Source organism: Microtus oregoni, unplaced genomic scaffold (genome assembly GCF_018167655.1).
Source record: "Microtus oregoni isolate MIOR12 unplaced genomic scaffold, Mior012 000021F_ref0000039, whole genome shotgun sequence".
NCBI lineage: Eukaryota > Metazoa > Chordata > Mammalia > Rodentia > Cricetidae > Microtus > Microtus oregoni.
The window spans coordinates 30193207-30337385 of record NW_024543080.1 but is presented as its reverse complement, the minus strand read 5'-3'; the positions used below and the strand labels follow the sequence as shown (position 1 = coordinate 30337385).

Here is a 144179-nt window from a genome sequence, read left to right as displayed (position 1 = left end):
TCCCTTTATTAACCAAAAAAGTGCTGTCAGTTTTGATTTCATACTGATCACAGTCATGGCTACTGGATAAATGGGCCCCACAAGACTGGGAGTACTGGATCCATTCAGAACCTCCTATGTGAACCCACTCTAAGAAGAGTAGAGTTTGACTGGCCTCTGCCCATCCTAGCAGGGTTGACTTACACAGACAGCATCTCTATTAAGGTCATTAAGACTCACAGAAAAAGACACACCTAAGAATTCAAGAACACCTGGAACCCCGTCAATCTGATACAGAAAGCTGGAGATGGCTAAAGTCATTTAACAGTGCCATAGACTGTCTCATTATTGTATCCTCTCTATTGCCACAGGAGCCCCAGTGCCCAATGAAAGTGATCATTTACACATTCCACAGATCTCTGTCTCTCGTGGGTAAATATTGATTAATCTTTGCTGCCTATCATATGTTGGGCTCCTTTTTGAATAATGTCAAATACAAGAGATTAATGCAAGCTATTTATTTGGGTGGTGATACTAAGAAACAGCCTAATAACACACATTCAAAGGCCAGAGAAAAAATGTACACAAAGCAGTAAGTACAAAACCTTGGAAACAATGGGCACACAATAACAATTATCATCTTGATCTAATTCCCAACTTGTCTGTGTAGAATCTGAGCTCTGTGTGTGCTAGAATTGATGGGATACTTATATCTAATCAGCAACAGGGGACCTAGTCTCAACATAAGCTAGACGTATTTAGCCCCCGGCACCAATTGGCACAATCAGCCCATGGCAACAACGCTTACTTCATGGCAAGCAGGAGTCAGTGTTTGAGTGAGACATTAGCTACTAGCAAAATTAGATTTGCCCTGTCAGCTATGAGACAATAACTCTTTTGAGGAGTAGGGAAGGACATTAAGATGTTGGTCTGTGAGATTTCTTCCAGCAACTGATAGGAGCAGATGCAGGGTCCCACAACCAAACATGAGGTGGAACTCGGGAGTCTTGTGGAGTAGAGGGAGGAAGGATGGGAAGAACCAGGAAAGTAGATGAGGTAGAGGAAAGTAAGTGGGCAGAATCATGTGACATGGTGAAGATCGGTTGTGTTCTGTGTCCTCTGACCCCCAGCAATGTGTTAGGAACCTCAGCTAGTAAGGTCCAGAGGAGGAGATTGGAATCCCTTTGAAACTGTGTCAGTCTGTGAAACCCAGTCTGAATTCTTAGAAAAATATCTAGGAGAGAAATGCTTCATACCCAGGGACATGGGCAAGCTAACATCTCATACAAAGTGTGTTGTCCTTTGTCGTTTAACTCTTTATTAGAGACATTCGATGACAAATTTCAGATAAACGTTTTTAGGAATTTTAAAGCTGCTTCTTAAGTTTGACAAGTTTATGGTTTGTCAAAGAAGAGTGAAGATGTTGTCCGAGGACATTGGTCACATGAGGTTCTCTTTGGTGGGGAGTACAGCATTCTTCAAAGACTTCCATAAACCACCACATCACTAACACGTCAACTCCAAAAGGGAGAGAAGACCATGTCCCTGAGAGAGCGTGAGTATTAGAATCACCCTGCCAGTGAAAGGTTTGACTTGTTTGGAAAGAGCGAAGGAACACTCTTAAGCCTCTGATCTTTAAAAAAAAAACCATCTGTTTTGTAGCCACTTAACCTCCACCCCAACAAACACACCAAGAAGTGTTGGGCGCTCAGTGGTAGATATTCCCTCATTTCTCCGACACAATGGAAACGTTGTATTGTTCTATTTGCTCCTGGGACAATGGGTCTCCAAAGATACCTCCAACCTGAACAGAGTGACAATGAGCCACATTGTGTGGAGACAGGAGTGCCAGTGGCAGAGAGGGACGGCCGACCTCTGCACCACGCAGCTGTTGGTGGGACGCTGTGGCCTCCAAGCACCCTGGAGAATGAATGCAACATGGCTGCCAACTTCCTCCAGCGCAAATCCTCATGTGTCAGAGATTTTTAAATTAAAAAAAAAAATCAAGAATAGATGGCAAAATAAAGACTCATTATATGTGTGCAGCCTGTGCTTTGCCTCACGTGCACATCACTGTGTGTGCGCAACATTCATGGCATTTCTTGGGGATAATGAGTTCATTCTGCCAGGACCCATTTATGGCTAATAACAATCAACAATTATTGATGATTCATTATTACCTTCTACCTCATGAATATTTATTGTCCCCTCAAATCGGCACCGAAGACTGCTGCAGACAGATGTCTAATTAGACTGCAGGGTAGAAACAGCCCCCTCTTCACTCAAGGTTTATTTAGTCACACACACACAAAAAAAAAAAATACTTCACAGGGGCCGATTTCTTGAACATATTTATTTACTTATTTTGTTAGGGTTTAAAAGGGAAAGCAGCAGAAAGGAGATGCTGGAAGCATGAAGGACTTGAATGCATGACTTCGTTACTGGGTGATGGTTTTAAAAGGTGCAGTGTACCTTTAAGAAGTCAGGCCTCCTGGGAGCTCATTGGAGGCCCCTTTGAAGGGGATTGTGGGAGACTCCTCTGCCTCCTTCTGTGCAGTCTCCCTGAGTGTTTCCTTCCCTGCCAGCTCCCACCAGGATGGTTTCCTCTGTGAGGCCTGAGCTTCCAGCCTTTGAAGCTCCAGAACTGGAGCCCAGCTCGCCTTTTCTCCTTAGAATTGAGTTGTCGCAGAAAGGCCGTGATGCCGATGAGACTCGGACTACTTACTGCAGCAGCCTTCGTACTGATGAGAGCTCAGACTATGTTGAAAATGTTTTCTCTGGGGCTGGTGCCATACTTCAGTGGGTAAACAAGTCTCTGACCTCCACAGGCATGTCGTGATATGTACACCCCAACTCCCACGCCCCCACACAAAATAAAGAAATAGACAAACAAATGTAGTAACACGAATGAATAAAAATGTTATCTAATGTTCGGAGATCAGGTAAGTGAGCCCCGTTTCCCAGGCATGACGAAATGTCTGGCACATGACACTTTTTCTTTCCTGCAGTCAGGCACATTTTTAATAAAATATTCATTTCTATTTTATTTACACTGGCATTTTGACTGTGTGCATGTCCGTTTGAGGGTGTTGGAAACCTTGGAACTGGAGTTACAGATAGTCTTGAGCTGCCGCGTGGGTGCTAGGAATTGAGCCCAGATTCTCTGGAAGAGCAGCCAGTGCTTTTAACCACAGAGCCATCTCTTCTGACCTCACAGGTTATCCTTTTAACTGGGGAGAACCTAAATACCTTTTTGTAGAAATAGTCTAAAGGCTGAGATTCTCCTCCGGCAGCCCCCTACGTGTTCACAATAATCCTAACTATACACTTCCATCCGTTTCAGACCACAGCACAGCCCGGAAGACTCATCACACCGCCGTGAAGTCTGTGTGCCCGCCAGCTGAGTACTAGCTGAACTTGCGATTCCCGAGAGGGAGGTCAGTGGGGGTACAAGGCTAGATCAAGAGATGCAGAGGCCGTAGGATAATCTAGGATCTCTCTTAGTCCTCAGTTTGGAAGACAGAGAAATGGGGACTCAGTTTCCGGGTAACTATAGCTGCAGCTCCCATAAGCTCTCACTGCTAGTTCACACTGGTGTCGGGTTTAATATGATTGGGTCCCGTGATGTACATGTGCTAGATCTCTGCATCCATCTTCACAGGAACCTTTGAGATAGGGGCAGTCATTGGCTAAGGTCACACAGCCATGGGTGTGGCCGTAGATGTATGGTTCAAATCTACCCAAGGCTCTCAGCCATTGTACAAAACCATCAGAAGCAGGCAGGGGTCAAAGGGCACCTCGTGGCCTTCACAGCAAGCTTTGTGCCCTAGCATGTGACTTACCCAGAGGCACCTTTCTCTCATTGCCTCAAAGAGCCTTTGTGCTGGCTAAGCCCTATATTCTCAGAGGCACATCTGGTCAAAACCAGACATAGGTCTTCTCCCTGAGGTCTTCTACCTCTAGGCTGTCGGGTACCACTGCTCCTTAACACAGGTCTGCGCTGAGGGTGGTCACAATGAGTTACTCTGCTGCTATGAGAGCTGCTATTTCACTCCCTCCCCTATGAATCATGGCTTTCGTGTCCTTCCGTCAGCCATGCCTCCACATGACCAGCCCAGCGGAAACTACAGAGGGTAGGAGCGCAGAGCTGTGGGCTGGCCACCTGCCAAGGACCCCAGGGTGAGAACAGCAGGACTTCTGCTTGGTTTTGTGCCACACCACACGCAGCAGGGACTGGGTGGCTCTTGATGCTCGCGGACATCCAGAACAAAAAGCAAGGGCCACACTCAAAGTAAAAAAAACTGAAGGTTTGTACTGTGGTTGTTTTCCAAGAAAAACAAACAAATGTTCCGACCGCTCTAGTTTTGAAAATAAGTAGCCATAAATTCGAATGTTAATCTGTTGGCAGTAAAATGTACACTGCGGTTCTGTGTCCTAGCCGGTCACAGACACCCAAGTCTAGCCACAGTCCTGCCATTCCCAACTGTGTGAACTTAGCCAATTCTGTGAATTCGCTGGTCTCATTGTGCCTGGAAACAGAAGGAATGTATTTATCTCCTATGCTCTAGTCTATCCTTAGTTCCTAGCTGAACCTGTGTTATCCTGAGGGAGGTAGTGAGGGTGCAGTACGAGAAAAGATATTTCTAGAATGACCAATGCCGTGTAGGGTGTGTGTAGGGTCTCTTTCCCTCCTGAGACTGGAAAAGGTGGAAAGCTGGAGACTCAGTTTCCTCCTGGTAACTAGATACGCAGCTCCGGGAAGAATAATACCAGTTCACACTGGTGTTGGCAGAAGTCTCATAAACTCCGGAAAGAATGAAGCTAGTTCACACTGGTGTTGGCAGAAGTCTCAGGAACTCTTGGAAGAATGAAGCTAGTTCACACTGGTGTTGGCAGAAGTCTCAGGAACTCTGGAAAGAATGAAGCTAGTTCACACTGGTGTTGGCAGAAGTTTCAGGAACTCAGGGAAGAATGATGCTAGTTCATTACGTTTTGCCTCAAGGGTTTTTACCTTTCTTTCATTCTGTATGTCCTGCTCCATGTTTGCCTGGCAGCTGCCTGGCTGGCCCTGGGCATCTCCCTCTCTTTCTCCCTTGCTCTATCTCCTTCTTTCATCCTCCCTTGAGCCTAGATTCCTCCTCCTACTTACTCTCTCTGCCTATCTCTCTACTGGCTAGCCATTGGCCATTCATCTTTTAATTAGACCAATCAGGTGACTTAGGCAGGCAAAGCAACACATCTTTACATCATTAAGGAAATGCAGCATGAACAAATATAACATATGTTTCATAGTTAAAGTAATAGTCCACAACATAAACAAATGCAATACATCTTTACATAGTTAAAGTAATAGTTCATAACATAAACAAATGCAATACATCTTTACATAGTTAAAGTAATACTTCACAACACTTTGGCCCCTGGTGAAGACTTTCTACTTGTATTGCATCATGGCAAAGGCATTATGGAAAGACAAGAAACAAGATGGGTTCTGGAGCAGGATGTGTGTGTGTGTGTGTGTGTGTGTGTGTGTGTGTGTGTGTCTAGAAGATGCACCAGAGACAAGAAAGCAGGTTCCTCTGAAACCTCTAGAATGGTGGTTCTCAGCCCATGGGTCCTGACCCTCTGGGATAGAACTATCTTTTCACAGGGATCATGTGACCCTTTCACAGGGGTGGCATATCAGAGATCCTGCATATCAGAAATTTATATTATGGTTCATAACAGTAGCAAAATTACAGTTATGAAGAAGCAACAAAATAATTTATGCTTGGGGGTCACCACAGCATGAGGAGCTGTATTAAAAGGCTGCAGCGTTGGGAAGGTTGAGAGCCCCTGCTCTAGATGGAACCAGCTCTACCAACAATCTGTCTTCAGCCTGATAGAGTCTCGTTCTGCTGAGCTCCCAAATGTAAGCCCAGGCACTTGTCTTAGTCCCAGCAGTCCATCCACCCAGTAAAGGAAATGAACACCGCCCTGACCCTCCCTTCCTATTTTTTGCTCTCCTGATTAGCAGTTACTTTTACACCCTACTCAGAATTACAAAGACATTTGCCACTTGTATAATCATCAAGATCTGCAAAGATAAACTACTAACACCTTCTCATTCACCCTGGGCTAGGCACTGTGCAAACCCTCAATATGCCCCGGCTATTTGGTGCTAGAAATATCTCATTTGTCCATTGTCACTTTGAGCCAAGATACACCACATATGGTTCTACTTTCACAATCAATACCTGCAACTGTGCTATGTTTTCTCATACAGATCATTCATCCATCCGTTCATCTGTCGACATACCCAGAGCCATTCATTCAATGCCAGGCCTCAGACAGATCAGATGCTCCATTCTCTTGGACCTATTCATGGGAAATAATTGGCCCTCCCTTGAATGCCTTAGATCTTTGTAAATACTTGTCACCTCAAGGTGCTCAGTTTGTGCACCTTTGACATTGAAGCCTTTAGGACGCCAAATTCTTGCAGGTCAGCCTTCCTATGATGTCATGATTATAAAAATACAACCGGCCAAAACACCAAAAAAGAAAATCTTGAGTCTTTGTTTCTTTTAAAAGAAAGAAAGGAGAGAACGGAAGGAAAGGGAAAGAGCCCAGTGTATACTTCTCACCTTTGCCCCCTCCCCTCTCAACCCCAGGAAGCCTCAGGGGCCCCGCTGGTCCTCTTAACCCCTCTGGTCCTCTTAACCCCTCCCCTCCCTTGGCCCTAAGAATCCTCGCCCCAGCTCTGAACCGGTCATTACAGCCATCCTGATTCCTGTCTGATCCTGTCATCGGTTAGTTGTAACCCCACATCACAGTTCTGTTTTTGTTTGCTTTACGTTTCCTCAGTATTTCTTGCAAGCCCGTGGCCGTAGAACAAGAGAGCAAGCTGTTGATCTACACAGCCAGGTGGGCAAGGGGCAGCCTGGAGAAAACCCGCTCAGTTATCTTTCAATACATCTCATAAGTGACAGTAACACAGCTCAGTGTAAATCCACCCGCATCCGCATGCTGTTCCCGGGATCCCTGAGGGGAGTGTTTCATTTGAAGACACTGACTCAGAGATCATTGGTTCCGCTGGACTCCTCCCCCCCCCTCCAGTCCTCTTCCTTGTCCCACCCCAACAACTCCCCAACCCGGTCTCCTAATTAGAACGTCTTATCAATCCCTCCAAAGCTTAAAGCAGAGCTATGCCAATAGGAAGGACTTAACAGAAAGGCAAAGCTTTCACCCACCTTATTGCTAACCGGAAGTATTCCCGACACTGTCCCATCCACCCCATCCCACTCACCCACCCACAGGGACCAGAAGTCAGGAGCCTCAAGGTCCACACCTACAGAAGTTCTTAGAGTCCTCCGGAAGAGCTGGGAAGGCTTTTGCCTACGCCTATTCTCAACTCACTGTAACCCAGGGGTCAAAGTGGTCAATGGCTTTCCCCACGCATCTGCTGGAAGGGCGGTTGCAAATACAGAACTAAGAATTTGGCACAGGCATTCTTCAGGTGGTTTCTCCGAATTCCAATCTGCATCTATTCCTGGAAAGCCATATGGTTAACTGGTTGTATTTTTGCATAATTTCCCAGTAAGTCCTATTTATGCTCTATCGCTGAGTTTATAATAGATCGAATTAAACTCACCTTCACTTCTGGGAAAGTCATTTGCTCAGAGTGCTTTAATTAACACATCAAACAAAGGGAAGGCCACTAACTTCTGGAATGAAGGAGTAGATTGGGGTGGCAATCCTGAAGCTGAAATTTAGTCTTGGGCAATTTCCCAAACACAAGATCACTGAATTTGACTCAAAGGATTCCTGGGAGCCTCTCTCAGAAAGCAAGGACACCAAGGTTGCTCCACCCAACCTTCTCTGCCAGTCTTTGTCACCTCTACTCAGGGTCCAAGGACTCCTAGTCTCACCTGGTCTCACTTCTGCTTTGTCTCAAGTGTCTGCTTGTCACTTCAGGCTGGACAGAAGGTCACAATTTCCCTTCAAAACGCATTTCTTTGTTATTCAAATCAGTCTCTTTAAAATCCTTTAATCCTGCATCCCCCCCACTTTAAGACCCAGAACACCCCCTCTCCTCCTTCCCTCCACCTCTCCCTCCTTGGGTGTGTGTGTGTCTGTCTGTCTGTCTGTCTGTCTGCCTGCCTGTCTGTCTGTCTACTTTCTACAAGATCTTCCTTCCTATCCAGTCCATGCTGACCCTTAACTCACTATCCACCCACCTCAGACTAAACCCACACGTTTGGGTTCCAAAATTCATCTTCATTCAACCAAGACTTTCTTCTATCATGTGCTGAGATCTCTGCCAGGAACTAGTGGGAGCAGAGATGAAGGCCTCTTGGAGCTGAATTCTGGTACAATGTCCCTCTGCTTTTCTCTCCTCCTCGACATGTACAGTGAGCTTTTCCCCAGCCCTTCCAAGATGATCTCAGCCAGGAGTTAGCTGGTACCTGTGGTGCTACTGGTGCGCATTATTTATGTTGCTGTTTGATGCCGACATTGATTTGTGTTACAGTGTGTGTGTGTTATCTGTGTATTGATTGTTAAATGTATTCAGCTAGGACTAGTCTTCCACGGTTTTGTCTGATAAGGAACAATTGACACTCAATTTAAAAATGGCATTCACCTGCAGGATGTGTGAAGTAATCCCAGGACTTTGGAGGCCAGAGGATTGTTTCAACTTTGGGACCACCATGGACTATATAGCAAGTCCCAGGCTAGTCCAGACTATATAGGGAGACCCAGTCTCAAAAGTTGAAGGGGGAAAAGCCAACAAAAGAAATTGACCATTTATCGAGTGCTTATTTTTGACGCAAAGAGATTTTTTTCAATGCCATCAAAGAAGCCAAGGGTATTATCTGCTTCTTCTGTTTTTCTGTATTCTGATACATTGATATTTGAGGCTTTACTGGCCTTGAAAAGACATCCCACACACCACAAAAAGTCAACATTTGCCTGGAACTTAGCTGTTAGACACCTGCCCTTGTTACTCCTAGGCCAGAAACCAAAAGACCTGAACCTTGTAACTTAGAGCCCACTGAAATCTGTCAAGTTAGCCATACTAAGGCTGATTTCTGGCCTCCATTTATTCCTAAGTCATCCTCCTGCCTCCTCGCTTGGTGCTTCCCTGCTGTCCCCTCTACCCTGTGCCATGATGCTCCCCTGTGGTGGGAAATTAGTTTAAGCTTTTGTTTATGCTGTAGAACATTTGTTTTAATGATGTAAAGATGTGTTACATTCTTTAATGTTGCATTTACTTAACTCCAGGAAGCTGTGTTACTGTGTCGGTCTAAAACACCTGGTTGGTCTAATGAAGAGCTGAATGACCAATAGCGAGGCAGGAGAAAGGATAGGCAGGGCTGGCAGGCAGAGAGAATAAAGAGAAGGAGAAATCTGGGAAGCAAGAGAACAAAGAGAGGAGAGGACATCAGGGGCCAGCTACCTAGCCACCCAGTAACCTATGGAGTAAGAATAGAAGTAAGGTATACAGAAGTAAGAAAAGGAAAAGCCCAGAGGCAAAAGATACTTGGGATAATTTAAGCTAAGAAAAGCTAAAAGAAGCCAAACTACGGCTGGGCATTTATAAGAAAGACTAAAACACTGTGTCATAATTTTGAAGCTGGGTGGTGAACTCCCTCTCAAAAGAGTAACGAGTGAAAACCCAACCAGAACACTCCCCCTCCTCCAGGGAACTGTCAGCAACTATCTCGTCAGGGACAGTCATCTCCCTGTTGACCTTGGATAGCTCAAATTTCATATTAATACACTAACTACACTTTAAAGCAATTAGGAAATGATCAGCTTTTCTCCCAAGAGAGATTATATGGAAAAGTGAATAATGACATTTTCTGTTTGGAAAAACAGTTGTAATTATCTTATGACTTCAAATAAAGTAAAACAGTTATGGTAGTGGAAATGTACAGAATCTGCAGTGATTTTCCTCAGGGGTTGGTAGGAAAACGAATACATCAATGGAAGTGGGGATTGCTAGGGAAACTGGCTTCCTTTTGGGTCAAAAAAATGGGGGAAGGCAGAGTTTTAAGGAAAAAGGTCTCCTTAGAATGAGAAAAAAATCTGGTAAATGGTCTTTTATGGCACAACACACACACACACACACACACACACTTCATTCTATTTTGTATTTTGTAGGCTATCTTTCAAGAATGTTCTATTCAATGGGTGAAATCAGGATAAGAAATAGTTTTCAGTCTTCCTCTGCAAATTGGCTTCTTTCACACCGTAGTCTTTTTATAATCTCAAGTTTTATGGGTGTGGGTGTGTGTGTGTGTGCGCGTGTGTGTGCGCGTGCGCACGTGTGTGTGTGTGTGCGTGCATGCGTGCGTGTGTGTGCATGTGTGTGTGCGCGCGCGTGTGTGTGCGCGTGTGTGTGCGCACGCGTGTGTGTGTGCACGCGTGTGTGTGCGCGCGCGTGTGTGTGCGTGTGTGCGTGCGTGTGTGTGCGTGTGTGTGTGTGTGTGTGTGTGTGTGTGTGTGCAGATTGCTATGGAGGCCAGAGGCTATCGAACCTCCTAGAGCTGGAGTGAGTGCTGGGAACCAAACTCAAGTTCTCTGGAAGAAAAGGAAATGCTCTTAATGTTGATACTTTTATTTCCAGTCAGCTAATCTTGATGCATGTCTTCAGCCCCTCCCCTCCCATCTCAGAAGGTGCATTTATGACTGTCCAAAGGGAGCTATAGCAGTTAGGACATGACAAATGTCTTAACAAGAGCTTGCAGCAATTAACCGGGAGTGTAGAGAGGATGGGAATTTTTTTGTTTTCCCATGTTGAGGTGGAGGTGAATCATCAAGGCTGTCCTGAATTTTGCTCCAGTCGGTCATGCAGGGACTTGGCCTGATCCACATGACAGAGCCTGGACTTCCACCTGTTCTAACTAGGAAGGGGGAAGAGAGCATGGCGGAGGCATAGCAATGTCATAGGAGAGACTGCAGTGGGCCTGCAGATGTTATAATTCTTAATGAGAACTAGCCGGGCAGTGGTGGCACTCGCCTTTAATCCTAGCACTTGGGAGGCAGAGGCAGGCGGATCTCTGCGAGTTCAAGGCCTGCCTAGTCTTACAAGAGAACTTGGTCACATGACTTGCACACACACACACACACACACACGCACACACGCACGCGCACGCACACGCACACGCACACACAACGCAGCTTATCCTTGAACTGCCACAAGGGAGATCTGATTGAGAGAAGGTGGTTTATTCTGCTAGAGACTGGGGCAGTTTGAGAAGTCCAGCCTTTTGTGTATCTCGAGAGCTGCTGTCATTTTCACTTGGTAGCTGGTTACACTGGAGCTCTAGGTGGTAATTAATTAGCCAACTCAAGTCACATCCATGGCTGAAATCAGAAGTAGAATTTAAAGTGAGGACAGGGGACTTCTACAGCTCCTTTCCCTCGCTTGTCTTAAACACAGCCTAAGCATCCTTTTTCTTCTTGCCAATATCCTTCTACTTAAAAAGGCTCCCAGTCTCTGCTAACTCTGTCTCTCCTCCTCACTCCCTCTCCAACCAAGGCTACCCCAGTTCTTAAGGAGGTGGGTTGTTTGGTGCTGACAGGGTGTCACCGTTTATATAGCAGGGCTTAGGAAAGAGCTGAACACACAAAATGGGGACCTCACTTTCCCCTGCCTGAGCCCTCCATCTGCAGGGATGGAGTAAGAGTCCAAGTGAGTGCTGTGCTTGCTTTCTCCCTTCCTCTATTCTTCATGCCAGCGCCACCTAAAGAGCACGTGACCACTCTGGCTCATGTTTTGGGGCTGCCTGCCTTGGGAAGTGTCCATGGTCCCCTTAGGAGGCCTTTCCTCACTGTTCTAATAATGCTTCATTTCGACAGAAACATGGATGCTTTTGATCTGAGTTAGTCTATCTGGAGTTCCACCGATATGTAAAGTCTATAAAATAATAACATTAATTTGAGTTTTCAAAATAGTTTTGCCCAGAAACTATCAAGCCATCTTATTGAATGAGTGTGGTTGATGAACAGTATTGACTCTTCCTCCCCAGAGTAAAAAACAAACATGCTACAGCAAAGTGACGAAAAATAAAAATATGGAAACAGTTCAATGCTAAGCCATGATGTCATTGCCCACAGGTAATAAAGGCAAGAAACATAGAAGCCTAAGAATCAATTGGATGGGATGCAATTTCATCTGTTTTTAACCAAGAAATGTTTTATATAAATTAATGAAATCAGTTCGGTAAAGGAAAAGCAATTGAATATCTTAGTAATCTTAAGACACCACTTCAACCAATAAACAAAATTATAAATTAACTCTCCTGTGGCAAGACAGTGTCTCAAAATTTCAGAAGTCCCTGTAGTCAAACAAAAAAAGAAATATAATACCATTATCCCCTCCCCAAGTACAGTAGATGTTTCCTTGTGTCATTCTCATCACTGTGGAATACAGACTGGACTCTGTCTTTTCCAAAGGAAAAGTGATGTAAGACAATGGACTCTCATCTAACCATGCTCCCTGTGGGAAGTCATCACGGATGTGCTACAGCCACAGGCAGTCTGAAATTACTCACAGGAGACCAGCTGCGAGAGCAAGCCACCCAGCCGTCCCTGTCATTTCACTTCTGTGATGGTGGGATGTGGGTGCTCCTGCCATTGAGACCTCCGGGAGGCTTTGCTCTCAGCCATGGCTCAGACCAGCCTCATATTCTTGGGGTCTCTGCTCTTGCCTACACGAGGCATGAGAGTCTATGATTTCTGGCTTTACATACGGAGAGGGAATGATGGTCGCTGGTGCACACTCAAATCATCCTGCTTGATTTGTTTTCCTCCAAGAAGAATAATGACTCCAGACCATCCCGTTCTCATCTGGATGGCTCTTAAGGTGAGCAGCCTTTGATCTTCTCAGGGCTGATGGGAATCCCAAGTGAGGAGGGGAATTGAAGACAAGGCAAAGAGGCATACAAAAAGAAAGGGCCCGCTTTTGACTAGGTGCCCTTTGTGGGTGGAATAAGAGCTTCCTGTGTGGGTCCTTTTGTACGTGGCTGTCTCTAGACTTTCAAAGTTGGGCTAAGCTGAGACACAGGCAAAGAGCAGAAAGAGGCTGGACTGGAGCTCCAGAAGTTTCCTGTGGGAGAGGACATCACCTTCATTGTTTACTTCTAGGCATGTTGATCTCAAGCTTCAACCAGAGCTGGGTTCTGTGAAGGTTTGTTTGGTGAGTGCTTTGTGTCTGTTCCTTTGTCATTTCTGATGTCACCTACGGACTTCTCACAGTCTGTGTGCCAAGATGAAAGGCTTTTACAAGCACAGCGAAAGTCTTCAAGAGATATAGCTTGAAGGGCTGGAGAGGGAGCTCTGAAAATTGCTCGTACTCCAGCTAAAGAGCTCAGAGCGGCTAGACAGGGTGTACTTTGAAACGTTTTCAAAGAGGGAGAGCCACCAATTTGTTTTATCAGAGCTCAGGATCTTAAATCTCACACAGAGAAACAATCAAGCACTTGGGATGTTTCTGGGTAGAAGAAAGTGTGTGCTTAACACTCTAAGAAGCCAAAAAGGGTTCTATTTTTTTTTAAAAAAATGTAAATCTAGCTTTCTGTATACTGGCGTAACAAGGACTGTTTTGAATTCCAAAAGAATCCAGCATGTCCAACATGGATTATTCCTTTAAAGCACCAGCTGTGAAGGTCGGGCTTTCTTTTAAATTCCACTGATCATCATTGCAACAGACGTGACTAGTCACCGAACATATCGCATTGACCCACTTAGAAAAGGTGGTATTTTTGCTTGTGTACAATGCCTGCACTTGGTGATCTTAGAGGACAGAATGGAATGTCAGAGCCTCAGTTGTGAGCTGCCATGTGGGTGCTGCGAATTGAATCTGGGTCCTTTGGAAGAGCAGCTAGCACTCTTAACTGCTGTAACCTGAATTTTTTCTAATTTTCTTCTATTAAAAGATATTTATACACATGTATACAAACAGACACACACATACACACACATACTCACATATGTATTTATGTGTATGTATATATAGAATGCATGTCTTATATAGACTGTATTAATATATGTATATGTATGTGTATATGTATATATGTATTATGCTTGCATGTGTATGTATGTATGTGTATATATATGACTGCATACAAAGAACTCATGAAGCTACCAAAGAGTAGCTATAATGGTTTAGAAATAAAATGCTGCAGGTCCCCAGGTGGTGGCAGTGGGCAGCAGGTGCAGACCACGAAGGCAGCCAATCCCAGGCAGGGAGCCGCATGGTGGGTGAGAGCCTGAGACGGATAGGCACGCCATGAGACCACAGCACGAGTCTTCGAAGGTAGCTGGTCCTAGGCAGGGAGCCACATGATGAGTGAGAGACAGAGACATGGATAGGCACGCCATGCAGAGTGAGGCTAATTCTTCCCCTTCACAATCCCATTAAGAAAAAGAAATGCTGTCTAGTTCGTCATGTCCATTTGATTCTTTAAAGAAGATGAGTAAAGATGGTCAAGTAGCACCTGACTTGAAATTTGGTTGTCAAGTGAGAAGGGGAAGCCATGCTGACTCTCCCTGGATGGCTTTTAGGGTACTTCTAAGGGACAGTGAGCATGGCTCAGTTCCATAGCCTCAAAAAGAGCTGCAATACACACAAAGGTATGAAAGCTGCCCAACCAAGCTGGACAAAGAACAAACACAAGAACCTGGGGTCGAGGGGAGCAAAATCAGAAGTGGTCCTGCTTCCTGGCAGGGCTTACCATGCTGTGTTTAAATATTAAGCAGCTATGACCTTGATACATATCAACAGATGTTTATTGTGTGGGTTAAGCAAGATAGCCGAGACACACCTTACTGGAGATTAAACTCTAAATTTGCTAAGATTCAATATAGGGCCGTGTCCTCTTTCCCTCCCTCCCCCTCCTTCCCTTTCTCTTTCTGTGTGTATTTGTGTGAGAGCTTGTGTATATATGTGCGTGTGTAAAACTCAGATCATATATGCTGTTTTGCAGTCCTTCTGTATGTTTTACAGGTAGCATGATCTTTTAACCATTTTCCCATGGTGAGTGTTCTAGAACACATCTTCTGCCTGTGTTAACATTCAGTTTTCTTCACACTGTCTTTGGTAAGGGCGCATGTGATTTATGTAGTACATTGTGCAATTCGTGCCGTAAATCCTTACACTGGGCCTTCTTCCCTACCTGGGAACCCAAAGGTACTGTCCTAGTTACTCTTCTACTGCTGCGGGGAGACACCATGAACAAGGTAATGTATATAAGCCAGAGTTTACAGCTTGTGGCTGACAGCATCAGAGAGAGAGAGTCCAGGACCATCATGGCAAGGAGCTTGACAGTGAGCAGACAGATGTGGTGTTGGAGAAGTGGCTGAGAGATGACTTATCTGCAAGTAGAAGGCAGAGAGAGCAAGAGACAGAGAGACAGAGACAAGAGAGACAGAGAGAGACCAAGATTGACTCAGGCTTTTGAAACCTCAAAGCCAGCCCCAGATGGCATGCCTCCTCCACCACATCTCCTAGAGCTTTCCAAGCAGTTCTACCAACTGATAGGAACCTATGGGGGCCTTTCTCATTCATACCACCACAGATATTATAGATGCTCTGGCAGGGCCAGAGGCTGAAGGACAACTGTCTTAAAGGAGAGATTCACTAGAAGCAAAAGAAGGCCATCACAATGAGGGCATTACAAACACCAAGTCTGTTCACGCCTTCCCGACCACCCACGATGGACTCTCTAGCACCAAGGATTGAAAGCATAGCCTCACACAGACTTGGCAAGTGTCCTACCACTGAGCTCTATCCCCAACCCTCTCACTCCTTTTAGTTTTGAGACAGTGTCTCTCCTTTGCCCGGGCTGGCAAGGTGCTCATCTGTGACTCAGGAAGGCTCTGTCCTCCTGCCTCATCTTTGTGAGTGTCCAGGTTTCCAGGTCTGCACCACTATGGCCATTTCTCTGCGAACATCATTTGTCTGGTGTGTGTGTGTGTGTGTGTGTGTGTGTGTGTGTGTGTGTGTGTGTGTGTAAAGTATAGAGCAATAACTAGACATCAGAACCCTAATGAGGCTGCCCAGAAAGGAGAGAAGCTGAAGGCAGAGAAACAAGGCAGTCATAGCAATGTCAGGAAGGACTCGGAAGATATTATCAGTGAAATTTAAAAAGGGGTGATGAGAAGGAGGGAGGTTGAAGCCTATAGAGATGCTGAATTGGAAAGAGTTGTTGAATACCCATAGGTCAGCGTACCCACAAATACCATGTTCTGTATAGAGGTCTGTCCGGCTCTGGGACCTTACCCAAGAGGAAGCCCCAAACTCTTGGCAAGATTTCTACACACACTGAATGGCCATGCTCAGACTCCATGGCCTCTGCCTTTTCCACAGGCTGCTTCTGCTTGCATCATGTGATACTCCACTCCCACTTTGGTTTCCCAGATGGTTACCACACAGTCAGCTGATCTTATCCAACGTCACACCTTCCTGCTGTCTGCCCTCATTTAGATGAATAAATGACCTTTTCTCAACCCTGTGCTGAAGGAGGCTTTGTGATTGCTAGGGGTGTTTCTGGGATTTTACTTTCTTACCAGGAAAGCAAGGCCTTTTCTTCTTTTTCTGCATTGGATGTGGATTTGATGCATGAGTAAACAGCACCCAGCCAGGGAATGGAATTTGGCACCATGAAGCCTCAAACTCAATAGCAAGGGTAATCAGGTGGGAATATGTATAGCCCTGACTCCCAGGGGCATGACTGAGCAGTTACACACACACACACACACACACACACACACCAACAAAGAGACCTCCACTGACACAAGCCCCAGGGGTGTATAATAGTGTTCAGTCCTCATTGCCTAGTGTGGCACTGTGAGAAAAAGAGGATGCCGTTGTGGCATTTCATAGAACCCTGGGAGAGTGGAGAAATCTATGCATTTTTCCACTGGGCTTGTCCCTAGCCCTTTCTCTCTCTCTTTCCTATCCTTCACCCTTTTCATTTCCTCCAAACCAAAGCACAATTCATAATTATCCCTTTGTTTTCCATAGGGAAGTTAAAATCATGATGACTTTTTTTTTTTTTTTTTTTTTGCTGTTGTAGCTTTGATATCCTTCCCTCCATTTCAAGTGTTGGTGTTAGTGTGTGTGAGAGAGAGTTCTTTTTTCCTCCATGAAGTCAGTTGTCTCCCTAAAAGGAATTCTGGTGCCAGGTGTGCAGATAAAAATATCCTCAACTTTCCTACATAAAATATAAGGCATTTCTAAAACAGATTCTAACACCGAATGCCTCAGAGATGGATGCCAGCACTGCTGAGGTAATGCCGCACAGGGGTGAGAGTTGATCACAGACTCAGGGATGATAATCTATCACAGAGTTAAGGATGGGATCCCACCACAGTGCCGACTCCTCTGACTAGAAAGCACTTCAAAGCCTGAGCAATTGAACTTGTCCCTTCCTGATAAAAAGGGCCATTTCCTTGGGCTCAGACAACATCCACTTTGAGATGGCATGATAAATCCTAGACAAAGCCCCGAGCCTCTGCTGGCCATTCTAAAAACCCTGACTTCATCCACCAAGGAAGGTTCAACAGATGACAACATGGAGGTCTGCACTTGCCCAGCCTCAGCCAGTTCCTGAGATCAGCCAGCAGATGTCAGCTATTGGGAACACCCACTGTCAAGGCCAAGGGGAGATTTCTTAGAGATACTATTTACTATTTCGTGTGTTCTATTCTGGGAATAATTGGAGTTTCCTTGCATAAATGTTTTGAGTGCGTTATTTAATAGTTTTCTCCTTTTGTGTAAAACCAAATCTACACATTTGTTGAACCTCTTTAGGACAATTTTTCTCTCTTTTTAATTTTTGAGGTTATATATGTAATCTCAAAATAATAATATATACTTTTATATGTATAGAAAGGGTTTCTCTGTGTAGCTCTGGATGTCCTGGAACTTGCCCTGTAGACCAGGCTGGCCTCGAACTCAGAGATCCATCTGCCCCTGCCTCCCAAGTGCTAGGATTAAAGGCATGCATCACCACCACCCAGCCTGAGATTATAATGTAATAACAACATTTCTTCAGAAACCCTCAAATATACACTACCCTGCTCTCCTTCAAATTTGTGTGGCCTTATTTTTGAAAAAATATACTCATTTGTGTAAACCAATTGTCCTCAATAGCTGTGATTTTCCTCCCTCGGCTTCAAGGACATACAGTAATGTCTGACATTGTGGTTGTCTGAACTATCCCCACAAACTAACATGTTTGAACCAGTCCTTCGCTTGCAGTGCTGTGTTTGAGGTTGTGGAAACGTTGGGAGGTACATTATTAGGGGTGGACCTTGAGGATTGCAGAACAGCCCTGCTTCCTGTCCTGTCTCTCTTTCCTGATTTACCTTGGGAGAGACAAGGGTAGTGGTCCACACCTTTAACCCCAGAACTATGGATACAGAGACAGGCAGAGCTCTGCAGGTTCAAATCTAGCCTGGTCTGCCTAATTAGTTCTAGTCCAACAAAGACTCTAAAGTGAGACCAGCTGCCACGGCCTAGCACACTCCAGCCGCACACCTTCCTCACCATGACAGAACATACTCTCTGAGATGGAAATGTGAAATTTAACATTAACATCAGTTTGGCAGAATCTGGAATCAACTAAAAATCATGCCTCTGGGTGAGTCTGTGAGGGTATTTTCTGGAGGATTAGCTGACATAGAAAGATCCACTTAACTGTAGGCAGCACTGCTCTTTGGGCTGAGGTCCTAGATTGAGGATGAAGGAGAAAGTGAGCTGAGCCCAGGATCCACCACTCTCTGCCTCCTGACTATAGGACTGGTGAGACCAGCTGCCTCAAGCTCCCACCATGCCGGCTTTCCCACCACGATCAACTCTTGGACTATAAGCTAAAACAAACCCTTCCATCAGTAAGCTGCTTCTCTCCGGTATTTTTGTCACAGCAACATGTAGTATGAGGCTGTTTGTTTGTCCCGTCTGCCCAGAACCAAAATAATCACACAGAAACTGTATTAATTAAATCACTTCTTGGCCCAGTATCTCTAACTTCTTATCAGCTCTTGCATCTTAATTTAATCCATTTTTATTAATCTACATATCGCCATGAGGCTGTGGTAAAGTTCAGACATCTGTCTCTGGTGGGGCTATATGGCTTCTCTCTGACTCCGCCTCCTTCCTCTCAGCATTCAGTTTAGTTTTCTCCACCTACCTCTGCTATAGGTCCAAAACAGTTTCTTTATTCACAGCATACAGAGAGGAATCCCACATCAGCAACATAACAAGAAACTAATACATCAAACTCAATCAATCAATCCTTCCTCACTCAAGCTACTTCAACCAGGTCTTCTGTCAGAGTCATAAAATGAATGCATCTGGAAGCATTTCAGACTGTCAGCATGAGTTGATGCTAGGGTGCTGTTGGTAAAAAGGAATACAACTGTCATCTAACAGGGGCTGGCAATACTGTTAAACATTATCCATGCACAGAAAAGTCCCAAATATCAAACAACTATCTTTTCAGAAATATCTATCCACTGGGCTGAGCTTGAGAAACTCAGGGACCAATAAAATCACAACAGAAAAAGACAGCCCTTTCAGCTGACTGATGGATGAGTCTTCAGTTTATTGGTTTTCCTTCTAGTTATGTTTTCATGGTTACTTTGATTGTCTTTATGGTTTCATAGCACTTTTATAACCTAGTGATGACAACTGAATGTTTAAAAGCATTTGCTGATATTGACACTTTTGTTTATTGTTTTTTATGTCATAGTTCGTGTGTGGAGCGACTCCAACATAAAATTACGTGTGCTGCCTGCCAAAAATTAGGGCAGTGTAAAAGGGGTCTAAATCTAAAATTTTTAACATATGCATTAAACCCAAACATTTTACAGCGTGTGTCAAACCTTTCCCAACATTTATAAGCAGTTACAAATATCATTAGGCCAATTGCAGTAAGAGCACAATGACATACATAGTTGTTATTTAATACCAGCAGTTTCAGTCTCTGAGCAACAGTGACAGGAACCCCAGTCTTCCCCCTTCTTAAGTGAAGAGGGGTTAGTATTTTAATTAAAATGAGTTTTGTGTCCCAAAGATTAAAACAGTCTGATGTTTAGTCTGCACCTTAGCTCCAAAGCAAACCAGAATTTAAACTGCAGAGGCAGTTCAGCATTTGTGCTTCAGGGCAGGTGGGATTCCTGGGTGAGGTGAGCTGGATTCAGCTACCTGAAGCATATTTTAGCAATTATCTCAGGCGGATCTCCCTGGACTCTGGAGGCAGAATGACGCCCTGCAGAGTGGCTTAGCAGGTCCTGTTATCAGGCACTCCTCTCCTTGGGGGCAGGAAAGGCCGGACCAAGGACCTCTCCCCAGTCGCTTCTGGAACTCCTCTGTGGGATGTCCACAACCAGGACATCATCAGGTTCAGCTTTTATTTTCTTTCTGTGAAAAAAGCATAAACATATCCTCGACCCCAAATATATATAGGTCGGGTTTTTTTTTTTTTATAATGCATTGCAAGGGCTTTTTCACCTTGCCCTAGCAAAGGTCAGCTTGGTGTTATCACGCCAGATCCATTTGCATCAGGATCTGCTTGCAACTTTTATGAGTTGCTTTCAAGGAGCCTTGTTACGCTCCACAATTTTATTTATTTATTTTTTTATTAGCCATATATGTAGTTCTTCTATTGGAAGAGCCATTTGTAAAATTTAGCATAAAATCCTTTAAGGGATTTTTAGCTATAACATTAGTAAAATACAGTTGTGTGAATTGTAGCAATGATCATCTGGGAAAAGATTATTGTTTTTGCCTTTGAATCGAGCAAACACAACTGTCCAGGAATCAATCTTAAAACTATCAATGAATCTATTGTTTAGTATAAGAAGTATTGATCATAGTCAACATTTTGTCAAACCATTTCCCAGCTTTTCTCCTGCCCTTTTGTATCAGACAGGCTACTGTTTTAAATTAAGAGTTTAATATCTTAACTAGCAAAACTGGGAAGAGTTAGCCATAAACAGCATTTTTTTTTTTTATAAAACTGTTGTAGAATAAGTTTGTATTTAATACAGGCACTTGCCATAGCTGTAAATTATTGTATACTTTACCTGTTGATTTATATTTTACCTGCTTGAGTACCTGTTAGACAGCCTGTTTAAGCTTTCTATTGGAAACTGTTTTTTGTAAGAATTTTACCTAGCTGCACAAGGTCTCCCATAAGAATATTATAACTAGAGCTTTATAAGAAAGGAATAAAAACTCAGGATAGCCTAAACAATTTTAAAATCCTCTGAATGTATCACAATCTTTGATTTTAAAACTTTCTTACAGAAACACAGTACTGAAATTAATTTACCTTGCATATAAATTTTTACACCTACAAACTAAAGACTTTTGACCAAGAAGCAAGATTTTTAAAATGGAAAAGAAGCATATTTTAACCTCCTTTTACTGTCCTGAAGCTGTAACTTTTTGAGTCTAGATTCCTTTATAGCAAACCTGCCTGTCAGCTTTTGCTCCATATGGCTGGGAGTTAAAGACATAGGCTCTCTAGCCCTAGCAGCCAACCTGCTTGGCAGGCATAGCTGTGTGGATTGTACCCTTACTTCTCATGTCTTGAGGGACTCCCTTTTGAGTCCACAAGCAAACACATAAAGCAAACACATAAATCTCTCTTTTTGACTCTTACTCCTCTCACCCTGATTGATTGATTAAATTCCTGTATGAATTTCTCTTCCTTTGAAAGTCCCATATCTTTTTGGATGACAGTGAACCTGCACCTACCTTGTTCTGCAGATCTGTCCGAGTTCTACAGCCGCAGAATGTTCTTTTTTCTTCTTGTTGACATCCCGGGACCGCTCGTGCTCTGAGTCACTGGTTTGGGCACCACTGTAGTCCTCCTGGGCGGGTTACTCACTCTGTGAGAGCTGTACATGCTCTCTTCATCCCTGTGTGTGTGGTTTTGAAAAATATTTTACTTAAAATTCATATTTACATACGATATGTTTGGATCCCTATTCCTACCCTCAATCAGTTTATATATTGGCATGTGTTATTCTTTTTTAAAAAATGCTGCAAGATCCCCACGGCAGTAGGCAGCAGAAATGCTGTAGGTCCCAAATGGTGGCGGCGGGCCATGTGGTGGCAGGCAGTGGGCTCTGGGAGCAGCCAGTCCCAGGCAGAAATGGCTGCTGGTCCCAGAGCAGAGGTCCCAGCGGTGGTGGTGGGCCATGTGGCGGCAGACAGCGGGCCCTGGGAGCAGCCAGTCCCAGGCAGAGACAGCTGCTGGTCTCAGAGCAGTGGTGGTGGGCCATGTGGCAGCAGGCAGTGGGCCCCAGGCAGAGACGGCTGCTGGTCCCTGAGCAGTGGCTGGTCCCAGGCAGGGAGACACATGGCGGGCGGGCAGAAGACAGAAACATGGATAGGCATGACATGCAGGGTGAGATTGAATGTTTATTCAGGGGGTTATGGAGGAGGAAGGGTGAAGAGGGGGACAGGGAGGGAGAGAGAGAGAGAGAGAGAGAGAGAGAGTAGAGGAGAAAGAGACAGAGAAGGGGGGAAGCAGAGAAGTGGGGAGAGAGGCAGAAGAGAAGCTGCCTCTCCGAGAGGAAGATGGAAAAGAGAACCAGCTCAGGCCGGAAGCTGAAGATCAGCCTGCCTCAGCGGATGAGGAGGGGAATGGGTGTGCCTTGTCTCTTAAAGGGACCAAAACCATAACATTCCCAGGTCTTCCTTATAATAAAAAGCACGAACGTCAAGGAAGCAGAAAAGGAAGGGCCCAAGATGGCGGTGGGCAGGTCAGAGGTAATGGAGTGGGCGTGGCTTGTCCCTTAAAGCAACAGGAAAGCACAACAACATGTCCATAGTTGACAAAGAAAATATGTTCAAGGTGACAAGTTAATCACCAGGGACCTTTGTCCATGGATCATGTTATTTCAAATTTTACCAATTGTATCAACTTTTACCTTTTGAAAACACCACTGCTTCTCACTAACTCAAGAAGCTTTTCCCATCAAGGACCACGTCTCATCTTTCATTTATTCTGGAACACCAGATTCGGGGTTCATACAAAAGCCATTGGGACAGTGACCGTGTAAACCAGATGCACATCCCAGCTCTCCATACCTAAGACAGGACGAGCTTGCTGCTTTATCCCAGTTCCCAGTTTGATCATATCGACCATCAGGAAACATATCTGGCCTCCCTCAGAAACTTCCTCCTACAGTAAAAAGTCTTAGGTAAGCTTGGCCACATTTCTTATAACTCAGTCATGACCAGAGAGAAACTTGGTCCATGACCGTCAGTGATAAACCTCATGTAGAAATGTCAGTGAGCTTAATAAGAAAATGTCAATGAGTTTAATAAACAAAGACAGTTGTCAAAACTTAAAGCATCCGAGGTTCTGCTTGTGTGAATCCTGAGCCCGCACATTCTGAGGTGTTAGAGTTAACTTTCTGATCCTGTTTCTCTTTCTAGTGTTTGCTTTTGACTAGCCAGAGCAGCTAAGGCAATCAGGAAAAACAACCCAGGAGAGATGTCTTCCACTTCCCCACTGCCAGCTTAGACAGATGCGTGCTTGATCCTAAGCCAAAAGACTTTCCTCAAAATAAGCTGGAATATGAACCATGAAACTGTTTCTTTAAAATAGAACATATAAATTTTCATAATCAAATTGTCTATCCTACCATATGATATGAATTTTTATAATATTCCATAAATGCTTCTCCTGTAGGGAAATGCATATCCTCCTCACTACAGAGCTGTGCTGATCTATCCTATTCATCCCTAAAGTGTTTTCCTGAACTGAAAGGGACAAACAGCAGCTCTCAGAGTTTTGAGTCCACCAGACTCTGGCAGCCCCGTGGCCCTGACCTGACTCACGGCCCTGCCCAGGATTAAAGTTCTCTAGAATGCCTGTTAACTCCGTGTGCAGTCTCTTTTTCCGTTAGCTAAGGAGTCCTAAGCAGTTGATAGAACAGGACCTAAAACACAAAATCAAAGGGAGAACATGAGCCTGGATGTCAAAACTCAGGTTGAGTGCCCTTCAGATTTATCCCCAAAAGTTCAAGGGGAAGGCAGTTGAATGGCAGCTTCAGTGTACCAAGAGAGAGCAAGTAAAAGGTCAAGGGAACGTGGGACGAGGAGCAGGAAGACCTTAGGAACAGCCCTGCAGCCTGGGCAGACACTGCGACCACAGCAGACCCAGCATGGGAGCATAAGAGTCTTTCTTCCATTTGTTCCTTCTGTGCTGATGCTGTCCCACCCCTCTGACTCCTTTTGACCTATAAACAATTTGTCCATTAAACTTCCTGCCCTGTTTTTCCTGTCCACTACTGCACGGGAACAAGCTGAACAGCGATCTGTGTCCTGTAGTGTTGGCTGTATAGCAAGAAAAAAGAAAGATGTCACTGGTCCTAACAGGGGAGGCCAGTCAAGGCGGAACTCTACACAGCTGTGTCCCTCTTGGTCTGGCATGGAATTTTCCCTGGGAAGGTGGAATCAGCCACAGTAGGTTCCAGAAATGATGGAAAGAATCGGATCACAAGCCCAGGAAGAAAGTTCGGTGGCCGTGTGACTGACCCTATAATGCAATTCCACTCATTTAAAAATAGCACTTGTATGATTCACACTAGAGTTAAGTAAGACACCGCCTACTAAAAATAGCACACGGGGCAAGGAAAGTTGCTTTTAAGAACGAATCCGCCTCCTGTTTGACCAGTAACACATTGGCTAACAGTTAAGTTCTCAGTAATTGCACGCAGTATAAAAGAGTAACGTGTAGAATTACGCCTACCGATACTTCATGTAGAAGTATGTGTAGTAATTCTCCATCATTTCGCCATCAAATGCTACTGTAATACACTATGCAGCACAGGGAACTGAGGTTTAGAGGCTGTGGTGACTCTCCTGTCGCCCTGGTATGTTGCTGAGGTGGGGTCCTATGCCTTAGACTGTTGTTCTTAGATGATTGACTTCCCGGGATCTGTCAGCTTAAGGCGTCATTGTGTGCTATGACAGATGAAACCCAGATTTTCCATTACCTGTCACAGCAGGCTTCTTCCACACCTGCCAGGTCCCTGTGGAAAGAGTGGCTCATGGAAGCAGAACCCGTCCCACTGAAGTGGTCCAAGGCCCAGAGAGAAGGGCCTCTTCGCCACGTTGTCCCTGGAGCTTCAGCTCAGCGTTTCACTGTTGATGAGGCCTGCTTGACCGTCTGGACCTAATCTGCCATTTCCTGCTTCTGACATAATTTCTGCACCAAACCCCGACCAGCTTTCACTTCAAAGCTGAACCCGGCAGCTTCACTCTCAAGGCTGACCGCAGATCCAGCAGCGCCTTCCTCTCCACACTTATCACCAGACTCTCAGCCCGCTTGTGAACTTGGACTCTGATGGAGCCTTTTGAACTTGTATACTGTATGTGTATATGCTCTCACATGTGTATTTTCTGTACGCTATGTGATATGAAAGTTAATACTAGCAATTAAAATTTAAATCAAAGAACCTGAATTCTCTTTGGCCCAGATACCAAAGGAGGCGGATGACACATTGTCGCTAAAACCACTAACCCTTGTGAATTTATCATTATTCAGTAAATTCTACAACTGTGGAAAGACACAAGCATGTTCGTCTATGATTCCACCGCAGCAGGCTCATGAGAGTCGCTGTAGAAGAAATCAGAAGTTGAGAAAACCCCACCCTTCGAAGAGCCTGAAGTGGTAGGCATGACTTCTTTACAGAAGGCCCCCTGCTGCAAGCTAGGGCTAAACTCCAGACTGAGTACTGTCCAAACACCCACCCTGGCACTGAAGAACAACAGAGCCTTGCTGTTGTTCCTGCCTAGTGCTCTTCCTTTGTTTCCCTCTTTGGTGCCTAGACCCCCTTTCTATCTGTGGGGAATCTTTGTGATGAGCTCTGCTGGGAGGCAGAGGTTCACTGCCCACAAGGAGTCTAGCTAAAGAGTCGATCTTTTGCCTCTCTGTTGTCTGACAGTAGAAACAGGACAGCCAAACCAGGGTTAGCCCCTGGAGCCCTTGCTTGAGGACTCAGTTCTTGACCATCAGAGACAAATGGGCAAATAAGTATATGTTCTTATGATGCTGTGGCATCAGACAAAGCTGGTCCAGAGATGGACCCTTGGCCACACTGGCAAGTCACGCCAGAAGGCTGATCCTTCTTGTCATGAATTTTCTCGGCCCTTGGCTTCCATCTGTTTCCTAAGGCTGATTCTTCTACCTTCCTTCTGAGCTATGAGCAACTAATTTCCTACTTAAGAGAAAGTTCATTGTTTAAACAAACGATCCACGGGTTCACGAATGGTTTCCCTCCCTTGCTCTTTGGCATCCTTTCTACCTGTGACAATGTCAGTCTGTTTTCCCACTCCATTCCCTGTCTTTGTCTCCACATTCTGACTTTGGGTTGGTGACAGAGCAGGGAAAAAAGAAGTCACACACCAGACTGGAACAAGTTCAGAAATGCACGGTCCTTCTAGGAGCAATTGGCTTCTTAGCCCGTTTCCTCTGAACAGTTCCTGCAGCTCCGAGACACTTCTTGAACCCGCCCCACCATCTCTCGCATGTCACATTCCAAGGGGCTTGCAGGAAACCACTTAACTATCTGCCCACGGCTGGAACAGAGACCATGAGGTAGAAAATCATCTGGATAAACAACCCTGATTGCACCCACACTGCACACCTCCTCTTCAGCTTAAGAGAGCCACCAGGGCAGGAAATGTAGCTCAGTTGGAGGGATAGACCCCATCACTCCTTCCACTTTAGGTTGAAGCACCAGCATACGCACACACGCATGCACGCACGCACACGCACACACACACACACATACACACACACATTTCTGTCACTTAAACGATTCTAGTATTTTCCTAGACTACATAAACTTATTGTGCCTAAAGATGATACTGATATATACGCATGTGTCTATCACACGTTTTGGGTTTTGGGTGGAGCAAATTTTTCCTTTATGCCTTCTTACACTATAAATAGGGCAGATATGTTTGTATAATTAATTTTGTTTCCTTTTAGTTTATTTCTTTAGAGTCTATTTCCAAGGTAAAATAACTAGATTAAAGTGTATGAAGAGATGGTTGGAGAGATGGCTCAGTGGTTAAGAATGTGTGTTGCTCTGAGTTCAGTTTCTACTGCCCATGTCAGGTGGCTCACAACTGCCTTGCTCCAGGGGATCTGACGCCTCTGTCCTCCGATGGTACCTGAACTCATGTGCATGCGTGCACACACACACACAAACACACACAGACACACAGAGAGACACCTACACACACAATTAAAAACAAATATTTTTAAGGCATATAAAGATTTTTTTAAACTTATTGTTTATATGAGTGTTGAACATGCTTAGAGAGGCCAGTAGAGGGCATCAGACTCCTGGACCTACAGCGACAGATGGTTTGTGATCCACCGTGTGAGTTATGGGAACTGAACCCCAAGTTCTCCGCAAGAGCTGCAGGTGCTATTGACAACTGAGTCTCTCTCCAGACCTGGGGTTTGAAAATTTTAGAAGAACCTGAAATACATTACAAAGTATTCTAAAGAAATATGTAAATTGCAGTTAGCTGTTTTTCACTTTTTACTCTTTACTCTTTTGGAGGGCCTGCCACCCAGCTCCCAAATCATGACACGGGGGCTTTTCTCCCTTACGAATGCCCGGCTTGAGCTTGGCTTGTTTCTAGCCAGCTTTTCTTATCTTAAATTATCCCGTCTATTTTTTTTTTTTTTTTTTTTTTGCCTCTGGGCTTCTATCTTTCTCTATTTCTGTATATCTTTCTTAGATTTTTTTTCTCTGTAGGTTGCTGGGTAGCTGGGTAGCTGGCCCCTGATGTCCTCATCTCCTTGTTCTCTCTCTCCTTCCTTCATTCTCGCAGATTTCTCCTCCTATTTAACCTGTCTGCCAGCCTCGCCTATCCTTTCTCCTGCCTTGCTATTGGCTGTTCAGCACTTCAATAGACCATCAGGTGTTTTAGACACGCAAAAAATCACAGCTTCACGGAGTTAAACAAATGCAACATTAAAGAATGCAACACATCTTTGCATCATTAAAACAAATGTTCCAGAGCGTAAACAATTATAACACACCTTAAAACAATATTCTACAACAGTAAATCTGTTCCTATTAATTTTTAATGCTTTTTCTCATGAACTCCTTTCCCACAATGCACTGTGTGTTGCTCCATACCACAATGAAATAGCTGCCTAGTGAGCAATGTTGATTTCTACCCACAGATGGCTAGGTTTGGTAGTAACTGTGTGGGATATTGTCACGTGTTATCTCTAGCTCACTCCTTTCTTTCCAAGGTTTGTTTTAATTTTAGTGTGTGTATTCATATTTTCATCTTGCTGAATGAACAGAGAGGATTACACTTCTCTGTTCATAGCCCGTCCTGTCTGGATTTTCAAATCCTTGTCTCCCCTCAATGGCTGTATTCAATTTGCCGGAATGTTCTTCATGAGCGTCTTTCCTTCAACAAATTGCAGTTCAATGGTACTTAACTCTGTCCCATTCGAAGTATACTTTAACATGTCTCCGAAGTGAGGATCCAAATGAATTTTCTCTGTACTCTTATCTACTTGCGTGGAGATGTTTATTTCCCTGACAATCTTCACGCCCACCCCCACCGGTTTTCCACTCCTGACCATCATTTTTCAAGTCAGACCTGCAGACTTCCCTTTGAGAAGACAAGATTGATTTCTCTTCAGCTAATGAGCACATGGAAGAGAAAGGCTCTGTTGCTTTTCTCTTTCCTGTTGTAAGCGAGGGAAACTGAGTCACCAAGAAGCTGAATATGGCAAAAGATATTCTGCTGGGAATGTGGGAAAACATGACAAGTAGAACATCCGTGAGAAATTAGAAGGATGGCTTTCAAGTAAACATAAAATGCACATAAGCATTAAATATACCACTAATAAAAATACACAGTAAATATAAAAAACACACCACAACAATACATTATTTCTAAGAAAAAAATATATATCTCATAATAACAGCCATGACTACTAGTAGAAGCTCTATGATCCAAGCCCTGGGTATCTCTTCTAAGCCTGTGATTCTTGGCCACTGTTCCCACTAATGCTCCTAGTAGTAATTTGCCATGATCTGCCACCAAGTGGCAAAAGCCGGGTATCAGCTCACCGCCCCCACCCTTGCTTTTTCTTGTGCAACAGTGCCTCCCAGCTACCCAGCGGTAAAAGACAGGCTACCAAGCTCCTAGTGGGCCTGGAACTGGTTACAGGAGCTGACTCACTGCTGAGGTATGACCAAGGACAAATCAGGTGACTACTTAAAACCCAGTTGATCCCGCTGTGAAGAGAGTAGGCACTGAGCTGAGAAGGAAATGACCTTAACATCACTTCCATTTTTAGCGCCTAGGATTCTGTTTCCTGCTGTTCACATTTTATTCTTCAGTGCATAATAAAAAGAATATAAAATTTTAAATTTTTATTTTTTGAAATAAAAACATAATGACATCATTTGCCCCTTCTTTTTCTTTCCTCTAAGCCCCATCTATCCTCCTTTCTCTCTCTTAAATTCCTGTCCTTTTCTCTTTAACTTTTTATGTGTGTGTGTGTGTGTGTGTGTGTGTGTATACACATAAATATATTCCTAAATATATAAATGTCACCTGCTCGGTCCGTAGAATGCCGCTTGTAGGTATGTGACTGCAGCACTGAGCACTTGGCACTGGAGAAACAATGTGGGGGCTCTTCCCCGGGGAAGACGACTTCTCCCTCCATCAGGATTCTTTACTTGCCTACGTTTCTTTGTCTTGGGTTGGGGTCCTTAGAGGTTAGCATGTCTATTGTGTCTTCCTTCAGGTCTTGTGTGTGCAGCCGTGTTGGTGAGACTTCATGGGTGTAGCTCCTCTGGCATGTCTAGGACACACAGTCTTACAGTAAACTCTCTGTTCCTCTGGTTCTTACGGTACATCCGCCGCCTCTTCCACAGTGCTCCCTGCGCCTTAGGTGCAGCTTTGTTCCGGGTGCAGTCAGGACTGGCTACCGCACAATCACCAGTTCTCTGCAGTTTTATGGGCTGTGAGTTTTCTGTCACGGTCTCTATAATAGGAAGTAATTTTTTAAATTAATGAAAATTATTTTTATTTATTTATTTATTTTGAGGTTTTGGACAGGATTTTTCTGTATAGTTGCTCTGTAGACCAGGCTGGCCTCAAACTCAGAGATTCACTTGCTTTTACCTCCTGAGTGCTGGGATTAAAGGCATGCGCCATGCCTGGCTAGCATTCTTGTGTGTGTGTGTGTGTGTGTGTGTGTGTGTGTGTGTGTGTCACGGTGCAGATCAGGGACAGCCTGTGGGAGTCAGCTGTCTCATACCCTGGGTTCTGGGAATCAAACTCAGATCATCAAGCTTGGGCGGCAAGAGCATTTGCCCATTGAGCCATCTTGCTGGCAACAGAACCTATTTTTTTTTTAATCTTTCCATTCATTTATTTATTTAGTCAGTTCATTTTCTGTTCGTTTTTTTCAAACAAAGTCTCTCTATGTGACTGAGGGGAGCCTCAGGCTCATTAGGTAGGTCTGGAATTTTCCATCTTCCTGTCTGCATCTCCCCCACGCTGGGATTACCAGTGTGCTCCATCATCTCTGGCTTCCTTTCCTTTTGTAGGTCTAAGACAACTGAGAAAGGATACCGGATTGGTGCAGGTCAGGGTCAGTGTAGGGGCTAGGTGATTGGCCAACAGAACCTATTTTTGAACCAGGTAAAATATATTTCTATTCTTATGGCCAGTAATATTTCAGTAACCACAAAAGAAAAGGAAATAATAAAATAGCTGGAATCTCTTACAAAACTTTCAAACTCACATAAAAATATAAAAACAGATTTTTAGTTTATGGAATTCGTAGCACTAGCTTTTCAGTTGTTCATTGGTTTCTAATTTACTCCTAAAGCACAAAACTGTGGTTTGCAATAAAGAACTTGGAGAAGAAAATGGCACCTAGGTAGAGAGGTGGCTAGCGATTGAGAGTACTTGATGCTCTCTGAGAAGACCTGAGCAGAGTTCCCAGCACCCACACCAGGAGTCACACAGCCATCTGTGATTCCAACTCTAGGAGAGCGAATGCCCTCTTTTGACCTTTCCAGATACCTATATACATACGATATATACGCTTCTAGACACACAAACACACACATAAATAAAAAACTTAACTTTTTAAAAAAGAGAAAATTATACCTTTTGTTGTTTTCCCCTAAAGCAAAGTCTCATAAAGCCAGACTAGCATCAAATTAGCCTGATTCTTTACCTCTGCATTATGCTTGCTAGGGGTTTGAGACAGAGCCTCACTCTGTAGCCCAGGCTGGACAGAAACTCACAACGTAGCTGTGGCTGTTCTCTGACTCACCACAATTCTCCTGCTTCAGCCTCCTGAATGCTGTGATTACAAGGATAAGCAGAAAATATTGTGTGTGCCTTTAAGAAGTATCCTTTCTCATATGAAAAGATGAAATTTTTCCTCTGTAAATATTAGAATCATTTATTTATTTTTCAACCCATTTATATTTCTATTTGGGGTTATGCTGTATGAAAGCAGAATTTAAATTGAGACATTATCATCTATTATATTTGGTTATCACCTAGTGTTCAGTTCATCACCCATGGCCCAGGGAGATGACTCATTGGTAAAGGCACCTGCTGGCAAGGCTGATGGCAAACCTCTGCCCCGCCCCCACCTGAATGCTGTCTTAGTTAGGGTTTCTACTGCTGTGAAGAGACACCATGATCAGGACCAATCTTATAAAGGACAACATTTAACTGGGGCTGGCTTACAGTTCAGAGATTCAGTCCATTATCACTGTGGTGGAAAACATGGCCACTTTCAGGCAGACATGCTGCTGGTGGAGGAACCAAGGGTTCTGCATCTTGATCTGCAGACACTAGCCATAGCTTGGACATATCAGACCTCAAACCCCACCCTCACAGTGACATACTTCCTCCAACCAGGCCACACCTCCTAATAGTGCCATTGCCAACACATGAGTCTATGGGGGCCATTCACACACACACACACACACACACACACACACACAAAACGTAGGTGCACGCACACGCACACACTAAATAGACAAAAGATAAATGTTTTTTTCATTGCTACCCATGTATTAAAAACTACATTTTAAAAATGCTTTGGGAGGGGAGCAGTGACAATACAAATTATTTTTAAAATAAAAGATGTGTAAGATAAGAAAATTAACTTTAAAATATACATGGCTATATAAGTATGAAAACTACCATATTTTCTCTCAAATTCTAAATGTATATTTATATCAGCCTTAAATTTGATGAAAACTCTCAGCAGAACATCTGGATGATTAGAACATAACGTCTCTGCAAACAGATGTCTTGGCATGAAGGCTCACGATAGTCCCTGATGACTCGGAGGCAAACAATTGATGTGAAACATCACTCACGAGAAATGAGGAAGTCACAGATGAAAAGATGCTTCTTCTCCCTTTGAACCACGCGTATTACGATGCTTTACTTCCACATTCCATTACAAATAAAGGGCAAAGTGCTAACATGTCACTTAAGATCATGTGGACTCTTCCATTTTCAAAGAACATAACAAATACCTTTGGAATGAAAATAAATCTATCTGCTTCAATGAGTTATAGCCGTGATAAATAGAATTGTATTAACAGTTAAAGGCCAAGGTCCCAACTGAGTGATGAGACTCAGAGTTCGGCTTAATAATCCCAGTCTGGTCTCCAATATCATCTTCAGACTAAAAAACCAGGGGTTTGTTTCATTGTTTTTAGGATTTCAGCATATTCTGGAAGTTTTTCATATGATTTCCGACTTCCGGCATCACCTTTTACAGCTTAAAATGACGTCGACATTCAGAGGTTCGTGGGTCTAACATCCGAGGCCCGGATCCCCACTTTCTCCTCGTTTTCCCTGTAAACTCCTTGTACCACTGCTGCTGCTGCCTGGTCTTCCCACCAGACTGAAGCCTCTCCCTGTGGAGGAGTGGGAAGAGATCTGCAGGGGCGAAGGAAACTCTAAGTAAACTCACCAGACGCCAGAGCCTGCCCCTGAGTTTATGTAAACAGTGAAGAGCTGCTGGGGAAAGGAGACTTCACTGGTGTGGCTGCCTGTCTGACGTGCAGGGGACTCCATCGAGGCGGCTTCTGGGATTTGACCATACTGGGCTTTTTGGTGATGTGGATACCCTCGTCACCCGTGTTCAGGAAAGGAACCCCTCACCTGCGTTCTTGTAAGTAACTCCAATAACCTTCTGATTCATGAAGGTGGACTTTGAGGAGAGTTTTCTTATCTGTTTTCCCCTCCCTAACTGAGGTGAACAAAAACAGACTCCGAGGAAGAGTAACACGGCATCCACCCAAACACTGCTGCTGAGCACAGCCGCCCGGCATTTTCATGTCTGGAACACGCTCTTGCCCTTCTTCCTGTAACACCAACTTTCTTTATTCAGATTCATTTTTCTTTATATCTCAGCTCCTGCTTTTATTTCCTTTCTGTTTCTTCACTCCTTGGCAGAACTGGAATGCTGACCATGAACTGGGGGGAGGGCGTCCTTTCGTGCAGGTACTGCGGATGGGTGGCCGTAAGCTGTCAGCAGCAGGCTCAGAGCACAATGTCTAGCGGACTTCTGGGGCTTTCTCCTAAACCTCAAGGGCACAAGCTCTGGAAGCTGCAAATAACAGAATATTTTAAATACAATATTGCTTCAAGGTGGTACAGGGAAATAAAACAAATGTTTTTGTTTCATTTAAAGCTACAATAACTATCCTGAACAAGTAAACCAAAAAAGCAAATGCGACGACGGTGGGGGGGAAGAAAGATCTATTGATTGCTTTTAAACTACGGTTGCCATGACTTCAACTAAGTTGGTTGTAGATCTTGAATAACCAGTAATTTCTGCTTAAGTCATTTCCATATACCGCACTCTTACTTGAAGGTGTGTGCTAAATATTCATGCTGATATATAACCAGAGTCAGGCCAGGTAAGATCTTAGAGCTGAGCAGATGTTTCCTCTCTGAATAGAAACAGAATTCTGAAATTCCTGTAAGATTATATAAGCTGTTGCCAGTGTGAAAGAGATTCTGCCTCTCTCTCCACTGGGGTCATGGTGGGCCAAAGGGTGTCCTACGTGAGCAAGTCTGGGGCTGTAGCTTTTACCTTTCAGGGGAAGAGCCCACAGGGCTTCATATATGTAAGTAAACAGAAATGGAAATTTTAAAAACTATTATTATTTATTTATGTATGTAAGTGTTTTGCCTGAGTGTATGTCTGTCTGCCACGTGCATACCTGACACTTGAAGAGGTCCGGAGAGACCACAGGATCCCCTGCAACTGGAGTTACCAACAACTGCGAGCTGCCTTGTGGGAGCTGGGAATTGAACTCAGGTCCTCTGGAAGAGTAGTCAGGGCTCGTAACTGCTGAGCCATCTCTCCAGCACCTATTTTATTATTTTTAATTGGGGAGGGGTGGTTATGTGCGTGTAAGAGCAGGTGCCCAAGGAGCCAGTGTTGGATCACGGGGAGCTGAAGTTACAGGCAATAACGTTGGTGCTGGGAACCTAACTCACCGGCTCTGGGAGAGCAGCCGTTCTCTGAACCACGGGGCCGTCTCTCCAGCCCCGCAAATGGGGAATTCTCAAATTTAAATTAAGTAATATTAAATAGAAATAGAAAAAAGTCTATTCCTCAAATTTTCTAAAATACTTTGAATGGACTAAGACATAGATTGCTGCATGATACCTCTTACGTCATCCCATAGTTCCTAAAATTTTGTTTTTTAACCAACATTAAACGTGGTGCCTAAAGATGGCCCCCTTTCCTGTGAAACCAAAATCCAGCCACTGAGCCTTTAAACCTAAACTAATCTGAAAGAGGGAGTATATCAACTTTAAAATTTTAATAGCAATTTTTTAAAAGGAAACACGTAGCCCGAAAGTAGAGTCTATCACGCACAAGGACTGAACTTTGGTCACGCCTACAAAACAAGACGTGGTAAAATGTGAAGTAGACCCTGGTAGCCTGGAAACCCTTCTGTGCATCTCACAAAGCGTCACAGTCTCTCCTGTTTCCTAAGCGAACCACGTTTTACCATTTTCTTCCTTTCTATTAGTTTTATGACTTTTACATTGCTTGGCTCCTCCCTTGACAAGCCTAAATACAACTGTATTGTGCTGTAAGCTTTCTTCTTTGGTTGGCTTCTTGATCAATGTAAAGAGCTTGAGATTCAACCGTCCTGACACATGGAGCTGTCTAAAGTTCTTGCATTTGGACTGCCGTGTAGGATTCCATAATACGGACACAGCACACATTACATTCATTGCCTGTGCTTATGGGAAAGTTTTTGGTTGTAACAGCAGCCTTCCTTCAGACCCTCTTAGTGCATATGCACGGCCATCCTAAGACAGGGGTCAGCTCACTGCAGTCAGTAGGGTATAACACCTCCCCTCTTGTTTTTATCTAGCCACAGCTGAGAGTGATTTTTACATGTATTTGCGTAACTTTCCATTTTCATTTGTTATTGTATATTTGTAAGATATATATTTAAGTACATTGACATACATGCCGTAGCATGCTTGTAGAAGTGAATTGTAGAATTATTAGTTTAATAATTGAATAATAAACTAATACGTGAATTATTAGTTTAAGATGTGTTGCATTTGCTAATGCTGTGGAATATTTGGTTAATGACGCAATGGTGTGTTGCATTCCTTTATTTTGCATTTTGTGTAACTCTGTGATGCTGTTTCGCTTGGCCTGCCTGAAACACCTGATTGGTCTAAGGAAGTGCTGAATGGTCAATAGCAAAGCAGGAGAAAGGATAGGCAGGGCTGCCAGGCAGAGAGAATAAATAGGAGGAGAAATCTGGGCTCAAGAGAAGAGAAGAGAGAGGAGTAAAGAAAGGAGGAGAGGAGGACACCAAGGGCCAGCCACCCAGCCACCCAGCCACCCAGCCACCCAGCCACCCAGCCACCCAGCCTCAGAGCCAGCCATCAAATAAGAAAGGCATATAGAAAAGAGAAAGGTAAAATCAAATCCCAGAGGTAAAAGATAGACCGGATAATTAAGTTAAGCAAAGCTGGCTAAAAACAAGCAAAGCTATGGCCAAGTATTCATAAGTAACAATAAGTGTCTGTGTGTTTATTTGGGAGCTGGGTGGCAAGGCCCAAAAACAAGAGTTAAAAAAAAAAAGAAAAACAAGCAAAACAACTACAGCAAGAGGACAACTTTGAGAATTCAACAGCTTTGAGTAGCTCCAACCATCAAACTCAAGTCAACAAGTTTGGGCATGGAGCACTGATAGCACAGCGGCATCTTGCCAGCCCAATGTTTACATCTTAAATGTCTGAAAAGAGAAAATGTTTTTTTCTCATGCCAAAAATTACATGAAACACAAATGTAAATATAGACCAACTTTTATTAGACCGCAAACACACTCATTCACATGTGTGTTCTCTACTCAGCAAGCACAGCGGTAGTTACAACCTCCCGACTGGTGCAACCCAAGACACTTTCTGTCTGGCCCTCTGACAGAAAGCCTTTCAGAACCCTGCTATAGACGAACAACTCTCACCAGAACCGCTGCTGCCGGAAACACACTGCTAATTTCATTGTTCTGCATCCCTATCTGGGAAGTATAAGGTTCTGTGTTCTCATGGTGGAAAGAGAAATAAGTCATCCAAAGAAATGATGAGGTTACTTGCTGTGCCTCTGTGGCAATGTGGTTAATTGGCAAAGCCCGTGCTACAGTTTCAGTGAACTTGTAACAAAGATGGACCTTAGCTTGGCTGACTTTGGCTAACCCTTAGCAATTTTCAGCCAGTAGGGCCCTTGAATGGTGAGGTAGTCCATGCCTCATCCTCCCTGGGATCTTGACCAAGTCATTGTCTGGGGTGACTTACTCCTCGGTGGGGAAGAGACTTCATCTGGCTGAGACCAGCTGAGGGTCTTTTATAAAATCGGATGAACTGAATGTTATTGGTATGACTGTCGTGTGATTGTGATTGGTAACTGACTCAAGATTATGAACTGGTTCTGATATTCTCTGAGGTGAGGCCTAAACTACATTCTAATTATGCCCAGTCCTGGCAGCCCCGACAATGCTTGACATGTCCTCATGCAGCAAGACATCTGTAGACAGTTTAAAATCTGATGTGTAGGCTGTTTCTAGCCTTCAAAAGCGAAGAGACAGCACCTCTGAAGGAAAATACCAAAAGCCAGGTGGTGGCGGCTCTTGCCTATCCCAGCATTGCAGAGGCAGCGGTAGGTGGATCCCTGTGCGTTCAAGGCCAGCCTAGTTTCCAGAGCAAGTTCCAGGACAGCCAAGACTGAGAAACCCTCTCTGGAAAAAACCAAAAAGACAAGAAAGAAAAGGAAAAGCACTGAAACACTGTCAAAGGAAGCCAGTTTTACTTTGAAGACAAAATACCATGCTTATAGTGTGGATACAAAATGTACCCACAGGCTCTGATGGCACTGTTTGGAAGATTGTGGAATCTTCTGGACGTGAGGCATGAGCAGTCCAGGCTGGCTCCAGTTCTAGCCTGAGCTCCCTCTGCTTCCTGATGTTAGGGCAAGACCAGGTCCTGGCAACAAAGCTTCTCCATTGTAATAGACTCTATACCCTGAACCAGGAACCAACAGAAACCCCTCCTCCCTTAAGTTGCTCTGTCAGATCCATTGTCACAGAGACCGGAGCAGTAACTAAGACAACTATATGACTTTAAGAAAGAAATTCCTGGGGCCGTGGGTACACCTAAGGGTGGATCCTTGACTAGCAAGTACAAAGTCCTGGAGTTGGTTCCCAGCACCACGCAAACTAGGGATGGTGGTACATTCCTGTAATCCCAGCATAAGGGAAGCAGAGACAGGAGAATCAGGAAGTCAAGGTCAACCTCAGGCACCTAGTGAGCTAGCTATAAAAGACCCTGTCAAAGGAAGGGAGGGAGGAAAGGAAGGAAGGAAGGGAGGGAGGGAGGGAGGAAGGAAGGAAAGAAGGAAGGAAGGAAGGAGAGGGAAGAAGGGAGGGAGGGAGGAAAGAGAGGGAATAAAAGGGAAAAAAACATGGATTTCATTGTGCTAGAGCTGTAACCTTCTCCAGCTCCCCTTTCTCGTGTGATCAGGAGGGCTGCTATTTGGAGGGGGGCTGCCATCTGGAGGGGGGCTGCCATCTGGAGGAGGTTGAGCACCCAGTGATGGGAAGGGCAGCGGGTATCATCCTTTCAAAGGGATTATTTCTCAGCTGTTTCCTCGCTTCACTGGAGGAACCTTCATGGCCTTCAGACCAGGCTCTGCAGGATTCTGGGAAACAAATCATAAAGAAAGCTGGGATTTTATCAACTTTCTGGATAGCTATCAATTTTTGCCAAGTTTTATTCTTCAATGAATGATAAAAACAATATGAATTTTTCACTTTTTTCTTTTTGGAAATTAAAGTATAATGGCATCATGACCCTCTTTCCCTTTTCAAGCACAACTCCCACCAGTCTTTCTGGCTTTAGACCCATCTTCACCTCTGCTTCCAGAAACACGTGGGTCCTTGGGGTTCTGCCTTAGAGAGGTTGTTCTCAACAGCAAGTCTAGAACTCAGGGCTTCAGACTGCTGTAGAACTCACTTCCACTTACGGGATTTTGTGCTATGACCCAACTCTCCCCATTTTCTTTGTTCTAAACTCTCTATTTTTTTCCCCCTCTTAGCAGAGTTTTAGAAGCAAAAGCCAATGCATAGAGTTATTGCTTGCTTTTTTTTGAAACAGGGTCTCCCTAAGCAAAATCCTACAGCTTGGAACATGTTAAACAGCCTAGATTGGACTCAAGTTCCCATCCTCCTGCACAAAAAACAGAGAAAAGCCTGGCTCCCTCTGCTCTTTGAGGACATTGCAATGAGGTACCATCTATTAGAAGTGGGCCCTCAGCAGACACCGAGTCGGCTTCCACCTTGATCTCTGGTTTCCAGGCCTTGAGGACTGTATGGAATCCATCTCTTAGGTTGATAAACTACCCATTCTGCAGGATTCCCTTAGAGTCATCTGACTGGACTAAAGCACATACCTCTATCCAAACATAAGTGAACACTGAGATGTAATGATATCCCTGTCATATAGCAATAAGATTGACTTTGCTGAAAACCTTTAATTATTTAGGTGTCCAACCGTAAAATTACCTAAGCCTTTCATTTGAAAAGGAGCCTGTGTCAGGGACATGATATTAACCAAATCATGTTTTGATAAGATCCCATCAAGCAAAACTATGATGTAGTATTTTTCAGACCTGATAATTACCAGGAGCCAAGAACCAGAGGCATTTTCCCTGGGTGTTTTTTGTAGAAGTTTGTTTTTTTTTTTTTTTTTTTTATCTCTGTCCAAAGGTATCTTACAGTGCCAACCGTTAGCATTTTACCAGCAACACTTTCATGGTGAGTGGAGAAACAATTTGATTTTCTTATGGCTAAGAAGGAGCTAGGATGCTGTAGGAAGTCTTACAGCCAGTGGTTACCCGCCCACTGGGGCGTGGCCTCTTAAACTACATAAGCCGATGTAGACCATGCTTGCATCCGCTCTCTTTCTGGTTGCTGGATTCAGTCTCTGTTCTCCATTCAAGCAGAGGATTCTGATTTGTGAGTTTACCCCTAAATAAATGACCATCTATTTCTCAATTCTGAGCGAGTGTGGGATTTGTTTTAAGCATCCTTCCACGCCAGGACTCTTGTTCACAACGGCTGGAGCGTGGCTCCATGCGTCTTCAAGGGAAGGAATGCTGTTTGCTAAGGGACTCTCACAGGTGGAAATGGGAGAAAGGTTAAGAATTTTAACCACAAGAGAAAAATAGGATTGGGAGAAAACTGAAGAGCAACTAGAATGGGAACGATAACAGGTTTGAAATTTTTCTTTGGTGAACAACAACTCCAGGAAAGAAGCTGTGTCTACAGAGAACAGCTGACTACAATTTCAGTGCTGTGGAGAGATTGGAACATCACAGGTCCAGAAGCTAATTACCTTCTCTTGGCCTAGTTCTAGCCCCCTGAACATCCAGCCATCCCTTGCCCACCTCTGTCTACTAAATGTCTCATAACCAATGAGAATCTATTAACTTAGCTGACCACTATCTTCCACCAATTCAAAAGCTAAGAATTCCATCAGAGAGGCTCTGAGGCCAGTAGAACAGCTTCCCTATCTTGCTGTCACCACCTCTCAGATGGACCCACCGATGTATTTTAAACTTGCCTTAGTCTATAAATTCCTATGCTCTGCAAAGCTACAAAACCTCAGAAAATATGGAATTTGGAGTCACCTAAATCTGGACCAGGTTCAGTGACTCAGTGGAGCGTCAGAGTAAACTTTCTTCTTGTTTCCTTCAAGATGGCAGCTATGAATTTGTACTTACACTTTCTTAAGTTAAACACAGAAGCATTTTAAAAGCTGTGAGGCGTGCTTTGGATCTCAGCACTGAGGAGGGAGAAGTAGGCAGCTCTCATGAATTCAAGATAAACCACATAGTCAGTTAAGATCAGCCAGGGCTACAAAGAGTGCTCCTGGCCCCTCCCCCCCCACACACACACCAGAAAAAACAACCTTAAGGCCAAATCTGGACAGCATTTACCTGTAACCCCAGCATTTGGGAAGTGGAGGATAGAGGATCAGGAGGAATTCGATGTTGTCCTCTGTCACAGGGCAAGTTTAGCAAATTTGAGAGCAAACTGGTACATGTCACACAAGGAGGGTTCCAGAGCTGGAGTTAGAGGCGGGTGTATGCTGCCTGACCTGGATGCTGGAAAATGAAGCTTAAATACTGTGTAAGAACAGCAAGTACTCAACCACCGAGCCTTTCTCCAGCCTTGAATACTCTGGAAGAACAGCAAGTACTCACCCACTGAGCCGTTTCTCCAACCTTGGCACATAATATTATTAGAGGCCAAAGTTCCTTTTAATAGTCTAGACACGTCCCCTTTTCAACACTGTTAGTTTCATGAAGCATAAATTCAATATGAACACAGACAGACTTAAAAATAACAGTGAGAAGGATCAATGTCATTTCTGTGCGTAGAGGAAAGTGGCTCTGGCCCAGGCTGCTCCGCGTGAAGCAGTACGACTTACCTTACTATGATTACCTACTATCTTGCTAAGATTCTACAGGGCATTTTAAAGAAACTCTTTGGAGCAGGAGAGTTCAGTCTTTTGACATTGCGGTGTGACAATAGTGAGTTCAGCACAAACATGTTGAGCTGCATTCTCACCGTTCTGAGATCCATTCAGCCTATATGGGCTGGGCTGCAGGCCAGATGTGCCAAGAGGGCCTTGCAGCATCCACATGGGATTTCCCCCATTCTCACAGGGCTGGGTACCACTCTGACAGACCAAACAGACCCTGAGCTCTTAGCAGTTTCTCAGCAGTGCCTTTCTGAGTTCCCACATCCTTAGGGCTTCTAGAATATCCAGGTCCCTCAGGCAAAATGACCCAGTGATGCTGGCCCAGGCTTTACTCTGCTGAGAGACAGGCTCCTCTCGAGATGGTTGTGACAGGCAGACAGACAGACATCTGAGGGGCAAGGTTGCTGTTGTTGGGTTCCTTAGGAGGAAAGAGAAGAAAGAGGAAATACCTATGCAGAGACACGAAGCAGATAAGGGGTTAATTATTCTTTCTTTTAAGCTCTGGAGATCAAGCAGTGTCTGCACACTAGGCACACCCTACCATGAGCGAGATCCCCAGTCAAGCTGTTACATTTTAATAACCAGAAAGGCTAGTGGGAATTGAAAAGCAAACTATTAAAATGAGCAATGAGAGAAATTAGTCAGCTTTAAGAAGGTCATGAAACTGAATATAAATAATAGATGGTTTAATTTTCACTGGCAAGGCCACTGCGTGTGAGCCAGGCTGCGGAAGCTCCCACTGCTGCTGGGGTCGGAGTCTCCGGCCAGTGGTGGACACTGACAAGGACCTGTCGCTGGGTTATTTCCTCTCGTCAGTCGTGGAACTAGGTCACGAGAACATGATGCTAACAGTTTCATTTTCCTTTGTCAAATTCAGTGACCATGATGCTAACAGTTTCATTTTCCTTTATCAAATTCAAAGAGTTTTGTTTATTAGTTCGCATAGAAAAATTATGTAATTTTTAAACCTGTATATTATTCTATTTTAGTATCTTCTTCATGAACCCTGCTGCTTTATTCTTTAGCAAACACTTATCAGTTACCTATAATCAACTCAGTATGTTCTATACACTTGAGACACAGATAAAAGAAGGAAAGATAAATAATATTTTTATTTTATTTATTAAATCTGTTAAGGGTGTTTTTTATATTTCATTTTGTGTGTGTGTGTGTGTGTGTGTGTGTGTGTGTGTGCGTGCACATGAGTGGATGAGTCATAGAGGCCTAAAGAGGGGGTTAGATAATCTCTAGATGGAATTACACATAGTTATAGGCTCCCAGTGTACGTCCTGGAGAACAGCAAGTGCAAGCCACTGGACCATATTTCTAACCCAACAGATATAACGCTACTAATGAAAATTTTAACACCACAGCACACAATGAAAACTGCTTTGAGGAAAAACTAAAATAGAAATGAAGCTGGATAAAGTGACCAGTAGGGTTAGGGCTGTGCTACTGGGGGCTCCTGGTTCCCGGGTGTGCACTAGCACATTTTGGCACTTTGCAAGCCAGTCATTACTAAGGGGTAAATGCAGCCAGGTGTGGCAGCCTCTGATAGTAATCTGCAGCACTCAGAAGGTGGGGGTGGGATAATTGCAGTGAGTTCAAGGCCATCCTGAGCTACACAGGGAGGTGTTGTCTCTAAAACAGCATTAGGTGGAGCTCAGTTGGTAGAAGTGCTTGCCTAGCATGCAAGAGGACATGTGTCTGAACCTCAGAACCCAGTAAGCTGGGCATTTGGGAGGTAGAGGCAGAAAATCAGTCACTTAAGGTAATAGACACTTAGTCTATAAGTGAATTTGAGGCTAGCAGCTACGTGAGGCTCTAGCTCAACAAAAATAACCCAAAACACTAAAAGCATTTTAATTGTTTTTAGAAGTTAAATTACATTAACCTACATGCAAAAGAATTCTATTTAAGATGTAACAAAGATTGAAGACACCGTTTCATGATTTACCACCCGTCATGATTCATTGTGCTCTTTGAGCACGATCACCTCATTTAATGACGGGCTGTGGGCTGAAAACATGTTCTGAAGGCACTTCATCACTGGGTAAACATTTTTTCTTACACAACCTACATAGTAAAGCTGACTACACCCCTCAGCTGTGTGAGTCCATGCACGTGTGTCTCTCAACAGAAAGTGTGAACAAAGGTGCTTGAGCACACACGCTCTTAGGCCGTGAGGAGTAAAACCACATGAGACAAAACCATGTGCAGGGAGAAGCGAACTCGTGACTTGGGAAGCATGAGCTTGGTGACACGGCTCGCTGCCCGTGGAACATGGTTCGTGCTTCCCAGCAGGGTTTTTTGTTTGTTTGTTTTTGGTTTGCTTCGTCCCCCCCCCCCCCCATGACAGGGTTTCTCTGTGTGACCATGTCACCATCATGGCCTCACTTTGTAGACCAGACTGACCTCGAACCTCAAACTCAGAAAGATCCACCTGCCTCTGCCCGCCGGGTATTAAAGGCATGCATCACCATGCCCAGCTAGTTTTTTGCTGTTTTAAATAAAATGAGTACATTCTAAAAATAATGATTAAGGGCTGGGGAGGTGACTCAATGGGTGAGAAAAGTCTGCTGTACAAGCATGAGGACCTGAGTTCGAATCTCTAGCGTCCAAATAAAAAGCTAAGCATGGGGTTGACAAGATTGCTCGGGAGACACAGGCATTTGCTGCCACTTCTGGAAACCTGAGTTCGGCTCTCAGAACCTACATGTTGGAAGGAGAGAACCATTTCCCACAAATGGTCCTCTAACTTCCACAGGTAGTTTATAACATGTGCTCCCCTACCCAACTCCCGGGCAGGTAGAGTACTTTTCTAGGCCTCATAAAGCCCTGGGTTTGATTCCCAGGACAGAAATACGAGTAAAATAAATACATGAAACATTAACATTGCTGCTATCGGGTGTTCTGCATTGTACCCTATTACGGCCATCAATAAGAAACTACACCATCCCCATCCAGGAAAACGACAAATGGTCCAGAGTCATCAGGAATGAAGGTGTGGGTCACCTGTCCAGGTAAAGTACTAAGGTCAACGGAGGTGCTTATAGAAGGTAGGGGGAATCCTGACTGAGTAGTATAAAAAGATAGTTATAAATATCAATTATGGGGTCTGGAGAGATGACTCAGCAGGTAAGGGTAAATCCTGGTCTCTGGTCTCCATCTTTGGAGGCCCTGCCCCTATGCCCCTTGCACTTTGACACCTCCCCGAGGAGGGTCAAGGTAGACCACCAAACCTTGACCGCTCCCCAAGTCTATTTAAACTGCTCCCTGGAAAGTCAACACAGGACATAAGGAAATAGGTTTGGTGCCAAACTGACAACAAGTGAACTCTAACAGTCTTGACTGTCAACCTGACTAGCTAGAGAGATGTAGTCTCTGCATTGGTCAAGATGCTTCTGAGTATGTCTGTGAACACTTTTCTGGACAGGATTGGCATATGAGAGGAAGACTGGGGGTGAAGGATCTGCCTCAAATGCTGACAGTGCCCTGCAGGCAGCTGGAGAAACAGAACAAATCTAGAGAAGACTTGAGCATGTGAACACTCCTGCTCTGGTGTGTCTGGTGTTGCTGTCCCCCACAGCCACTCAACGCCAGTTTCCACAGTGTTCGCAGGTGGCCCCACACAAGCAGCTCCGCAGGGAGCCTGCAGACCAACAGCTTTGGACTAGGAAGCCATCGCTGGCTTCCATACGCTAGTCCAGCTTCTTTGACTGACCAGTTACTGAATTCTCTGCCTCTCCAGTGTGGAGAGAGCCATTCTTGAACTAACTACCCAGCTTCCTGTTGCGCAAGTCAATGTAGGAAGTCCATTTATAAGCATGCACACACACACACACACACACACACACACTACTGGTTCTATCTCTCTAGAGAACTATAACCAATACAAGAATATTGCTTCTACCTAGAAGCCAAAAAATATTACATGATTTGCCTGAAGAACTCAGAAAAGAAAGAAAGGAAATAAGAACCATTGCCAGCAACTCACTCTAAAGTCTTCGATGTTCTGACCAGAGGAACAAACAACAACCACTTGATTTCCTCATTTTTAATTTATTTATTGAAGACTTACAATGTTAGCTTCTAAGCAGACACAAATAAGACACTATTTCTTGGAGAGTCCACCACTTAGGAAAGTAACGAGTGAATTTTCAGGAAATGGAGGTGAGAGAGAAACTGACCAAGGACACCCCAGAGTCAATCAGCAAAATCCAGACTTCAGGCCAAGAGACTGTTTCTTCACAGGTGAACTCCAGGAAACTAAACCTGTGCCTTAGACTGAATGAGACTTGAGACAGGATTGACTCAGGGGAAGCTTTCTTCACTCTTAATTCAAGCAAACTGGACACAAAGTTTAAGTGAGATGGGACAGAAATTTGAACGCTAAAATGGACATTTGGTAGCATTAGAGGAGAATAAGTTTAATTTTGGAAATGTTTCAATGAGATCGTGGTACTATGGTTACCGTTAATGTGACTTTAGATTTCAGAAAAAAATATAAGAGGAAATATCTGTAGACAAAATGATACAATGTCTAGAAGTTTCTTCAGAGCAAGTAAATGAAGGAGGCAAGATTGGCCACCAATTGATCATTATACGACTGGATGAGAGTTACCTGGGGATCAAAGTTAGCGAATAATTAAAATTTCCCATACTAAAGAGCTTTAGAAGAACAGTGCCTGGGGTGGACTCAAAGAGGCTGAAAACTGCTGACAAAGTATTGCTTCATGTTGGGACACTTCCAAGATTAGGATATTCATAGGAGAAACAGCTGTTAGGCAGCCCGAGAGTACGACAAACGCATGGCATCCCTCAGAAGAGCCCCTCATGCTGTCAGGGTCAGAGATGGGTGGTATTAGTTTATCAGGAGGTGCCAGATACTATCACATACACACAGGCTGCCAGAGCTCATGGAACTTCCTTCTGTTGACATGTGTTAAAATGAACTCAGTGAAACAGGATTGGATGTCTGTGCAGGAAATTGGGAGAATAAGGTAGGGGGATGTGGGTTCTGTCATTAACCAGTTGTGAGCCTTAAAGACAGATTCTTTTAAAGCTAAAAACAAACAAATAAACAAACCAGACTCAGGCTGGACAGTGGTGGCACATACCTTTAATCCCAGTGCTTGGGAGGCTGAGGCTGGCAGATCTCTGTGAGTTCGAGGTCAGCCTGGTCTACAGAGCAAGTTTCCAGGACAGCCGGGACTACACAGAGAGACCTTGTCTCAAAAAACCAAAAGAAAGAAACAAAAACAAACAAAAAAAAAACCCTTAGAATTTTTTTAATTGATTTTATTTATTATACTGTTCTGTCTACATGTTTGCCTGAATGCCAGAAGAGGGCACCAGATCTCATTACAGATGGTTGTAAGGCACCATGTGGTTGCTGGGAGTTAAACTCATGACCTCTGGAAGAGCAATCAATGCTTTTAACCTCTGAGCCATCTCTCCAGCCCCTCCCCCAAACCTCAGACTCTTAAATTTCCTATTTCTCATTTCTTTATCCATAATACTTGAAATTACAGACCATCCCTAAGTGTCTAAATTATTTACTTTTCTGCTGTTTTGATAAAACACCATGACCAAGATAACTTGTAGAAGGAAGAGTTTATTTGGGTTTACAGTTTCAGAGGGTGAGAGTCTAGGACGGCAGCAGGCACAGTGGCCGAGAGCTCACCTCACCATAAGCATGAGCCAGAAGAAGAGCAGTGGAGATGGTACATGGTAAACCTTAAAGCCAACCCCCAGTAACACACCTCTTCTCGTGAGGCCACACCTAATCCTACCCAAACAGCACTACCAACTGGGAACCAAGAATTCGAATACCTGAGCCTATGGGGGACATTCTCATCCAAACCGCCATGGTGTTGTTCCTGGACCAATAAAACCGTCAACATGGATCTCTGCAGGTCTGACACGTCATAATTGTCTCAGGATACCTGTGGGAAATCAGCAGCTTCAGGTCATTATCATCAGGAAATAAAGATCTCCAGGATTGGCATCTTTGTCATAATACCCTCTAAGAAGGGTTTTTTTTTTTTTTTTTGCATTTAGAGACCCCCATCATAGCCCCAAAATCTGTTTTCTACTTCACACATAAGTGGGTGGGCATGGTGAACCCTAGTTATGTGCGCTGATTTTCAGCACAGTCCTTACGAACTTGGCACTGTACTCAGCCAGGGAAAATTAGGTATGATTTGGTGATACCAGTGTTCATAGTTCCTCTCTGCATGAACACACTATGTGTTGTCTTTTCTTGGTTCTATGGAGGAATATGGAGAAGCTTGGTGTACCTGATGAAGTTCAAATAGATGTCACCCTAGGTCCGTAATTCCCGATACAATAAAAGGTATGAAAGCACCCAGTTTGCCTCCCCTCTCCCCACTTTGCCCCCTGTTCCCCAACACACACCTTTACTTTGGGCTCAGCAGGAATGTAGCCATCTATCTTAGTTTGGGGTCACTGCGGCTGTGATGAAACACCATGACCAAGCTGCGGGAGGAAAGGGCTTCTTTGACCTACTCGTTTTTATCCGTTGTCCATCATTGAAGGAGTCAGCACAGGAATGCAAACAGAGCCGAAACCTGCAGGCAGGAGCTGATAGAGAGGCCGTGGAGGGGTGGTGCTTGCTGGCCTGATGAGCCTGCTTTCTTACAGAACCCAGGAGTATCATAATGGGCTGAGCCCGCCCCCATCAATCACGAATTAAGAATGCTCTATGGGCTTGCCTAAAGAGCAATCTTATGGAGGAAGTTTCTCAATCGGGGTTCCCTCCCCTCAGGTAACTCTAGCCTGTGTCAAGTTGACATCACATTAGCCAGGCCACTGTCCATCATGGAGACACCTATGTGAGCTCTGATGCACTGAATGTCATTCATGGAAACACCTCACCCCCATCTTGGCAGAAGGCACTAAAGAGCGCAAACACGGTGTGAACCGCTCCTTGGCATTTCAAAGACAAACAAGGGTGAGTGAGATCTGCTTGGTCTCTGAACCTGAACCTTACAACTCCTGTCAGTGTGGATGGTGCCGAGAGAGGAGATGGCAGAATTAACAGATGGGAAGGCAGGGCTGACTTCTTGCTATGGCTTCAACATGTTCCCCAAAAGTTCCAAAGATAACGGACTTCCTGGTTTCCAGATCCACGAGCAAAAGACACCCCTCTTATTTATAAACTATCCAGTTTGTAGTATTTGGCTAAGGCCGCAGAAGCCTGGCTAAGACAGCATCCTCTCTTCTCCTCTTCCTCTCTGCTTCCACCTCCCAGTCTTTTGGTTCAGGGACAGGAACACATTCTGTCTTAAAAGCATCTGCCAGGCTGCCAGCCCCAAGGCGGACCATCTCACTTACCTGTCTGCATAAGCTCCAAGAAGCCTCCCCACACCAGCAACCTTTTAATCTCCACTCTCAGGACTTCCTCACTTCCCTGCCAGCTTCGTTATCAGACAGTAACTTTGTGTTAGTTCCTTTATACGGGTACCATACACTCTAATATGTGGGCTTTTATCTAGTGCTTGCAGAAGAACACAATGGAAACGCACAGCTCTTAAAGCTGTGGCTGGATATGGCGGCGTGTGCCTGTAATCCCTGCACTTGGAAGTTAGAGACAGGGGTAGCAGGTGTTCAAGGCCATACTTGGCTACATATTCAGTTGAATGCCATTCTGGATTACAGGAGACCCAAAAGCAAACCAAGCCACCAACAAAAATACTATAGCTCTGTGAATTATTAATAACTTACGTGAATGCATCTATATCATCTCCATTCAGGTGATAGAATAGGTCTAAGCAAGGGATGACGGCAAATATCAGCTGCTCTGAGAGACTGAGGCAGGAGGATCATAAGCTCCAAGCCAGCCTTAGCTATAACTATAGGCAGTTTAAGATCAATTTATACAACTGGACCAGGCTTTTGGACCACCAACCAGCTCCCAAATCATAGCACGGAGACTTATTAGTTGTGAATGCTTGGCCGAGCTCAGGCCCATTTCTGGATAGCTCTTTTAACTTAAATCAACCTGTTTCTCGCGATCCCCTGGAATTGTAATTTCAGATGGTTGCAAGCACTTTCTGTGTTAATGCTGATAACCAAACCCGGGTCCTCTGATAGAGAAGTCGGTGTTCTTAACTGTCTTTTTAAACCCTCGGTGACCTGGCACTCACTGCTTGGTCAAGCTTTGAATTCACAACAACCCTCCTCAGCCGCCCACTGGTCAGGATTGCAGGAGGGAGGCAGTTCAGAAACATTCTTGTTTGTGCCTCGTCATGCCCAGGTGTGCGCATCACTCAGTTGACCCCGAATACACATTTGTGCGTGATGACATCAGGCGGGTGAATCGACTTTCTTTTTACAGGATCTGGTGTGAAAAACCCGTTGCCCCAGCATTCTGAAATAACCAGTCCTTCGGGTGCTCTTCAGCGCCACTCCTGACATAAACTGTCTCTACAAGTGAACTCCTTTCTGAATTTCCTTTTGCTTCGCTGGCCTATTTGACTTATTCCCCATTTGGCTCTTCTTTTTCAAAAAATCTCCCCCATCTGCTATATTCTTTTTTAATTTAATTGAAATTTTGAGACAGGGTTTTACTAGCTGGTCTGAAATTTACTGTGTAGACCAGACTGACCTCGAACTCACGGAGATTTGCCTGTTTCTGCTTTACCGCTACTGGCCCGCGCCTTAGAGCTGTTTTCGAACGCAAGCAGCCCAGCATCCCAGCCACGATGGGCACCGATGCACACGTGATGCATGCTGGAGGGTCCTTGGTATACCTAGGAGAATAGCGTAAGGTGGCCTCCTGCTATGCTTGCTACGAGACGTCCTCGCAGCCTGGCCCTCCTGGAGGTGCACCCGTAAGGACAAGCCTCCGGGAGCCGGGCAGAGCTGCACGTCCACTTCCAGCAATTCCTCTGTCTCCGCCTCTGTCTCCGCCCTCTCCCCGCCCTGCCGGAAGGGTGACCCAGCCTCCTACACCCGGTTGTGGCTGCGGCTGGATGGCGGCGGCGGCAGCGGCGACACCAACACCAGCTCCGGGAGTCAGTGACTCGGGCATGGACCCGCGAATGGACCAGGAGACCGCGCAGTGGCTGCGCTGGGACCGGGTAAGGGCCGATCGCGGGCTCCTGGGTTCCCGGACGCGGCGGTTTGACCCGAGGGGCGCAGGGCCCAGCTTCCTTCCTCCTCTGCCCCGCGGCACCGAGTCTTTTCGGAAAAGGCTGTTGCGGGACGGAGGCAGTTGTGTGGCCCGCTTGGCTGCTAAACCGGATAGAGGAGCGAACTGGGGCGGGGTGAACATAGCGGGACTGGGGCCGGGGTAGTCCGGGCATGAAAGGGTTTCTGGGGTTCTGTGACGGGCTGCGCATCCTCATCCGTCCAGAATCCGCTCGGTCTAGCTTTCCCGGGACCCGGACCCCTCCACCGTCTAGAGCACCCTTCCCGACCGCGTGCTTGCTAACGGGTCTCTGGTGGCCTGGGGTGATCGGAGTTTCCTAGAGGACATTCACTTCCCTGGGAAGGTGACACAGGTTACACTTTGTCCCAGCTGCACCTTTCTGCTGCAAACTGTCTTATGGCTGAAACAGTTAGGTGGCCAGCTCTGGACATCACTTCCTCTGCCCTCTACAAGTTCTTTCCGACCTGTGCTTTCGTATTTCCCCATAATATTCTTCTTTCCTGTGTTCAGTGGACCTTGTTTCTTTTGTTGTTATTCCTGTGTGAACTTAAACGAGGTCTTCCTCGTCTCTGAAGTGCAACTTATTTCTCTCGTACACTTTCTCTAAACAGCCCGGTCTTTTCCTTCCTGGCTCTTACTGGGATTGGAAGAAACAAAACCAGCAACCCCTTACAGGTTTGTTCGTTTCATGTCTGTTGGTGTCCATCCAGGGTTGACTTCAGGAGGTGAGACCCACTCAGGTAGACGGAACCAATGCCCGGGGGGTAGGGCCTAAATCGTAGTTAAAAGCTCTGCTTTCAGATTCTCTGTTGTTAAACATGGAGCCTTTCTTTTTAATTTTCCACGGGCCCCTGAAAAATATGTAGCTTGTGCTGTGTGTTCCTGCTACCTCCCGTGTCTACTGTACCTGCACATAGTAGGTCCCTGAAGCATTTGTTGACTGGCAGAGGGTGTGAGTCTCAGAGAGGCCATTCCCCCCCACTCACACCTGTGTCCGCCCATCCTATTTCCTGGGTGCCAATGCCAACTCCTTGAGGGAGTTTTTCTTTTTCTCTTTTCCTGGAAAGTTAACCTCGAGATGCTTAAGGGAAGGAAACTGTTTCCATATCTGATAACTTAGTAACTTGACTTGTGTGATAACTTAGTAGCTTGATTTGTACAGATTCTCCTAGCGCCGGGGTTAAAAGAAGTACTGTTCTGTACGGGGCTATGGTGAACAGTGCAGCTCATGTCATGGTGCCTGGGAAGTAGAGAGGATGCAGGAGGAGGCCCCAGCAAAATATATTGCCTAGCAACAAGCCCCAGTAACCTCTATCCTCCAACTGGCCCCCAGTTTTTACCTTCTGTCACCTCCCCATAGTTCCACCATATTTTTAACCCATCAAAGGAGTGACCTTCTGATTCTGTCAGAGCCCAGGGTCTAGTTACCTTTGGAAGCTACTTCACAGACACCCCAGAAGCGAGCAGCATTGTTTTCCTCGGCCTTCTTAATCTCAACAAGTTGAGACTCAGACTTAGTCATCAACCTCCATAAAAGAAAACCAGAAAATGTAGTTACTCCAGAATATGGGATCTGTCTAGGATTGGTACCTCCATGGGTAGAACTGGAGGGAAACTGTCCTTTTCTCCTTTGGAGATGTTTCAATGTTCTTTTCCCAGTCAGAGGGTGTGTGTGCACGTGTGTGTGTGGTGTATAAATGTGTCTGTGTGTATGTGTGCATATTCATACAGAGGTTAGAGGTCGGCATCAAGTAGATTCCTCAGCCACTCCCCACTTTGGCTTAACTGACTGAGCAGCCCACTCTGCGCATCCATTGCCTGTAGCATTAGTCTTACAGATGAACTCTGCTGAGCTAGGCTTGTTGGTGCATGCTGGGGCTGTGAGCTTGGGTCTTAGTGTCTTGCACGCACTTCACTGACATAGCTGACTTTAGTCCCTCTCCGTTTCTATAACTGGAGACAGGTGACTCTCTGGGAAGGTCCCATTCATTTTTTCAGAGACACACCCACCAACCGAAAGTGCTGAAGCTGCTGACCCACCCACAGTGCCAAGGTGCCAAGGCACCCGACACCGTGTCCCCTGCCGTGTGCTTCCCTCCCTTGCCAGTTTCCATCACTCCCAGGTGTGACCTTATTTCTGCTGCCCTCTCCACTTTGCAGTATCTCCCTGATTTGTTCTCTCGGGCTGCTGAGTCTTTTCTAGATAGCCAAGGTCAATTAGGACTTTTGAAATCTACAGGGGAAGCCCCGGATATTGGGTGTGGCCAGGAAGCCTGTGTTTTCTAGTCCACTCAACCTGTGTTTGTTGAGCTCCTTTTGTTTACCAGCTCTGAGCTTTTCCTTGGGGGCACCAGGCAGTTTAATGGGTAAGATTGTTCTCTGTGATTGGGATCTACTGTTTTTAATCAAAAGGTTGGCCCAGGTTCCTGTTGAATCCGGAACAATTTGGAAGCATAGGCTTGACTCCAGGAAGCCAAGGTTTTATTGCAACCAATCTCAAAGTTTAATCCTGAGGCCTTATCTTGTCCAGTGTTCACTGGGTGGCTGACACCTGGAAGCCAGGACTGCTTACTCCGGTAGTCCTTAGCTTTCAATTTAGAAGTTCATGTCTAGCTCTCCAATCTTAACATCTCCTGCAGTTCTTACGCAAAGAAAGCAAGGCCATGTATGGTGGATTTAAATGGTTCATATTGCTGTCTATGTGCAATTAATGTAATAGAATAGGCACTGGCCTGATGTTTATCGTGCAGTTAAGCAAGCCACTCAATCTCTGTAGTATAAAATACTACTAAAAGTCATCGACTCTTATTGGCCTGAATAGTCATTGAAACTTGACTAAATACAAAGGAAATACTTTATAAAAAAAAACAACAACTAAAAAATAACTATAAAACCCCACAAAAGTAAGGGTTTAGTTAAATTGACTGACGTTGCAAATTGTGCAAGAGAGCTTCTAGCTGGTTCCCCTTTTACAGATGGGGACACTAAGTACTCAAGAAACTCCATAGCCTTCACAAGCACGGGTTTGTAAGTGATGGGTCTGGGGTCTCCCTACTAATTTTTTGTTTTTTGAGACAGGGTTTCTCTGTAGCTTTGGAACCTGTACTGGAACTAGCTTTTATTGACCAGCCTGGCCTCAAACTCACAGAGCTCTGCCTCCCGAGTGCTGGGATTAAAGACATGCACCACCATCATCCGGCTCTAAATGTCTATTCTAAAACAGCACCTTGTTCGTTTTCTCTAAAACTGCTTACCAAAGTAGGAAAGAAAATAATAAATCATACTATCAAAACATCAGAAAACGCAAAAGCCTGTATACATTCAGGTTTTGCCTAGAGGTTAGAATTACCTGTATGAGTGTATGTGTGTGTGCGCGTGTGTGTTGAGGGGGGTGGCCGACTTTGCAGGGTTTTTTTATTTTTTTAATTTTTTTTTTTTTTTTCAAGACAGGGTTTCTCTGTGGTTTTGGAGTCTGTCCTGGAACTAGCTCTTGTAGACCAGGCTGGTCTCGAACTCACAGAGATCCGCCTGCCTCTGCCTCGCAAGTGCTGGGATTAAAGGCGTGCGCCACCACCGCCCAGCGACTTTGCAGGTTTTCTGTCCTTCTTTTAACCAAGCTGTGCCTAATACATCCATGTTTGTCTTTCAGAATCCCTTGACTTTGGAGTCAGTGAAACAGCTCATCGCTGAGGGTAATAAAGATGAGCTACAGAAATGCTTTGGCGCCCGGATGGAGTTTGGGACAGCTGGCCTTCGGGCTCCTATGGGAGCAGGGATTTCTCGAATGAATGACTTGACCATCATCCAGACCACACAGGTACCATGATTTTGTCATTGCTGGTATCTCCTCATGCACCTGATAGGTTTAATTTGTTTTAATTATGGTTATGTTTTTGGATCTGACAAAGTTGAGAAAGTTCCCACTATTTAATCTCTGAAATGAGGCTTGTGCAGTCCTTGTTTAAAAATTCAGCAGCTTTCTATCCACCTTCTGTCTGCCCAGCCAGCTGTGCAACATGTTTATTGAACACCTGCTGATTGTCAGGGAGGGTCAATTGATATGACTAACACAGATTCCCTTGTGGCTTATTTCTGCCACATTCTGTCAACAATGAAGGTCAGCATCACAGGAGTGAGATGTTCTATCAGCTTGGGGCAGGTAGTGATAGCCCCAAACTGGGTGGGTTTGATTTGTGTGGCCAGTTATGCCCTGCAAACTGATTCCAGGGCCTCCTTTAGAGCTGGAATATTTGGTGTTAGAAACAAGCAGACCAACAGATTTTCATCAGTTAATTGGCAAAATCATATAAAACATATTGGGTTTCTCCAACTCAATGGGTTTTCAATCCGTGGGTCCTGACCATCAGAAAACACATATTTCTAATTGTCTTAGGAACTGCAACACTCCTCAGTAGCAAAGTTACAGTTATGAAGTAGCAATGAAAATAAACATATGGTTGGGAGTTCCTAGGACCATTCAAAATATGTGTTTTCCCATGGTCTCACGCCACATGTTGAAAACCACCGCTCAAACTTACATCACAGAGCAGAGAATGTCTGAAATGCCTGCTAACTCTAGGCTGGCGCTGTAGAGGAAGCAAGGAGTAAGCTCTTTGGAGGAAATGATGATTCAAGTAACGCGCTAAGCAAAATGCTTATAGTATTATCCATAGCATGCAGTGTATGCTAGACTGTGTGTGTGTGGGGGGGGGACAAAAAGATAACCTTGGGTGTCATTTCTCAGGCACTATCCACCTTTTCTTTTGAGATAATCTCTAACTGGCCTAGAACTCTCCAAGGAGGCTAGACTGGAAGGCCAGGGAGCCCCGGGATCTAGGAGCTACCTCTGCCTCCCCAGTCAGTCCTGGATTTGCAGGCATGTCCCACCATGTCTAATGTCTTCTTTTGTTAAACTTGGCCTCTGGGAATTGAACTCACGTGCTCAGGTTTACAAGGCAAGCGCATAACTAACGAGCCCCACTTCGCAAGTTTTTAGTTTATTTAAGTCATACAAAGGTCCTATATGGTGCATATTATTGCTGTTACTATTTATAGAGGTGGAAACTGAGGCATCGAAAGGCTGAGGAATGTATCTCTTCCTCGGTAGGGGCACAGTGGGGTGCAAGTCCATTTTCTGGCCTCAGAGTATAGACTTAATACCTGACACTGAGCCACCTCTCACCAGAGCTGGGCGTAAGCCATGTTCTGGGGCTCTTTAGGTCTGACACTAACCTTGCTCTTGCTCATCTCCATGTTTCCAACGAGACGATGGAGATTCTGAGTAAGCTGGTCTGAACCTGGAGATAGTTGATTCTAGCTGCTCGGCACAGCATCTGACTTAGACAGAAGAAAAAATAACCTTTTCATCTTACTGATCAGTTTGCGTAAGCACTGCTCCCCCCAACATATGAATGATGTGCTAAAAATATAATTTTGGAATGATTTTTTTATCATATGTATGAAATATGTGCTTTTAATCCCTGGGCTATTTTCAGGGATTTTGCAGGTACCTGGAAAAGCAGTTCAGTGACCTGAAGCAGAGGGGCGTGGTGATCAGCTTCGATGCCAGAGCTCACCCAGCCAGTGGAGGCAGCAGCAAAAGGTATTTAGGTTTTTGCAGCACTTTGGGGATGGAGCCAGAGACATTTTTCGGAAAAGGATTTTTTTTAATATTTTCTTTTATACTTTTTAATCACCATTTTAATAATTTGACTTTTTAAAAACTGTTTTTTAATGATGTGGATATGTGTATGCATGTGGGTGCGGGTGCTCACAGAGGCCAGGGAGCTGGAGTTCCAGGCATTTACAAGGCTCTGTAAGACAGTAGGGAATAGCTGGACATGGTGGTGCATGCCATTAATCCCAGCACTCAGAGGGACATTAGATCCCTGGAGCTGGAGTTACAGGCATTTACAAGCCTCTGTAAGACAGTAGGGAGAGCTGGACATGGTGGTGCACGCCATTAATCCCAGCACTCACATTAGATCCCTGGAGCTGGAGTTACAGGCATTTACAAACCTCTGTAAGACAGGGAGAGCTGGACATGGTGGTGCACGCCTTTAATCCCAGCACTCAGAGGCGAAGACAGATGGATCTCTGAGTTTAAAGCTAAACTGGTCTACAGAGCTAGATCCAAGGCTAGCTAGGGCTGTTACACAGAGAAAGCCTGTCTCAAAAACAAAACAACAACACAAAAAAGTATAGATTCTTAACCACTGTACCATCTCTCCAACCCTTTGATTTTTCTTTTTAAATAACTTGACTTTAAACCCATAATAATTGCTTAACTATTAAAAAAGATGGTTTAGGCTGGGCCTTTAACCACAGCACTCAGGAGACAGAGGCGAGAGGATTTCGGTGAGTTCAAGACCAGCTTGGTCTGCATAGCAAGTTCTAAGACAGCCAGGGCTACATAGAGAGAGAACCTTGTCTCAAAAAACCAAAAATGATGGGGTCAGATCTGCTAGTAGCTTTAAAATTTTTGCTTTTTCTATTTAAGTTAAGAAAATGAAGTTATTTGGGTGTTTAAAGGGTAATATTTACCCAAAGGAAAGAAACTGTCTAAATTGTCTCTGACTTGCTCCCATGTAATTTCTTCCCTCCTGTTCAAAAGCTTCAAGGCCTCTTCGTTTCTTGAACACACACCCTTCTCAGGCTGAAGCTTTGTGATGGTCCCAGCCCAAAGGGACTCCTGTTTGCTGTGGGCAGATGATGGCCAAGATAGTGAGACAGTAATGGCGGCAGGTTTTTCAATGTTGATTGGGTATTTAGGATTCGAATCCCCCAAATGCCATAGAAAGCATTTAAAATTGGCCCTCAATATCCACTAAGGCTGGTTCTAAGACAAGCTCAATTCCAAAACCCAAAGGTTCACAAATCACCTACACAACACGGCATATGGTTTGGTAAAAACCTGTGTACAATTTCTCATGCACTTTTTTTTTAATCTTTTCAATTTGGAGACTAGATCTCACCATACAGCTCTTACTGGTACTGAATTTGTGATTCCTTTGTCTCCATCTCCTAGAGCTGCAGGATTACAGTCACCCCATCCCCCACCCCCAGGCTTGGTGTCACAGCGCCTGGACCATTCTTTGTTGTGGGGCCTGTCCCGTGCATTGCAAGGTGTTTCGTGGCACTTCTGGCCGCTACCCATTAATTTCTATTAACTGTTGATAGCACATGCCCTCTCCCAAGCATAATTACTGGCCGTGCCTCTACATCAGAAACCTTGTGAGGAACAGATGAGCCCGAGCGAGAACCACTGAGCTAGGCCGAGATAGATAGTGTTGGCAGACTTTAATGCAGGCCTGGGTACGTGCTCAGTGGCCTTGGACATGTGACAAGGTGACCTGTGAGGCCTTCATCCTAAACAGAAGGTGGCATGAGAGGACCCCAGCAGCCCTCAGCTTTGGGTACCAATGTACACATTAGAAAAACATCTTCCTTCTCTCCCTACCGTGTGCAATCTTAGGGCGCGGTGGCAGGGGCCAAGGCTACAGCTCTCTTAGAGTGCTTGCCTCGCACGCATGCGCAAGTGCAGCCCGGGCCTCCAGCCCAGCATGCTTGTGTCTTGTTCTTCCCTACCGCCCGCAGTCCTGACCCCGACTCTCCTGTTTCTTCATTCCTAGGTTTGCCCGACTGGCTGCGACTGCATTTATCAGCCAGGGGGTCCCTGTGCATCTCTTCTCTGATATAACCCCCACTCCATTTGTAGTAAGTAACCCTTCCAGCTTCTTGTCACGGGACCCAGGGTGAGACTGCTAAATTTTATGGGCCTTGGTGCTCCTGGGCTTTGGCTGTTTTGGTGACAGACAATTCCCTGATGCATGCTGGGCCAACTCCTCTCTCTCTACGGCAGTTTCACCCACATCCTCATAATCTGCGTCTGGTGTGCAACTTTTCATTCCGAATTGGTTTTCTTCAAAGTCTAATAAGGGTTGCGGCTAGAGCTCAGTGGTAGCACAGGCAGGGGCCTGGGTTCGAACTCCGGCACCAAAGGAAAGGCAAGATACCATTTTATTTTGTTAAACTTTTGTCTGAGTTCTGATTTCTATTGCTGTGAAGAGACACTATGACCACGGCAACTCAGGGTTAGTTAAATGTTAGGGTTAGGGAAACATTTAATTGTGGTGGCTTGCTTACAGTTCAGAGGTTTAGTTTATTGTCATGGTGCGAAGCAAGGCAGCATTCAGGCAGACATAATGCTAGAAAAAGAGCTGTTCTTGCATCTTGACTGATGAGCAACAGGAAGTGAACTGAGATACTGGGCGTGGCTTGAGCATATATGAGACCTTAAAAAACCCCCACACTTCCTCTAACAAAATCCAATAAGGCCACACCTCCTAATAGTGCCTCTCCCTTCAATGGCCGTTTTCTTTCAAACCACCACAAATTCAATGGATCTTTTGGCAAATTAGCAAAATGCTCATTTTTTTTTTTTTTAACTAGAGGTAGTTCTTCACTGCAATTATCACAATTAGGGAATCTCTTGGGTCTAAATCTGAGTCTACTTTTCTCAAACATTATATTACTGTGTCTTTGAGCAAGTTGGTTTATATTATTTGTGTTTTAATAAATAAAGCTTGTCTGAAGACCAGAAGATACTAGTCAGCCATATAGGCCAGGCAGTGATGGCACACATCTTTAAGCCCAGGACTTGGGAGACAGAGGTAGACAGATCTCTGTTAGTTCAAGGCCACCCTGGGCTACACAAAATTAAATCTGTCTAAAAGAGAAACAGAGCTCACACAGAGGTGATCCCAGCACTTGGGATAACATGCCTTTAATTCCAGCACCATGGAGGTTGAAACAGGAGCAATATGGCTGGGCGGAGAGAGAAATATTGTATTCTATACAATCTAAGTGTCAGAAGCTAGCATACTGTAAGAGAATTGAATGACTGTCTCGCGAATCATAGAGTGATTTTAGCACTTTCTTTGAAACAGGGTCATGCTATGTAGCTCTGATTAACCCCGAATGTAGGCTAGGCTGACTTTGAATGTACAGTGATTCTTCTAGATGCTGGAATTTCAGACATAAGTCACCACACCTCCTCACTCATTCTGCCGTTTCTCTGTATCAGGTCAAACCCCCAAGGAGTGTAACGTAACTCCAAGAAGAAAGTTATGGCAGAAGATAGAGAGGATCGGGTGGTTCAAATCTCAGGTTTCCTATGTAGAAATCTCATTGGTACCCAAGCATAGAATGAGCCAAGACCTTTCCGCCATTTTGGCACGTTGTCTTGTAAGGGTGGGAACTGAGTTGAAATGTCAGGGCTAGATGTTAACCCTGGAGTGAGAGATGAAGAATCTGTGTACACACTCCATTGTCTCAGCTTTTTCCTTAGTGAGTAAAAAAAGGGAGGGAAGGGGAATGGGTACAGAGAGTAGACAGTGCTTCAGCTTCCTTCCTGAGCAAAAGCTTTGAGTGAATGCAGAGTGGAGGCGTGGCCCATCTTTGTCTTCAGAGAGTTTTCTAACTCTAAGAAGAAGACAGAAGGAGGGGACCTGGGAAATAGTTCCCTGTTTTGTGAGAATGAACATTATGAACATTCTGGAACTTTGGGCAGCCAGTTATAATTATGAGACTTTAGTAGTCTCCTCTTAGCCTCAGGCAGAGTAGTCCATGGTAGTGGAAGCCGCAGATAATATAAAGATTTATGCAGCTTGAAGCCTGCAGTTCATTCCAATGAATGTTTAATTTATGGGTTAAGGGTATAAAGGACGAACAGCAGTAACTGATAATAAAATAGAACGGTTGTAGCAGTATCCTGGCATGAGGTTATGTGGGTGTGGGCCCTGCTAAAAGAGTTAAGGCTCTTCCTGGACCTCGAGTGACTGAGACAGAACAGAGCAAAGCCACAGGTGAGGGGGACACCACGTGTTACTTGATGGCACACAGGATGCTGAGTGGTGTGTAATGATATCAGGGTAATAAAGGGGGATGAGTGGGCCCAAACCCTGTATACTAGGCATTTCCCTTCTCTCTAATCTTTGCTGAGCACTGTCTCCTGCCCTGTCCAGCCCTACACAGTGTCACATCTGAAGCTCTGTGCCGGGATCATGATCACTGCCTCACACAATCCGAAGCAGGACAACGGCTATAAGGTACCCCCTGCCCCTCCGCTCTCTCTTCACACGGTGCTCTTATAAGGCACCCCCACCCTTTTTGCTGTTTGGAAGTGGGTGCTCTGCGCCCTGCACCTGCTAAATGCATTCCTGGCTCCTCTAGGTCTACTGGGACAATGGAGCCCAGATCATCTCTCCACACGATCGAGGCATTTCTCAAGCTATTGAAGAAAACCTAGAGCCCTGGCCACAGGCCTGGGACGACTCTTTGATTGACAGCAGCCCCCTGCTTCACAACCCCAGCACTTCCATCAGTAATGACTACTTTGAAGACCTTAAAAAATACTGTTTTCACAGGTAACTAGACCGCGAGTTCACCTGAGCTAATGTGTTTCAGCCGGATTCTATGTTTGGTTTTAGTTTTGTTCCCCTTCTTGGTGCATATGCTGTAGCTATATATGCAAGGGCCAGCAGGCCCCTTTTCTTAAAGGAACTGATAACAATCCTCATGACCTTGCCAGCTGCATGCAGCCTGTCTTCGCTCCTCAGATTGCTATTCTAGTATGCAAACAGCCTAGGTGACCAGTCAAAGAAGCCAATCTAAGGTGGCTTTATTTACAAAAGGGGGTGGCGAGCCCATGGGCCACAATTTGAAATTCTGTAAACTTACATATTTGTGCCAGTGTCTATATATGCTTGTATGGATACAAGCGTGCGTGCGTGTGTGTGTGTGTGTGTGTGTGTGTGTGTGTGTGTATGTTTAATAGATGCATATGCATTTTCAAAGTTGAAGTTGATAAGCAAATTGCCCTTCAAGAACAAGAGCAGTTGGCACCCACACCTACAGCCTGTGGTAATAACATAAGACCCATGTTTGACCCAGTGCTCAGCCTTATCAATTTATCATAACCCCCCATTTGTTAGATGAGAGCAATATCTCCTTTTCACTTACATCCCTTAAATATGAAAACCTTTTTCATGTTTATTTGATGTATATTTGTCTTTTCTACGTATTTGTTTGTCTATTGTCTTCTTTATTTATTTAGAAAAAAGGTCTTGTTTATTTCTAGTATCTACTTTCCTCTTGTTACTTTTGAAACTTTTTATTGAAACCTTAACAATCTTATTAATACTTGGTTGTCTGTTAATTTTTGGTTTCTGGGTTTTATTTACGCTTTAAAAGACTCTATACCCAGATTTTATAAGGGAAAAATTCTGCCATTTGAACTTTTGCATTTGCATTTTGTGATATTGAATCTTTCAAGTCATTGGTCCTTTTTCATTCTGTACAGAGGACATAGCTTAGGTCGCTCTGAAAGATTACAGCTGTGCCATCAGCATATGTGAAAGATTCCATCTTACTAAGGCGCCCAGCCCTCCCCTAGAGAGCCTTGCTTATATCCCTTGTCATTTCCATTTTGTCCTACTCCAGGAGTGTGAACAAGGAGAGCAAAGTGAAGTTTGTGCACACCTCTGTCCATGGCGTGGGTCATGAGTTTGTGCAGCTGGCGTTCAAGGCCTTTGACCTCGCTCCTCCTGAAGCTGTCCCCCAGCAGAAAGATCCGGATCCTGAGTTTCCAACTGTCAAATACCCAAATCCTGAGGAGGGTAAAGGTGTCTTGGTAACCTACTTTTATTAAATAATGGCTCTACCTTTTATACCCTAAGCCAGTGGTTCTCAACCTATGGGTCGTGACCCTTTTCACAGGGGCCTAAGAACTTCAGAACACAGATATTTGCATTATGATTCATATCAGTAGCAAACTTACAGTTATGAAGTAGCAATGGAAATAATCTTATAATTGGGGGTCACGATAGCATGAATACTGTATTCAAGGGCCACGGGTAAGGAAGGTTGAGACCCATTGTTCTAAAACATTGTTATCAAATCCATTATGTTTTTGTGAGTTTTTAATGTGCTGAAAAATGAGGTATATCTCTGGAAATATGTTTATCAGATGGACATTAATTTCTTTTTTTTTTAATTAAAAATTTCTACCTCCTCCCCGACATTAATTTCTTAAAGGAATTTTCAAACTTGACATCTTACAAGAGGACATAGAGCTAAAATCTAAAGTATTCTCTAAATTTTAAAGAAATATTTGTTTGTATTTTATGTAAATTGGTGTTTTACTACTTTATGTCTGTATGAGGGTGTTGGATCCCTGAGGAGCTGGGGTTACTGACGGTTGTCAGCTGCCGTGTGGATGCTGGGATTTGAACCTGGGACCTCTGGAAGAGCAGCCAGTGCTCTTAATTGCAGAGCCATCTTTCCAGCTCAAATTAAATTAAATTTTAATTGATAGTTTCTTTATTGCCAAGAATGCATAGTAATAGAACAGAGATGGGATTTTTAATTTTAGTATTTATTGTTAGAGAACATTATTTACAGTATGGTTCACACACCATTCTGAAAGGTTAGATGATACTGAGAGAGTTGGTTTGGTCTGCTTTGTGTGACCAGACACACACACAGTGCCTACAAATTCCAGTCCAATCACAAGGCTGCCACAGTTCTGTGCGGTCACAGGGCAGGAATGGGCTGTACATTGGAACTCTCATCATCGGATCTCCAACTTAAGAAGATAAAATAAAATCTGACTAAGCAAAACCAGATCCAGGAAAGAAAAAAAAAAGCAGAAAACAAAAAAACAGAAAAGAAAAAAACAACAACAACAAAATCCTGCAGCCCTAATTTTGGGGCAAGCCCTTTATAGCTCATGAGACCATGCACATAAAGACTAAGGTGTGTTCTGTGTTCCTTAAGTAATTTTTATTTTCTGCACTTGTTTTCAGACTTTATCTTTCGCCTTGGCTGACAAAATCAAGGCCAAAATTATCTTAGCCAATGACCCAGATGCCGACAGACTTGCTGTGGCAGAAAAGCAAGACAGGTGAAATTACCTTTGTTTATGTGTGTCATGAAAAATACATAGAGGCCTGGCGGTGGTGGAACACAACTTTAATCCCAGTACTGGTGGCGGGGGGCAGAGGCAGGCGGATCTCTGTAAGTTCCAGGCCAGCCTGGTCTACAAGAGCTAGTTCCAGGACAGGCTCCAAAGCTCCAGTGAAACCCCGTCTCAGGAAAAAAACAAAAGAAAACAACAACAACAATAACAACAAAAATAAACCAGAAAAATAAACAGAGACCCAATAATAATATGTTTCTGGGAAGGTTGAGTTTTCCAGGTAATTATATTTGTTTCTACCACAAAACCTCTGGTGGATTCCTCTAGCAGGACGGTTTGCTGAGCCTATGGGCAGGGGATCACGACATAGAGCAAAGCAATCCAGTGCACTGGGAACTGAAATTCCTCATGTTGGAATTGAATTTAGTATGTGAAGGTCTCCATGCCTGATAAGGCAAGGTCCTTTTTAGGATGCTAGTTTTGCAGTTCACTTTCTGCCAGTGAATCTGATAAGGCACTGGACCTTCAAGGCAGTTTTGAGTTTAGGGGGAACAGACAGATGTTCAAACTATAGACTTTGTCAAAGATGGAAATCCAACCATCCTTGGCTAATACCATGGAAGCTGCTAGGTGTTTGCGATGGGGCAGGTCCATTTCAGCCCAGTAATTTAAAGACCGGAACAAGGTGTACAGAAAGTATTCCGAGCTTCGTTTGCCTAGCTCCAGGGACTTCTGGGCCTCCCTGGAGGTTGCTAAAACATAGGCCCTGTTTCCTTGCAGTGGTGAGTGGAGAGTGTTCTCTGGCAATGAGTTGGGGGCCCTGCTGGGATGGTGGCTCTTCACGTCTTGGAGAGAAAAGAACCCAGATCGAAGCACCCTTAAAGACACATACATGTTGTCCAGCACTGTCTCTTCCAAGATCTTGCGGGCCATTGCCTTGAAGGAGGGCTTTCATTTCGAGGTAAGGTGACTTTGACTTCCATGTTTCCTAAAACAATGCTTTTCCTTTCTTTTCATTTTTTCTTTTATATTTTGAGACAGGGTTTCATATAGCCCAGACTGGCTTTAAACTTCATATATAACCAAGGATGACCTTGAACCTCTGATCCCCCTGCCTCCACCTGCCCATTGCTAGGATTATAGGCATGCACCGTGACTCCCAGTGTCTGTGGAACTGGGGCCAGCACTCTGCCAATTGAGCTGCATCCCCAGCACCAAACATTTTTTTTTTCTTTTGGGTTATCCCTTTAGGAAACATTGACTGGCTTCAAGTGGATGGGAAACAGAGCCAAACAGCTAATAGACCAGGGGAAGACGGTCCTGTTTGCATTCGAAGAAGCTATCGGTAAGAAGTAATAATGAGGTTCACACAGATTGCTCAAGACCGCTGCGTTCAAGACACTGGGCTAAATTGTCTTGCTTCTGTTTGGTTTTTGAGACAGGATCTTATGTAACCCAGGCTAGCCTCAAACTCTGTAGCCGAGGATACCCTTGAACTCCTGACCTACTGCCTCTGTCTCTGAAGTGCTAGCATACATCACCACTCTTAGTCCAGTGTGAGCTGATCACGCTCTGGTCCGCTGGGGGCTCAAACCCAGGACCTTCTGTGTGTAAAGCAGACGCGATAGCGTTCATATCTAGATTCTCCAACACCTAAATGAAGAACACATGTGTGTGCCAGACTAGCCCCTTACATGGAATAGCCAGCAGGCTTGCCCTCAACGCAGCCTGTTCTGGTGCTGTCAGAGAATCCACTCCAGAGCTGTGTGTCTACCGCTTTGTCTGCAGGATATATGTGCTGTCCCTTTGTTCTGGACAAGGATGGTGTCAGTGCAGCTGTCCTAAGTGCAGAGCTGGCAAGCTTTCTAGCAACCAAGAATGTGTCTTTGTCTCAGCAGCTCAAGGCCATCTACTTAGAGTAAGTGTCTATGGTGGTGGTTCCCAACCTTCCCAACGCTGTCACCCCCATCGTAAAATCATTTCATTGCTACTTCATAACTGTAATTTGGCTACTGTTTTGGATCATAATGTAAATATCTGATATGCAGGATATCTCGTAGGCGACCCCCAAAGGAGTCATGACCCACAGGTGAGAACCACTGGTCTGTGGACTGTTGAAGGAATGATGGTTGTATTTCAAGTGCTCTAAATCTGGTGACGTGTTCTGTCTCTTATGAAAATCAAGGTCACCTCTTCCGTTTAATGGGTCACCACTAATTAGTAATGGCCGTTTGTAGTTGTGTGAGTTCTAGCTCGTGAGAACATTGCACGAATGGCTTTATTGAAGAGTGTGACTTTAAGTAGTCAGCGTCATAAAAAGATTAAAGGCATCGATATTGTAGCCAGGACTGAGTGCTCCTGTGTGGCACAGAAGCTGCTCGGGCGGTACAAACAGTAACCCGTGCAGCACGGCTGTGTTCCATAATAAAGCCGAAACTTACCTAAGCAGACTGGTCTGCAGTAGAGTACTGATTCATAGTTTCACTATGTGTGCCTGTCATTCAGGGAACAATCTCGGCTTTTCATTCCTCGGCCGTGACCAGCTGATTGATACTGTTCTGCCTTAGCCTGGAGTTTGATAAGCAGGCGTGGCTGGCTGGCCATCAGGTCCCCGGGATCTGTCTCTGCCTGTCTCTGTCTCCCGAGTGCCAGGACCACAAGCATGCACCTCCATGCCCATCTTTATTTTATTAGGATTCTGGGAATTGCTCAGGTCTTCATGCTTGGGACTGAGTTAGCGTCATGAACTGAGCTATCTCTCCTACCCTGGACCTCTTTGTCATTTTCCTTTTAAGTTTATTCACTTCTGTTTTATGTATGTGGCTGTTTTGACTGTTTTATGTATGTGCCTGGTGCCCACAGAGGCCAGAAAAAGGTCATCGGGTCCCCTGAGGATTGATATTGCGGATGGGTAGGAACTGCCATGAGGGTGCCGAGAACTGAACCCGGGTCCTTTGGGGGAGCAGCTGATGTTCTTAATCACTGAGCTGTCTCCAGCCCCTTTTCTTTTACTTTTTTTTAAACAATTATTTCTTTTGTGTATATGTATGTGAGTGGGTGCACACATGCTACCAAACACACATGAAGGTCAGAGGACCACTGAGAGCAACAGTTTCTCTCCTGCTACCACGTGTGTCTGCGGGTCAGCTCAGGTCATCAGGCTTGGCCGCAAGTGCCTTTACCCACTGAAACATTTTGCCATTTTTGAACCTTTTTTTAAATGTTAGATTATTCTTTTGAAGTTGGTTAGGGCTACCCGTTTCACTTATTTTAGAATGTGCTAGCTGGTACATATCTTGCAAACAGTCTACAGAAATTTTTGTGGCTCGTTTTGCTTAAGTTTGTGGGTTTTTTTTTTCTCTTATAGGTATGGCTATCACATTACCAAAGCTTCATATTTTATTTGCCACGATCAAGGCACCATTCAAAAATTATTCGGAAACCTGAGAAACTATGATGGGAAGAATAATTATCCCAAAACATGTGGCAAGTTTGAAATCTCTGCTGTCAGGGACCTTACGACGGGCTATGATGACAGCCAGCCTGATAAAAAAGCCGTAAGTCATGTTGTTTACTTTGATCAACTAATTTATTTTGTGTTTACCATTTCTGCAGTTGGAACAGATTCATTTATTCACGTGGCAGGCTGAAGCTAACTTGGGGCACTCAAGTGTTGTTGTAATAAACTATCTGGGAAGTTAGAGCTGGTGCTGTGTAGCTCAGGGGTAGACTGCTTGCTTAGCATGCACAAGGCCCAGGTTAGACCCCTAGCCTAGAAAAAAGAAATCATGGGCTAAAATTGCAAGTAACCTCACAAGTCATCTGGTGATAAATGGCATCCAAAGTCATTCTTTCACACTCAAGGAAATTGTGACCCAAAAGGGCAGTAATAACTGGGGAAGGTCCAGGTGACATGAAACTTTGGACTCTGGATTAGCTTTCCCTCTAACTCACTCAGCACACGCCACTCCAGAGAGTGTCTGAGTCACATGGAGAGTGTGTGACTACTAGCTGGTATGATGGCACATACCGGTACATCTTTAAATCCCTACACGTGGCGGATCAAGACAGGAACATCAGAAGTCTGAGTCTGAGGCCAGCCTGGGCTAGGTCATGAACGGTGTTGAAGGCCACTCTGGAGTTTCTCATTGAGTAGGCCTGAGATAAGGACAAAGAATTTGCACACCTAATAAGGTTCAATGCCCTTCGACCAAAGAATGGATAAGGAAAATGTGGTACATTTACACAATGGAGTACTACACAGCAGAAAAAAATAACAACAGCTTGATTTTTGCAGGAAAATGGATGGAGCTAGAAGACATTATTTTGAGTAAGGTAACCCAGACCCAGAAAGACAATTATCACATGTATTCACTCATAGATGGTTTTTAAACATAAAACAAAGAAAACCAGCCTACAAATCACAATCCCAGAGAACCTAGACAACAATGAGGATCCTAAGAGAAACATACATAGATCTAATCTACATGGGAAGTAGAAAAAGACGAGCTCTCCAGAGTAAACTGGGAGCATTGGGACCTTGGGAGAGGGTTGAAGGGGAGGGGAGAGGCAGGGAGGGGAGCAGAGAAAAATGTAGAGCTCAATAAAAATAAAAAATAAAAATATTCTAGATACTGGTCCACTCTGGGAGAGCCACTTGTTTTCTGAGAATCTGGCCTTCTCTGTCTGCATGTGGCCTACTCATTGTAAAGCCCATGCTTGCCTTGGGATCTCTCTAGAGCCAGAGGTAGCAGAAGTGCAGGGCTGGCTGTGCCCAGATTAGGAGGAGAGCAGGAATAGCCTGACGAGCTATTAGATGTCTTCCCTGATTTTTACCTTTTTCTGTTTTGTTTTGAAATTTTCTTAGATACACAGTATATTTATAAGAGATAGATTATGGTAGAAGGATTATGGTGAAGTAGGATAGTGTATTGCCACACCGAGACAACCAACCATCCTTCCTCTCAATTGTTTCTCTTGGTGTTTGCCACAGAACTTTTGTCTCTCTCATGGAGATAAAGAATCCGTGCCTACACTTCCGACATTCGGTAGCTCCTGCCTGTCCTCATGAGTTACATCTGAGCCTTGACTACAGTGGCTAGTCATTACCAAACCTGTTCAGTATATTCTTCACAGGGCTTCCTACTGTCCATAAAAAGTTCCATTTCCTATAACTGGTCATTGCTTTCTTTGTCTAGATTCCTATGCCACTGTCACTTGTCCTCCCATGGCATTTTCCACTGCTCTCAGGTCTCAGCCACTGTGTGGGCTTCAGTCTGAGTCCATTGGCCATGTTCCCCAGCCTTCCATGCCCGCCCATGCCTGCTGTCCTCTGGACAGCAGCTGTCATTCTCAGAATGCCGTTTGCCAAGGTTGAGACCCTCACACCTGACCTTCTGGCGTCTTCCTGTATTCATTTTCATACACCACATCTAATTGCTTCCTGGGGTGGCAGTAGTAATTTTAGGGAGACTGTTAGGTCTGCACATATTTTGCTTTTTGCTCTCACACTTCCACAGACTCAGAGTTCGAAAGCATTGCTCCATTATTGCTGGGTGTCCAGGCACTGCGTTCAGCATCTGCTCATCTATTTAGTGAAAAATGGAGTCAATGTGTGATGGCTTAAAGGACATTAACACCATACCCATCATTTCTTCACAACTGATTCCGTTCCCTCAATGACAACATGTCCTCTGAACTCAATGTTGTAAACTTTGTGTGTTGGCTAGCATTTCTCTCTGTTCGGGGAGAGTTGTGGTCACTTTTAGATCTGTCAGACTTTTTGGTACTGCAGCAAAATACCCAGGAGAAGCAATTTCAATGCTGAAAGGTTTGGGGACTCACTGTTTCTGTCAGTGGTCATGTGGCTCCACCGTTCTGAGGCCCGTGGCAGTGTAGAAGTCTGACAGAGAGGGGCGCGGTAGAAGGAAGCTGATCGCTTTGTTTGTTACAGACAAGATGCAGGAAAACTACAGCAAAGAGTCAGGGCCAAGTTAAACCTTCAAAGGCGGGCTTTAAAGACCCACTTCCTCCAAGTGGTCCCTGTAATGGTAAAAATAAAATGACGCCATTCCCCAAGGGGCCTGTGGGCCATGAGGGCCAGCCGGTCCCAGGCAGGGAGCTGCACAGAGCTGCAGTGGATGAGAGACAGAGATAGGCACACTATGTTGAGTGAGGATGGATTATTTATTTAGTGGGTTATGAAAGGGAAGAGAGAGGGAGAAGGGGGACAAGGAGAGAGAGGCAGAGAGAGAGAGTGGAAGAGAATCAGAGAGAAGGTTGGGGAGAGGAAAGAAGTTACCTCTTGTGAGAGAGGCAGAATAGAGAGAACTCTTAGGAAGGAAGATCCACTTGCCTAGGCAGACTAGGGAGGGAGTGGGCAGGACTTGTCTCTTAAAGGGACAGGACAGACCATTACAGTCCTCATCTTCCACAGTTCCAGGCCTTCTCAGGACACTACTAAAACACTGCATTATCAATGCATTAAACCATTGATTAGGTCAGAGTCCTTTTGATCCAACTTTATCTGGAAATGCCCTCAAAGACACACCCAGAGTGTACTCTATACCTTTCCTAGTCTCTTCTCAATCTAATCAAGTCAGCTGTCACAGTGGGTCCTTTGGTCTATGGGCATCATTTTTTTTAGGTCTCAGTTTTCTTGGTATATCAAGGAAGGGTGGTGGTTGACTGGTTTCTTAAAGAGTTCCTAGGTAGATGCTGGCTCTCCTGGACTGTTACCTTTCCTTCTTTGTTTCTTCTTGTCCCACTCTACTCCTTTTTTGAGGGATTTTCTCAGCTTTTAACTTTTAGTGTTCCTGTTAACTGTTAATTTCAATTCTTATTCTAAGTTTTTCCCATAATGGTATCCTATTATTGTTTTTGTTTACTGTACCTTTCTAAAGATTCTTTTTAAAAATTAAATATTTTTCATCAATATAGCCTTGATTTCCTCCATTTTTTGTTTTTTAAAACATTTTTTAAAATGGCTTTTGTTTAGTTTTTGTTTTTCCTATTAGTTTTGGACTTATTTACCCACTGTCTTTCCCTAAGGGTCTCTCAGTATCTTTTACATACTTAACTGGTTGTAAGTTTTGTGTGTGCATGACAAATGACCTAATGGGCTTTGGGGATCTTAAGTAGCAAGACAACTATTCTAAGACTGACCTTCACTTTGGAGCTATTGGGCTGGTCCAGAGCCTAACCCTATGGTTTCTGAAGGGATGTAAATTGACTTGTCAAGGCCCTAGAGGTGTGGCTAGGGGCAGGTCTGGGACATCTCACTCAGTGTGTCCCTTCAGACCGTACACTCCATGGTACCTGGTGGTCCTAGTTTCTGAGCCTTTTTGATTCAAATGCCAGAGAACTCATTCCTGGCAGGCACAGAAGAGCTAGCAGGGAATAACTTTGAGAGTCTGGTAGCTTCTCTTCAACCCTGTTTCTCTGTTTCATTCCTGCCTCACACCAACCCTTGGCATATCTGGTACCTCTCAGATATCAGCCCAGCTGGACTGTGCAGAGCACAGTCTCCTTTCCTGTTTCTGTCTCCACCCTCTGTACTGGGACCCCACAGTCACGTGTTTCATCACACCATTTCTAAGTCATTGTCTGCTTCCTGTCTTCCATGGTTGAGTGACCTCCGCGCCAAGTGTCACCGTCTTTGTTCCTCTTTGCCCTTGTGTTTATGCCTATGAAAACACAAAAACTGTTCACTTTAGTGATGTTCTGAAGTTAACAACTGTAAATACATCTGTCAGAGTTTTGTATAAAAAACAAAAGAAAAAAATACCTCCTTATGAATCTTTTATTTTGACAAAATTCCAATTTACAGCCTTGAGTTGTGATCTAATTTTCTGTAGTACATTATTCAACTGAAATAATGTTTCAATAAGAACAAAACTTTCATAACTGCTAATAAATTTATGGACATAGAAAGCCAGTCTGTGAAGTTACTGAATGTTCATACACCACTAGGATTGCATTCTCTGATTTTCTAAGGAATGTCCTTGTGGCCAATGTATCCATCTGGTATTAATTTTCTTGCTTATTTGGGACAGATTCACCGGGTCAGAGCAGCTGGTTACTGTCTCTAACTGTGTGACATGTACGAATTAATCTCTAGGTTCTTCCTACCAGTAAGAGCAGCCAAATGATCACCTTTACCTTCGCCAATGGAGGCGTGGCGACCATGCGTACCAGCGGGACGGAGCCCAAAATCAAGTACTATGCAGAGCTGTGCGCTCCCCCTGGGAACAGGTATGACATGGATGGTGGCGCCGTGCCTCTTAGTCCTGAGATGTTCAGCATAATCAGAAACTGTGGCAATACTATGTTACCATAGACTACTTTAAAAATTAAAAAATAAAAATTAGCTGTCGTGGTGGCGCACACTCTTAATCCCAGCACTCAGAAGGCAGAGGTAGGTGGATCTGATTGAGTTTGAGGCTATCCTGATTTACAGAGGAAGTTCCGGGACAGCCAGGGATACACAGAGAAAGTCTGTCTTAAAAATCAAAACTTGAAAAAAATAAAATCAATTTAAAATTTTTTAGAAAGAGGTAATATAGTAATAATGCTGTTTAACATGTAAAGCACTATGCTATTTAGGCTTCCATGTCACTTTTCAGAGTAGGCTTCATTTCAGACCTTTATAAACTGGGGATGGGGTGGGAGGAAGCTTTTAAAAACTGCCCTTGTGTTACAATCATTGAAAGGTGGCTCCTCTTTATTAAAGGGACATTGGGTTCTAGGTTGGGCATAATATCACAGCTCAAGGAAACATCAGCCTACTGACATGCAACAGCAATAAAAACGTAACTAAGATAAGCTTAAATATTAATAGACTTTATGCCATGCATTTTATTTATTAATAGAATTATCTAACCTATGAATTGGTTAGAATCAAAAAGATTTTCAAGTCTAGGTCCTGCTACTTAAGAGATAATTTTGTGCAGGGCAGTGGTGGCGCACGCCTTTAATCCCAGCACTCGGGAGGCAGAGGCAGGCGGATCTCTGTGAGTTCGAGGCCAGCCTGGTCTACAGAGCTAGTTCCAGGACAGCCAGGACTACACAGAGAAACCCTGTTAGATTTGAACAAGAAAAAGACCACTACCCCAACTAAAGAGACTGCCAGGGCAAATTTGACCCTGATCATGAGGGTGCATTCAGAAGAGCAAGCACAGGGAGATGGGAAGTGTGACTGTCTTCTTCCCCTCGGCTGGAGTCCGCTAGTTTTAAAGGAATGGGCACAAAGGAGATGAAGGAAAGAGGAAAGGGCTCGCTGCTTAATTCACTAAGTAGGGAATGCAGTAGGTCTTTGTATAAACAAGCGTTTTACTGCGTGGGGTGGGGCATTAAAATATTTGCAGAAAGGTTTTATAAGGTGATGGGGGGGTGAACAGATTTGAATTCCTTGTTAAACACAACTTTTATAGTATTTGATAGAAAGATTTGTAGTTAATGTTTCTTGCACCGTGAAGAGGCCTCTGTCTGCGCCCTTTCTCTGAAGGCAACTTGACGTCTGTGACCCGAGGACAAACAGTAGCATGAGCAGTCTTCCAGGAAGACTGAGGACTTGACAGAGATGTGGTCAAAGTTGAGCAGGATTGAAGCACGAGGAGAATCAGGAATGTTTCCTCTGTGTTGTTAGATACAGACAGTGTAGATCCCTGGGGATGCTGGGACTAAAGTTGTGGTTCTTTAAAGTTCCTAGAAGAAGAGCAAAGAGTAATTTTATTTATTGTGAAAACCTTGGATTGAAAAACCTTTAGGGAAAAGAATACATATCCTATCGCCTCCTGGGATTTTCCGCCCAAAGTCAACAAATGCGTTCCCACACTTCAGTTCATGGAGTCCCGTTCTTTTCTGAATTCCACTGTCTTGAAGTTTAGTTTCAGTCTCACTAGGTCCACGAAGGGAGCATTTTAAAATACAGTTTGCAGGGACCTAGAGAGACGGCTCAGTGGTTAATATGTGAGCCGCTCTTGCAGAGGGCCCCAATTCTTTCCTTGGTGACTCACACGCCATGTCACTCCAGCTTACATATACACTTGTGCATATTAAAAATTAATCTGTAAAATACACTTCTATATGTTTTAAATGTCTAATTTTGCTTGGAAGCTGTGGCTCATCCTTATAATCCTTAATCCCAGCACTCAGGAGGATGGGGTAGGAGGATTGTTGGGATTTCAAACAGAGCCTGGGATACATAATAGGATCTCATCTCAAAACCAAGATGCTAATGCAGGCCTCTAAGCCTTTGGAAGGCAGAAGCAGATGAGTCTCTGTGAGTGTGAGGCCCAGCCTGGTATGCATAGTTACTTAGTGAGACTGTCTCAAAAAAGAACAAATCTCTGTACTTGTTTGGCGTTGGAATAATCCATTAATCTGAATTCTCCCCCCACCTTCTATTTTTCAGTGACCTGGAGCAGCTGAAAAGGGAACTAGATGAGCTAGTCAGTGCCCTCGAAGAACATTTCTTCCAGCCACAAAAGTATAACCTGCAGCCAAGGGCAGAATAAATTATCCCAGCATTGGGCACGATCGCATTTACCTCCAATTAAGCGATTAAGCTTAACTTTTCTTTTTCTTTTTGTTTTTTGTTTTTGTTTTTGTTTTTTTTTTTTTAAGATAGGGTTTCTCTGTGTTAACAGCCCTGGCTGTCCTGGAACTCAGTTTGTGTAGTGAGTCAGGCTGGCCTTGAAAACAGAGATCCTCTTGCCTCTGCCTCCAGAGAGCTGGAATTAAAGGTGTGTACCACCTCGCCATGCTGAACTTGATTTTCAAAGCAATATTCCTGAGGGCCAAGCCATCTGGACAATTACAAGTAGTTACATCTTTCAACAGTACTGCCTTCCTGGGGTTTTATACTTTTGCCCCAAAAACTGAATAAAGAAAACATGACCAAACCAATCAAACTAATATCTTTATGAAAATGTTAAGTCTGGGCATTATCTGAATTTTTTAAATAAAGATTTTTTTTTCAAAATTCAAAAAGTAGATTGTAAATAATATGCCTTAATTTGCATACACATATGTCTTCTGTGTAATTCTTTGTATGTGTAGTTGAAATAGACAGAAAACTAATATAGTTCCTAAGTTCCAGGCTCTGCTGATATTTAGTGTATGTCAGGATCTCATAGAAGTAAACTATAATTCCAGTGAAAAAATGACTCACAGCAGGATGTGTGCATTTGCCAGTGAGAATGAAGGCAAGCAGGCAAAGAGCAAACCCTGCTTTCTTCCTCATCCTTTATACAGGTTGCCATGAGAAGGCGTGGCCCAGATTTAGGGTGGGTCTTCTGACCTCAAGTGGTCTGGATTGAAGGTGGGTCTACCCACCATGAATGATCCAACTAACTCAACGTTCCTCACAAGTGTGCCCAGATGCTTGGGTTTTTAGTTAATTCCCAGATGTGGTCAAGCTGACAACCACATACCCACCACAGCACGTGAGAATCAATGTTGGAAAAAACATCATGGCTGCAGACGTCTCCATGGAAACAAGGCATGATGACTGCCCACATCAATCCATAGATAAAAACAAACAAACTAGAGGCATGAGATATCCCAACATGATCCAGGCATGGTCAAGAGGGGGGAAACGTAGAACCAGGGAATGTGGGGCTTTCCACCTGCTCCTTTGTTCCTTGATAAAATCTGAGGTGCAAAGCTGCCAGCAATCTCTCATGTGGGACCAGTGAAGCCTTTTTAGCATCGGGCCAAATGTCGCTGCAGAATGGAGTTGGGCACCCAACCCAAGAGCCAGCTGTGTAGGTCCTAACTAGCAGTTGAACCCATTTCAACATAGCATTGTGCAATTTCTAAAGGGAAGTTAGCGTTGAAAGTTACAGAGATGGACAAGCCTGATTGTCCTTTAGTGCACTGTTCTGTGCAGTGTCCACCTTCCCTAGAAAAAGAACAACCGCAAAAGAAATTCTTTGTTGGCACGAGGGAGGCATAGAGCCGCTTCTGATATGGATTCCTGGGTTTAATATAACAACAGTCAACCATGACCACAAGTTGAGGTTAGTCTGTGGGCTCAGGGCTCCAGTGGCTTCCTCTGTTTCCCTTTCTGACTCTTCACTGCTCTCTGTCCTCTGAAAGCCTCTGGATGCTCCTGGCTATAGTTGCTCAAGAGTTCCAAATTCCTCTACCAAGTCCTGTTATTGGTGTCAGCACTTTCTTACTTGGACTTGCCACCAGACGTCAAACTGAAATGAGCATATCCTGGCCATGAATTAGTTTTCTTCATGCAGCTCCCCACTGCCCTTCCCCTCCCACTTATTCTAGGCACAGAACCTGACCAGAACCATCAGTGACTTGAGTGTCCCAGCCCCACCTGTCTTTTCTTCCTCTAAGAATGCACATAATATATTTATACTATGGAGAATTAAAAACTAAAATAATAGCATCCGTTCCCAGGCAATAGGCATATCTCAGTTCATGGCCAGTCTTGTAACCTCTGCTGTTACCTTGTTCCCTATTTTACTGTAGGCCATTTCAGAAGCAAATCCCAGACCTGTCTTTGTTCCTCCAAATACTTTAATGTGGGCCTGAAGAGACAAGGACTTGTGTGTGTACACACACATTACACACTGCACACACATACATATGTGTGCGCGTGAGCTCACAAAACCATTGCCACACCTTGTGGTCTTCTTGTGGCAAATAGGTATGCCCCCTATAGACTCATGTGTTTGAATGTTTGCCCACAGGAAATGGCACTATTAGGAGGTATGACCTTGTGGAGTAGGTGTGGCCTTGTTGGAGGAAGTGTGCTACTGTGGGAGTGGGCTTTGAGGTCTCACAAGTTCAACCTATGCCCCCCCCCCCCGTCTTCTTCTTTTGCCTGAGAACAAAGATGTAGAACTCTCAGCTCCTTCTTCAGCATCATGTCTGCCCACACACCACCATGTCTCCTGTCAAGACAATAATGAACTAAACCTCTGAACTGTAAGCCAGCCCCAATGAAATGTTTTCCTTTATAAGAGTTGCCGTGCTCATGGTGTCTCTTCACAGCAATAGGAACTCAAACTAAGACATTTAATATCAGTGAAATGATCCAGTCAGTGTGGGACTTCCCTGTTTGTCTTCCTGCTGAGTCAGGGTGCAGGCACTGTCCACTCACAGCAGCTGATTGCTCAGTCTCCTGAAGCTCATTCAGCAAAGAAATTCTTCATCCTTCTTATATTGTTTTCTTGTAACTTGTTGTTTCGAACCTACTGTTTGGATTTCATTCGCTGCTTGCTCATGGTGTGCTTAGCTTGTTTCTCGTGTGCTGTGTTTCGTGGGAGCTAGCACCGGCAGACGATTTGACGTTCTGGCAAGAGAGCTTGTAAATGGATGTTTCCTATCCTGACCATCCAGTCCCAAATAACCAACTCGAGGCTGAATATAAATTATAAATGCTCGTCCAATAGCTCAGGCTTATTACTAACTAACTCTTATATTCAAATTAACCCACATTTCTCTTTATGCTTTGCCATGTGACTCATGGTCTGTTACCTCATTTTCTACAAGCCATGCTTCCATGGCAGCTGGCTGGCGTCTCTCCCTCTGCCTTCTTCCCAGAGTCCTCTGTTTTTGACTGTCCTGTCTATACTTCCTGCCTGGCTACCAGCCAATCAGCTTCTTATTAACCATTGAAAGTAATATCACTGAGTAGAGAAGGGTTATTCCACAACAAATGCTCGATGGGGATGCAGGGCTAGAGGGTAAGGGAGGCTCATACCATTTCTAGTTGTTTTTATAGTTACAAGCCTGGGCCAATGTAATAGCTCGATGTGTAAAAGTACTTACCACACAAGCCTGGAAACCTAAACTTGATCCGCCAAAACCCATATAAAGGTGGAAGGAGAGAACTGACGGTACAAAGTTGTCCTCTGACCTCTTACACACACTCCATGGCTTATGTGTCCATATAACTCATGCAAACACGCAACAGTAATGATAAACATTTTTAAAAGGTGACTAGGTAAATGGCAACAGAATTTGTCAAAAAGAAAGGATGGCGGGCAGATAGCTCAGTGGGTAAAATATTTGCTGTCCAAGTATGAGGACCTAAATTCAAATTCTGGCACCCAAATAAAAGTCAGGCATGGCCCTGTTTCTGTAATCCCAGTGTTGGTGGGTAGAAATAGGAGACTCTGGGAGCTCAGGGACCAGGTAGTTCATCCAATTGGTGAGCTCTGTGTTCATTAAGAGACCCGCTCCCCAAAATAAGGTAGAGAGTGATTGAGGAAGAAGACTGATAATCAACCTCTGGTTTCTAAGGGCACACATGTACATATGTACCTATACACACACATGCATGCATACAAATACCACACACACATGAATGAATCAACATGTCCAGTGCTCTAGCCACAACATGGATATAACAGACAGACTTCTATTGCATGTAAGTTGATGGAAGGAGACTTGCTACAGAAGGAGCCAAAGGAGGCAGTGGACTGTCTCATACAGGCTTAGTAATTTACATCTACCTTGATGGCATGCATTTAAAATCTCCCCTGGGTTTCAGGTCTTCAAAGAAGTTGATTTGCCACCCCCATACTGTTTCTTTCTTTTGTTTTGTTTGTTTGTTTGTTTTAAGCTTTATCCACTTTTATTTTTTGTGTTTGGGGTTTTTAGCTGCACATATTATCTGTGCATTGCCTGTTGAGGCCAGAAGGGGGCAATGGGTTCTCCCTGGAACTGGAGACACAGATGTTGTCAACTGGAAATCCAACTCAGTTGCTCTAAGCTGTCTCTTTAGGCCCGACATCCTCTTAGGTTCTTAGTGATTTCTTTTAACTGGTTGATTACATAAATGTTCTAGAACAAAATTAAATGTGTTTGCCGTCTTAAGGACCAGCAAAAGAAACGTATTAACAAGATACGAAAATCCAACAGAAAGATTTGGCAAAGGCTTGGCTTGAGGGGTGGAGCCAGAAGTCAGGAAAGGTGAACTCTTCCTTCAGAGGGTTTGCTCTTTGCTGTGAAACCCACAGCTGTAATCTCAGTTTTTGTTAATAGGGGACCAAGAGATTTAAGTAAAGATGGGTTTGTCTCACTTTTGCACGTGTGTGTGTGTGTGTGTGTGTGTGTGTATGCACACATGTGTTGAGTGTACTGATCTTGTAGATGAATCTGATTTGCTTTGCTGAGCTCATGGACAATATTGACATTTTATTTGGGATAAATTTTGCTTGTCCCAGTAATGAAAACTATGAATGTAAAATATGCAAAGGGATGAGGGCGCTGAAATATTCTGCATTGGCTCACAAAGGGCAGCACACAGTAAAAGCACTACAGTAAACCTGTTCTGCAGCAGCTTTCCATAGTCAAAGACCCATTCCCGTTGCTTCCCATCTTCTACTAATATAATAATACCACAGTGAATAATGTATGTAAGTAAACTTTTCCTTTTTATTTTTATCTGTATCTCATGGGTGCAATGTTGATATGATGATTAATCTCCATTGTCAAGCTGGTGAGCTCTAGAATCATCTGGAAAGTCTGGAGCATTGACTCAGTGGTTAGAGCACTGGCTGCTCTTCCAGGGGACCTGGGTTCAATTCCCAGCACCCATGTGGCAGCTCACACCTGTCTATAACTCAAGTTCAGGGATCCAATGCTCTCTTCTGGCCTCTTCAGCCACTGCAGGCACATGGTGTACAGACATACATGCTGGTTAGACGCCCATACACATAAACAATAAATAAATAAAATTTAAACCACCTGGGTGGTGGGCCCATGCTTGTGGAGGATCATCTTTGTTGCATTGAGGTAGGAAGACAGGTCCACTGTAGGTGGTACCATGCCCCTGACTGGGATCCTGGAACTGCTGTAAAATGGAGAAGGGGAGCTGAGCCACAGTGTGCATCCCTCTCCCTCTGCTCCAGACTGTGGGTGAAATATGACCAGCTGCTTTGAGCTCCTGCTGCCTTGATCTCCCCACCATGATGGACTGTACCCTTAGCTGTGAGCCAGAGTGAGTTCTTTCTTCTCGGAGTTGCTTTTGTTGGAGGATTTTATCACAGAAACAGGAAGAGAAACAAAGACAGCTGGCGAGAGAGATCTGGTAGAAACACTTGGTAAACTGTCTAGCATGAAGTATCAGTGTCATTAGACAAATGGACAAACCCCATCCATAAACTGTTTCACAGCATACTCACTTGGTGGGTACAGCATTTCGGGGAGGGGATGGGATGAGGTGCTGCTGCTCCAGTTCTCAGTATTGTAATCTTTAAAAAAGTTAATAACATTTCTAATTCTAGTAAATTTGTATTTATAAAGGGATTAATTCCCAAAATATAAGGGTCTTATATAACTCAATAAAGAGGGAAAAATCAAAGAAATCAGGTTATGATTCTGACTGTGAGTAGATATATTTTCAAAGACATAAACATGGAGAGAGTGTGTGTGTGTTCAGACCCATATATCATCAGGAAAATGCAAAACAAAACTATAGATATCCCTGGCACCTGTTAGAATAGTGATTATCAGACAAGAGAGGAACTAGAGAGATGGGTCAGTGGTCAAGAGCACTGACTGTTCCTCCTGAGGACCCAGGTTTGATTGTCAGCATCTATACAGAATCTCACAACTGTCTGTAACTCTACTTCCAGATAATCAAACCCTCTTCTGGCCTGCTCAGGCATCAAGCATGAATGTGGTACCCAGACACATATGCAGACAAAATATACATACATTTAAAATAAAAACAATATTAAGGGGTTGTAAAAATAGCACAGCAGTTAAGAAAAGCATATTTCTCTTCTAGAGGTGTTGACTGGGGTCTTTGTCCTGCCCAGTTCCCACAGCCGTTAAGTCCCAAAGAAATCACACAGAAGTCTACATTAATTATAAACTGATTGGCCAGGTATCTCAAGCTTCTTATTAACTCTTAAAACTTATGTTAGCCCATAATCCTTGTCTGTGTTAGCCACATGGCTTGGTACCCTTTTCAGCAAGGCAGTCACATCTTCCTTGCTCTGTGTCTGGGTGACGACTGCAGACTGAAATTTCTGCCTTCCCAGAATTCTCATTGCCCCATCTCTACTTCCTGCCTGGTTGCCCTGCCTATACTTCCTGCCTGGCTACTGGCCGGTCAGCATTTATTTAAAATACAAGTGACAGGGTACAGACCACTGTCCCACAGCACAGAAGGACCTAAATTCAAATCTCAGCACACATGTCAGGTGGCTCACAACTACCTGTAAACTACAGCTGCAGGGGCTCTGCCACCTCAGGCCTCAGAGGTTACCCACATACGTGACAAACACAAACCCATAATTAAAATGAAAACAAATCCAATGATGATGATGATGATGATAAAAGGACCACTGAAAGAATTGATAAGGGCAAGGGGAGAAGGGAATATGACTCGTCGTGGGTGGGAATGTCAGTTAGCACAGCCATGATAGAAAACTGTACTGTATGAATGTCTCTCCAAACAGAGACTAACCTTGTGACCCAGCAATGCTGCTTCTAGGTGCATAGCCGAAGGAAGGGAAATCAGTATCTGGAACAGGTATCTGCACCCCAATGTTTGTTTGCTTTAGGTTTTTCAGAACAGGGTTTCTCTGTGTAGTCCTGGCTGTCCTGGAACTTGCCCTGTAGATCAGACTGGCCTTGAACTCTGCCACCTGCCTCTGCCTCCCAAATGCTGAGATTAAAGGCATGCACCACCACTGCCCATGCTTGCACCCGTGTTTATTGCAACACGTTCATGACAGCCAAGGCAGGATGGAGGATGGAACCCAGTCAAAGAGCATTGTCTCATGTGCTTAAGGACTTAAGAGTAAAGAAATTAAAGTCAAGATATAGAGGCAGCCAAAGCACCCAAAGACAGGTGAGAGGACAAAGAAACTGAGACAGACTGGTAAATACTGTGAAGCTCTCTTCAGCTTTAAAATGAAGGCAATCACACCATTTGTGAGAGCACAGATGAGCCTAGAGAGGCCATTATGCTAAGTGATACCAACCACCAGATGCTGACAAAAAATACATACTACATGACAGCACCTGTGTGGAAAAATATCATACTTATATAAAAAGTTAGTTGTGGAGAAATTATGAAGATAGTCAAGGGTATAAACTTTCATGGAGGCTACAGTTAACAACCTTAGATTTTTATAAAATTGAACATTACTAAGAAAAATAGACATTGTATTTTTTTTTTATTACCTCATTTCAAGAATGGTAATGATGTAACCTGAGCGATGTCAAACTAACTTGGTTGTGGTGATCACTTCATGATACTTACTTATATCAAATCATTCCACTGAAAATTATGCAACTTCTTTGAGTGGTGCAGATACAGTTTAAGACAAGGTCTCTTAGAGAACACGCAAATAAATAAGATCAGAAATGAAAAGGGGGACATAACCACAGACACAGAGGAAATTCAGAGAATCATTAGATCTTACTACAAAAGCCTGTATGCCACAAAACTGGAAAATACAAAAGAAATGGACATTTTTTTAAATAAGTATCATATACCAAAGCTAAACCAAGACCAGGTGAATGATCTAAATAGACCGGTTTCTCGCGAAGAATTAGAAATGGTTATCAAAAATCTCCCTTCGACAAAAAGCCCAGGACCAGATGGTTTCAATGCAGAATTCTACCAGAACTTCCAAGAAGAATTAATACCTATACTCCTTAAGGTATTTCACAATATAGAATCAGAAGAGTCATTGCCAAATTCCTTTTATGAAGCTACAGTTACCCTGATACCAAAACCACAAAAAGACCCAACCAAGAAAGAGAATTACAGACCGATCTCACTTATGAACATCGACGCAAAAATCTTCAATAAAATACTGGCAAACCGAATCCAAGAACACATAAGAAAAATTATCCATTATGATCAAGTAGGCTTCATCCCAGAGATGCAGGGCTGGTTCAACATACGCAAATCTATCAATGTAATCCACCATATAAATAAACTGAAAGAAAAAAACCATATGATCATTTCACTAGATGCGGAAAAAGCATTCGACAAAATTCAACACCCCTTTATGATAAAGGTCTTGGAGAGAATAGGGATACAAGGGTCCTACCTAAATATAATAAAAGCTATTTACAGCAAGCCAACAGCTAACATTAAATTAAACGGAGAAAAACTCAAAGCCATCCCACTAAAATCAGGAACACGACAAGGATGTCCACTCTCGCCATACCTCTTCAATATAGTGCTTGAAATTCTAGCAATAGCAATAAGACAACATAAGGAGATCAAGGGGATTCGTATTGGAAAGGAAGAAGTTAAGCTTTCGTTATTTGCAGATGATATGATAGTGTACATAAGCGACCCCAAAAATTCTACCAAAGAACTCCTACAGCTGATAAACAGCTTTAGTAACGTGGCAGGACACAAGATCAACTCCAAAAAATCAGTTGCCTTCCTATACACCAAGGATAAGGAAGCAGAGAGGGAAATCAGAGAAGCATCACCTTTCACGATAGCCACAAATAGCATAAAATACCTTGGGGTAACCCTGACCAAGGAAGTGAAAGATCTACTTGACAAGAACTATAAGTCTTTGAAGAAAGAAATTGAAGAAGACACCAGAAAATGGAAAGACCTCCCTTGCTCTTGGATTGGGAGGACCAACATAGTAAAAATGGCAATTCTACCAAAAGCAATCTATAGATTCAATGCAATCCCCATCAAAATCCCATCAAAATTCTTCACAGATCTGGAGAAGACAATAATCAACTTTATATGGAAAAACAAAAAACCCAGGATAGCCAAAACAATCTTATACAATAAAGGTTTGTCTGGAGGCATTACCATCCCTGACTTCAAACTCTATTACAGAGCTACAGTATTGAAAACAGCTTGGTATTGGCATAAAAACAGAGAAGTCGACCAATGGAATCGAATAGAAGACCCTGACATTAACCCACAAACCTATGAACACCTGATCTTCGATAAAGGAGCTAAAAGTATACAATGGAAAAAAGAGAGCATCTTCAACAAATGGTGCTGGCAAAACTGGATGTCAATCTGTAGAAGAATGAAAATAGATCCATATCTATCACCATGCACAAAACTCAAATCCAAATGGATTAAAGACCTCAATATCAGTCCGAACACACTGAACCTGATAGAAGAGAAAGTGGGAAGTACTCTACAGCACATGGGCACAGGAGACCACTTCCTACGTATAACCCCAGCAGCACAGACACTAAGGGCATCATTGAATAAATGGGACTTCCTGAGGCTGAGAAGCTTCTGTAAAGCAAAGGACACTGTCACTAAGACAAAAAGACAACCCACTGACTGGGAGAAGATCTTCACCAACCCTGCAACTGACAAAGGTTTGATCTCCAAAATATATAAAGAACTCAAGAAACTAGACCGTAAAAGGCTAATCAACCCAATTATAAAATGGGGCACTGATCTGAACAGAGAATTCTCAACAGAAGAACTTCAAATGGCCAAAAGACACTTAAGGTCATGCTCAACTTCCTTAGCGATCAGGGAAATGCAAATCAAGACAACTTTAAGATACCACCTTACACCTGTCAGAATGGCTAAAATAAAAAACACCAATGATAGCCTTTGCTGGAGAGGTTGTGGAGAAAGGGGTACACTCACCCATTGCTGGTGGGAATGCAAACTTGTGCAACCACTCTGGAAAGCAGTGTTTCGGTTTCTCAGGAAATTCGGGATCAACCTACCCCTGGATCCAGCAATACCACTCTTGGGAATATACCCAAGAGAGGCCCTATCATACAACAAAAGTATATGCTCAACTATGTTCATGGCAGCATTGTTTGTAATAGCCAGAACCTGGAAACAACCTAGATGCCCTTCAACGGAAGAATGGATGAAGAAAGTATGGAATATATACATATTAGAGTATTACTCAGCAGTAAAAAACAAGGACTTCTTGAATTTTGCATACAAATGGATGGAAATAGAAAACACTATCCTGAGTGAGGTAAGCCAGACCCAAAAAGAGGAACATGGGATGTACTCACTCATATTTGGTTTCTAGCCATAAATAAAGGACATTGAGCCTATAATTCATGTTCCTAGAGAAGCTAAATAAGGTGAATCCAAAGACAAACACATAGGCATCCTCAGGAATATTAACCTTCATCAGGCGATGAAAGGAGACAGAGACAGAGACCCACACGGGAGCACCAGACAGAAATCTCAAGGTCCAAATCAGGAGCAGAAGGAGACGGAGCACGAGCAAGGAACTCAGGACCATGAGGGGTGCACCCACACACTAAGACAATGGGGATGTTCTATTGGGATCTCACCAAGGCCAGCTGGCCTAGGGCTGAAAAAGCATGGGATAAATCCGGACTAGCTGAACATAGCGGACAATGAGGAATACTGAGAATTCAAGAACAATTGCAGTGGGTTTTTGATCCTACTGCACGTACTGGCTTTGTGGGAGCCTAGGCAGTTTGAATGCTCACCTTAGGAGACCTGGATAGAGGTGGGCAGTCCTTGGGCTTCCCACAGGTCAGGGAACCCTGATAGCTCTTCGAGCAGATGAGGGGGGGGGGACTTGATCGGGGGAGGGGGAGGGAAATGGGAAGCGGTTGTGGGGACGAGGCAGAAATCCTTAATAAATAAATAAATTTAAAAAAAAGAAAAAAAAAAGACAAGGTCTCTTTATGTAGCTCTGGCTGTCCTGGAACTCACTGTGTAGACCAGGCCAGCCTCAAATTCAGAGAGCCAGCTGTCTCTGCCTTCCTAGCATAGGATTAAAGGTATGCCTTGCACAACTTTTAAATTTACAACATTTAAATTTATGAAATTATATTTGCCAATTATCTTAAATATGATGGCTATTCTTGGTTGTCAACTTGACTACATCTGGAATTAACTAAACCCCAAATGGGGGCATGCCTGTGAGCAACTTTTGCTTAATTTGAAGTGGGAAGATCCACTTCTAAACGGGATCTTTGGGGTAGGAAGACACACCTTTAATCCCAGTCTTTTGAGGTGGGAAGACCTGCCTCTAATCTGGGCCACGCCTTTCGCTGGCAGCCAGTAAAAGGACTTGGGAGAAGGAAGCTTTTGCTCTTTGCCTGCTTGCTCTTGTCTTGCTAGCAAGTCTATTCCTTCGTTTGGCTTTAGAGTTTACTTCTTCGGGATTCCAGCATATACTAAGAGCAGCTGAGACTTCCATGACTGAACAGCTACTGGATTCTTGAACCTTCTATTCACAGGCAGCCATTGTTGGATTAGCTGGACCCAGTCTGTAAGACTTTCTAATAAACCTCCTTTCCATATATAGAGATCCCATAAGTTCTGTTACTTTAGAGAACCCTGACTAATACACTTAATAAAGCTGGAAAAAAATAGACACTAACCGTAGGTTGTACTAACCACACCTGTAGAAGCCATGGTTGCAGGTGCTACATCCAGACTGTCTGGATTTTGGTTGTGATTCCACTACTAAAATGTGTGATACCAGACACATTTCTAGACATCTCAAAACGCCAGTGTCCTCCTCTGTAATGGGATGTGAAAGAAAATTGTGTTTTTAAAATCATCATTAAGTACATTTTCAAATTGCTTTAACTAGACAGGATACTAATCAATGATTTAAGAGAAATTGGATTTTCTGTGGAAATACAATACCTCTTGAACTCACATTAGGCTTGCTGGCTGACATATGGATATTCCCATTATTATTATTCCTGAACACATAAAAGTTTGCCTGAGAAAATTATATTCTTATAGGTCCTCCAGAAAGCACTAGAAGAAAGTATGTTGTAATTATCATGTAGTCTTGGTGTTGAAAAGGTCTCACTTTAAAAATAATTGGAAATTTTGCCTATTTTATATGAAGTGTTCTGCAGCAAACTAGAGAAAAGTTTTTGGAACTCGCGTCACCCTAATATAAAAATGATCTCCTATATATACTGATTTAAAAAATAACACTATGAGGATAAAGAGATGACTCGGTAGTTAAGAGCAGTGATAACCCTTCCCAGAGTCGTGCATTTGCTCCTAGCACCGCATAACAGTTTACAACTAATTTCAGGTCTATGATGCCCTCTTCTAGGTTCTATGGACACCAGGCATGCACATGGTGCTCAGACATGCATGCAGGAAATGCATCCATATACAAAAAATAAATAATACATAAAAATTAAATTAACAATGTAGTAGAAAAGGGAGAAAATTATATGGAAATATAGTTCACAAAATAGACATGCTTTTAATATGTCTATAAATTAGTTAAGCCACTTAAGAGACAAGAGGGTTATTGTGGCTCAAAGAGGCCATGGTCCATCATGATGGGGAGGACTTGGCAGCAGGAGGGACACTTGCTTGGTGACAGGAACTTGTGGTTGTAGTTTATTCACACTGCGTCAGATCAGCAAACAAGAAAACTGGGCCAGATTCAGGGCTGGCCTGTCACCTTCAAGGCCTGCTTCTAGAAACCCCCCATAGGTCCAAAGGTTCCACAGACTTCCAAAAACAGTGCTACCAGCTTGGACCCAGGTATTCAAACACTTGAACCTGCAGGGGACACACCACATTCAAAGTGTAATTATATATGTACATATAGATACATATGTATACACAGAGAGATAGATATCCAGATAGATGCTCAAGAGAAATTTTTTACCCATCTTAGTTTCCTGCACCATTTTAATCACACATGGAAGTTCAATTCTTTTTTTTTAAATATTTATCTATTTATTATGTATACAATATTCTGTCTGTGTGTATGCCTAAAGGCCAGAAGAGGGCGCCAGACCTCTTTACAGATGGTTGTGAGCCACCATGTGGTTGCTGGGAATTGAACTCAGGACCTTTGGAAGAACAGGCAATGCTCTTAACCACTGAGCCATCTCTCCAGCCCAGAAATTCAATTCTTTTAGTAGTTACGTGTTAAGTCTTTTGTCTCTGTGAGTGTTTGTGCAGGATTATGTATGTACATGCATTTGCATACATGTGTAAGCATGTTTGTAGAGACCAGAGTACAATCTCAGCTGTCAATCTTCAGGTGTCATTCAGCTTGTTTTTTGGAGTTTTTTGGGAGGCCAGCCTTGACAAGATTACCTTTCTTCCAGAGTGGAGGCGTGGGAATTTAGAAATATAGTAAAGAATACAAAGACGTAAACAAAAATAATAAAACACAGAAACACATAGGATAGTACCGGGAGGGAATTTCAGTGGGTACTGAAAATTCACCCATGTTTAATTTTCCAATAGCTTAATATACCTCTGACCTCAAAAGATAGGAGTAGAACAAAAGGACATGAATTAACACACAAATTGAAAGTCCTCTCTTGCCCTTGACTCAGACCCTAGACCAAACACTTTGTAGGCAAACCACAGCCTGGGTGGAATCCCAAGTTATTTCCATAAAAGGAAGTAGAACCTGGTTGGCTCCTTAGACTTTTGTTTTAGGTAGGAACCAACTACTTTCCCAACTAGCCACACCTGTTGACAACAACCTTGAAAGAGCAGAGTTCTGATTTACAACTAGACTTTTGTTTGAGTTAGAAACACAATAATCTTGAACTAAAAACAAGGTCCAACTCTCTGACCTTTGGCCTCTTTGGGCCTCCACAGAGTTTGTCAGGTAGGCTAGGCTGACTAGTTATTGAGCCTCAAGGGTCTGTCTGTTTCTGCCCACACATTCTCTGCTGGAGTTACAGGCATAGACCATTTTCTACATGGGTTTTGGACCATCAAACTCAGGTCTTTATGTTCTCAAGGCAAACACTCTACGGATTGGGTTATCAGTCCAAAACCTCTTTTAATCTTAACATCTATTCTTGCATAATCATTGCAAAGCTAGTATCTCCAGCCTCCACCTAAACAACTCTTGTGTTGTTTTAATGTTTATCTTTCGTAATATATTCAAATGGCCTACAACTCAAAGGATACAGAAGGCATACAGCAAAATGTCTTTACCCTTATCCACAGCCCATGCATTAGTGGGGCCATCTTCATCAGCTTCAAAGATATGCAGCAATTAGGTGATGAATTCTTTTGTCTAGATTTGGCTTTGCATAAATGGTAGAAGTCATTCCCCACTGCTCTCCACTGCGCCTTGTTTTACTATGCAGTTGTGAAATCCTGTTTCGTGCCCCTGCTTATTCACTGGCTCCTTCCCTGAGATGAACTGATGGAGCAATCCAAGTTCATTGCTACAACGCACTGAGCTTCTGCAGTCAGTAATGGTGAAAAGCTCTGCCTCCTACAGAAACATGGCCACTTTGTGTCATAGCTCAAATAAATTCCCTTACCGGAGAGTGCTGAGGTTCTTTCTCACTTGTGCTATTTCAAGCAGCAGTCGCACAGACAATAACATTGCCCTGTATCTTCGCATGTCTCTGTGTGTGCCTGCATGATAACCTATTTCATTTTTAAAGTGCCCCAAAATCACTGTTTTCGGAAGTGAATGCTGTGCAGCCCGTCAGTCTAGCTGCTGCCCCGGAGTCAACAACACACACTTGCTGGAGCACTTACTTCAGAGGTTGTTTTCATCGTGGTCTGAAAATGTCTTCAGCCACCTGCGTTCATTCATCCTAAACTGATGGGAAAGCCTGCTGACTTGATGCTTATTTTCCCTGGTACTGTGACGTTGCTATTTGATTTTACTCAGAGCTGTTTGTTTCTGACCAAAAAACAAGTTGCTAATCCTGTCCTTCCCAATGACTACTTCTTTCAAATATATATATACATACAAGTGTATATATATATTTGTATATATATATATATGTATACACACACACACATTTACTTTCTTTTTTTTTTTTTTTTTTTTTTTTGGTTTTTTGAGACAGGGTTTCTCTGTGGTTTTGGAGCCTGTCCTGGAACTAGCTCTTGTAGACCAGGCTGGTCTCGAACTCACAGAGATCCGCCTGCCTCTGCCTCCCGAGTGCTGGACACATTTACTTTCTTAAAAGTACCTTGGGATATGTTACTGAAGGAGCGTAGACTCTCAGGACAGCTTTCTGGTACATCCATGATAGGGAACATTCCTAGCATACCTTCTGCCTCCTCCCACTTGGAACCTCCCTTGTTTGCTAGAGGCAGCAACTGTTCTGGCAAAGTCATTTTTGTCTATTTCTGAATTTGTATAAGCGAGGCTGGGTCCTGCGTTCAAGTCTGACAGTTTCTCGCCTGCTCTACCTTTGGTCCTATGCTGTTTCCCTGCAGCCATGTCTGATGCTGGTCTCCATTTCTTCATCTTAGGCGACGTTCTCACATTTCCTCAGCATTAGCTTCATTTTCCTAATTCTCAATTCTCTCTCTCTCTCTCTCTCTCTCTCTCTCTCTCTCTCTCTCTCTGTGTGTGTGTGTGTGTGTGTCTCTTTTTTTCTTCTTGTTTTAACCTTTCTTTGGAGTTTCAGGTTTCATGATGTTCTAGTTTCATCTCTGCTGTTATGATTACCACTCTAACCAAATATCACTTAGGGAAGCAAAGGGTTTATTTCAGCTTATAGTTTATGGTCCATCACTGAGGGAAGTCAGGGCAGGAGTTCAACAGGATCTATGGAGCAGAAACCATGGAGGAGCCTGGACATGGGAGGACATGTCTTTAATCCCAGCACTCAGGAGGCAGAGGTAGATGAATCTCTGTGAGTTCAAGGCCTGCCTGGTGAGTTCCTAGTGAGTTCCAGGCCAGACAGAGAGCTATGGAATGTGAGTGAGACAGAGATGGGAGAGAGAGACAGAGATGGAGAGAGAGTCAAAGAGAGAGAGACTGTCTCAAAACGAAACACCAATTTAAAAAAAAAAGAAAAAGAGAAAAGAGAAAAAGCAAAGGAAAAGAAACCACAAGGGAAGGCTCTTGTTGCTTGGCTCTCAGGCGTGGGCTTAACTTGCTCCCTCATGCAGCTCGGACTATCTCCAGAGAACGCCGCCACCCACACTCAGTAGGTGGGGCCACTCTGTATTTATTGGCAATCAAGACAATCCTTGACAGACATGCTCTGCTCTCTGGGACAATTTTAAAAGTCTTTTTCTGAAAGTTCCATTTCCTCTTTTTCTAAATCTTCCCTTTCTTTCCTGTTCTGCTGCATCCCATCCTTAGGGTTCCCACGGATGCGTGTCCTCCCCGTGCTCTGTTTCTATTCCTTCTTACACACTGGTGTCTTCTCATGCACTGTTCCTCCACTTCGTTGTGTGGTGTGAGCTGTTTTCTGGTGTGTGTAAGTTTTCTCTCACTGTGGACATCCCTTGTGCCTTGTGTTGCACACACTGCCAAGTGGTTTTGTGTGCACTCCTGTCAGGTCCCGAGGATTTCCTTGCTTTGCTGTTAGTACTAGTTTGTTTAGTTTTCAAGATAATTGCTTTGCACATCTACAATCCTAGTTATTAATTGTAATTAATTAACTTAAAACTTTTATGCTTTGCCTGAATGTATGTAAGTGTTCCATATGTATGCAGTGGCCATGTGAGGTCAGAACGAGGTCAGAATAGGATGTTAGATTCCCTGGAGCTGGAATTATGGATGGATGTGAACCATCATGTGGGCACTGGAAAACAGATCTGGGTAAGTGCTTTTAACTGCTGAGCCATCTCTCAAGCCTTCATCTAATTATTAATTATATGATACTATTTACATCTTAAAATAAAAATGTATTTAAAGCACACCGAAACATAAATTACAATCGATAATTAGTAACATAACAGTACCCCCATTAATTATACAAAGTTATCTTAAAATTCAGAAGGAAGAAAAAGAGACAGCGTGGGTAAAACAATGAGAGGCAATGGATAAGAGCCGAACAACATGGATAAGTGCTTGGAGAGAAACCTGGGCTTTAGCCTTCTGCCTGTCTTCTGAGCGGAGGCACTGATGGCTCTCTTCCGCAGATAATCTTTTCAAGGATATCTGTACAGAAAACAGTTTTTGGGGAAAATAAAAAGAGGTAACACCACCCTCCAGGAACTGAACAGACTGCTTCGATGTCTAAGATAATAAAAAACTGTCTCCTTCTGTGGTGGAGGATAAGCAAGCTTGCTAGGTCTGTTGGGGTCTCCTAAGCTTGAGTTCCCTGAGAAAAGTTCACCTTAACCTCAGCCATTCCAAGGCACACAGGAGACTTGAGAACAAGAGTGACCAACCTGAACGTAAAGCATCCTACCTGTTGTGCTGTGACCAGTAAAGTCCTTTGTGTCTGACTCCTTGGCCTCTTGTCTTTGCCATGAAACAGTACAGGCTGTCTTGTTAGCTTATAAGTAGATAGAAATCTGACTCTCACAGCTCTTAACTAAATGAATTGTACCACTCAATAGCAATATTTATTACAAATATAGAGAAAGGATAAGGGATAAATTGGTGCACAAACAAACAAATAGAGCAACAAAAAGAGGAAATCATAAATAGAAATTATAAATATATAAATAGAGGTAATTTTATATGAAAATCATGGCCATTGCAAATTTGTAAGTAAAGAATCATAAAAATTTCAAACATAGTCCATGCAAAAAATCCACAAAAAAAAACAAACAAAAACAAACCTGAAATTAAATTGCTGACTCAAATTATGGCCCCTAGACCCACAAGGTCTAATTTAAATAATAGTTTTAATGGAGGGTTTTGAGACAGAGTTTCATGTAGTTCATGGTAACCTCAAACTTAAGAAGTAGTCATGCTGCATGTAGAAGACTCTAAATAGGTCTGTACTTATTATCCTGCATAAAACTCCAATCTAAATGGATCAAAGTTCTCAACATAAAACCAGATACACTAAACCTGAGATCATTTGCACAGGAAAAGACTTTCTGAACAGAACACCAATAGCACAGGCACTAGGATCAACAATTGATAAATAGGACCTCATGAAACTGAAAAGTGTTTGCACAGCAAATCAAAACTACTGTGAAATTTCATCTTACACCTATCAGAATGGCTAATACCAATAAAATAAAAGACAGATCATGCTGTCAGGGATGTGGATCCTCAGGAAGATGGGGACCCATCTACCTCAAGACCCAGGCATATACTCAAAGGACACTTCATCCTACCACAGAGACACTTGCTCAACCATGTGTTAATGAGGTTTTCTGTTGTGTCAGCCAGCTCCCAAATAACCACACAAAGTCTTATTGTTAATTATAAAGGCTTGGTCAATAGCTCAGGCTTGTTACTAACTAGCTCTTACAACTTAAGCGGACCCATATTTCATATCTACACTCTACCATTTGGTGGTATCTTTTTAAGACATGGTATATTCATCTCCTGCCTCCCTCTATGTCTGGTTGGCATCTCTGCCCTCCTTCTTCCCAGCATTCTCTCATTCTGGCTTTCCCACCTAAACCTCTTCCTAACTATCTACTGGCCAGTCAGCTCTTTATTAAACTAATGAGTATAATACATATTCATAGTGTACAAAAAGGATTAGTCCATGGCAACCATGTTCATTTCTGCTCTATTCATAGTAGCCAGAAATTGGAAACAATCTAGATAACCCTCAGAAGATGAATGAATAAAAAAAATGTGATACATTTACCCAATGGACCATTACTCAGTCATTAAAAAAATCAAATTTGCAAGTAAATGGATGGAACTAGGAAAAATCACAGAGTGAGGCAACTCACTCAGAAAGAAAAATATGGCATGTTTTGGCTTATATGTGGATATTAGCTGTTAAGTCAATAATAACCAAGTTATAATCCCATAGAACCATAGAGGTAGATATAGAGTAAGGGACTAGGGAGGGACAACTAGATCTCCCTAAGAAAGGGAAATAGAATGGATAGATGGTGATGGATGAATGGCAGTAGGGAACTGAAACAGGGGGCCAAGTGGGGAGGGAAGAAGGGGAGTGAGGGAGGGAATCGTAATGCAGGACAAGTCTCAAAATATATGCACACATATGAAGGGAGTCTAAATGAAACTGTCAGATAATGGGGGAGAGAGAGCCCTAACTGGACATGTCTTGTTACTAAATGAAGCTTCCAGCCCACTCATTGGGTTACACCTAATTGAGTTGTTGGCCAAAGGGGTCCAATGGGAACCCCTAAACAACCCAGGCTGTTGCCAAGACTATAGGTTGCTCTCCCTAATACCTTTATAATTCATTGAAATTTGAGAAGTCAGGCTGGTGCCTACATAGAGTCTTTAACCCTACATGGTAGTGTCTTTGGTACAGGAAGTTACTTTGCATGCTACCAAGAAAGAAACATAAACATCAACCCAGCCACAACCCTTTAGTCTACTAAACTAACTGTATGCGGGATACACTAGTGTAACAGAGGCACAAAGCTTTTGGGAGAAGCCAGCAAACACATGATTTGATTTAGGACCCAATCTGCAATATGGAAATCATATTTCCATAAATAAAAGGGGGGATAGAAGTAGCCAAGCCTTCTGCATGCAGGAATTTATAGTTTCAATAACCATGAGGATTAGACGGGCCTCTAGCCTCATGAGACAGTCTTTGTTAGAGTTCTCCATCCAGTTAAAGATGGAGTCTGGGTTTTGCTGCAGAAAGTAGTTTTGGGATGACGGAGTTTGATGCAGAATTGGAGTTTATTAAAGTTTATTAAAGTGGGGCTCAAGAAAGAATAAGACCAACCAAGTATGGCTGGTGTCAGCTTCTCAAGGAGCCTCAGGTTTCACTGTTTTTACAACAGCCACACATGGGATTTAGGATGACTTTTAAGCATCATTTTCATGGAGTTGTTGAGAAGTTTAAATGAGAGTCCACAGTGTAGTTCACACTGCCTAAACAACAGAATGCTAATGACTTGATGTCTCAAAGTATGGAAGCAACTGTTCCGGTTGCTCTTTGTTTCATGTTAAAGTGGTCCGTTGTCTTCTTCCCCTGTGGTATTGGGGTATAAAAGTGTATGGGAAATTAAACACAGGGATTTCAGTATTCACTGGAACTCCCTCCCAGAACTATTCTATGTTTTCTGTTTTATTGTTTTCACATGCATCTTCATATTCTTTACTAATATTTCTAAATTTCCATGCCCCTACCCTGACAAGAGGTGTTTTTGTTGAGACTGGTCCCCGACACCTTGGTGGAATCAATCTGTGAACCTGTGGCTCTCTGTGCTCATTCCTTCTTTACTTTTTCTCTAAGCCGACCCACATTCCCTGAACACAGAACTTCATCCCACAGGGTATATTTAGTAACAGATAAATGAGTATCTCTAGCTCAGCTTAAAATTAGAGGAAATTACTGAGTCATGAAACAAGCTCCCACCATAAAGCTGTTGCACAATAAGAATTATTATGCAATAGAAAAAGTGGTCAAAAGGAGGCTGGTTATCTCTGACACATCTCTTCACCATGTCCTGGTCACAGAAACCCTGCTTCTATGGATGCTAACAGCAAGCCAGGACTACTGGCAATATGGAAGACTTATAAAAGCCAATGTAATAACCAGACCCTCCATATTTATTAGCAAAACAGACAAAGCATCTCTGTGAAATAACGTGTTCAAAGCTCAGAAATTTAGAAGTCAGTGATGGGGAAGAGGAAAAGAATGAGACTCAAAGGTAAAGGTAGTCTTGCAGCTGTGTTCAAATTGAAACCTCTCCCCTGTAAGTGTTCTGCCTTAGACAAATCATTTAAATTCTCTAAGCTTAGAATGAGGGTGAGGGGCACCACATCCATACCTCTGAAGTCTACTGAAGGATTAAAGGAAACGAGACATACGTTACAAATGAGGCATAGAGCAGACCAACATGCAGGGTTCTGGCAAGATGAGCATTTGTCCCGAGTAGAGCAAGAGATCACATGACAAGTAGAAATCAGACTTCTTTAAATTTTCTGAGCCAATAAAATTTTTCCAATGGCTGGAATTAAGAAAATTAACAATTACCAAGTTGTTTTCCTCTTTTAAATCAAGTAAAGACAAAGACAAATAAAATAGAAGAAAACCAAAGACGGCACTATTGATTGCCACCATAATTTTTATAAAATAAGTACATTGCTAATATCTATAAAATAGGAAGACCAGCAACTCAGAGTATAGTCTAGTTCTGTCTTGTGAAATTCATGGCTGTTTATGTGATTTGTCTTAGATGGGTGGAAACTAACATGAGCTGGCAATGGCTTAGAAAGAGCCACTTTGGATCACTGTCTCTGTTTACAAAATGACCCCTGTCCTGGCTAGTTTTACGTCAACTTGACACAAGCTATAGTCATCTGAAAGGGGGGGAACTTCAATTGAGAAAATGCCTCCCTCCATAAGATCAGACTGTAGGCAAGTCTGCAGAGTGTTTTCTTAATCAATCAATGGGTAATTGATTGAGGGCCCAGCCCACTGTGGGTGGTGCTACTCCTGGGCAGATGGTTCTGGGTTCTATAAGAAAGCAGCTGAACAAGCCATGACAAGCACAAGCCCCTCCACCCCCATGGGCTCTGCATCAACTCTTGCCTTCAGGACCCTGCCCTGCTTGAGTTCCTGTCCTGACTTCCTTTGACAGTGAAAAACATGATGAGGATGAGTAAGCCGAATAAACCCTTTCCTCCCCAGTTTACTTTTTGGCCACATTGTTTTGTTTTTATTTTATTTTTTAAATAAAAATTTTGAATTTATTTTTATGTGCCTTGGTGTTTTGCCTGTATGTCTATGCATCTGTGTTAGGGTGTTGGTTCAGTTGTGAACCTCCATATGGGTGCTAGGAATTGAACCTGGGTCCCCTGGAAGAGCAGCCAGTCTTCTCAACCACTGAGCCATCTCTCCAGCCAAGCTATGGTGTTTCATGACCACAATAGAAACTCTAAGACAACCTGGACTCATAACAACCAATGAGCCCATCTGCCTTGAGCTCACTTGGCAGTGTGAGCATGGAGATGCTCCAATTGCTGAAAGACTTTTCTTGGAAGGACGCTCTGAGAAACTTTCCCTGAGTTCTTCTCACTGGGCATTGTGCAAAGTATTCAATGACAACAATAATATCCCAAGATGGACTGGGGAGTTTGTACAAATCATAATCTCCCGACAGAACAGTCCTCAACAAAAGATAGATTTGGGTAAATATTCTTCACTTGAACTAATGTAATAAGGACTTTAGGGGATTCATATTTTTGGTGTGAGAATTTTTTTCCTATCAAAAAAAAAAGTAGAAAAAGTTCCTGTAAGGACTCGCACCTCCTGAACCTCCTCCTCCCCTGCGCTGACTGACCAGTTGTGTCAGATTGTGATGTCAGCCTCCCACCAATGGGACGAGATACCACCTAAGTCAGAGGTAAAAGATGGGGAGCCTTTTTGGCCCCTCTGTGTTCAGTAGCCTTGTTTGTGTCTGTCACTTTCTTTTGACAACAGAGCTGCCTTGCCAAACAACTTTTGCTTTGTCTGCGTCTTCCTTTGTGTGATACTAAGGTTATTTATTGTTTGTTTCTAACTTAGGAAGCCAACAGGACTGTAGACCGTGTGTTTTATTTATGTGGGTCTGTGAGATCATATTTTTGTCAAACCTTTGGCAAACCTTGCCTCAGTGACTTTTCAGTACCTCTGGAAATCAGGCCATGTGTTGATAGTTAAACATTCAGTTCACCTGGGGCAGAGAAGTCTCTCAGCACAGCTGGGACTCTTGCTGACCCTAAAAGGGTCGCTGAAACTCACTGAAACCATCTATCATACTTTTCTAAATGATTATCTTTTGATTATTTTGAACTATGTGTATTTGTGGATGTCTGCATGTGCATGTGGGCGCCTGGATCTGCTGGAATTGGAGTTAAAGGTCCGGAGGAGCACAGGGTGCTGTTAACTGCCCTGCCATCTCTCCAGCCCCACCATGACTGACTTACTCATTCTCTCACTCAGCGCAGAGCTACTGAATGTCTGCTCTGGCATCTCTGGCATCTATGCATTCATTGCAAACAGAGCGGTACCTGAATCAAATCCCTCTGTTCCTGGGGAAAGACAGGTGACAAATGAGACAGACCTTTTACCAGCACAACACAGCAGTGGGCAAGTGCTGTGGAGAAATGGGAACCAATGAGGGTGGAAAGTGTGTGTATGTGAGTGTGTGCATGCATGTGTGTGTGTGTGCGCGCGCGTGTGCGAGTGTGCATGAGTGTGTGCAGCAATAGCTCTACTTTCAGAAGGTTGACATTCTGGAGAGGGAAAAATGTGAAACCCTGACGAACTGGAATAAGCGAAGGACAACGAGGCATCTGAGGACAGGGCACAGGAGGCAGAGGGAAAAGGCCCTGGTCGGTGCAGGAGTGTGACTATAGCTTTGAGGGACAAGGTCAGTGTTGCAGGCGCAGAGTCAGTTAGGCCTGGAGTAGGTGATGAAATACTGGAGAGGTAGTGGGGCATAGAAAAGGAAGAGACAACATTATATAATATTTATAACATTATTATAATTATAATTATCTTATCAGAAATTGTTAGTAATTATAATGGTATTATTAAATGATTATGTGACTTCTACTCTGGGAAGCCTGAGGAGCCTTGCGCAGGTTCGAATGAACCAACTGCTACTTTAACAGATACTTTAACAGCTACTTGGAGAATAGACTACGGATAGTGGGGGCAGAAGCAGGGAGCTGCAAGCCAGCTACTGCATTCCAGCTGAGATTTCTCAGCATGGAGCAGGCTGGCACACAGGGTAAAACGAAGGGGTCCTGCAGTGTGGGAAGCTCACTCAGCTTTGGGTGAAATCACTCAATCAGTTGTGAGACTCTACAGAGATTCCGCTAGCGCTTCGCTGACTCAGACTTCACGATGAAGGGCTGTGTGCTCCCTGCCCACATACACAGCCAGCTCAGATGGGAAGTGGGACCCCTACCTAAAAACTGGATCCCACAGAGAGTGCCTGGAGCTTGGGTAGAGCCACGACAGACAGGAGAGGCTGCTGAAAAGGGAAGTGAGGCCAGCGCTCAGAGTTTTATCTGCTTTGTCCATAAAAGGAGATAAGACACTTCACAGAGGCCTGCACTGGGGCCAGAGTGTACATTCTGTTTTCGCTTCACATAGATTTATGTTGTCTCATCCCCAGCAAACATGAGTTCTTCACACAAACTTCTGGGTACTCGGGATGCTGAAATTCAAGATCCGCCTTGGGTAGCTGCTCATGCTAACTTTTTACAACATTATATTTTGTCATTTCTGCACCTTTCAGAAAGTGACTCCAAGGGCCTTGTCCGCAGACAAGAGTCAGTGTGTGTAGTTAGCTCTCTCGTGACTTTAATCTGTTTTCCTGTCATGAACCATCGCTCTTGTAGCTAATAAAGATGCTTTGGTGTGACCTGGCTTCCTCTTCAGAAGTGAATCTTATGATGGGATTGACAGGGTGGCAAGTCAGGAAGCAGGTGCTGGGAGGGCACCTCCTTCTGGTCACAGATGTTTTCCACTGACCATGGACTTGCTCGGGAGCCAGTCCACCTATGTCTCCAGAAAGCCACCAGCAGGCAATGAGACCTGGTGAGCCACTTCGTCACACCCTAGGATTCTATCCATTGTCATCTTAACTTCTGTCTTTATTGGCACCAGTTTTGAAAAGGGAACTCTGATTGAGAACTCTTTCCCAATAAGCATATTTTGAAATTAAGTAAACCTGTATTATGGCAATAATTAGAGTTCAATTTCCTTGGAAAAATGAACATTCAAATACCTAGATAATAGATTTTGTAATAGCCAGGTATGGTGTACACCTGTAATCCCAGCATGCCAGAGGCGGAGGCAAGAGTATTTCAAGTCTGAGGACAGTTTAGACTCCACAGTGAAACCCTGTTTCAAAAAGAAAAATCTTCTGTTATTTTGTTTTAAAACATTACTGTTTTGGAGACAGCTTCTCCCAGAGGTTTCCCTCAGACTCATAGTCTTCCTGCCTTTACCTCTGAAGTGCTAGATTACAGGCATGCGCAGCCACATTTGGTTTATGTGGGTGTCAAACTGAAATCTTTGTGCAGCCTAGTCAAGCAATCTTCTAAGTAAGTTACATCCTATGCCCCTAGTCGTTTAAAGACCTCGTTTCTACATTAGCCAAAGACTTTAATTCACATGTGGCTTTTTTAACATTTTAGAAGCAAAGTGGCCTCTGTTGTCTTTGTCTCTGGGCTTCCTACTAGAATGGCTGTCTTTTTTGGAGCTTGCAGCTATCTTAGAGCTGGTATTAATATTGCTAGGACTTGGCAATAAATAATTAATTATACTGCAAGTGACTAAATCTGGAGCATAGGAACGACTTTCGAGAGGGAGCCCTGAAAGAGTGCTGTGCTCAGGATTGTGGGAAGCTCTGGGGGCAGGGAAGCGAGTACATAGACTGTCCAAAGACAACCAAGCAGCATCCATGGCTGATAGGTTCCTAGGTGGAAGTTTTATCTGTCAAGTCGCCAAGACGGTCAACACTAGCATCCGGGATCCCCTGTAGGGAAGATCTCCACTCCCCTGCAAGCCCCACATGTCCACCTTGCTCTAGAGTCTTCACTACTTCTTCCAGAGCTGTTATCAACCAAAGGGCTAGGTAGGCAGGCTGTTTCCTGACATCTAGAATAAGTCAGCTAAGGATTTAAAAAGACAAAACATTCACAATTCTCTATTATGTGTTGTGTTATAGGTGGATTCTATTTTATAAAGTCCTATACAGTTTCTCACTATCATTTCGGGACACTAAATGCCCCTGGAAACTAGAGAGGTGAAGCAGAAATAACTGCTTGCCTCAAGGCCACCACGCCTTCACCAACCCAGATCAGGGTTATTGCAGGTTGCTTGCCTCTCCGTTATACACACCTCTTTGCTGGAATTTATGGGGAATAAATTTCTGGAGCTTATGGGGAATGAACTATTCCCAGGCCTCCCAACATCAAGACTGGGCCTAGGCTCCTCTACTATCCCACTTCTGTACCCAAGCCCCGCCTTCCTATACCACTGGGCTTCCACCTTGCTGCTAAGCCTCCAGCACTCAAGGTCCAGAATTTTTGGAGGGGGGAGGTGTAGGGGGGAGGACAAGAAAAGGGAAGGAAGCAGTAATACTGAGGTGGCTCTGGCCTGCTCTGTAAGTATAGTCCAGCAAATCCTCTGTCCCTTCTCCCACAGGGGGGACTGCCAGGCAAGGTGATTAAACAATAGGTCCAAACACCATCTCTCAGACTCTGAAAGGTGGCCCTGGTGCTCCTGAAATGGCTGACTGGTCACCTGTCTCTACAGGTGACCCTCTGGAGGTAGCCATAGTCTGAAGGTCACAGAGAGGGAAGGATAACTGAACAATGGGGTTCTGAACGAAACAATAATGATCTGATCCCGAAGACACTTGTGGTTTAACAGGAAAATCTGACCTGTTTTGCAGAACAATTTCCATAAACTCCTCAGTATTCTCCTCATTAGATTATTCGTAGCTGTATGTATTCTTTAACTCTTTTTTTTTTAAAGATCTGAAACTACGCAGACAAACTATGCCGTAATAAAGAGTAAGCTATCCCCACACTATAGCTACAGAGTGTTCTAGATACAACCCAAGCTGGCAGCTCCCACTTGCAGTGCTCACTTTTCTTCCACCCCTTCTGCTCTTCTAAGTGAAACTGCCTCTTTAACCCGCTTTAAGATGCTCTGGGATGCTTTGGGAGCTTTTCGTGGCTCTCTGGCGTGTACACAAGCGCGCTTGCGTGCGTGTATGCTCGGCGCGCAGGGAGGGAAAAAGCGCGCAGTCTGGGCTCTGCGTCACTCCCGCACCTGGTCAGAGATGGGCTTAGTGGTGTTTAATCCACGGAGGGCACTCCAACCCGGGTGTTTTCCTGAGTCCCTGATTTTCCTGCCCGGAGTACCAGCGTCCCAGCCTCCTTTGGTGCCCGGTTTCCTCCCTCTTGCCATTAGACCCCAGTGCAGGAAGAAGGGTGATGCGGGGGAGGGCTGGTGGCTGGGTGGCCTGCGGGTAAGCTGCGCAGTGATCCCGGTCAGTTTCGGAGGAGTGCGTGTGGAGGAGCTGGGTTCTGGCCAGAGCCCAGGCTACGTTACCACCTGCTGAGAGCCTCCGGGGCCAAAGTAGCCACGGTCAGAGCCACCTGCTATAAATAGGCCATCAAGAACACGATGTGCAAACGCACATCCCGCCGCGAAGGCCATTATCACTCGTGGGCCCGCGTCCCCAGCACGCGGAGAATATCCCGGGCCAGGACTTCACGCTGAGGCTGGATGGGGCAGCGATCCGTGCACCTTATCCAAGCTCTCGTGGGGGTGGAGCCTGGTGGCCCCTGGGCGGGCTGAGGATGGACCGCTGGGGAGCGAGGGGAGGGAGGCCGTGGAGGACCCGCACTGCAGCAGCTGTTGCTCGCCTGTGACTCGCCAATCTGGGCCGTGTCGCCCCGCCAGAGTCGCACGGAGCGGAGGAGAAGGGAGGGCATTGCGTCCTGTTCTTGGCTCCCGCGGAACCCACTAAGGAGATCCCCGCTGTTGCCCCCTCGTCCCCGCCCCCGCCTCCCCCGCGCTCGCCCAGCCAGGGAGGAGGAAACGCGAGCAGCGCGCAGACACCTCCTCCTCGGCTGCTGTCGCCGCCGCCGGCCACACCGCGGTGCCTGTTGCTGCAAGCCGCCGCGGGACCCGCCGTATCTTCAGCCCGCAAGAGAAGCAGCGCCAGACTGTGGAACGGTCCCCACTCCAGCTGCGTAGGGCGGCAAGAGCGCAGTCAGCTGAAGACTATGGACGCCTGGCCCTCCCAGGCCATCTTCAGGGTGCTGGGGAGCATCTACGAGCCCCAGCCCAGCCCGGAGCTCTGAGCGCGCCACCTCGCTGGTAGGTTCCACCTTGGGTCCCTAGGGTTTCGCGCAGCCCTCCACCTCCTGCAAGCCCCTGCGCTCCCTCACTGAGGAGAAGCCGCGGTCCCGCCACCCAAGGGCGTTGCTGCCGGGTCTCTAGGGGTGCGCCGTTGGGGGAGGGGGAAGAGAAAGGATTGCAGTGCCACCTTTTTGTCCCCTGCTTGGAGGGAACCGAAACCTTGATGCTCTCTGTGACCAGAGCGCTCAGGCAGGCTTCTCCCCAGCTCTTCTCGCATCTCCCGCCTCCCCCTCCCTCCCGCCAAATATCACCAGGGCGAAAGTGCTTGTAAGACTACCAGCTTGGGAGGAAGGGGTCAGAGTGACCCTAGGATACCTTTTCAAAGTTCAGGGTACTTTGCAGCGCTAACTTTGGCAGCTTCTCGGCGCACTCAACATTTCTTTCTATGGGCACATCCTGTCCTGGTCATTTTGAAACCCGGCTTAATTGTTTTCTAGCAGCTTCCGGATTGCTACGTGAGTAAGACTCTTTCAAATTTCACAGGTTGCAGTTTTCTTCTTTTCTGAAAGATGGGTCGTTTTGTTTGAAATCCGCCTAGGTGTGGCGTTCCCGGTTGTGATTTTTTTTTTTTTAAATTTTAAATGGCTGGTTCTCCGGAAGTTGCTTAAAAAGGAGAAGAAATTGAAAGTGATGATTGTTCCTCTCAGCAGACAGTTGAGTCTTCAGTGCCCCGGTATTGATGGATGGACAGGCGTTCACCTCATCCTTCTCTCACTCTCCTCTTAGGTGACTGGGAGAGTTCTTTTATTAGTAGAATCGGGCGTTGGAAGGGAGTTTTTGATGACCTAATTTAAATGGGTCACACCCAAGAAATTCGGCTATCTCTACAAGCCTAAACTTCTAAACTTTTTGCATTGCACCTACACTGATAAAAGAGCCTGCTTTAAGTCTCTCAGATGTGAAGTGGGATTGCTATGAGTTGGAGGATGGCCACGCTTGGCCTTTGTTGTTTGTGGGGCCTGCTCAGAGTGGGAGGGGTCTGAGGGAGGAGGAAAGGGCAGCTGTACCAAGAGGTAGGAATGCACCTTGCTGCCACTTACCCGGCTCCCCACCGGGTTTTCTGTCCTGCGCCTGGCTGAGAGCTCTGTAGCTCTCTGAAAGATATAAGTTCTTTTATCTTTCTTTAGCATTCAGAGGATTGCTTCCTCTCGCGCAGAATCAGCGTCTTCCTGACTCTCTTGGGGAATCAGGAAGGTACATGAAAGAGTATGTAAGGGGTGCTTTCCAACTGTTAGAAATGGGCTGTTGGGCCTCCAGCATGTCTGTTTTTAGGTGTTGGTTCCTATCAAATTAAAGACACTAACTCTCTAAATTTATCTGTAAGTCACCATTGATGAGCTACTGAATAGTAAGATGGGCCAGTGAGTTAGAGGGTATCCCATAACATGCTGAATGGATTAACTGATGACCAAGAGACAATAAAGGGATCCATTGTAGCTTGATGGACGGCTTAAAATCAGTAAGGGGCCCTTGAAAGGGATGCTTTTTGTGGATTTGTTCAGTCATTTACAAACCAGTAGAAAAAAGGGGGAGCATTGGTGTAGTTATGAATTATTGATACCAAAGGAGAACTTTGCAATGGGACTCCCTGCCACAGTCTACCCTGGTCTGTCCCATGGAGAGCTCAAGGGCTCCCTGATCACCTTGGGGACATTCCTGATTGGGTGACATCATGTCAGTATTTGCCTTCTAACTTATAACACCTACTTTGTCACAGTTATCTGAGGGCATTTGGGGCTGGGTGGCTGGAAGAACCCTGAGTGTTGCCTTTCCCCTGACTATCCTTTGTCAATACCTGACCGACTGCTCCAGAAGACAGCCTGGACCAAGAAGACTGTAGCTGTTGTGCTCGTAGGAGCTATGTTGTGGCCCATGTTGTAGCCGTGGTGTTGGTAGGAGCTATGTTGTGGCCCATTGTTTTCTAGGCTGTGCCCTTAGGGAAAGGCTGCCTGTGCCCCCTTCCCCGCCAGCTATTTGATAGAATAAGGGGCAACAAGGACCACAGCTGCTTGAGAGGCTACTGTTTTAAACATGCTTCTCTTTTTTTTTCACCAAAGATAGCTCCCTGAAGCACCCCACCCCAGCCTTTCTCTGTAGGTCCCAGGCCCCAAAGTTTTTATAGTCACAAGGAAACGTAAAACATATGCCCCTGTGAGGAGCGGCGTGTGTGGCTGGGCTGGCACAGATACTTTGCCTTGCCCTTTCTGTGTCTGCCTTACTGCCCTTCTCAAGTTTAACGACCCCGGTAATCCCGGGGCTTGATCTGCCTCCCAGTCCCATTCTGTTCTTGGACATTAAACTTGGAGAAGCAGAAAATGTTCATTAAAATAACTGGCTGGTCCAGCAATGAGGGTGTGCAGGGTTCGCATCCCAGGAGCAAGGACATGGACTCTGTCTCCAGAAAGAGCTGCTCCCATGCCATGCAACTGCTTTGCTGTCTTTGTCCTCTCCCCCCACCTTGCTTCCTTTTCAACCTCACTGAAATAGTTTAATGAAAATATTTTAAAAGAAGATTCCTCACAAAAGACATGATGTTCCAGGTCAGCTTTGGCTACATAATTAGTTTGTGACCTTCCTGGGTTACAGGCTACTCTCTCCAAACCCAAAAACCAAACAAACAACCCCCACCAAAAGATAACAAACTCATTTAACTTTAGCACATCTTTATTTATTGCTTAACAGGGTGGTACATACCCAATTCCTACTACTATAAAAGCTGAGGCAGGAGGATGGAGAGTTGGAAGCCAGCCTAATTAATTAAACAATATTCTGTCTTAAAATGAAAAGAAGGGGATATAATTCAGCATTGGAATGTTTGCCTAGTATGGATGAGGCCCTGGGTTCAATTCTTAGTACAAAAACAAATATAATAAAACAAATATCATATATAATAAATGAATCTATATTTTCAAACTAAGAGAATACTTATAGGCTTGCCAGAATTTATGGACTTACACAGGTAGAGTGCTTAAAACATACCTGTTACCTAATTAAAAAAATTACTGCTATTTTTGTTTATTTATTTTATGTTTTATTTCCAACATTAAATTTGAATTTCAAAAACTATGGAAAATTTAGGTACAGCAGTCAACTTACGCCAGTGAGAAAGATGTCTGAGGAGTAGTGAGACCGTCAGGGTGAGAAGAACCGGAGTCTGTGCATGAGACAGGTTCAGATTCAAATCTGCCTTCACTATTTATTAGTGAGAGAACCCGTCTGTGAAATGGGAGGATAAAGTAGACCCTTCTCAACTGTGGGAGTCCAGAAGGGCATCTGCAGCAAGTCCAAGAAGAGGAGAACCCAAGAGCCAAAAGATACAGGTTCAAATCCTCATGCTGTGCTTAGCCATTTGACCTTAGGCAAGTGCTCTCCCTGGAGGGGACCACCGTTTCTTTTCTCTCAGTTATGTATGGTTGCTGTGGGTTAAGTTAGTTAATAGATACACAGCGCTGTTTGTGTTGACTGTTGTTACTACTCAAAGCAGCCATGCAGGAGGGAAGATTACACACACACACACACACACACACACACACACACACACACTGGCTTGAATTAGCTCGGACTTCTATAAGAAGCCATTCCAAAAGGTTGTCACTTGACATGTCAAGTTAAAGAGGCACACCCCAGCACTGAGCACCCCAGAGGGTGAGAAAGTGAGACCACTGTTTTCCGGAACGCCATATCTATAACTGCAAAGGATCTCCCTTACCTGATCACTGCCCTCGCTGGAGGAGAAAGAAGTGACAGGCCGTGTTTTTAAGCAGTCGTTGTACACGATACAACTTGGTGGATAGCATCACCAGGCAGATGTGTGTGAGAATCAGAGGTCATAGATAAAGAGGGGAAAAAGGAAGGGGCCGGCTCCTTTGTAATAACGCCCTTTTGCGAGAACTAATATATTCTTGCAGAAAGAGCCCACCCTACCAGAGGAGTATTGCTCTCTGCATGAAGTTGGCCGTGATTCAGTCACCTGCTACTAGGCCTTACTTCTTAAAGTCCACCACTTTTTAATACAGTCACATTGTGTGCCAGGCTTCCAGGACACAACCCTAGGGCACCCACTAAAACCCTATGGAGCCCTAGTGCCCTTCTGATTAGGTGAGAGCTGAAACTGCCTAGGCTAGCTATTGGAGAATTTTATTCCACCCTCTGTGTCCTGGGATGGGGTGATATGGAACTAGGAAGGGAGAGGGTTCCCCCTACATAGCTTGTGAACTCTACCCTGACTTCTCCTGTGCTTAGACTCATAGACTCCTCCTCCCACCCCACACACTATTTTGTTCTTAAATCATAGACGGAAGCAGCTTTGTATCCTCACACAATGTGGGGGACATTTGGTATTCTGCATTATGGAAATTGCATTCACCAGATTTCAGAAACAGAACAACCTCGGAGAGGATTTTATTTTATTCTCCTATAAGAATAAACTTCAGATTTTGGAGAAGTTAAGTCACTTGCTTTTTCAATTTCACACTTGAAAGTGTTCTTATGGGGAAATTGAGGTTCTTTCCAGCTTGGGGATGGGAGTCCGGAACTTGAACTGTCCCAAATCTGTCACTAAATTTAGACAAACCACTTCTCCAGAACCCAGTCGCTTCATTTCATATATGAGGGAAATTTGTAAATGGCTTGAAAGAACCAGGCTCCCTTTAAAGTTTCATGTTCCCAAGCTCATGCTTCCAGGGTTAGTAGGTCTCGTTAACAAGATTACTGAAAGGGTTTTAGAAAAAGACGCTCTTGTGTTTGTTTGGGTAGCTGCTATGTTTAAAGGCCATTCTAAAGGGTCAGGCTTGCATATGTGTGACTTTACTAAGAACCTAAGCAGAACCCCCCTGGACTAGCAGGGCATGATTTTCACTGCTTGGGTACAAGACAGAAAGGGACCTCTAAATAGGTGGTTCTCCTTGGCATTTAAAATGCAGAAGGTTCTCCGCTGGAGATGATGTGATTTGGGATAGCTCTGAAACAATGCGGTGGTTTGCTTACATTATGCAATAGTTTGTTTATTCCATGATATTTTTGATCAAAAAGGGACATGATTATTTACCTAGCCTGAGTTATCTTGAATCTCATTGCGTTAGTTACTTTCTTGTTGCTTTGATAAAATACTAAGCAGAAAGAACTGAAGGGGGAAGAGTTCATTCTGGACTGTGGTTTCCAGAAATACCAGAGTGGACCAGCCTGTGCTACTGGGATTGCAGGGAGGAGATGGGCCAGCCTGTGCTGCTGGACATGTGGCGAGGCTGTTAACATCTTGGCAGATTCAGAAGCAGAGAATATGAACTGAAACCAGAGGTAGACCTAACCTTAGTGCCCTGTCCACAGCAGCTAGCCCACTTCTGCTAGTTAGGCCATACATGCCGAAGGTCACACAACCTCCGAAAACGGGTCCCAGTCACTGTGGACCACATGATCAGAACAGGAGACCGGGGCCAGTTCATATCTAAAACTGTAGCAGTCATATTAGAATCATCTGAATTACTCAGAAATAATTATATCTAATGTTGAGTTCAGTTTGCTTCTTTTCCTAAGTATTATAAGGACTAACTTCCTGTACAGATACACTCGAATGTCCCACAGCTGCTTGAAAAGCGGAGCCCTTGAAGCATTCAAATACTTTTGCCAATAAAATGGCAAAACTAATTCGATGACTGACTGTTCACCAAATGATTGAAATGACAAGAAAGCAGAGAACCATTTTGTCGTGCTTGTTGCCACCTGATTTATAAGTGCGCTACCTAAAATAATTGATAGACCTCAGGTCTGTCCTTTGTGCTCATTCTAGGGTTTCGTTAAACATGTCTTGGGATTAGCAGCTGTCAACGGCTAGAACTTAAAGCAGGTTCAGTTACAGGGCTGGATGTCAAGCCCGGCTTTTAATGCCACTTTCACCTCTAAAGAGGGAGGGAATATTATTTATTGGATTATCTGAACTTTAAGGCCTTCTGTTACCATGAGTGCCTGTATACTAGGGGTCGTGGCTGTACACTGGAGGAAGAAGGAGACCCCCACTTTCATAAAATTTATTCAGGAACAAAGTAATGTATTGCTTGGGGGGCTGGAGAAATGGCTCAGGGGTTAAGAGCAGTGACTGCTCTTCCAAAGGTCCTGAGTTCAATTCCCAGTAACCACATGGTGGCTCACCACCATCTATAATGAGATCTGGTGCCTTCTTTTGCCATGCAGGTGTACATGCAGGTAGAACACTGTATACATAATAAATAAGTAAATCTTAAAAAAAACAATACTGTGTTGCTTTATTGTTGGTAGGTTTCAATATTTAAAATGAAAAGAAAGACCAGGCATGGTGATATATGGCAGAGGTAAGTGGATCTCTATGAGTTCAAGGCCAGCGTCATCTACAAAGTGAGTTACAGGAGATCCAGGGCAGCACAGAGAAACCCCGTGTCCAAAAGCCAATAAATGCAATATTGGATAGGTAGCCGAATTGCTCATCTCTTGTGCTCAGATTGTAACTTCCCCAGGTGTTGTTAGAGAGGCTTCATCCAGTGAGTGATGGAAACAGGAATAGAGTCCCATAGCTAAGCACTGAGCTGAGCTTTGGGGACCTTGTTGAAGAGAGGGAGGAAAGATTATACGAGCCAGGGGGTCAAGTTCATCACAAGGGAACCCACAGGAACAGCTAGCCTGGGCTCATAGGAGCTCACAGACTCTGAACCAACAGCTAGGGACTCTCCAGAGGACCCACCTAGGCGCTCTATGTAAGTGTGACAGTTGTATAGCTTGATCTGCTTGTGGGACTCCTAGGTAGGGACTGTCCCTAATGCTTTGGCTGGCTTCCAGGAACCTATTCCTCAGAAGGGCTTACCTTGCCCAGCCTTAACACAAGGGAAGGAGCTCAGTCCTACCTCAGCTTGATACACCATGCTTTCTGTTGACACCCATAGGAGCCTGCCATTTTCTGAACAGAAACAGAGGAGTGGATTGGGGGAAGGGAATGGTAAGACAGGAGGGAGGGGTAACTGGTCAGGATGTAAAATAAATGAATAAACTTAATTAAAAACTAATAAATAAACCAACAGGTAGGTAAAGGAAAAAGAAAAAAAATTCAACACAAAACCATAGCATTGGGGCTTGAGAGGTAGCTCAGTTAAGAGGGCATTTTTCTCTTTAAGGAGACTAGAGTTCAGTTCCCAGCATCTGTATAGAGTGGCTCACAACTGCCTGTGACTCCGCCTCTAGAGAGATCCGGTGTCTCTGGCCTCCTAGGGCCCCTGCATTCGTGTGCACACACCCCACCCATACACATAGTTAAAAATAATAAAAGTAAATCTTAAAATAGCTGTAAGCTATGTTCACATTATAAAACTTTACTTTTAGAACACACACACATAAAATGGGAAAACAGAATAAAGAACAGACTTCATTTCTGTCTTAGAAAAGGTTTAAAATTCAAATACTGATTTTTCTACTCCCAAACCTGACTGGTGTATGAAGCTCGCAGTCTGTTGAAGGATGCCTCTTCAGACTCTTAAAATACGTGCGACAATGAGACCCCCAAGTGTAGTAATGGAGAGGGCATGCTACCGGTGGCTCTGACCTCCCTAGGAAGAAAGAGGCCATGGTTGCTTCAGCAGTGATGTAACTGGACTCGAGGGATGAACGTAGGACTGGCTGAGAGACAGTTCTTCTCCTTGGGTCTCCAGTGTTTCTACACACATCATGAGGAGGGTCACCGAATGCCTTTATTCTGAACTACACTTCCCATCATGCCTCTGCTGTAAACATCTATGGTGGATACATTCTTCACCAGAATCCAGGCAGGTTACCTAAACCTGGTTTCTTCTACTGTGATGCTCTGTGACAGGTTTCATCCTGCCTGTGGATGATGGGAAATTGGCATCACTGCTGATTCTGGTTATTGCTATTGGTCTTTTACCTCCCGTGTAGAAATCTCATTTCTTCTCTCAGTGGTTTAACCATGAAGACCAACTTGTCCCCTTCAAGTGAGGAAAACTATCTGGCCCCTCACAGTTAGTAACTAGTCTCATGTTCAGAAGAGGGGAATGGGATAGTGTGTACCGTGGCACCAGGCCACGAGAACCCACATCTTATATGGTGATTGTGACTACTTCTCTGTCTTAAAAACCAAAAAGTGTTGAGGAAGAGGACATTAGGGGGAATATAGGGCTGAGGGTTCTGAGAGAATGTTTGTGTGTAGAGATCATGGCATGTGATGGCTGATAGATAGCAGAAGGGTTCTCTAGGGGATGGAAAGGTCAGATATATTTATATGGTAGAGTCAGGACTGATGGGATGACGGAGGAATCCCGGTGACTTGGCCAGTGCTGTCATGTGCCCCCAGGCTGCTGCCAGGTCCACGTGGTAAAAGCATGGTCTTCGGGAAGCCACTACTGGGAGAGAATGGACTCTTTAAGAAGTAGGCCTTGTGGGAAGTCTCCAAGTTAAGACTGTGCCCTAGAAGGAGATGATGGGATGCCGGGCCCTTCCTTATCCTCTTTTTTGTTCCTGGGAATTAAGTGGTGTATCTGTGCCGTACCTTCCTTCTTTTCTTTCTCTCCTGAAAGCAGCAACACAACCCATTGGAGTCTGAGGGACTGCAGTCGTGAGCTAAACTGAACTGTTTCTCTTTCTAAGCTGATTGTCTCAGGGTTTGCTCTGGGAACAGGAAGCAGAGAACAGCATAAAATGGCCAGTGATGCTGTTTGCTGGGATGCAGGAGGAGAAGTTCTGGTCAACAGGAAGCTGAGACTGGGTTCGTTGTAAGACAGCTAAGCTCAGGCTGAGGAGCTGATCAGCTGAGAGACAACTAAGTGCAGGCTGAGGAGCTGATGAGCTGAGACCATACAAAAATATGAATGACTCATCTGGAACTCAGAAAGGAGATTGTCTGGGAGAAAAAAAAAAACCTTGGGAGTTATTAGGGTGTATCTGATCAGCTCATTTAAAAACATGGGCTTCAGGGCCAGGTGCAAACTCTTCCATGTCACTTTGTGACTAGTTAGTCAAGGACTGTGGTCTCCCGGTTCACAGGAGTTACCGCTAGCTAACATACGTAGAATGCGTCATGTTCACAGTAATATGAGCATTTGACTGTTTGTTGGCACCAAAAGGTAATACTGTCACAAGAAAAAGCAGGTGGAATAAGGGAAGGGAATGGGGCCAAACAGAAATTGGGGGCCTTCTAATAACCTGAAAACAAGGTCCTGGCAGATAAGACAGGAGCCAGAAGAGTCTCAAGAAGGGACGTGTACAAAATCTGGGGACATAGGACAGTAAGCCATGAGAGTGTGGGGACCAGAGTTATGGTCACCAGAGCCCTCAGACATGCTGGCTGGGCACTGCAGCCTGCCTGTAACTACAGCCTGGGAAGGCAGCTACGGGGATCCTCAGAGCAGGTAGGCTATGGAAACTACACCAGGAAGCTCTGGGCTTGATTGAGAGACCCTGCCTAAATGAGTAAGCTGGAACAGCGCTGGGGGATGACTACCAACCTCAACCTCTGCTCCCCTTGTACACTGGCACCCACCTGTGTCCACACATGCCAACATGCGTGATAATGCAAAAAGAAAAGGAAGAAGGGGATGTGGCTCGCTTGAAAAATCATTTAGAGGGAGCGAGGCAGGGTAGGGCCACTTTGCTATCTTTGGATTTCACAACCCGGAAGACCCCTGGTGGCTTTAATGCACGCAGTCTGGTCTCAGTGCCTCTGCAGTGTAGCTGAGGACTCCTAAGTGGAAATGGATGAGCAACAGGGAGGAGTGGACATCGAGAGGAAGATACATGGAAGAAATTTGTGCGAGAAGAATGGGAAGGAAGACTTGAGGGCTACGGAGTTTCAAAGATAACCTTCTTCTCTTCCTTCTTTGTCATCAGCCTCCTTCTTAGGATAGGAGATGATTCTCTCATTCTCTAAGATACCCTTGAGGTCCTACTGTGTGCCAGACCCAGTGTCAGAGCAAAGAAGACAGGTACAGTCCCGCCCTTCATGGGGTTTCTCTTGGGGTCAGTACTCTAGAGGGAGGTATGAGGACTGAAGGCTGGACGGGGCTCGTGAGAGGAGATGGACAGAGCTGGGGTGAGCGGGGATGGGTGGGGATGCGTGAGGCACTATTGGCCACTGAGCTTCACACAATAGCCTTCTGCCATCTTCTGGGCTGAGCTTCAAGATATATGACAGGAGTCAGGCAATGGTGGCACACACCTTTAATACCAGCACTTGGGAGGCAGAGGCTTGGAGATCTATCTCTGTGAGTTCAAGGCCAGCCTGGTCACAAAGCAAGTTCTGGGATACAGGGAAGACTACACAGAGAAACTCTATCTTAAAAAAAAAGTCAACCAATCAATTATAAAAATACATTAAAGGTAGTTGCTGATGATAAGGAATTTAGTCAAGAGAATTTGGGTTGGGAAAAGATGACTGGCATCTGTTGATGAATGGCACAAGATTGAAATGAGGATTTACTTATGAATGAATTAAGCTAATCTTTATGATATGCTTTGACCGTGATAAGGCCAAGTGTGTGTTAAAAGAGTATGAATTTAGCCGGGCGGTGGTGGTGCACGCCTTTAATCCCAGCACTCGGGAGGCAGAGGCAGGCGGATCTCTGTGAGTTCGAGACCAGCCTGGTCTACAAGAGCTAGTTCCAGGACAGGCTCCAAAAAAACCACAGAGAAACCCTGTCTCGAAAAAAAACCAAAAAAAAAAAAAAAGAGAGTATGAATTTGTGAGTCTGAACCTCTGGACAGGCTCAGGGAGGGCCCTTTGAATTTTGAGTAGGGGACACTGCTTTTCAGAGCCCATGCCTATATCCTCAGGAATGTCTTGATTTTTTCCCACCCCCTTTCATTCTCCCAATGCTAGAGCTTAAGTTTAGATGAAAATATCTTAACAAAGTCCAACTCTTGGGACTAGAGGACTAGAGAGATGGCTCAGCGGTTAATAGCACTGACTACCTTACAGAAGACCTGGGCTGGTTCCGTGCACCCCATATAATGGCTTACAACCATCTGAAACTCCAGTTTCAGGGGATGCAGTGCCCTCTTCTGGCCTCCTTAGGCACCAGGCATTCAACATGGTACACATACGTACATGCAGGCAAAACATTCTTACCCAAAACAAAGAAACACAAAACAAAAACCTCTAGCTAGCTGTTCTTCAAAAAATAAAATGAAGTAAGATTTGGCTATGACCTGGGGCTATAGCTTAGTGGTAGAACAGTAGCCTAGAATGAGTGAGCTCCTGGGTTTTTCTTTAAAAAGTAAATTTGGTAGTCAGCTGTTTAAAATGGGTCTGGTTCAGTGAACTAGGAAAAGGAGTGGGCTGATTTTTTTCCCTCACAATATTTCTCCTTTGGGGGTAGGGAATGACCGCTATTGAATTTTGTCTTAGAGAAATTTCCTGAATAAGTTCTAAGTGCTCTAACAGAGTGTGGAACTGTCAGAACTGTCTCACTTTCTCCTGTGCTCATGTGTGTGTGCATGCTTATTGTATTATATTATATTTTATTATTATATACTTGATTAGATTCGATTTATTCTTTTTATTTTATGTGTGAGTATTTCGCTTGCATGTATGTCTGTGCACCGTGTGTGTGCTTAGTACCCACAAAGGTGAGAAGAAGGTATCAGATCCCCTGGAACTAGAGTCACAGATGGTTGTGAATCACCAGGTGGATGCTGGGAACTGAGCCCAGGTCATCTGCAAGAGCAACAAGTCCTCTTAACCTCTAAGCCATCTCTCTAACCCTCCCTCCCCCACCCTGCTTTTTTTTTTTCCTGACACCGTGAGGCTTGTATTCTCCAATAAATTCCCAGTAGGATCTTTGTGTCCCACAACGAATGTGACAGTTACACCATTTCTAGGTTTTATGCCTAAAACAATTACAGGGAATCTCATTCTACGTAGAGGTTATTTGAACAAATATCCATTTCTTCTTACATTTAAGTATCAGACTGTTAAATTCTGGGATAATAACTCTGCAAGCAGCTGTTGCTGTGACTTGATTAAATTTTGTTTTTCTCCCCCAGGAATCTGCCTTCAGAAGCATGTGAAATAGATCACTCCATTTAACTAGGAAAACAGGAGCACAAGTTCCTGCCTCTGCAGCCCTTTCCCAGGATGGACGCGATCACGTTCACAGCGAGGAAGCATCCGTTCCCTAATGAGATCTCGGTGGACTTCGGCTTGCAGCTGGTGGGCGCCTTACCTGTGCATTCGCTCACCACTATGCCCATGCTGCCATGGGTGGTGGCTGAGGTACGACGACTCAGTGGCCAGGGCGCCAAGAAGGAGCCTGGAGTCAAGCAAGTCCGGCTCTGGGTTTCGCCCTCTGGACTGAGATGTGAACCTGACCTGAGGAAAAGTCAACAATGGGACCCGCTGATCTGTTCCAGCATTTTTGAGTGCAAGCCTCAGCATGTCCACAAACTGATTCACAACAGTCACGACCCGAGTTACTTTGCTTGTCTCATTAAGGAGGATGCTGCCAACAGTCAGAGTCTCTGCTATGTGTTTAAAGCAGACGATCAAACTAAAGTAAGTGGAGGTGGGATCAAAAGATAGGGCACGGGTGGCAGCGGGGTTTGTATGGTGCCGGGGTCGGGATGCTTACTTTGAGTATGCTGGGAGTAATGAGAAAAACGCGGCCGTTATACGTAGTTTAACAGAATTTGGGATTTATGGGGAGCTTATAGTGTTTGTTGAAGGATGTTTGTAATATAGATTTAAAATGATCAGCTTCAGGATTTAAAAATTCAACAGAAAAGCCTGCCTAGAATTATAAAGAAGAGCTGAATTGTCAGGGCCCCGTGTTGTTTATGGCATTGTTTTTAAAGCTCCGGCGCCTCTCGCGTTCCAGTGTGCACATGAGCCTTGGGGTGATGGCTTAAAGTAGAAATCATGGCTCAGGGCTTGATGGTCCCCAAGACTGCGTGTCCCATAAGTGACCAGTGAAGGCCAGGCTAGCTCATAGCAAACTGCATTTTGAGTAGCAAAGTTCTTTAATCCCATTAGGAAAAATATGAAATACTCTTAGCCAGTTTCCCAAGGCAGTGGTAACATTTTTTTCATACAAAAATTGTTGATAAGAACAGGAGCTACAAGTCGAAGTTTTGATACTATCGGTGTTCTTTTGTGTTTTTCCTTTTGCCAGCCTCTAGTCAGATCTGATCACCCTGGTATTATGATGTGTCTGAGAGGAATGTATGAGGTGCGGCCAAAACTCTGCTATTTCCCCGCCTATTTCTGCCTGATTGCTGCCATCGTTCTTTGTAGCTCTTCTCGGGGCTTACTCCAAGTCACTTGCGCATCTCATGAACATCAGCGACTTAAAACGAAAATATAATCCATATAGCCACTTTCTCAGTTGGACCCATGGTGGAAATGTAGCTTCGTACAGTATACAAGATGCAGTCATGGGCCCTGCAGCTAACCCCACCTGAGGGTCTGCAGTCGCGGGTGCTAGGCGTGAGCATCCCTTGTGCCTGGAGCTATAGGCTGACTGGGTGAGGCTGCCAAAGTTCCCAGGGAAATGACAGTGGGGCTCTCCTTTCTTTTCTGGTCTGTTTCAAGATGGAGTTTGTCTGTTTGTCTGTATAGTCCTAGCTGTCCTGAAACTCATTCTATAGACCAGACTGACCTTGAACTCAGAGATCTGCCTACCTCTGCCCCCTGAGTGCTGGGATTAAAGGCTTGCACCGCCACTGCCGGCTCCTTTTCTTTTTTTAATGGCAGAGGTTGATCTTGAACTGCTAGTCTTCCTGCTTCCTCCTTCCATGAGCTGAGGTTGCAGGAGTGCTCCCCCACAACCAGCTATGTGTTCCTAATTTCAAGTTTAAAATGTGAATAGAAATGCCAGCATTCTCCACTGCTCCCTACTGGGTTCTTTTGCATAATCCCCAGGGTGTAAGAATATCATTTGGAAATTAATGTTTTTGTTGCCAAGTATAACCTGGCCCTCCATAGCCACAGCTTCCATACCAGTAGATTCAGCTAACAGCAGATAGAAAATGTTTGCCAACCCCGCCCCCCCCCCCCCGCATCTAATTCATGCTGAACACATACAAACGCACTTTCTCTTGTCCTTATTCCCTGAACAATAGAGTATGTATAACAATTCACAGAGCACTGACATCATGTCAGGCATTGTGGGCAATCTAGAGGTTGTTTGAAGGATATAGGAGGTCGTGATGGGGCTGTTTGCCAACTCTGACCTCTTGTACAGGAGACTAGAGCATCTGGGGGTTCTGGCGTCCGTGGGATCCTGGGACAACTCTCCTAAAGACACCAAGGGACAGCAGTGGATTTGCAAACACCCACTTTTGTTTGCTCCTTTAACGCACTGACTCAGTGATTGCCACTCTGGCCAGTGTCTCAGAGGTCATTAGCAGAAGCAGAGAAGAAGGTAGAGGTGTCAGGAGGGATCGGGTTCAGTGGCGCATGTCAGGAGCATGGCGGAAAGGCAGAAAGAAGTCTAACACATGTCACACATCCTGTGTAGGGAAGAGGGCCTTTTTTTGTTTTAAGTAAAGCTGATGTGTAGCGCTAAAAGCCGCTATCCTACTCAACCGCCTCAGAGCTAGGAATCATGTTAGTGTTAACCACACCGATGTCTCAGATAAAGGCTCCACGGATTTACACTTGAAAGTCCAGTGATATTAACATCTGGATTTAAATCCTGTCTCTGTGACGTAGAAACTAGTGACCTCAGGCAGCTGAGTGTGCCTGCTCATCTGTCAGACAGGAATGACTATGGTAATTCTTTCACACAGTGGCTGGGAGGCTTAAGTGAGATAGAATGGGAGACCCCAAACCGAGTATGCTGGTTTGAGGTTATAAGCAGTTGCCTTGCAGGTACAAATCCCTGACTTCCATCTCTAGCACTGCCAAGGAAAGAAGGAAAACACCCATAGCAATAAGCATTTATGGCCATGGGAAGTATTCAAGAGAGCTTTAAAAGTGTATTTTATTGGTTTGTTTTGTGTGCATTTGATGGGGGAGCTGTCCACGCTGTGTGGGGTGGGGGGTGTGTGGAGGTCAGAGGAAGATTTTGAGTTGTCGCCTCTCTTTTTACCTTGTGGTCCTGGGGATGGAACTCAGGCCATCAGTCTGGACAGCAGGCACCCCCGCAGGCTGTTCAGCACCTACTCAATCATGTCATTGGCCTCTGTACTCAAGAAGGGTTTATGGAAGCAGATTGAATGCTAACATCGTCCCAAAGGTGTGGTGTAAAGAGAGTAGGTGTATGGAGAGGCGCGTCCTCAGGTTTCGGATGATGCTCTTGTCATCCTTGAGCAACATTAACTCACCTCCCACAGACCCCATGAATAAACCTAGGAATTCCCATTGTTTGGGAAGCTCCCAGAATAAAGAGGCGAGGGTTAAACAGCTCTCTTTGGTGATGGGTTTTGCCCAGAACCTTGTCCAGCACCTCAGTTTTGACCCCTCCCTCAGGGTCTTCCTCAGCCATCTGTGAGCAAGCTCTGGCCAGTCATTTGACATCTGACAGGAGCGAGAGATTTACAGCAAAATTCTGTATCCAAGTCTTTCAGTCTTGCTCCAAGTAGAGAATTAGTCTGACTCTATATTTTTATATTTTTGGTTGTGCGCCTAGCCTTTAATGGCTGAGCCATCCCTCCTGGCCTCTCTATATTCTAAAAAAGCCATCCTTGAAATATAAATTAGTTTTTAAGATCTTTTTGGCTTGTGCACAGTTTTTATCAACATGACTTGTCACTAGAGTCCAAATTGCTGCCATTCCGCTCATTTCAGTTGAGAGGGTTGTTGGCAACATAGCTACTTAAGTCAGGCATTTTGTTCTTGTCAGAAATAGAATAGGAAATAACAGTGGCCCCGATTTTAACTGACGTATCTATTATGCTCTCGCGACACCTTGGCACGATGTCTCCTAACAGGATTATCTGCTGTAGGAGTATGCAAACCTGCACTGGCTTTTCTCTCTCGACTGGTCTGTAATGTTCGCTCAGTGAAAGAATTCTCAAGATTAAGGCTTTCTCTAAGCAGATGAGGTCAGCCCTGATTGTGCTTGCCCAAGCAAACATGCCTTCGCTGCCATGGGCATAGGCATAGGCATAGGGCTGCTGCTTGGGAGGGAATCCTTTGAGTTACTGTGCTGCAGAATACCTGAGGAGACTAGGCAGGGAGAGGAGTCGTTTTACAGGTACACTGTGATATGGCCCTTCCCTTGGGTGTGCACTTCACGAGAAAAGTTTCCATAACCAAATCATTAGGATAGCATCTGAAATGCTTTTGCCTGAGGGCCAGTGTTCTTTTTTAAAACGTTGTCAAACTTGTAGGTATGGTGGCACACTCCTTCAATCCAGCACTTCCAAGGCAGAGGCAGGTGGATCTCTGTGAGTTTGAGGCCAGCCTGGTCTACAGGGTGAGCTCTTGGCCAGCCAGGGATAGCTAGGGAGATCCTATCTCAACAAAACAAAATGGAAGTTATCAAGTATCCTAAAGTTTATATGGTTCGTGTCTCTCAACATTCACTTTGTTAGAAATTAAAACGGACATATTGTAAAGATACTGATTATTAAATTTATTTAAATATAAAAGCAGGGGCTGGAGAGATGGCTCAGTGGTTAAGAGCACTGTCTGCTCTTCCAAAGGTCCTGAGTTCAATTCCCAGCAACCACATGGTGGCTCACAACTGTATGTAATGAGATCTGGTGCCCCCTTATGGCGTGCAGGTGTACATGCAGACAGAATACTGAATACATAATAAATAAATCAAATCTTTAAAAAATTATATAAAAGCAATGAACTCCTTACACATCAATATATGGGATGTTCTCATGGACTGTAACTACATTTTCCAAAAAGTGTTTAGTGGGAATAGCTGCCTAATTTTATTTTTTCATATCTCTGTCATGTCTGGCTTAGTAGGAGGAGGTAGGTCCCTCATAGCTGCCTCTCTGTTCATTCTTCCGTGGTGTGTCATTTTCCTTGAGCATCTGAAGAAAGCCTAGCTTTAGAGAGATAGGCAATAAAAAACAGAGATGCTGTGGCGACTTTTCTTTCATGTTTCTACAGCTCAGCAAATGTTGCCCTCTTAAGGTTTAGCTGCCGCGAGAAATCTGAGTCCACGCAAGGCATTCTGCACACGTTTCTACACAAGGCTCTGCACACGTTTTTGTATTAAAACCAAGTTCTTTTTAACCTGTGCTTTAGTAAGTATTTTAAGCTTGATTCTGCACCATCATGCACTGATTACTTAGATACTATTATCTCTGAGTAACAAAGTGTATACAAGTATGCCTGCGCGTGAATCTGTGCATATGCGTGCAGGTGAGTTAACGTCACATGTGTGCCAATGCCCCAGGAGCCAGAGAGGGCATCAGATCCCTCCGCTGCAATTACCGGCGGTTGTGAAGCACCTCTCATGGGTGAACTGAGCTCAGGCCCTCAGGAAGAGCAGCAAGTGCTCTTCACCACTGAGTGGTCTCTCCAGCACCACAATGGGAGTAGTTTTTTTCCTAAGTGCCAGATGTTTTTAACTTGTTCTTTACCGCATTGGAACACAGTTCTTCAAATACTATTTCTCGCCCTCTTTCTGGTGTTCTGGGTTTTTTTTTGTTCAGTCTGTGCACAGCATGGGTGTTTAATAACTGCGATGAGACAGGTGTCACTGCTGTGGGGGTTGTTCCTAGGCTGCCCCGTCCCATCCTTGCCAGGAAACTCTTGCCATTGCAGCCTCATGCCTCTTCCCAAAGAGTACGTATTCCTTTTCTGTTGCTCAAAGAGATGCTGAATTGGGGGGGGCTGATGTGGGAAAAGGGGAGCAAGGGTTGGGGAGGGGAGAGGGCCGACAGAGTGACGCTGGAGTAACTGTGGGGGAGATGCATGACCAGAAGTGCGCTTGGAGAAGATAACTGGATTAAATGGTGCTGGAGAGGATGTTTCTGTATACTTCTTATAGTCTGTAAGGGGAAAAAGCTTTCTCTTTCAGTTCTTTTTAAAATTTCTCATTTATTATTTTCTGTAATTGTAATTACTGTAAATGTATTACTTTCTGTGTATATGATACAGTGTGTACAGACATGTGTAGGTAACCTTTTGGGGTTGGTTCTCTCCACCTTTATGTGGGTTCTAGGGGTTGAATGCAAGTTTCCAGGCTTATTTTGCCAGCATCTTTACCGACTGAACGGTCTTGCTGATCATAAACTACATAAACCATAAACTACACTGCTTGGAGGTGACACAAATCTCATAGTAAATTGTGTAGGCTCTCTGAACAATAATTTTAAGTTTCTATAATCGTTCATAGACTTAAAAGCAGTAAATGTTTCTTTTTGAAATTTCTAGTATATAAAAAAAAGACAGTATATCCTTGCTTGAGACTCTGTAATCCCATCATCTTTCTCAGGAGTCCCATGGGACTGAGAGCATCTCCTCCCCATCCCAACTGGGTTGCCTTGCTTTAAAAGAGAAGGTAGTAAGAAAGCGGTTTTGACAACTCACCTGACTGTTACTTCAATCTCCCTGTGTTATCACTTTTCTCAGTGTTGTTACTTTGGTGCATGGATCAAGCAAAGGTAAAGTCCATCACGGTAAGGAAGGCACGGTGGTGGGAGTGTATGGCAACCGGTCCCATCGAGTCCTCATGAGAGAGCACAGAGAGAGGAACCCTAGTGTTTCCTTCCCATTTCTCCTTGATATTCAGTCCAGGATCCTAGCCTATGGGTTGGAACTGCCAGCCATCAGGGAGGGGCTTTCTTCCTCAGTTAAACTGGAAACTCCATAGATGCTTTCATAAATAACTGGGGATGTGTGTTTCCTTGGAGATTCTAAATGCAGATAAACCAACAATAGAGCTTAACCATTACCCCCCCCCCCCCCCCCACACACACACCCCATATTAAAGCCAGGGTTGTTTGGGCTGCTCCATTTCTTCGTTAAAAACATTTAAAGTTGTTTACTTCTACTGTTAACTTTATTTATGTTTTATCAGGGATCAACTTGGGTTACAATTTCACCATCTGGGCCAGGTATGGTGATGCACACCTTTGTCAGCTCGCTGTGAGTTTGAGGCCAGCTTGGGCCTGTATGGCAAGTTCCAGGTCAGCCGGATATACGTAGTGCGACCCTGTCTCAAAACAAGCAATCAAATTTGCCATATGTTTGAAATTTTGATGTAACAATTTGTTATCCACACCGTGGTTTTCAGGACCACCAATAGAGCCCGGCCACCAGCCGGCCTCTGGCATGGCTGTTGTGTTTGCCAGCTTGTTACTGACTTTGCCAGGGTGCAGATAGGGATGGCTACCCTGAGAACTGTGCCCCCAAGTAGTCCAGAGACTTTGAAGAACACGATACAGGCTTCCAGGTATTCTTAGCTTTCCTTCCCACTGTCGTGGAAAGTTGCAACTATGCCAGAATTTCATCTCTTTGTCTGCTTTTGCTCTTCAGGATCGGGTTCTGAGAAGGTTTTGGTAGGTGCGCTCTGAAGACTTTTCTCCATCCACACCAGTGCATTCTCTGAGATTTCCTTTGGGTAGCTCAGCAGCTATGTCTTTCTGTGCAGTCACAGGGAACAGCATCGTGTCCACGTCAGCTAAAAATTAGTTGACCGACTGTCAGCCAGACCGACGTCGGCTGCCAGGTGCAGGGTTGGCAAGGGTTCTTCTCCGCTATAAAAAGAATGTCCCAGACTTGATGAACTCTGAAGTATTTGTTGGAAGGTCTCTGTTCACGACACTGGACTAATTACATAATTTATTTTTGACTTTGAAAAATGAGTCTGAGGGCTCCAGAAGCAGTTGCTTTAGGAGACATGCTTGGACATTTTTTTTTCAACGTCTTTTTTCTCTTTTCAACGTGTACCACTTGATATTGCCTTGCATTTATAGCCCAAGGCTTTGCGTTTGATAATTGTTTGTGAAAATAAATCTATTCCTAAGATTAGATTTTACAAGGATGTCAAACCTAAAGTTAACTTGAGTCGTAAAGGGATTTATTTATGGTTTCGATCGTTCCTCTCCAGTGCAGCAACCACGTGGCTACTGAGTCATGTGACTCTTCTGGAATGAGCTACCAGTCAGTGGGAGCAGAGTGGATACTGGGGCACAGCTTGAGAAACAGAATGGATGATATCTTGATAAGATTCTGTGTGGGTTATGTGCGGGAAATATGTTTTGCATATACAGGGTTAGATTACGTGGACCAAATATTAAGTGTCCTTAATTTGTTTTACCATTTTCAAATCTGTTTACCAGATAACTTAAAAACGCAGGCATAGCTTACATCCTCTTCCCTTCGGTTAGCGTTGAATAGTCTGGCCAGAAGAGAGCATTAGATCCCTGGAATTGGAGTTACAGATGGTTGTGAGTATCCATGTAGACAGGGGGAATTGAACCTGGGTCCTCTGGAAGAGCAGCTAGTACTCTTAACCACTAAGCCAACTCTCTAGCCTCCCCATCTTTTTATTCTTTCTCATTGCCCTCCCCCCCCCATCACAATTGGACAATAGCCCCTTGTCTGTACTAGAAGAGAAGAGTCTGCAGCAGAATGCCAATTTAAATGGTGGGACACCATTTTTGGCTTAGCTCTGGTCAGCCATTTTGGTTGTGAAAAGTGGGGGACGGGGAGGTGACCAGCATAAACTGAAGATGACTCCTAATTTTCTTTCTTTTTTTAAAAAAAATTTATTTATTTTTATTTTATGTGCATTAGTGTTTTGCCTGCATGTATGTCTGTGTGAGGGTGTCAGATCTTGGAGTTACAGACAGTTATGAGCTGCTACGTGGGTGCTGGGAATTGAATCCTGGTTCTTTAGAAGAGTAGCCAGTGCTCTTAACTGCTGAGCCATTTTCTTCAGCCCCAACTTCTAAATTTTTTAGCCAAAGAAAGGAACATAATTTTGGGGAAAGCCAGGCTTTGTCAGTGGGAGAGCCGAGGCAGGAGTGAAGCCTGTCTTTGCTGGCCATGTAGTAGAATAACTTGGGCCTTCTGACTAGAGATTTTGCTGTCTGGACATTAGTTGCTGCCCTGATGTGTATGTCCAGTGGACTATCTAGTTTCTCCCAGTGACTTCCCCTACGGATATCCCCAAACATTTTCTGCAGTTGGCTACAGGGAGAAGTTGTCTGAGCACTATCTGTGGAAGAGCAGAGAATGAAGAGGCCCCAGAGAAGAAGCAGGGAGAGGCAGCCTGGGCTTGGGCATAGGACTGGGCATCCAGGAAACCCTGGAGAGTTTTTACGGCTGCTGGACCTCTCTCTCCTCAAGAACAAAGATTTGACCCAACGCTTCAAACCTCTCCAGTGAAAAGATTTCTTCTGCTGCAGTTGGGGCTTTACAATGATTTAGCCAGCCCTCAGTAACGGTTGATCTGTGCTTATCCCATTTCTCCATCTCGTGATAGTTTCCTTCGCATCTGCTTTACAGCTGGCTCGAAGCAGATGTAGCAAATTAATACAGACTCATAGAAAAATGCTCCTCTTCCTTGGAAGGAAGCAAGCCTTAACAGCCACATGGCTCAGCGCCACGCTGCTCTGTGCCACCTCCCTGATGTTGACTTTCAAACCAGAGATTACATTTTAATTAGGGTGGCATGCCTTATTGGGATTCAGAACTTGAGAAGAAACAACAACTGGAGACAAATTGTACATGCAAGAGAATAAATGTCACATCCAAGTGACTTTCGTTCCACAAGCATCATTTATACCAGTTGGATTTCTAAAATCTGTTCTTGCCTCTCTCCTTCTCCCAAGCTGTGGACTGCCTCAGTGAATGGGGCAGCAGTCACTGGCTTTTACAATGAAAAAAAAAAGCATTGTTTTATGTCAAAACGCTGCAGCTAGCGTTTGCATTTTATACAGAAGATAAAATTAGGTCAGATAAGATTTCAAACTTTTCTTTGGCTTTTAGGTTGTAAGTAGTGAAGAAACCAGTATCATCATGGTGTGGTTTTGGCATTTGCTTCCCAAGGCTCACCTCACCATGTTTGATCAGTCTCCAAACTGTATGTATAATCAAATGTACACTTCATCTATCAGTCATCAAGGATGCTGTTTTCCTTGTTATAGACAACACATATCATTTTTGAACTTACACAGTGTTTCTGGCATATTAGACATTTTATAAAATGTTAGCATAATTCAATGTAAATTGCTAAGGATTGTTCAATAACATTTGTCGGAGCTAGAGAGGGAAAGGGGAGTCCAAAACAGAGCATCAAGGCAGGAGGACACAGCAGGGGTTTTAAAATGGGGAAAAGTTTTAAGAACAAGATGGATGCAAAGGTAAGGTGCTTTTCCTAAGTCTGATAACCAGTTTGATCCCAGAGAGCCACGTGATATAAGGGGAGAGACAATTCTCCTCTGACTCTATCCATGCACTGTACTGGGTGCTCATCACCCTCTAAATAAATGTAACAATGATTTTTTTTTCCTTTGAGACAAGGTTTCTCTGTAGCTTTGAAGCCTGTCCTGGAACTCTCTCTGTAGGCCAGGCTGGCCTGGAACTCACAGAGATCCACCTGCCTCTGCATCCCGAGTTCTGGGATTAAAGGCATATGCTACCACCACCTGGCATATAATAATTTTAAGATTTCAAAAATGATAGCAGCTGACAAATGCCTTGGGTAATGGTGTACCATGTAATCTCAGGACTTGGGACTGAGGCAGAAGGAGTTCAGGAATAAATAGCAAGACCTTGTAAAGAGGAATGGAGGGGAGGGATGGAGAGATAAAAGAACATAATCATAAAGCTTACCAAACTTTGGTGGTGTGGTTGTCACTGATGACCTTTGACAGTAAGACAAAAGAGGGACATTGACCCTAAAAGTACCCCACCCAAGAGGGACATTGATCCCACCCACCTCCAACTTGTTTACATGATTCAGTTCAGTTACTGTTGGTTTATATCTTTCTGTCTGGAGAAGGAACCAGATGGTACCCAGGGATGGTGCTTATTCGTCATCATTAGGAGAAGATGCTCCATAATCTGTCTGCATTAGCTGCAACTATGTAGAGGAATGTGTGTGCTTTGAAAGGAAGGTACCATGTGAAGAGGCATGCAGGGAGACTTCTCTGGGGAGGACCAACCATAAACATTGCATAGATAGCGCTGGAGGCAAAGGAGACTCAAGTGACATTGGGCGAGCCCCAGAACCAGAGTCTCTTCCTTCGTACCTGCATGGGTACTCTGCTCTCGTTTGCTCTGGTCTGGTTGCTGTGACTCTTCCTTGACTCAGAGTCCTGAGTGAACGAGATAGGCCCTTTCGTCTAGGTGGAGCTTGGCAGCTGGATCCCTTTATCTCTTGCTTCCTTGGCTAGTCCTCTTTGTTCATTGAACAACACACAATACTCTATTTCTTCTTGAGGCTTGCTCTCCTTTGGACATGTGGGTACTATAGATTGTCTAGACATATGATGATACATTCCTTCCTCTGAGTCTTGGTGATGTGCACCTTTGTGCAATACAGATCTGCTGAGTTCTTATCATCCAAGCATGGTCCCTACAGCAAGGTACGCTGGAACACCCTTGACACACCATCATCAACTCTGTAGTAGAAATGAGAACTTTAATCCTCTAATCCTCTGCAATAGGTATTGCAGGTAGCTTTCTGCATACAACTATTTGATAATACTGTTAGCAGCTATTTAAATTAATATAAGATGTTAATAAGGGCAAGAAAAATCAGCTAAGCTACTTCTTTCAAAGCTGCAAGCCCATTTAAAGGCATCTTGGGTCTTGATTTTATTATTATTTTTTTTGTTTGATGGAGAAGCTTTCTTTTTTACCAATAGCCAAAATCTACCAGTCAGTCTGTCTGTCATTCATGTATCTATCTATGTATCCATCTATGTATCTATCTATGTATCTACCTACCTACCTCCTAATCTCCCACTATTTGTTCTTGAACTTATAAGGACTGTATTTCCTTCTCCTTTAAGATGTTTTTAAACAGTCCTTTCTAACTATTGCTTTTGTATTTTAAGATAGTCTTACTATCCCAGCTGGCCCTGAATTTGATATGCAGCCATGGTGACCTTGAACTTCTGATTTGCCTACCTCTCAAGTGCTGGGATTAGGACGTGTACCACCTGCTCCGGTTTATTTAGGCACTCTACCAGTCAAGCCACATCCCCAGCCTTATCTATTGCTTTTCAGCGCCTGCTTTCTTTGGAGCCTAGATCCCCAGTTCCTGCAGGAGGCACCCCAGACTTTTGTTTAACCGTGATGTTTTTGTTAAAGCAAAAAATAGCTCGTTCCTTTGTTGTAGACACAGTAAATGAATTTTTCATGTTAAAAACAAATCATTATGCCATTATGCAAATTAAATATAATTTTGTGGAAGTGTGTGGTGCAGAGCAAAGCCGAGCTGCCTGCTTAAATACAGATCTCTACGCTTTCATCTGGCAGGTGTACTTTCACAATACTTTTAGATTAAAATCCAGGTTGTCATTTCCTCTCATTGTGGTGGTTATCAATGCACACAGCCACATACCAGCTTAAGGACCTGGGAGAAGATGCTAGCCTATCTATGACTCAATTTCCCCAATTATAGAATGGAAATATAGCCAGTTTGGTTGCCCAAAAAAAAAAGGGCAAAATGAGTTAGTATGTATATAGTACTTAAATTGGGCTTGTGTTAGTAAGACATGAAATTTAACAATTATCTCTGGAAGCCTAGTAGAATCAGGATACACATTTTATGATGTAATAGTGCTTTGCTTGTGTGTGTGGGGGGCGGGGTACATGCTTGTGGTTGTGCAGGTCAATTCACCTGTGCACATGCATACAGAGATCAGAGCAAGATAACAGGCGTCTTCTGATATCTTTCTCCATATTCCGGTATCATTCACGTTGTCCTCTGTCTCTTGCTTACTGTACTAGGAGCTCAGAGAGGCTGACTGCCTAGGCAGCTCTTGGGGTCCTCCTGTCTCTGCTCCCCAGTTCTGGGGTTGCAGACATTTGCCTTTGTGCCTGTGCTGGGGATGCAGACTCAGACCCTGATGCTTGCAGAGCAAATGTTCTTACCACTGCGCCACCTCCCCAACTCCCTGGTTCACTTTGTGTTATCAGACTGGCCTGAAACCTGCAACCCCCTGCCTCGGTTCCCTTAGTGGTGAGGTCCTAAGTCCTGAACTCTCTGTAGACTGGGCTGGATTTGAACTCAAGCATCCACCTGCCTCTGCCTTCCCAGTGCTGAGATTAAAGGTGTGCTCCACCATGCCTGGCGCCTTGCCAACTTTTACTATATCTTTTTTTATTATTATTATTGTTTTCAGCAAGGCAATTGTGATGACATTCAACAGTGATTGAAACTGGCGTTTTGTTTTGAAAGCTTTTGATAATGGTTACCCTAGCTGCTGTGCCTCTTGGCCTGACTAGGTTTGCTGTTAGAGTCAAATCCATGCAGTGAGCAGAATGAGCTGTTTTCCTTTCCCGCGTGACTGCTGAGTCTTTTCCTGCTGGTTTCCCAGTCCCTGTGGCGAGGTCCTGGCTTTGGAATCTCGTGCAGCCTGTCTGGATCTCACTTTGTCTTGCTCTCTGCAGCGAGACTGCCAGCCCTTGAAGTCTGTATACTTCTGAAAATTTGGATAATGACTCTGTAGCCTGTCTGCACACAATAAACAACCACTCTGTGCCAGTGTTCTTCAGGGCTCCTCTGCGACAAGAATTGATGCCTGACTGCTCTAGTTGGGGATACTGTGTGCTTCTCAGTCAGAAGCCAAAATGCCACCAAAATGTAGGCAGTCCAACTTTGGGGGACCCCAGCGTTTCCTGTTGTAGAAACAGGTGCTGTTTTGAGTTTGGTGGTGGCCACTGCCCTCACATCACTTCCTCCAGAACTGCCATTCCTGTAGACAAGCTGCTTCTTCTTCTTTCGTTTTCTTAATGATTTATTTTTACGTATTTGAGTGTCTAACCTCCAAGTCTGTATGTGTGCCACATGCTCACTGTGCCTGCAGAAGCCTGAAGAGGGTATAGAGTCCTCTGGAACTGGAGTCACTGATGGCGCGCCGCCTTGTGGTTGCTGGGAACCAACCGGGGTCCTAAGCCAGAGCAGCAAATGTTTTTAATCACTGAGTCATCTCTCCATCCCCCGGGCAACTTCCTGAAATCCAGGCGCATACAAACCACAGGTGGAATTCTTTGAAGTGGTTTAGTCCTATATGAAAGGTCTCCAGACTTAGCTTCAGAAGTGTGACTTAGGAAACAGCCTGAAATCACCGTGGTCCTCTTGATTGGCACATAGCAAGTCATGATGAAACTGTCGGGAGGCTCAATGGAAAACCGCATTCAGTCTTGCATCTCTTTAGACTTTTTAATTGTTTTGTTTTTGCGATGCCATTCACCTGGTAGTTACTTGTGTATTTTATTTATTTATTTCCAGTTTTCTTTAAAATTCCTAACCACGAGGGGCTGGAGAGATGGCTCAGCGGTTATGAGCACTGGCTGCTCTTCCAGAGGATCCGGGTTCAGTTCCCAGTACCCACATGGCAACTCACAACTGTCTGAAGATCCAGTTCCAGGGGATCTGACACCTTCACACCAGTGCACATAGAATAAAGTAAATAAACAATAAGAAATATTTTTTAAAAAGTTCCTAACCACGAGAAACTGTCAAGCACATAACCCCTGACCTTTTCACCCCCTTCATCCCTTTTTAACTTCAAACTCATTCATGCGGTTTGCAAACCTGTCCTTCCTTTGGTCAGAAGTGAAGCAGTTTTTGCTCTTGTTCTCCTGATTCCTTTGCCTCAGGATCATCACCGAGAAAGTTTCAGATAATGACTTGGATTTAATGCCTTCTATTTCTGAGTCTCTGCGGTATTTTTCCCCAGGAACTTCGGTTGGTGGAACTGGAATCATCTGGGAAAATCTTGATCTCACCCGTCATTGTTTTTTCCCCAGTGGCAGCTAAAGTTTGCCTTCACGAGCAGCTGCCAGAGTAAACAACCCAAGTTGTTAGCGGAGTCTCTGAAACCCAACTCGCCAGCACTGCTGAAGGATGGGTTCTGTGTGAACCCGTCTGGGTTCAGTTTGCCCTTTACAAAAATAGCCTCTGTTCTCTGCCACGATTCCTTTCGTGATGCACTCGGTCCCCCACTAAACGCCAAAAAAATATACAGCTTAATTCACATCTAATCTATGTAGGAAGCTAAGGCTCATCACCGACAAAGTGGGATGATTTTTGCTTTAATATATATACGTCAGTTGGGAGCACATAATGAATTAAACTTTATTTTCTCTCGATGCTCGGAAAAACAGGATACTGTAAAGATTTCATGTTGAAAAGGCCTTTAAATTCCAAAGCACAGGTTCCAGTGCTACTTAGAACCCAGATTGTTCTACGTTATTATAAAGATACTACTTAAGGAAGGATTCAGTGTGACAGCCAATTTTCCCCAGTTGTGGGGTTTGGGAGTAAAAATGGCCCTGATAAGGTCTCAAATAAAGATACTTCATTTTACACATAAAAAAAAAACAAACAACAACAAAAATAAAATTAAATTAAAAAACAACAAAAAACAAAGCTTACTGTCAGAGAAGTGAGGTGCTCTGCAGTTCAGGTTACTGATTCTCCCTTCACAAGCAATTTCCTTCCAGTGTCCCTAGTCTTCCCCTCCCCATCTGCATGGTCATTGCCATTGCCCCCCCCCCCATTTCTCCTTGTCTTCCTTTTCCTCTCCCTACTCCCCTTTCTCCTCTTCCCCCTCCCCTCCTCGCTCTGCTCCTTTGACTCTGTCTAGCCCTGGTTGACTTGAAACTTACTAGGTAGCCCAGTCTAGCCTCACGTTGGTAGAGAGCCACCTGCCTCTGCCTCCCAAGGGCTATGAATAAAGGTGTCTGCCACCACACCTGACCTTCACAGAGCAATTTCTTTTTTTATTCTTTTAATTTATTTTTTATTTTATGTACTCCCGTGTTTTGTTTGCATATATGCCTGTGTACCACATGCATGCAATGCCCTCTCAGACCAGAAGAGGGCCACCATGTGCGTGCTGGGAACCAACCCAAGGTCTTCTGTAAGAACAAGTTCTTTTAACCACTGAGCCATCTCTCCAGCTCCCAAAACAGTATTTTCAATTTAAATGGCTTCTAGTCTGCAGCCATATCACCCTGAATGCACCAGTTTTGTCTGAATGGTTTTCACATACACTGTAATTTTAAAAGCATTTGAGAGTTTCTCTTAGACTACCATATTATCGTAGATGTGATACTGTACGGTTAAAGCGGGATACAGCACCTGACTTCTACCCTAAGACCAGGAAAATCTTACACCTTTCATTACACACAAATATACACACATGTGCTTATATATGTGTGTGTGTGTATGTATATGTATATAGATATATACATGTGCTTGTATATATAAACTCACAAATACACATATATACAAATATACATGTGCACACTTATATATACAATCTGCATTCTTATATATTATATAGACATTTGTATCCATGTTTTCCTACATAAATATATGTAACTCTCTTCTATATATGTGCATATGTATACACACACAAATATATCTCCACATCCTTATATACATCCACACATAGTTAAGCACATATACGAAGAACAAGATAGTGAAATGTGTGTCTGTGGTGTGTGCATGTGTGTGTGTGAGGACTCTGGAGCTGGAAAACCTAGATTTTTTTTTAAAAAAAATTACATGTATTTGTTTGGGTTAAGAGGCTCACATGCCATAGTGCATGAGACTGTGGAGGGCAGACAACAACTCACAGGAGTCTGTTCTCTCCTACCTTGTGAGTCCTGGACATCAAGCTTAGGTCCTCAGACGCGATGACAAGAGCCTATACACACCAAGCCACTGATCTCACCAGCCCTGGTGTGTGTGTGTGTGTGTGTGTGTGTGTGTGTGTGTACGCTCATGCATACACGCGTACACGCATGTGTGCATGTTTATTTCTGACAAGGTTTCTTGTAACTAAGGCTGTCCTTGAACTTGTTATGTAGCAAGGATGACCCTGAACTCCTGATCTTCCTGCTTCTACCTTCTAAGTTCTGGGCTTACAGACCTTGCGACCATGCCTAACGAAACCTAGATCTTTATTGGTATGGGCTGTTTTCCTTGGCAGTTATAAAGACAGTTAAAATGTGTTTCGGAAAAACCTGCTTCCTTTAGACTGAGTAATGACAGACAGAATAGGGCATCTGTGCTGAGTTCTGCATCTGCCCTACCATTGAGCAGGCAGCGAATGTGCAACGTGTTGGATGGTGAGTACACCGGAGACAACAGAGGCATGGTCTTGGCCCCCATGTGGATCACCCAGCATGGGAGGCTGGCTTATACCATGCCTGTGAGACCTGGCAGTCCTCTGTTTTGAGGACTGTACCTAAACCAAGGGAGGTGTCATCGTCTTTGGAAGGTTTGTTTATTCATTTTTTTAACTTTTTATTTATTTATTTGTGTGTATGTATCTGCAGAGGCCAGAAGAGAGCATCATACACACACACGCGCGCACACACACACACACACACACACACACACAGACACACACAGAGGCGTGCGTTCAAGCTGGAGTTACAGGCAATTGTAAAAAACATGGGTGCTGGGTATTCAATTCTTATCCTCTGCAAGAGCAGTTATACACTCTTAACTGCTGAGCCATCTCTCCAGCTCCTTAAAAAAGATTTATTATTTTCCTTTTAATTTCGGCATAGGTTTATTAATTTTGAAAAAAAAAAAGAGATAGATTTAAAGAGCGCACACATGACCAGCCCTGATCTGTGCTGAAGGGCCAAAAGCATCTCAGGAGCCTGGCAGGTGGGGGACCCAGAGAGCTTACTGAAGGCTCGCAAGGCCCTCTGTACTGCGTGTGTTCTGCGTAAACAAAGACATTGATGTATGCCAGTTGGTTGTGGTGGGTGGTGGCCCGCTGGAGCCAGTGGGAGGAATGACTGGGCAGCAGGGTCGGCTGTGGGCGTCCGCGTATATTGTGGCTCTCAGGGCTGCTACTGCAAGGCTGGCCTGTGGTCAGATAAGGAACCAGACTGCTGGACTCTAGAAACATCAGCTGGCTAGGCAGCTGTCTGTCCAGGAGCAAGGCCAGGCATACAGGATGAGTCAGAATGGTTCTGGGCAGGACTGGTGCAGGATGTTCAGAGGCCGCGCCAGGACCAGCAGAGTCTGGGCTGCCAGGACAACCAGTCACAGGATGGGGTCAGGACTGAGAACGAGGTTAGCCAGAACTGTGTCCGAGAACCAGACTGGAAACAAGAGAGAGAGAGACAGAGAGACAAGAGAGTAAGTCAAAGGCCATGGCAGGGCAGGGACCTGGTGTGGTGGGGGACGGGGTATGCTTCTTTGCTTATTTGTACCAAGAAAAGTGGAAGATGGGCTTCCCCTCTGTGGACTGGAGCCTGAATTGGCCAGCAGAGGGGAGTCTGACCCAGGCTAACTTGCAGAGGTTTCATTTCTGTGGGGAGGAGCTCAGTGTGAGAGGGGCTGTCTTCCCAGGCTCCACTATGCCACCTCGGGTCCTGTTGTGTGCTTTTCCTGCTCATCCCCATCTCAGACCAGACGCAGTAGCTCAGCACTCAAGTGTGTTTGGGTCACAAATGAACCCCACACCTCTAGTGGCCCGTGCACTGTGAATGACTATAGCCAGTAACCTTTGTTCTGAAGCCTGGCTCTCCACACTGTCTCTCTCTTGTATTCTTCTGTGATCTCTGCTATGGTGCAGAAGGAAAAGACTAGAAAAACTTGAGCCACCCTAGAGCCTCTGCACAGAAAGGAAGGGAAACGTAATGTCTACCCAAGTTTCATTGGCCAGAACAAGTCCAGTGGCTAAACCTGGCACCCATAGGGTGTTAAACTTTAACCTTTCCCCAGAGAGGGACAATGAACATTTGGGACAACAGCACAGCCCTCTACACAAGTGCTCTTACTCCAGCACAATCTCACTACTCCTGTGACTTCAGTAACGGTCCCCATGCACTTACATCCCTTCTGCCAGCTCAGGAGTCGAGGCTGAGAGCCAGTTTCACACCCAGCTCACGATCACACTCCTGGATGCTCCCTGCAGATGAAACATGACCAGACTACAGTCCTCTCTTCCTGTGTCTCTCAGTCCTTCTCGCTAATGGCCCATGGCCCACAGGCTGACAACACCAGGCGCCCGGGAGTCCTCTTCAACCTCATGCTTTTCTCCGTCACATCAGCTGTCAATCAGAAGGTCCCAGGCTTCCTGTCGATTCTCCTGTCCTGCTTTAATCCCGTGCATTGTATTTATCTGGACTATTCTGGCAAGTTCCTAAACGGTCTCGCCTTTCCACCCTTTCCTTCCCCATTCCAGCGAGTCAGCTCCAAGTATGACATCATCATTGCAGATATGGTGACATGCCCTTCTGTTTCCATCAACACTTCTGCTCTTACTCGGCTCTTTGTCCTTCAGAGAATCAAGCAATACAGACTCCGTATCCTCCTCAGATGGCTACCTTTAACTTACTTGTCATGTCTGCTCTTAAATGTCACTTCTCTTGGCAGTGTCTCTCACATAAATTTATAGAGAAAAAAAATCATAGACTTCAGAAGAATATACCTTCAGGGGAGAGATTTCCATCTTGTTCCCTGAATGATCCCTATTCTTAGAACAGTCCTCAGAATGTAACAGGTAACCCATACTTCCTTGAATGAGTGGGTGAATGAATGAGGAATGAATGAATGAATGAAATTCTTTGGCTCCAAGAATGAACAATGACCCAACATTGGTAGAAAAGAATCATTCAGAAGAATATTAGGGTAGTTCACGGAGTCATCGTGACATGTGCAAAACCAGCCTGGCCAATCACCACTGGGAAGGGGTGTCAGGCTAGAGGAATTTGCTTACATCACAGGAATATCCTGGCAAGGGCGCCACCCTGGCCCTGCTACCAGACACTGCTGCCCTTGGCACAGCTGCTGCTGCTGGGCAGTAGCTACGATGCCACTGCCCTTCTTGTGAGTCAGTTCTCATTAACCCTGTGACTTGACATTGCCACCTGGAGAGCCACAGACGCAGACAGGATATCTGATTGGGTGAGCTGAGGTCAAGTGTCCCTCAGTTTGTGGCTGGAGAGCTGGAAAGATCACATTTTTGTGCTCAACAAAGGAGGGGGCATGCTTCTACCGGTTTTAGGGCTTTTATCTAAACCAAGACAGCCTTTTAATATTGATTGACCTCACAGACTTGAAGAGTAGGAAATGCTTAGTATAAAGAATTCCATCAACTCAGAAGGCCATAAAATAGAAACTGTAAGTTCACAATTTCCTACATCCTAATCCCACTCCATCCTAAAAAGAACTGTTATGATAACATTCTCCATGTCTTCAAGATGCTTCTTGGATATGTACAAGGATAGACTTCTTAGCTGTAATGGAATGCTTGTCCTTCATATAGAAGCTTGTGCTCTGGTGTTCTTACTTGGGGAAAAAATGGCCATTTAGAGTCTCAAGAATTGTTTATGTGTGTGGTGGTTATTGGTAACTCACAAGAAGTGACAGTCTGCCCCACGAACAGGGAGCACACTGGCTCTCAATGCTGGTGTGTTGTGTGTTATATTAAGAAGCTCTGGGTATGGCCTGCCTGAGATTGATCAAGGAGGGTGGCAGCCTCTAGGGTGAGAAGCAGCAACAGACTGAACAGGGTACAGAGCTTATATAAAGTTTCTTGGTTGGGGGGAGGGGTGGAGTTTTCTAGAGTGGCTTGGGATTAGTGGAAATTTGAAGCCTGTTTCTGGGGCAAACTCGGGGATTGGTGGGATTCTGCTCTCAGGGATTGGAGGGATTCTGCAGCCTACCTCTGCAAGCTCATAGATTGGTGAGATTTCAAGCCCTAGTCCTGGGGTCAAGTCAGGATCAGGGTGTTTTTCCTTGGCCCTGCTCACCCTACATTATGGGTAAATCAAGATGAGTTCTACTGGAAGGAAAGTATCCACTCTGCCTTATCCTTAGGAAGTTTTAGTGAGCAGGAGAACAGCATTCTATACAGAATAAATCATGTGGACAGTTCTGCTTCTAAATTATCCAAAAATATTTTTCTGAGTATTTTCTTCTTAAGCAAAGTTCTAGAACTAGCCCACCATCTCCTGTCTCCCCAGGGAGTCAGTTTCCAGTGCCATCTGCTCATTTTCTTTGTTGTGTTGGTGGGTGGCTCACTCTTGGTGTCATGGACACTGAGCTCAGCAATACATGAATGATGTACTTAAACGAGGTTGGATAATTGCACTTCTGGTTATCAGGGTGCTGACCCATAACAGTAGCTGAGTCGGTTCCAAAAGAAGAACCTCAGATCTGTCTGTCCCCAGTGAGACCTCCCAAGAGCCTAAGAACATCCATCTTGCCTCCTTTGTACTGTTACTCTTTACTTGGGTTTCTGCCTCTGGAAGGTGCTATACATTAGTTTTTGAATGGTAGGTACCATGTGCTTTTCTCTACTAAGTAACCCATCCTTAGAATTTCTACACTAAAGTAGGCGTGTTATGTAGAACATGTAGGAGTCCTATATGAAGCTATTATGGCTGAAATCAATGTTCTATGCATATTTAAAAGGGCAGCATTTCCATTTTATATACTTGTTAAATGAGACATCATTTTTCTTTTTCCTTCCTTCCTTCCTTCTCACCCACCCTCCCTTTCTCCTTCCTTCCTTCCTTTCTTCTTTTCTTCCTTTTTTTTTTTTTTTAAAAAAGACATGGCCTTTCTATGTAGCCCCAGCTAGACTGGAACTCTGTGTAGATCAAGCTGGCCTCAAACTCAGAGATCCAAGTGCTGAGATTAAAGGCATGTACCACAAAACCTGGATCAGGTTAAACCTTTTTGATATAATTTAATGAACAGATATAGCTGGGATTTTTTCTTTTTTCTTTGCCTCTTTGTAGGTTTTGGTTTTGCTGTATTGGGGCTGAACTAGGGTTTGGCACGAGCTAGATAAACACTCTATCACTCAGCTACTTCCTGAGCCGTCTCTTTTGTTTTGAAACAGGGCTTCATTGCCTTGCTCAGGCTGGGATCCTGTTGTTCCAGTCTCTGGAATAGCTGGCTTACACCACCAGACCCCACGCTGAATTAGTAATTTAAAAATAGATCAATGGAGAGAATTTTAGTTTGGAGTCACAGCCAAAATAAAACTTGGCTATGACTCATTTGAACACATGGATGTTTTGAGTGTTGATAACATACAAAAAGTAGTGTTTACATTTTTAAAAAAGTTTTAAATGTTTTATATTTACACAGATAATTGAGATGAGAGCCATAATATTTTGCTCATACACTGGCTATTTTAAAGAAGATACTAGTTTCAATGGCAAAACATAAAAATAGGTGAAAAGCAATGACTTCATGGTTATACAAACAGTCATTGGAAATGAGAAATACTGGGAAGTTTATAGCATGTGACTATTGAAATAATGCCCTTAACTTGTCTACACAGGAAATGATTTTCTCCTGTCTCAGAGAAAGGCTAGGCCATGACCAGGGCAGTGAGGAGTCAGTAGGCATTTAAGGAAGAGAACTAGAGATGTCTGCTTCAGGAAGAGGAAGATGATGTGGTTGCGGAGGTCAAACAGCTGGGGTAATGGTGGTGTCTGGGGGAGACGTGTGGGAAGAGTGAAGCCGTCCAAGTAGTGCTGACGCTAGCCTGCTCTACCAGTGGACCAGAGGCCGTGCCCTTCATGGGGCTTTGCAAAATTTCCAGAGAGCCACAAGACTCAGCTCTTTGTAATTTACTCATAAGAAATGAAAGTATGTCACCCACACAAATTTTTACATAACCTGAAAAACCACTCAGAACTGAAAAATGACCCCGCTGCTGATGAAGAAATGGCAAAGAGAATACTGTATGACAGATAATAATCACATTGTTGATGAACAGCATGTATGTGTGTGTATGTAGTCTGTGTGTGCATGTATCTGTATGTAGTGTGTGTAGTCTGTGTGCATATCTGTATGTAATGTGTGTATGTAGTCTTGTGTGCGTGTATGTGCATGTATGTGTGTGTAGTATGTGCGTGTATGTGTGTGTCTAGTGTGTGTATGTAGTCTGTGTGTGCGTGTAGCCTGTATGTAGTGTGTTGGGTTTGGGGAGCCGTCTCAGAATCATTCCTCAGAGTGAGTTAGAGAAGACCTTCCTCCACGGTCCATGAAAGGAGTATACAGTACAGAATTCCACTTACATAAAGCTCTAGAAAACGCCGAGACCCTTCAGTGACAAGAACAGAGCAACATTTCCTCAGAGAGAGCAAAGAGAGAGGGATAGACAAGAACTTTAAAGAGCAATGGAAATTCCTTGATATCACAGATACTTTCACATATCAAAACACAGGAAGCATTACACAGTCTGTAGGTAAGGCCATTGTAGAAATGTCTAAAGATAGAAAAAACAAGGCATGGTACCTGTTCAATAAATGTCAGGACACAGACTCACTAATAACTAAGCACTGATTGCTACTATCCCAGTTTTTTCAGATGAAGCTAGAGAGGTTAAAAAACATGCCCAGTATTGCACATCAGGGCAGAGCTGTGGCTAGCATGCTGTTGGCACAGATCTGGCTAACCAGTGAGCTCAAGAGGCCACAGCATTGGTAAGCTGAAGTGTGTCAGGACCTCCCAGGGGCAGTGCCAGTGGGTACCTGAGAATTCCATGAAGCTTTATGAGAACTATTAAATACAAGAATTTGAGCCAGGTGGTGGTGGCACATGCCTTTAATCCCTCCACTTGAGAGGCAGAGGCAGGTGGATTTCTGAGTTCAAGGCCAACTTGGTCTACAGACTGAGCCCCAGGACATCCAGGGCTACACAGGGAAACTCTGTCTCAAAAAACAAAGAATCTGACTTTCCTTGTATAGTTGTTAATTCCCAGGCAATAAAGTCACTCAGCTAAGAGTACACACAGTAGTTTTGGTTATTATATAGTCCCAGGGTTGTGCAACCATGGACAACGTACTTTCATAACACTTTGGCTTTCCTGAATGCAACCCTGCCACTCTCGAGCTCTCTTTCTTCCCTGACGCTAGCTAGCCACTCATCGTCTTCCCGTGCGTGTAAGCCAGCCGCTGTCTCCTCTGCAGGTTTATACTTACCTCTTCTGGACATTGCGTTTGATGGGAATCATCTCTGTGTGGCCCTCTGTGCCTAGTGTTGTTCTTTTAGTACGTTTTTGAGATTTGTCAGTGTAATGGCATGTAATGTTAATTTGTGATTTTTTTTTTTTGTGACCGAGTGACATTACATTATATGCAGTTTGATTCATTTGATCATCCTTTGATGGTCCCTTAAATTGTTTTCCGTTTTCCCTCTGTTATCAGTAATGTCATCATCGTTCTCAGCTTTTGTGGGTTTATTAATTTTTACTTTGTTTTTTTCAGTGCGGGATGGAACTAAGGGCCTTACAAATACATAGGCAGACCTTCTGCAAGCTACAGCCCAACCTCACCACCCCCTTTTGAAGAACTGGATCTCCTGCACAGCTCAGGCTGGCCTTGAACTTTCTACGTAGCCCCGGCCTGTCCTAGAGCCCAGTTTTCCAGCTACCGCCTCTGGAGAGCTAGGACTATAGACATGCGCTACCAAATTCGGTTCTCAATCGGTTTTGCTTAAACAATGATAGCGATTTGTCAGAGGGGCAGCTATAGCAGGCGCAGATGCCGTGCAAGCAGCAGGCTACTTGCAGGCCATCTGGTTTACTTGGTAATTAAGAAAACGTGTGAGGATAGAGAATTCAGACTGAGACCATAGGTCTCCCTGATAGTGTTTCCTAATTACTAGTGTTTAGGAAGACTGTGAGCAAAATAGTAGATAATATTTGTTCTTCTGTGCCAGGCAATTGCTATAAAGCCAGCATGTATTTTCCGGTATAATTCCTACCCTCGTGTGGGTGTGAAGTGTTATTAGCTTTGTTGCAGGTGAGGCTTTGGAGGCCCACAGGCGTTGCAGCCCAGCCGACCTGACTGTTGCTTTGGGGGCAGGGTCCAGGAACGGCCTCTTATCTCCGTAGTGCTCTCTACTCAGCCTGGGGTTCCTGGGAGCCACTGGCTCGCACTGCCTGCTGGATAGACAGCCCAGCAGCAGTGGTCATCTAGCAGCTTCTGAGCGCATGTATGCAGAGGCTAGAAGACAGCCATAGGTGCCCGTCCTCGGGAGTCATCTGCCTTGATTTTGACACAGTCTCTCCCTGGTCTCAAGTTCATTGGTTAGAGTAGGCCAACAGGCCAGTGAACCCCAGGGGTTCATCTGTCTTCACCTCCTAGTGCTTTTTAATGTGGAGTTTCCGTGACTCAGATCCTCATATCTGTGCAAAGGACCCTTTACTGAACGAGCCTCTCCTCAGTACCCAGCCCTAGGTTTTTGTTTGTTTTGTTTTCCCAGAACAGGGTTTCTCTGTGTGGCACAGGCTGTCCTGGAGCTCGCTTTGTAGACCACACTGGCCTCAGACTCATGGAGACTCACCTGCCTTTGCCTCCCGAGTGCTGAGATTAAAGGCGTGTGCCACGGCACCCAGCCCAAGCCCTAATTTTGAATGGAGTGGTTTGAGGTTCCTCGAGAAACTGGGAGGCTAGGAGGATGTGTCTAGATTTCTCATGGTCCCTTGTCCCCACTCGCAAAGCCTCCTGCAACCCATAGCAGAGGGGTACAGTTGCTACAATTAAAACATAGAGATTAAAAAAAATAGAGATTAACACATCAAGATCAGTTAAGTCTATGTGTTTTAGCTTAAGCTTTACTCTGCGGGTGGCTGGTGGATTGGGGTGATTGTATAATAGCATGCATCCATTGTTATTTATGATTTATTATACAAAATACAAATCGCAAGCCAATGCTGTTTGCGTTCTCTATACTTAGTGTCTCTGTTTGAAGATCAGTTATCTTTTGTGTCTAAGTACCACAGTGAAATATTCATGAATGAAATAATGTGTTATCTTCAAACTGATCTCTGGAGAGAGAATTGTGTATGGATATGGATAAAACAAGATTAGTCCTGAGATAATTTTTGTTGAAGTTGAATGATAGAGGTTCACAATAATTCTTCTCTATTTCTTTCAAAAACTTCCCTAAGATGTTTTGGTTAAGACCCCACATCTTCAGAATTTATAAATAAAACTTTACTGGGGTAAGAACTCCATTGTAGATGGGAAGAAAGGAACTGTCTCCACATAGGAGCTGGGGACCAATTTGTCCTAATTAACATATTGGAAGTACAGGTTCTTTTATTCCTGAGTATGCCCAAGACTCCCTGCTAGATCTAGGTCATGTGTTCAGAGGAGGAGGTGTGAACCTTGTGGCACTGGGTCACAGGAAAAGGGAAGACATTGTGACAGCCAGCAAAGATAGGGAAGTGGACTTTGTGTTCATGCATTAGCAAACCTCAGAAAAGATACTGGAAAGGAGGGTTTTTCAAAAAACGATTTTGAGAGAGGCGTGGGTTTTGACTCCTGAAAATCCTTCAGATCTGTAGAATGGTTGTGTTTGTCCAGGAGGATGAAACACTGAGATCTATGCAGAGGTCCCTGTCTTTACCCAGAGGAATAAATCATTATGATGTGCAGCTTTCTGAGGGCACAAATCTATATGTGAATCCCTGAGAGTCCTCGGGCTATAATTAAGCCTTTCCCTAGATTAGAATCTGCTCACTTCAGTACAGGGGACCTTTGGAGGAGAAAGTGAGGAAGAAGGGTCTACCTGGAGAGCAACCCTGAGTGACCACCACTCATAGCAAGGTCAAGATTGTTACAATTCAGACTCCTAGCCCTGAGGCTATTTGTCCTTCCTCATGCCGTTCTTTGAACCTTCACAGGTTTGAGAGCTAAGAATGAAAATCTCAGTGTGTGACTGTGATTGTCAGTTTTAAGTGTCAATTGACTCCAAAATCAGCTGGGAAGAGATGCACACGTATGTACTAGCTTAGCCTGGGGACATGCTCAGAGGGAGTTCCCTACTTGTGTTGAGGTGGGGAGACCCACCCTGCATGTCGGGGTGTGGTTTCCTAGTCTGGGCCCTGGATGACCGAAAAGGAAGAAGCCAGTTGAGCTCATTCTTCACTCACTGTTCCCAGGGGATACAGTGTGACCAGCTCCCAGCTTCTGCTGCTGGGGCTCCCCTGAGTTGGTGGGCTCTAACCTGGGATGGTGAACTGAATTAAACCCATTGGGAAAATTGTTTTTAATCAAGGTATTTTATCCCAGCAACTGAACAGGAAGCTAAGACAGTGACTTAAAGTTCTTTCGACTTGAGGGACCTTCAATTCTTATGAAAATGTGAGTGTAAGCCTCTGAGTCTGGGTTTCGGTTATCCCGATTATCCCGTGTGGCCTTTTTCTTTGCACAGACATGGAAGAGTTGTGCACCATGGTGATCAGAGCAGCTCACTGGACAATGTGCACTCATCACATACCCACTGGTGTACTGATTGACAGAACTGTAGATGTGCAGGGTCCTGCGACAGCTGCAGTCGCTACTTGTCCATGCGGATACATCTCCTCTGTGTCTCTTTCCACTCTGGCTGTGTGACAAAACGCTCGACTCTGGAATGTCCCAATAAGATATAGAAAGTCTGATGATTACTGAATTAGAACGTGGGGATGCCTTACAAAAGAGGAGGGTGGTGTTGGGAGAGATCATGAATTATTCTTTTGAGCTTCCTTTTATGCTGCTACATTTTAATTCCAGGCATTTTTTTTTTTTAAAAAGCTTTCAGAGTGCCACATGCAATTAAAGCATCGCAAGGAGAGGCACCTGCATGTCATTACTCTTAATAGAATGTTGCTCCTGGGGTTTTTAATTTCTGTATTACTTAAATGGAACACAAACACTTATGTAGAATAATATAGAATATTGGCTGGGGAATTCAGTAATTTTGCAATTAAGTCTGAGGTCTTTCAATAACATTTTAGCCATTAAGCATGTCACAGTAATCATTTAGTAATGATTTGAATAATTCTCTAGAAAACATGTTTGAGGAAGTTGGGCTACAGATGATAGGCGGAAAAAGTGACCAAGGTGGATGTGTATAATAGTGATGACACCAGCAGAAGCTTACGGCTCCTTCTGAGGAGCCTGGCAGACCATTTATGTGGAGTGAGAGGTTTGTGGGCTTAGTGTGGTTAGCTTGGTATGTAGGAGATAGGCAGCGGTAAGGATGAGTTTAGCTCAGAGTAATAAAACACCAATTTATAGTGGCTTATATCATCATCCCTCAGAACGTGGTAGTGGCGATGTCATGAGAGAACCTGTAATTAATGTATGAGAGAACCTGTAATTAATGTTTACAGGGTGTTTAGCTCTGCCTCTGGTCTATCAAACCAGAATTATCATTTTAATGAGATTTGTAAGTGATTCATAGGCACGTTGAAATGTGGTTTAGGCAATAAAGATGTGTAGATATCTATCTCACTTCGAAGGGTCTGGGGGTAGGCTGGCCTAGTGTGGTGGCATCTCCATGGTCAGTAATCCAGGCGTTCATCTCCATCTCTTCTGTTGTCATGGTTTATGTTTGTAGCCTCAGAGTTGTAAGATAACTGCTGTTGCTCCTCCAGCAATTGAGTCCCAAGCAGGAAGAATGGCAGAGGTACCTTCTTATTAGCCAGACTTGGGTCATAAGTTAACTTTTCACTAGCCTTTGGGAAGCAGAAATGTATGCCTAATGTATACACCATTGACTCATTCAGCTTTAAAAGTGACTATTTGCCAATTCATGAGCACCCATGGGGCTAACATGAGAAGAGGAGTCTTTGTCTACTGCTTGAACAAAATGAGGGTTTTGACAGGAATAAAGATATGTAGGAGGGGCTGGAGAGATGGCTCAGTTGTTAAGAGCAGTGCCTGCCCTTCCAAAGGTCCTGAGTTCAATTCCCAACAACCACATGGTGGCTCACAACCATCTGTAATGGGATCTGGTGCCCTCTTCTGGCCTGCAGGCATACATGCAGACAGAATACTGAGAATTCTGTATACATAATAAATAAATAAATCTTAAAAAAAGATGTAGGAATGGTTACTGTGTAGGTAGCTGTCATATGCAGGCTGATATATACAAAGGGGTCTTCGAAGTCTTGACAAAAATGAGTTGATCTTGCCCTTGGGCGAAGCCATCCACGTTGTGACGTAAGAAGCAGGCACAGCTATGTGGAAGCCAGTGAAGTGATCTTGGGAGTGAGTCAGTGATTCAGCCAGAGACAGAGTGATTTGACCTAGGACTTTGGCAGGTAGAATGGAGGCCAGCTTGCGCTTGGAAGTCCTCAGTGATAACAGCGTGTGGATGAGAAATTCACTGAGACTGTGGGATGGCATGCTCAGCCACCTGATGCTGGTTGACTTTTAAAAACTCTTTATAGGCATGTGACATATGACACCAACCTCTGTCTTCCACTTAATGTGCTGTGGATTGATTTTTTTTGCCATTATATCTGGGACTATCTCTCCCTGCCGTAATTCATTTATTTCTGTTTATTTAGCAACACTGTAAAGCAAAACAAGTTAGAACTCTGCTTGATAACTAGATATATTAAAGGAACTATAACATAAAGGAAAGGAATTATGACCTCTGTCTTGCTTCTGGAGCATGTGGCTTTCCCCAACTTCCCCTGCAAAGATGATAGAGACCCATTGAGAGATTCCTATATATAAACATATCGAGTACCTCTCCCATGAAATTTCATTTAAAGTTGTATGTGGCTATGAATATTGTGATGAGATCTCATTGCATCCTGGAATGTGGTTTCTTTGTCCAGAGTATCTATGTTATACACACATAAGAGTCTATAGCAATTACACTTCGTGGTTCTCAACCTTCCTCATGCTGTGGCCCTCTAATATAGTTCCTCATGTTGTGGTGACCCCCAAGCATAAAATTATTTCCTTTCTACTTCATGACTGTAATTTGGCTACTGTTATGAATCATGTAAATATCTGATACGCAGTCCCAAGGGGACCGCGACCCACAGGTTGAGAACCACTGCTGTAGCCCCTGTTCATCACCTAGCTGCTGCCTCAGTTACCAGATCAGTTGTCACAATCATGCACTGCCCATGCCCTGATAATCCTTATTTCACTTCGTATTAGCCCCTATGACCATTGTCAATTTGGCCAGATTCCGAATCACCTAAGAGGGATGCTGGGTTTGTCTGGGATGCCATTTCCAGGGAGGTCTAAGTGAGGAGGATTGTGTGTGCCCGTGCTGTTGTCTTCCTCCTCTCGCATGAAGACTCAAGCTGATTGTGTAGTCACTTAACGGCCTGTCCTGTGTTGGCAGAATGCAAAA

The 144179-nt window shown here is 44.3% G+C and overlaps 2 protein-coding genes and 1 long non-coding RNA gene across 8 annotated transcripts in view; 2 read left to right on the top strand and 1 right to left on the bottom strand.

The window, feature by feature from the left end:
- Window positions 1–27302: 27302 nt before the first annotated feature.
- On the bottom strand, window positions 27303–40794 carry LOC121460837. Of its 4 annotated transcripts, none has more exons than XR_005976111.1 (4): window positions 40578–40794; window positions 32407–33650; window positions 29603–30035; window positions 27303–27489 (listed from the first exon to the last, which is right to left on the bottom strand). It is a non-coding gene; the product is annotated as an uncharacterized LOC121460837 (long non-coding RNA). The 4 variants fall into 4 exon arrangements; XR_005976112.1 differs by having other exon boundaries at window positions 27303–27463; XR_005976114.1 differs by having other exon boundaries at window positions 32808–33650.
- A 9303-nt stretch (window positions 40795–50097) lies between these two features.
- Window positions 50098–74259, top strand: Pgm2 (phosphoglucomutase 2). The gene is made up of 14 exons (XM_041671444.1): window positions 50098–50232; window positions 53953–54120; window positions 55799–55905; window positions 57935–58019; window positions 60329–60412; window positions 60537–60730; window positions 61806–61995; window positions 63170–63267; window positions 64063–64243; window positions 64534–64627; window positions 65071–65200; window positions 66650–66839; window positions 71402–71535; window positions 73697–74259. The coding sequence occupies exons 1-14, from the start codon at window positions 50125–50127 to the stop codon at window positions 73797–73799; spliced, it is 1866 nt and encodes a 621-aa protein (XP_041527378.1). The 5' UTR covers window positions 50098–50124; the 3' UTR covers window positions 73800–74259.
- Window positions 74260–101319: 27060 nt separating this feature from the next.
- Tbc1d1 (TBC1 domain family member 1) overlaps window positions 101320–144179 on the top strand; it is a 180018-nt gene continuing 137158 nt past the window's right edge. For 2 of the 3 annotated variants that reach the window (XM_041671269.1, XM_041671268.1), the window contains exons 1-2: window positions 101320–101919; window positions 113974–114481. In XM_041671269.1, the coding sequence (XP_041527203.1) occupies window positions 114065–114481 (417 nt within the window). In that variant the 5' untranslated portion in view covers window positions 101320–101919; window positions 113974–114064. The remainder of the gene's footprint in view (window positions 101920–113973; window positions 114482–144179) is intronic. The other variant, XM_041671270.1, reaches the window with a different exon arrangement.

Excerpts from the sequence above, each read along its gene's own strand:
- Pgm2 (XM_041671444.1), top strand. The coding sequence starts at position 50,125 with ATGGCGGCGGCGGCAGCGGCGACACCAACACCAGCTCCGGGAGTCAGT. Across the intron at positions 54,121-55,798 it reads CCATCATCCAGACCACACAG|GGATTTTGCAGGTACCTGGA; the intron begins GTACCATGATTT and ends GGCTATTTTCAG. Across the intron at positions 64,628-65,070 it reads TGCATTCGAAGAAGCTATCG|GATATATGTGCTGTCCCTTT; the intron begins GTAAGAAGTAAT and ends CTTTGTCTGCAG.